General features: G+C 38.9%; 5 protein-coding genes and 1 long non-coding RNA gene across 9 annotated transcripts; 3 read left to right on the top strand and 3 right to left on the bottom strand.

Moving 5' to 3' along the window:
- Nucleotides 1-1077: 1077 nt before the first annotated feature.
- LOC106924106 (uncharacterized) lies at nucleotides 1078-5787 on the bottom strand. 2 transcript variants are annotated; one of them, XR_015762522.1, is made up of 3 exons: nucleotides 4929-5787; nucleotides 4634-4855; nucleotides 1078-1546 (listed from the first exon to the last, which is right to left on the bottom strand). It is a non-coding gene; the product is annotated as an uncharacterized LOC106924106 (long non-coding RNA). The 2 variants fall into 2 exon arrangements; XR_015762521.1 differs by having other exon boundaries at nucleotides 4634-5787.
- A 4679-nt stretch (nucleotides 5788-10466) lies between these two features.
- On the bottom strand, nucleotides 10467-22285 carry kif7 (kinesin family member 7). 2 transcript variants are annotated; one of them, XM_088004329.1, is made up of 21 exons: nucleotides 22137-22285; nucleotides 21403-21438; nucleotides 20446-20822; nucleotides 20076-20273; nucleotides 19588-19987; nucleotides 19157-19504; nucleotides 18141-18333; nucleotides 17902-18057; nucleotides 17602-17760; nucleotides 16962-17101; nucleotides 16253-16359; nucleotides 15776-15916; nucleotides 15499-15704; nucleotides 15193-15390; nucleotides 14707-14832; nucleotides 14434-14610; nucleotides 14138-14353; nucleotides 13786-13992; nucleotides 12728-12926; nucleotides 11538-11699; nucleotides 10467-11098 (listed from the first exon to the last, which is right to left on the bottom strand). In XM_088004329.1, exons 3-21 carry the CDS (start codon nucleotides 20774-20776, stop codon nucleotides 10719-10721), a joined length of 4044 nt encoding a protein of 1347 aa, XP_087860455.1. In that variant the 5' UTR covers nucleotides 20777-20822; nucleotides 21403-21438; nucleotides 22137-22285; the 3' UTR covers nucleotides 10467-10718. The 2 variants fall into 2 exon arrangements, with proteins under 2 accessions (XP_087860455.1, XP_014853125.2); XM_014997639.2 differs by lacking the exon at nucleotides 21403-21438 and having other exon boundaries at nucleotides 22137-22284.
- A 933-nt stretch (nucleotides 22286-23218) lies between these two features.
- LOC106924104 (fibulin-7) lies at nucleotides 23219-30792 on the bottom strand. The gene is made up of 8 exons (XM_014997638.2): nucleotides 30537-30792; nucleotides 27771-27930; nucleotides 27510-27680; nucleotides 26878-27003; nucleotides 26068-26244; nucleotides 25852-25989; nucleotides 25297-25432; nucleotides 23219-24855 (listed from the first exon to the last, which is right to left on the bottom strand). Exons 1-8 carry the CDS (start codon nucleotides 30603-30605, stop codon nucleotides 24492-24494), a joined length of 1341 nt encoding a protein of 446 aa, XP_014853124.1. The 5' UTR covers nucleotides 30606-30792; the 3' UTR covers nucleotides 23219-24491.
- Nucleotides 30793-36923: 6131 nt separating this feature from the next.
- LOC106924109 (C-type lectin domain family 18 member A-like) lies at nucleotides 36924-44165 on the top strand. Its single transcript, XM_088004626.1, has 9 exons — nucleotides 36924-36944; nucleotides 40469-40566; nucleotides 40886-40941; nucleotides 41041-41148; nucleotides 41243-41335; nucleotides 42981-43087; nucleotides 43190-43319; nucleotides 43469-43565; nucleotides 43953-44165. The coding sequence occupies exons 1-9, from the start codon at nucleotides 36924-36926 to the stop codon at nucleotides 44155-44157; spliced, it is 915 nt and encodes a 304-aa protein (XP_087860752.1). The 3' UTR covers nucleotides 44158-44165.
- An 18636-nt stretch (nucleotides 44166-62801) lies between these two features.
- Nucleotides 62802-109483, top strand: LOC106924102 (heterogeneous nuclear ribonucleoprotein C). 2 transcript variants are annotated; one of them, XM_014997634.2, is made up of 7 exons: nucleotides 62802-63383; nucleotides 70888-70963; nucleotides 100114-100164; nucleotides 104458-104633; nucleotides 105387-105500; nucleotides 107507-107640; nucleotides 107934-109483. In XM_014997634.2, the coding sequence occupies exons 2-7, from the start codon at nucleotides 70890-70892 to the stop codon at nucleotides 107970-107972; spliced, it is 588 nt and encodes a 195-aa protein (XP_014853120.1). In that variant the 5' UTR covers nucleotides 62802-63383; nucleotides 70888-70889; the 3' UTR covers nucleotides 107973-109483. The 2 variants fall into 2 exon arrangements, with proteins under 2 accessions (XP_014853120.1, XP_014853119.1); XM_014997633.2 differs by lacking the exon at nucleotides 62802-63383 and adding an exon at nucleotides 64661-64897.
- A 1870-nt stretch (nucleotides 109484-111353) lies between these two features.
- LOC106924103 (5-hydroxyisourate hydrolase-like) lies at nucleotides 111354-113389 on the top strand. The gene is made up of 3 exons (XM_014997635.2): nucleotides 111354-111484; nucleotides 111711-111846; nucleotides 112398-113389. Exons 1-3 carry the CDS (start codon nucleotides 111354-111356, stop codon nucleotides 112485-112487), a joined length of 357 nt encoding a protein of 118 aa, XP_014853121.1. The 3' UTR covers nucleotides 112488-113389.
- The last annotated feature ends 2231 nt before the right edge of the window (nucleotides 113390-115620 follow it).

Consider the following 115620-nt stretch of genomic DNA (forward strand, 5'->3'; position numbering starts at 1 on the left):
ACTCAGTTGGAAGATATAAATGACCGGACAACCCTGCGCGGCTGTCCGCAGACACAAGCCGGCTCTGCAGCGGCCTGCTCGTCATTCATGAGCGACTTCCCTGTAACGTCTCACTTCCTGCTTTTCAGAGTGACACATGAGACACGCACAGCGTTGTTAAATTTAGTGCAATTAGTTAACCGCTCTTCTGCCACATGGTAAATATCCCGACTCCTCACATACTTCATAAGCTAACAAGAACATTCATCTTTGTCTGCAGAGAGTGAGAATCTTGGCTGGACAGATGCAGACTATACTCTGTTGAACCAAATGCTGTGTGTGATCTCTAATTCTCTCTAAAACATAAAGATCTCTAATTCTAAACATAATGAGAAAAAAAATCTAAAATAAAGCCAATAGATTAAACCATACCAACCCGAATCAAATAAAAAACACATCGCGGATCCAGTTGTTACTCCTAAATTCTGGAGAAATTTACTTAAAACCCTCAAAGTGCTATCAAAAAGTCACCTCTTTTGCTTTAAAGCTTGGCTGTTGTATTTTATTTTTTAATATTTTCACTTTTAACAGTTGCTTGAATAAGATGAGTCTCTCTGCATGAAGCGCACGTGTCTTGGTTTGTCTCAGGTCAACTTGTGTCCCAGCAGACCAAAAGGTCAAGACCTTCTGACCAGCAGCAGGATAATAATGGTGTCTGAACTTTAAGCAGCGACACGTTAAAGACTAATACCAGAGCTGTCACAGATTTCCTTCCTGGTTACATTTACTGATGGAATAAGAATTTTTTTTTTATTATTATTATTTCTTACCAGTGTAGATATGATGAGGTCTGTAATAACTAAATGGACCCTTTTCGACTCTTGTTACGTTTGATTTTTATATGTGAATCATCCCAGTGATGTAACAAATGCCTTCACACACTTTGGCATGAAGGATCTGTCATTTCTTGCTCTGTTGTTCATCTTTGAGCTCTTTGGCTCAAAACCTGCAACACTTTTCTGTCTGCCTCTGTCCAAGGTGCTGATGCAAACCAGCTTCATGATGCCTGTAAAACCAGGAATAATCACACCTACACTGTTAGTTTTAGTCTGTTTTATTGAAGACATGAATAACTGGACAGCTTGCATTACATTATAAACAATCCACTTTTCAGCATTTTGTTTTGAAAAAAAAAAAAAAGGATATCACGTCTATTAACACCATTTAAATATAAAAGTTATCTAAGTTGAGCCTGAAGACACATATTTTCTTCTATCGAACATGATTTTAAGTCGTCCAGGCTAATCTAATAGTTTAAAAAAATATATTTTGCAGCAATAAACCTGCATTATCACATTTCACGTGAAAAATTATACATAACTAACTTTACAAGCTTCGCTACATCTTTGCGTCTTTATATTACTGGCTGTTTGAACAGTTCAGTCTGAGTTCGGCTCCATGTGTTCGTCACCTTCAGACGAGCCGTCAGATCCCAGCGTGTTGGTGGAAGATGTGCTGATCCTCTCATTCTGAACCATGGCTGGGTTGAGGCTCATCGCTGTTTTAGCTACAGAACAAAAGGAGGAAAAGCTTTTAGTGCAAATTATCTAACTTGGTAGGAATAATCGTCGTTTGCCAGCATGCAGAAATAAGTTAGTTGACGCAAACAAAACTAGCATATTTTACGCATGGCTCCTGTCTGTTCATATGAGCCCTGGGCCACCCCGGCCCCGTAGCCATGCTGCTGCCAGATTCACCAAATTATACGTAAAAAAAAAAGGGTCCAGGACATTTTAATCCCATTGGGGGGACATGGTAAGTCTCTTTCTCTACCAATTTTCACCCTCTCTGTTACTCAAACCTCCTCTTTCTTCTTCAGATTCACAAGGCAGGATTCTGCTGTCCCCCGTTTTTCTTCATGTTCTCTCATATCTTTTCTCAGAGACACTCCCCCCCTACACACACACACACACACACACACACACACACACACACACACACACACACACAGGCCCTCAGACAGCATGCAGTTTATGCAAATGTCCAGCCTTTCAAGCTCAAACTTGAATGAGATCTCAACTAAATCTCTTTTGCTCCCACAAACACACACACACACACACACACACACACACACACACACACACACACACACACACACACACACACACACACACACACACACACACAGAGTGAGTTAGTAAAAGGACTTAAATATCAGCCTTGTTCAAATTTTATGTGTTTCGAATTTGAAATATTTATTACGGAGCGCAGGTGGTAGAAAGAAAAGACAAAGAGGATTTCAGTGTGTGGGAGTGTTATGGCTGAAGGTGAAGTGTGACATTACATTAGGGGCTGGATTTTAGGGACAAATAGTTGATTTAGGAGCAGGTTGAGATGTGTGTGTGTGTATGTGTATGTGTGTGTGTGTGAGAGAGAGAGAATGATGAATGTGAAATGTTTAGTTGTTCCCAGGGCCTGGGTGCTGTTTGAAAAGCCTGAGGGTGGGTAGCTCTAAGAGGAGGTGGCAGGGAGGTGGGGGACTGTGCCCAGCTGTTGGGTTGTGATGGGGTGGGGGTCCCCGAGTCTCTCTTGGTCTCTCTGACAGGCTGTCCTTTTCACCAGCGCATAGCCGGGCCGTCCAGCCCGCTGCCATAACAACACCACAGCCTCTGTGTCATGGTAACGCCACGGAGTCATCGCAGAGCGCAGAAGGAGGGGAGTGTTAAGGTGGAGCGACGGCAGAGTCTGAAGAGTCGAGACGTTTCTGCTCCTCTGAACTTGAACTTGACTGTCATAATGAACGACCGGCGGGTTGAAATGGAAATTCTCTCCTGGGAAAAAGTTGCTCTAAATGACTCGGTTTTAATGTTATTAATTTGAATCGTTGTTCTTCATTTGTGAATGAGGAACTGTTTTATTTTGGTTAGTTTCATCTGACAAACTTTATATGACTGTGGATGTTATTATTTTTTGTGATTTATCAAACACAAAGAAAAAAACTTCTGGACAAAAGCTGCAGAAACAGTGAAGATAGAATTAAATACGTTAAAACCTTCTGTTTTATATTTTATTTTTGCACAACTTTGGCTTTGATACAAATAACATAAAAATATGGAAACTTTAGGAAACACATGATACAGAATTTAGACAAATTCTGTTTTTGTGGGTTTATTTGAAATTTTTTCTTAATTTTATTCAAGGCTCTTCTGGGCATCTCAAAAATAGAGAAATCTGTGTTTTAAGATGTTTTTTTTTTTTTTTTTTGCTTTACTGCATTACTATATAACACAATATTGCAAAAGTTATATTTTTTGGTTTCCAATTAAACAGAAGCAATATGCAAAATTAATATTTTACCTGCACTTTCATTATAACTTGACTTCAACTTTTGGATTTTTTTTTCTCCATTTTCTGGTGTTGAAATGCTCTAAATATCCAATTTCATTGTTTTCCATCAATTAAAAATATTTTTATGTACTGTAAATTAACAATTTGCATACTGGAGAAAAAGAAGACTTTTTGATGACTCCATCCTCTTAAATTTATAACTTCTATGGCCCGCTTGTGTTTCCTTTATGAAGAAAGAACCAGAAAAGAAAGGAATTTGGTAGTTACTAAAACTATTTCAAAGGTTGATTACTTTTTGGTAACTTGTGAAATATATCACACACTCAAAGATCAACATCAAATCAGCAGGATCTTTAGAGACAAATGCTTTAAGAAGCTGCAGCTCAATAGCTGCATGTCTCTACAGATGCAGCATTGTCTGCCTGTTTGCTCTGGTTTAAAGCTCATATTTTGCGACTGGTCCACATGAGGGGTTTAGCTGCTCAGACCCACTCAACCATGGGAAAACTGGCGCTCTCAAAGGTCCCCTGTCGCTGCTACAAAGCCAAGAACAAGCCATAGCAGGATAATCATGTTTATCCCCAGACTAAGATGGGATCACAGCTGCAGTGGGGTTTTTTTTTTTTTTTGGAAAAAAGGGAAACGGAGGTGGAGAGTCCTGCCTGAGAGAAGCTCGCTGTCATCGTTACTCTGAAGTTCCTGTACTGATATTTGGACCACAATCATCCTGCAGTGGAACCATTACATTATCTGTGGTTTGCATTTGAAAAAAAAAAAGAAAAAAAACAACAAAAAAGAAAAAAAACAATTTCTTGTTTAAAAGGCTACTAAACTCTGGAATTAAAGCTTTCTGCAAAAAAATAATTAGTAAAATCTAATATACCAACATAATACTGAACAAGTTTTCTTTATCAGTACTGAGAAATGTTTATGTAAGAATTAAACTAAGATATTAAGGAAGGTGCCGTTTTTCACACTGAACACATTCTGCTTTAGTATCTCTGCTATAAAACACCACATTTCTTCACATTCACACACACACGCACACACAGGCAGTTGCAGGAACACAAAGGAACAACTTTCCAGGAACTGCTCTGATTGCTGCTGTTCTACTGCAAGCATCTGCTGTCTGGTCTGGACTGAGGTTCCCACCTGTGCCCAGTGTTTACTGCACCAGCCTCTCTCTTTCTCACACACACACACACACGCACACACACACACACACACACACACACACACACACACACACACACACACACACACACACACACACACACACACACACAGGAAAGGAGAAGTGGCAGACCTTTGTCAAGTGCTCCTTTCACAAAAGCAGCCATTGTGGCGAGAAGCCAGGATCAGAATTATAATGTGGGCCCTGGACAGTGTGTTTACCAACAGGTCTCCTGCAGCTGCAGCACCAAACACCGACCCAGAGCACAGACTCAGTCAAAGCTGCAGGTGAATGTAAGGCGTTTATAGGCCGTTTTCTTCTCTTTAAAACCCAGTGGTTTAGGATTTGATAAATCTACAAACAATTACAAACATGGCGTTAGAATAAATCTTGATGACAGAAATCTACACGTTAAGAAATTACATACTTCATTTGGAGGCAGGTATGTGTGCATCGCTCATTAGCAGCTTCGCTGTAAGCCCTCCCCCAGGCTGCATGGCTAATTAGAGCCGGCTTCCTAATAAAGGAACAGTCCCCCCATTATGTTTCCAAGCAGCTAAAACGAGCTATATTTGAATCGTGATAGAAACAAAAAAGTAAAGTCATTGCTAGGAAGACTAAAAAAAAAAAAAAAAAAAAAAAAAAAAAGGTTTCGCAGTGAATTTGAGTGTAAAGCTTTAAAGCATGAAGCTGTGTGATTGGTGATGCAGCGAGCCGCCGCCGCTGCGCCTTTAAACAGGCCTGCTCCCAGTTTCTATGCAATTATGTTAATGAGCCCAGCTCCTTTTCATTATCGGCTGGAGTTTGTTTCCTTTATTTTACACCGTTGTCAGGCAGTCCTGGGTTTTTTTGGGTTTTCTTGGCAGCGTTTTGTCCCTCGTGGTGGGATCTGCAGGAGAAACCCACAAATCTGCGTCAGATAAACGGGCTGAAACAGTCCTGCGCGCCGCGGCCAGGATCTCCGCCTCCAGACTGCTCCAGTATCTCCAGTTTACAGTTTCCAAAGCAGAATGATGAAGAACACTGCTTTGTTTACAGCACTCACTTTGCAGGATCGTGCCGTACTTTATTGACCTGAGCTCAGGCTTTTAGGCCATGGGTTAGAAACGCTTTCCCGCGCCGCATGTTTTATATTTATCCTCACATTTATTCACGAGAAAAAAAGAAAGAAAGAAAGAAAGAAAGAAACAAATACGAATATGAAAAAAATCTGTCAAAACTAGACATTTGTAATTAAAGAAAAACAGAGTAAGAAGTTTTTAAGATCTGATCAGTGGAAATTTAAATACGGGACAATTAAAAAAATCCATTTTTTAAATTGTTAAATTTGTTATGTATTTTTAATAAAAGCAGTTTCTGCAGTAGACATCTTTCCTTTCTTTGCAACTTTCAAAAAGATTGTGTAAAATAAAAAATACATTTTTCTTTTCACCTCCATTCTTCTTCCAATAAAATTTCAAATAAATAACTAAAAAACAAGCAAAACAAAATAACTTGAAAATAGCAAAGACAGTTAATTTACCAGAACAAGAACTGTATAAGCAACAATATTGCTGTTTTTGTTCTCCCTTTATTTCAGTTATTCTTGTTTTGTGTTTCAAAAATACATTTACAATTGTTGTTAATGAGATGTAAAAAGTAAGCAGTGCAATTTAAAATAGATTTGAAAAGACTCAATCGTTTGAAAAGTATTCAGGAAGGGAACATTCGAGTGTCATTTCTGATTTATTTTTATATCCCTAGCAATTATCTGCATCTTAAAACTATTTTAAAAACAAATTTACACAAGTTTTGTTAAGAAGCCAACAGTCTTTGGATTAAAAAAAAACACAACAAAACAAACAAAGACATGAGCAAGAATATAATAATTTCTTTCTTTCATAGGACATCAGTGCCTTGCGTGTATTTTTTCTTTGAGCTCTTTCACATTATGTCACATTGGAGCCATACACTGCAGTCATGTATCTTTATTTTCTTTATAACCATTTAGCACAACATTAATTTGAACTGATGACAAGCAGATTTTAATAGAATAATCTAATTTATCAGCCATTAGCAGTGTAAAATCGCTGTGAACCTTCTGAGAGGGAAAACCACAGGGATGAATCACATGATCAAAATGTCACATCAAAATACCAGCTTTGTCAGTTTTTGTTCAGCTTTCAGTGGCAGCTCTGCAGTGACTCACAGACTGGCCTTTGAGAGGCCCCAGAAATGTGACTCGAATAATTAGTGGGAAGCTAAAGTCCCTAGTGAGGAAGATCTCACCGTGGGAGAAACCCAAGGCAGGAAGCATTTGAATTCGCTCATCAGGCTTTAATATTAAAAATAATCATCATGAACCAAAAAACATTCATTTTTGGTCTAATGCAGCACAATGATTTTAAAGATAGCAGTGAGGTCAGAATGAGTCAGAAACATACAACCTGGAGTATTCCTCACAGCGATGGAGGCTGACCTCTATATATATATATATATATAGATATATATATATATACACACACACACACACACACACACACACACACACACACACACGTTTTGACAGGAATAGGTTGCTTAAAACATTCAGGTTGAGACATTAAGGAATTTCAACTGTTGCAGTTTTCCGGCTAGTTTGTTGTGTAACCTTCCAATAATCAAGAAGGAGAAAAGGGTTTTAGTTTCCAATTGGTTTCAATCACAACCTTTTATTTTGACATAAAAAAGAGAGAAAATTATACATACAAATATACTATTCTTTTCAACACACACGTAGACAAATAATCACTCATTTATTTATCGATACTACAAATTAAGACCTACCTGGACCCATCATGTGATGCTTCTTCCCTTTTCCCAGGTTTCCTCTCACATGAGCTAAAGGGTCCGAAGCCTTGGAGGTCATTCCTACTTTCGGTTATCTAGCTTTATGATGGAGAGTTTACACTCATACAGCTAGATAACCAAAGACAGGAACAGGCTCCTTCATTCGTCAGAGCAGCAAACTGGAAAAACTGAGGCTTCCTGGGAAAATCACAGAATGAACGATGTTACTGCAGGTTTGAGCCTATTAGTTAATTCTGTCAGGAAAAATTAAATACAGAAGCACTACAATTATTGGTGAAAATCTCAGTTTCAGGAACAGAACAAAACTTGTAGTGACTGGATTTATTATTATTATTATTAGTAGTAGTAGTAGTAGTAGTATTGTACTGCTAAACTGTTGAAATAAAATCTGAAATCATCCACATTAAAGTTGAACTCCATCAATTAATCCTGTTTCAATACCTCTTCACAATGATTTTTTTAAGCATTTCTAATTATTGCTGCCATTAATTTAACCAATAATGACATTTCAACATAAGGCCGTATTGGTTTGTAGAATCATGAACTTTTCACCCTTAAAAATATTCATCTGCTTTAATGCACAGTCATTCCCCTGCACAGCTTTAGATTACAAATGTAAACTCATAAAGTTAACCTCATGATGATCTGACGCTTCTTTAGGTCAGAGCGTCTGACGTCAGATGTTTTAATTGGAGAATAGATGCACTAACAACGGCTGCGTCACTTTCTTTGCTGAGTGAAAACACTGACAAATATCAGCAAATAAAGAAATTTCCGCCAATCGTACAATGACAAAAAATTCCGCAACAGGCCACATTGTAAGTGTTGACTTTGCTTAAATAAAGTGGCGTTTATAATTGCCAGGCTCTTGGTGCAAAGTTAGCGTTATTGAAAGAGAGCAATAAAACACAAAAGGCCTGCTGGGTTTCTTTGAATTGTCCAACGTTGTCTTTGTTAAACAGGACAAACCGTAACTCAAATATCAGATCCAAAATAAAAAAATGAAAAATTTACACACCACCCAGTAGGCGAAACATGTTAAACATAATTCAAATTGATACATCTGGGAGTAAAAGACATGTCTACGTAAATTTAAACGCATGGGAACAATAATAAAAACCACATAATCCAAACAGCTCACTTTTCAGGGTTTGTCGAAGCGTCCTTTGCATCCAGGAGATAAAAACATCCACAGGGCGCTTCTCCAGCCTCCAGTTTCTCTGTCCACACCTGCTTTGACAGACAGGTGAGTCCCGGCGTGGATCAGATCGATAATCCCCCCCTCCCTCTCATCATCTGCGGCACGGCTGCATAATGGGGCTGTGAGTGAGACATCTTCCCGCTAACCACATCAGGAGGATCTGGTTTCCGTCAGAGAGCGGGATGCTCCGTGCGGATGGCGAACCTTTTCATCCGCCCCGTGTCCAACAAACGTGCGCTTCGGTCTCCGGTCCTGAGGCTGAGATGTTCCCCCCTGACAGACTCACAGTGGTCCCCTCTCACCTCCCTGCTGCCTTTTCTCCCCTTACACTTCCTCCTCCCTTTGCTGACGCCACGCGGTCTGTAGGTTGAAGATAACCAATGGGAATGGAGCTCTTCGGTGCGTCGGTGCGTGTTTTGGAGCTGCGTTGGCGGGGAATATGGGATATAATTTTAACGTGTATGGTCGCATGCAAGTGAACCAATTAAATGATGAGCGAAAAACAGATTCATGCAAAAGAGTCAGATCCTCTTTTTTCAGACATAACTACATGAATATTTGGTTGAAATCAAATGGCCAACATCCATGAATTTTACTAGTCGTGTATCAGTGCGTCTGCAGATAATAAACGGCGTTTCCATGAACACGTTGATTTCAATGCAACCACAAGAAGATGATGTTCGCCAAACTGGACCCAGAATATGTCGCCACCTAGCGGTACTTCAGAGAAGCGTGTTTTCATGTTTTATGCATTTGTGTGTACATTAGCCAATTATATTGACTCTACATAATCAGTCTGTCTGTCTGCCTTTAATTTATCTATACAAATTGCTTTCAGGGAAGATTATTTCAACAATAAGTATTGCTAAATTTATTCCTTAAATTAGTCCCCAAAATCTCTAAATTGTTTTCCACATCGTCATAGAGCGATGTCTGATTTTGGGACAAGATATTAATTTTATTTTGAATAAGGCTGTAACATAATAATAATGTGGAAAAAGTTTCACAGAGGAAATAGATTGGCTAAAATAATATCTCCAACTTCATTTTAAGCTGCAGATGTTGCCGCCTTAAAATACTACATGTTTTGTGTTGTTTTTCCCAGCATACTTTCTGTCAACACTGATTTGAAGTAAATATGGTTGCACGTAGTACATATTTTATATTATATATATATTTTTTTAATCAAATACCAAACATAAAAAAGGACTACGAATTTAATTGGTACAAAGGAGAAAACTAGGAATCCTGTCTGTGTGAAGAATAGTAAAACAAAGACGTATCAGAGCTCAGCACTGTTATACTGCCCTCTAGTGGTTAGTCTGGATACTAGTTTAGCACAAAACAGTATTCTGACTGTACGCTATTCTGTTAGGTCAAATTATTTTTTGTCTTACTTTAAATGAATAAAAAAAGGCAAAAAACAAACAGAAGACACTGAAACAACTGATTCACCTTTTGATTCACTTTCATTGTTCAGTGTTCTTCATTTCAAATCTACCTAATTAAAAATAATTTAATTTTCAGTGAATAAAATTCAGCTGTATTGGAAAGATTTTTCTGAAATTTGCATCCTTTCAGCTAGAGTCATAGTTTGAAGATGTTACAAATGTACAAATGAGAACAATATGACTGGAAAATGTTTTAGAAAAAAATGTACAGCATTAAAGAAAGTAATCAATAATTGTTTAAAAAAGGCATCCAGGTCTGACTGAAATCTCTAAATACCAAAGACAATTAAATTTATCTTAATAAAATTGCTTTGGTGCAGGATAAATGTCACAAAAAAGTTTTAAAATGATTCATTCTCCACTAATTTTTTCTGTTATAACAACCTAACAGAAATCTGGAGACTTTTCATATCCACTGTCTATGTACACAGGGCTATATTTCTTTTAAAAAAAAATCTGTAAGAAACATAAAGCGAGCCCAAGATGTGTTCAATGTTTTTTTTATAAAAAAATACTACAATGTTAAAAAAAGTCAAAAAACTATAAACATGGTAAGTACATAGACTTAATATCAGCATGAGAACAATTTTATTTTAAGAAAAAGTGCTTTGCAGAAAAATCAGTGGAATTTCCTTTGAAAACATAATACAAAACAGGATTAAAAAAAAAACAGAATAGCAAATTTAACATAATTCAGCCACCAAAAGGGAAAGTTTCACTGTGGATTCAGTTCGACTCATACAGGATTCTTCCGTACGTCAATCAACACGTTGCTTGATGGCTGTTGTGCGTAGTTGAGGCTGGAGCGACGAGACTCTCTGCGGGATTTAACAGCAGGCAGGGAGGTCTGCGGGCCCCAGGTCCCCATCCCCGTCTGAACTACACGGTTAACAGCAGAGTCTCCGGCTGCTTGAACCCACAGTTCCTCCATGACTGCAGGCTCCTCTGATGGGAGAGAAGAGCGCCTCCACGTGGACGGAAGAGGGGTGTTCACCAGTTCTCTCATTTCCTCCCTGGACCTGCTGGGTTTGTCAGGAGGTCCCGTACCTCTGCCTCCAGCACCGTCCTCAGGGCTTCGGCTGCCCAGGTTTGTAGGTTTGGCATCGGAGGCTAAGACTGAAAGACAGTGCAAAGGTAAAGCGTTAGGAGGAGCAGAAAATCATCACATGCAATAGAGACTGTGGGCTAAAAGTCTGCTTATCTGGAGCAGTTATCTTCATCTGGTTACAGAGATCGTTCAAAGATAGTTAAAAGATTACCTGTAAATCCAGACGGGTTATTTGCAGAGGCCAAAACAAACATCTAATCTAAGATCACAACCAAAGTGATCTGTCCTAAAAATACTTTCATTTCCATTATTTTATGAACCTCTAAACTGTCTTCAATGTTTGCATAATTTACCGAGAAGCTTATGATTGTTTACATTGGAAATGTTGCTTCACCAGTAAACTGCCTTTGTGAAATGTACCGAGAAACATGTGAAGTGTTTCTAGCCAAAGCAGCAATCCTTCATTTGGACTAGTGTCATACTGTATTCCTGATATTTAGACTTTACCTTTGGGAAGCTCTTTAGGCTGACTGACTGAACCAAAGAGATCTCGCAGTTTGTTGCTGAGCTCCAGATTTGCTGTCCTGTAGTGGTTGAGTTCCTTGGTGAGATTATGGATCTGTCCTTCGTACTGCCGCCGCCGTCCTGCCAGGCCCTCGTCCATTTGTTCTTTACGACCAAACATAAAGATTTACAGTTATTATCTATAACAGCATAGCGTACAAAGACTTCAGTAAGTACATTTCTAGTTTCACCTTTGAATTTCAAATGTACTTCCAAAATGGCAAAACTGGATTTGCTTCCTTATATTTTTTTTATAAGTTTTCAAATGATGATTTTATGTATTAAGTGAAAACTATTTAAGCCAACCTCGCCCAGTATGAACAAACAATTTTCCAAAATCTAATACATGGCTATGCTTTGCCTGGTGGCAAAAACGCCCATCAGGCATTTGTGATAAAAGGAATCTTTTACATCATCGAGGAGAAACTTTGGTCCACTCTGATTTCTAGAAATGCTTTAATTCAGTCAAACTTTGGAGGATAAATTGCTTGTTTGAAATTATGCTGCAGCACCTCAATTCCATTTAACAAGGAGAAACTAAAATCTCATTTTGTTTAGTGCTTCAGAGGTGAACTTGTTGGTGTGCTTTAGATTATCGTCCTGTTGAATAACTCAAATGTGCTCAATCTCCAAAGTCAGGATCTGATGGCAGGACATTTTGGTTCGAGTTCAGAGTTCATGGTTACAGACATCCAGGTTCAGTAGCAGCAGCAAAGTCCCAGACCATCACACTGCCACCACCATGTTAGACTGTCAGCATGATGTTCTGAAGTGCTATTTTATCAGTTCGATAAGTCATCATCAAAAACTTGTGTTTTTGGCACAAACACACTTTTTCCAGAGTGAAAGATGTCAGTGACTTTATTCCTAATCTGTTCTTGGATTGTCTTTAGATTGGGGAGTGTTATGACCTTTTTGTCTACTTCACGCTGTCAGACAGGTTCTATTTGAATTATTTCTTTATTTTACAGGCTTTGCATCTCAAAAGTGTGTTTTTTTTTGTTTTTTTTAATTAAAAATGTTTTTCAAAAAATGTTTTTTAGCAAGAGGAGTGATTATAATTTCCACTCTTAGCGAGTGGACGGTTCGGAAGGATTTATGATAGTTTTTGTAGCCCTGGGTGTGGCTCTTACCTCGACACTGCTGCAGCAGCAGCTGCATGCTCCTCTCGTGTTCCTTCTGCTGCTGCGTGAGTCGCCGGTCTGTGTCCAGCTGCGTGCGGTCGAGGGCGTTTTCCAGCCACTGCACCAGCCGCTGCTGCTCGTCCAGCTGCATCTCCAGCTCGGCCAGCGCCAGCTGCAGCTTTCGCTCCTCCTCACGCAGAGACACCACCTACCCAACGCAGACACACCGATACTGCTCAGAGTAGGGCTGAAGCAATTAATCCGATTAATCATGATAAATTGATTGTTAAAATAATCATCGCGTAATTTAGTAACTGATTAATCATTAAATAGAATATACAGATGATAAAACAGGCAGAGCTGCAATTAAGCCAAAACTGCAAAAACTATTAAAATGTACACATTTTGCAATTAAGATATAAAGACCTTCTTTGTCTGTAAATATGTTCTACCCAGAACTCTCAAGTGGCAAAGTTTTAACTTCACCTGGGTCAAATTGTGTATAAAAAAAAAAAAAACTCCTATTAAGAACCTTTTGCAAGCCAATAATAATACCAAATAAAAATAATCAACAAATCAGCCAAGCACTGTATTGATGTTGGGTTAAGCAGAAAAGGGCTGAGCTTTTCACATGTTGACGTTAGACGTATTTTTTAGCTGCAGATGCATCCTTTAATACAAATGATCAAGCGTTCGGTAAAGCGTGTTGTTGAATTTTAGGTAATAAAATGCTAATTTCTTATTTTAAAAAAATGAACCGAATTGTTTGAATCCATCTTTTAATGTATTTAAAATATTGTATAACAAAGGCTTACGTGGTTAAACAAAAACACCTGCAGAACGTGTCAATTTTTATCCCATTAACTCTCAGAAAGATCTACAGAAAAATTGATTAATAAAATAATCATTAGTTGCAGCCGTAGTTCAGAGCACTTATGTGGCAACTTCAGATATAGGTTCAGCATTCAGCTGCTCAATTAGAGCATGTTTGTACAATTAATTAATTAGTTTTAACAGCTCACATATACAGTGCATCATGTAAAGAACATGGCGAAGTTTTAACAAACCTTGTCAAAGTATTTGCACAGCAGAGCTCTGGTCTCGGAGGCGGACAGATAGCTGAGCTTGGCCATGAGGTTCATCTCCCACTGGGAGAGCATGCTGGCAGAAGCCCTGAGCTGCCTCTGCCTCTGAGTGATGGCCTCATTCTTGTATTCAATGGCAGCGTCCAATGCTTCAATCGCCTCGTCCAGCTGGAAAAGAGTCCGCTCCTCCTGAAAACCAAACCCAGTAAACAGCTGAGCATGATGATGTGAAATAACTTCCGGCGATGGTTAATGATGCCGTTGACGCAGTTGATGTGCGATTGCTCAATACGCCTCGTTCACAGCAAAGGTTGGGCTTAAAGGATGAACTGACCTCGGGTGAGAGCAGGTTTCCCTTCCGCAGTTTATCATCCAGCTCGACGCGCTGCTTGAGCAGCGAGTCTTTCTCGTGCCGCAGGTTCGAGATCTCTTGCCGTATATGTTGGGAGTCCTGAGCGCTGCTGCTGCGAAGGAGGCCGTTCCTCTCACTTAGCTCCTGCTGCAGGGTCTCGATGCGCCCAGTAAGTGTCACCAAATCCTTACTCAAGGCCTGGACAAAACATTGACACGGTAATCTTGATTATAAACCGGCAGAGCGAGTAAACGGGAGTCGTTTGTGTTTGTTGATACCTGACTGGAGCGGAGCCTCTTGGTCTCCAGGCCGCTGCGTTCCTGCAGCAAAGCTTCCTTCTTGGCCAGGATTTCCTCTCGTTTCGTCAGCTCTCCTTCCAGATCCTCCAGCGCCCTCCTCTGATCTAGAACGCGCTCCATTTCCTCATCTAGCCAGCGCTTTTGTTCCTCAATCTTCTGCCCTCGCAGGGTCAAGACACAAAATTAGACAATCATCACTCTTCATAGCTACTTGAAGCTATGATCATTGCTTCAGGCTGGTTTTTGTCTCACCTGTTGCTCTTCTAATGAAATCACAGATCCATTACTTCCACTGCGTCTCTGTCTCTGGAAGGCTGCAATCTCCTCCGTCTTTATTCTTAGGATCTTCTGCTGCTGCTCATTCTTTATCTCAAGTTCCTGTAACAACAAAAATATCGTAGCTTATTGGGATAAAAATAGAGGAAAACTGCAACATTCCACAGTAAATAGATGTTTCTTGCCTTATTTCATTGACATAGGCTCCTTTTAGATTCTTTTCATTGTTTTAAGGTGTTATGGAGTTGGTTTTGATTGGAAAAGCTCTTGAAAAAAGGGTCATTGTTCCAGCTGCCTGAAATCTTTGTATTCATAGCTTTCTGTTTTATATTTTAAGAATCAGTCTTAACTGAAACCATAATCTGTGAATCCCTGACAAATATTTAACAGTGACACATTTTTTAGAAAATTTAACCTTATAGGTGTTTGGTGTACTTTAAAACTCGTGTTGCTCAGCTCTACCTTGACTCTGTGAGTCCTTCGCTGCATTTCGGTCTCCAGGCGGCGTTTCTGCTGGCTCTCCTCGCGCAGGCGCCTCTGCAGCTGCTCCTGCTGCTGCTTCATGGACTGGACGCTCCTCTCCAGCTCCGACACGCGGCGCTCGCTCTGGACAGGAAGGTTGGCCAGGCGAGCCGTATCCCTCTGCCGCTGACTGAGCACCTAACATTCAAACAGAAATATTACAACGTTTAAAACCTGGCTTAAGGTTTCACTTTAGGCGTCACATTAACCCATGTCCGTTTAAATTGAGAAGATTATCAGTCCAACCTGAACTCTGCTCTGAGCAGCAGCTATCTTCCTGCGACATTCCTGCGCTCTGCTCTTGTCTGTTGTGCTTATTTCTCTCTCTTGTTTCTCCAGATCCTGCAGCTGACGCTGAGCCTCCTGCAGCTCCTGACGCGCCTGAACAGCTTCACTTTCCAGAGCCGAGATCTTGTGGCTGTACTGCTTATTCAGGGCCTGAGCGTCCTTCCCTAAAGGAACGACGGTCAGCTGATGTAAACGATAAAAGGAACGGACTCCACAGGAGGTGCAGGACATCTACCTGTTTTGACCAGTTCCTTGATGAGTTCTTCCTTCATGCGGATGGTGACAGACAGCTCCCTGATCTTCTGCTGTGCCTGAAGAAGTCCACACTCTGATATCCCCTCAAAGCTCCTGAGACTTTCCCCACTGCTGGAATTAGCTTCACGGATTTAACATATGTGAGGTTAAACGGGTCAAAACTTTGAGATAACTCATATTCAGTCCTGCAAACCTTGAAGAAAAATGTTAAAACAATAAAATGACACAGCAGCCTGTATCTGTTGGTAATCATCAGAAACTAATGCTACTCTACAATGATGTATCATCAAAACCAAAAAAACAGATTAATTTAAAGATAATATATTTCAGAAATAATCAAGAGTAAAATTAAATCTGCACTCATATCAGCACTCTCTGAAAACTCCTGCCCTCCAGGTGAAAATTAATTAAAACTCTTTGAAATGTCACCACTTTGATTTTCAGGGTTTAGACTTACATGCTTTTCGGGCTAAACATGGGTGCTGATCGGGCTCAGCCTGAGAAGACGGAGCCTTCAGTCCTCCTGAAAGCAAGTCCCGCTTGGTCCAGGTCAGGTTCACCGGCCTGATGCAACAAACGGTTTAAAGTGCACATTTTAATCCGCTTGTCGCAATGATTCGCATCATTGGATGCCTCAAAAATCATGAAATCGTACAATGCAGAAAATGACTTATGACTGCTAGAATACAGGGCTTCTTAGTTGTTGTTTTTTAGCAACAAAGTCAGATCAGCTCTAGTTCAAAATCTAGTCAAACAAGGAATGCAGCATCTTTTAAAGAACAGCTTGTGAACTTTGGCGCGTTTATTATCAATGCAAAAATCCCCCCAAAATTCAGTTTACCATTTTGGAGCAGATTTAAGAACCAAAGGATCCATTCCACGTTTAATTTAAGGTTTCATAGAGATCAAGCAGCTTGTAAAATCTCCCTGTTTTGATTGATATCTAAGTCACTCAGACAAATGTCAAAAGCAAAAATACAGACAGGTGAAATGTAAATATCAAAGTATGATGTGACAAATCAAAGACAAAAGCATGTCAATTTAACATGCATCAAATGATAGTTTACCCTGTAAGACACTGAAGTAAACATAAAATGTGTAAAGTAAAATATATTTGCTTGTACTTGTACATGATGACGCTGCACTGGAGGAGCGTCATGACTGACCTGCATTTCTCCTGGCTGATGTTTGGATGACTGGCCTCTTGTTCCCGGTAGCAGGTCTCTGCTCCTCCTGGGATCTCTTGGTCCTCATAAAGTTTCCCATCCTGATCAGGAACCTGTCCAAGATGACCCATCAAGCTCACCTGTTGATAATACACACAGAAAACTGTTAAAGACCAAACATGAACTAATTTGAAGCACTAAACAAGACTTTAGAAAACCCAAACTTGTGCCGTGACTTCATTTTGTTAATGCCGGGATCAACATTCCTACTAAAAAAGTTTTTTCTTAATTTTTTGGGGTCATCAACATTATCTCCAAAGCCATAAATCTGGTGATTATGGGAGATTGGTTTGTAATATTTGGGTTGGCAACAAGACAAATCAATCTTAAAGGAGCTTAAATGTCCTTTCATGTTGTTTGATGGAAATGCCTTCATTGGGATTATGCAGTGTGGAAATGCAGCTTCAACTAAGTTGTAGTTTTGCACATTAAAATAGTCAGAGTGATCCATAAGTAAACTTTTCTAAATATTGTGGAAGATCTGATTTGGTGTATGTCTGCAAAAATGATGATTTTGTCCAAGTTTGCAGCCAAATTAAAAACAATAAAAGATTTTCTCTAAGTGGGAAAAGTTTGTCACCTGTCTGCATGTGCTTCCATTCTGCCCATGCTGCATGGAGCCCATGGGGGCGGTGTGTGGTCTAAATCTCAAGTTGAGCCCCATGCCCATCAGCCCCAGAGTGGACAGCTGGTACTGCAGCTCCGTTATCAGGTCCTGCTGCTCCTGCAGCTTGTCACTCTGATAGACAAGAAAAGAAAATCCTGTAAATATGATCTTATGCGCCATCTTGGGGGAATAAGTTAGAGGAGAATTTAGTTATTTCTGCGAATGCTGCTCTATTAGAAAAAAAAGGAGCATCACATTTAAAGTGTATCTAACCTGCTGCTTGTATTGCTCCATAGCGTCCTCCAGTGCTGCTAAGAAATCGGTGTTTTCCTTCTCCAGCCGTTGGATTTCCGACTGAAGACGAACAACACTCTCTTCTTTCTCGTTGTCCTGATCATCGTCCCAGCTCTCCTCCACAGCTTCCGTGTCCTGTGAGAGGAGTTGTTAGACAAATCGGTGAACTGCCCACAAGTCAGCGATCTGTGACTAAAATGCATCTGAAAGAAACGGACCCGATTCCTGATGGAAGGCCTGGCTCTTCTCAACGCGACGCTGTCCTCGGTGGAGCTGTTCTCGATGCCGCTGTCTGGTCCGGAGGCGGTTGTGAGTCCGCTCCGCTCCTCCTCCACCGAGCACAGCCACTCCTTCACCCTCAGTCTCTGCTCTGCGGTTAAAGTCCCCTCGCTCTGAAGCTCCCCAAGCAACCTGTCGCACACCAACAGAACAGATCAATACAAGTCGTCCAAATTGGTAAATGGGCTGAAATCAATACGATTAAAGACAAATTTCACACCTGACAAAACAACAAATTGATTCAAGTAGAAATTGATCAGTGGACCAGAAGAAAAAACACATCGACACCAATTAACTCACTCTCTTTCACGTTTTTGTTCATCTGGATTCAATAGGGATTTAAAAATTGCATAGCATAAACTGTAACAGCAGAAGCTGTAATTTTATTGTCATGTATATATTTTTTTAATTAAACAATACCTTCAATGGTTTGGTTTTATAAACCACGACTGTCCTGTCAATGTGGGAAAAAGTACAAAGGAATTGGTCTCTGATCTCAATCTTTGCAAATTCTTACACTGCAAAAACAAAAACAAAAATCTTACCAAATATTTTTGGTCAAGTTTAAAGTGCAAATATCAAGTAAATTTTCAGCAAGGCACAGGAGTTTGTTTTAAGTAACAACATTGCTGAAAAAGTACTAATTCCACTATCCGATTTTTGATACTTATAACATGGGAAAATATCTTGTTTTAAGTGTAAAACTCTCAAAGTGGTACTATTACTTTTTTTAAATCAATATTAAGGAATTATGTATATAATACAAGCTCCTATATATTTCTGAGAAGTTACTTTTAAGGTGGTTTTTTAACTTACTTCAAGCGTACTAAGATATTTGCACAAGAACCAAGGCCAAAATACTTGCTAAGATTTTGTGTTTTTGCAGTGTGAGCCAACAACCAATGGTTTTATAATCACAATTTCAGGTTAACTCCTTCAGTAGATGTGCTTGGACCTGTAAGCGGTGTCTGTGCAAGTCCTGTAGTGAGCGCTTTGTGCTTGCAGCCTGCTGATCTCTGCTTCTCCGACTCTAGGCCTCCTGTTTGGATCGGCGTGAGCAATGATTCGTGTCTCGGAGCGCTGACGGTTCTCCAGAGCCCTTCGAAGGGCTTTGATCTGCTGCTCCAGTCCTTCCACACGATCCGGTTCGTGCTTGCAGTTGACCGTGGCTCGGTTTTGAATGTTTCTGGCCCTCGTTGCGTAGTTCAGCGTGTTCAGACTCTCGTCGAAGTCTGAGGATGACGGGCTGATGCAGGCAATCATCAGTGTTTTCGAATTTCCTCCAAGCGAGTCTTTTAGTATCCTAGTTGAAACAAAAATGCAGTTTATAAGACCTGTCATGTAAGAACATTTTTCTCAAGGAAAATATCACCTAAACAAACATACCTTGTGATTTTAGAGTCTCTGTATGGTATATGAGAGCCTTTCCTCTTTGGGTCACCGAGGGCACCAATGACGTTACCCAGAGCCAGAAGGCCACTGTTGATTTGGATGCTTTCTTTCAGTCTCTCTCCAGTGTTACCGGTCCTCAAGATCCGCTCTGACCCAGCCAAGTCAACAAAGTGGAACTTGGAAGACAACACTTGCGGTCCAGTGCTTCCAGCGGTCGCATAAAGCCGAGTGTTTCCACGACGCTGATCCATATGCAAGGTGAAAATGGTGTGAGACCTGCTGGAGTTTGGATTCATCTGGGTTGCTCCGGTGTGTCTGGCTGTGTTTCCTGACTCCAGCAAGCTCAACACCTCGTCAAGACCTTCTACTTCACTCTCCTTTACCCCACACAACACTGGAAAGCAACGTGACATAAAGTTTACAGTAGCAAATACTACATTGCATTTATTTTGCGCCATAAAAATCAGTAAGGTGAACCATACCAATGTTCCCTTTGTCCTCCCGGATATGGATGTCCTTGCTGGCCGTCTTCACCTCCAGTAAGTCCTTGAACTCTTCTTTGTAGACCTCCAAGTAGGAAACTCGTACAGAGAAGTCTGTGAGGTCGTTTTCGTCGAGCAGCTTGAAAACATCAGCAACAGCCCTGGGGATGATGCCCTGCTCCTCGTCTCTGAAGGAACCTAAACATGAGCGTAGGTTTTCAGGACTGCATGGTATCAAATTTGTAAGCTGAATGCAGAAAGGAAGGACATTTATTGGGCTCAAGCACTGCAATGAGAAAGAAGCTACAGCAATAGTACTATGATATTTTAAAGAAACGTACTACAACGAGAGAAAAAAAGAAAAACTTACTAATATTAGCTTCTCCGATGGTGTAAGTCTTGCCTGAGCCTGTCTGGCCATAGGCAAACACTGTGGCGTTGAAACCTTGAAAGAATGCATCTATGAGCGGCTGGACGGAGGCAGAATAAACCTCCTCCTGACAGCAAGTCTCTTCAAACAGGAAGTCACAAACAAAGTGGCGATCATGACCCAGGGTGACGCGGTTCAGCTCAGGGTCCACGGTGATGCAGCTCTCATGGCAGTACAGGAGCTCTTTGGGAAGCAGCGGACGAACTCGAACTGCAACTTGGACAGCAGAATAGTCCCCTCTGCCTTGGCCGGCAGGGACTTTGGGAGACATTTTGTCTCTCCTCCTCCTCCGCGCAGCAACGTTATGTACTTGTCATCTTTGGAAAAAGCAGAAAAATCAACTGAGAATGGTTTTCAACTTATCTAATGTCATCTGATTGTTGAATGTTAGACACTAATATTTACTCTTTTTGATAATCAGCTTGAAATATTTTAATTCAAGCTTCCACATGTTAAAAATCAATTTATAGCAAAAATATAACAAGTTTAATGGAAGAATTGATGACTTTTGCTAAAGTTAGAAAGTTACTTTTAGAAAGAGATTACTTTTTAAAAGAAAAGAAAAGCACAACTATGTTAAAGAAGAGAACTGCTTATCACAATAATTACAGTGAAACCCATAAAAGAGTGACAATAATTATTTTTACTAAATTAATTCATAATAATGGTTATATATGTATTAACTGACACAATCAAATGTCAGTTGATACATTTGATATTTCTAGAAACGTCAGTACATAGCTCACAATAATTGCATTTAAAATATTTGAAACAGCTACAAATCTAGGAATATCAGTTTTATGGGTTTGCTGAAGTTAATTAAAATCTGATGCAAATGCATATATGCTGCACAAAAATAGAGCAATGAAACAAATAACATTATAATGGTAGACTTACCGACTTGGTTTTATGGTATCAAGACGTATCTGGAAACTGTATCATTTTCCAAAATATTTTTGGTTTGGATGGAAACAACATCAAATTAAGTTGTGTATTTTAAGCACATGATTATTAGTAAATCGTAAAATGTAATTACTGAAATAAATCGTTTTCCAGCAACACTTTGATAAAGTGACAAGAAAAGTCATTTTTAAATCTCTACAGTGGGACATCTTCGTATTTATTTCCCGTCTGAAATTATTCAAGAAACTGCTATCATACTTTTTTTTTTATGAAAATAAGATGTTAAGTGTGTGCGCTACAATATATTCCTTCAAGTACGTTAATTATAAAGCAATAATCCGCATTAAACTTGTTATTTTCAACCCAGCGGAGTAGCAGCGCTGCTCTGTTAGCAGCGAAACAGTTAGCTCGCCATTGTTTGTAACAGACTAAACTCCGTAAGTAAATATAAAAGTAACAAAAACAAACTTAAAGGTCGCTAGCTTTTTATATTTAGTTAAATACAAAAGTACATAGAAAAAAATTACACGAGTGCTTGTTCTCAACAACATCTTCAGAGCTAAGCTAAAGTTAGCCGTTTAAAAACAATCCTTCCCTGCAGAAGAAGAAGCTGGATAAAGTCACTCTAACTCCGATGTTAACTCTGTTTAAGTTCATAGGGGTAAGTTTACACCGCATGCTCTGTTTTTTATAAGTTAGTGTTGGAAATAACATTTAACACAACTTACTTCGGGGTAGGAAAAGTTGGAACATGGATTCAGGATAACACTGGAGTTTCTTCTCCTTTTTTTAGGAGAATGGAAGTTGGGGGCCAGTCAATGGGAGGAGCCCAGCAGTAATGTTGGGTTAGTAGCTCATCGTCATAATGGAGCTGAAAGCAGGAATTACAACCTCCACTTTGCAGTGCTAGAGGCGGAGATACAGAAAACAGACTCACTATCCCTATAGTGGATGCAGGAATCACCAACCAGCAGGTAGGAAATCAGGTTTACTACTACAACCTAGACACTAGTGAAAATGATCCCAAAAAGAAAATCCTGGTGTTTTATACCAGTTCCTTGAACCATAATAACATGATTTATTTCTCATCATAGTAAGAAAAAATATATACATCTGTTTGGAATATTTGAAGAGAACTGAGTTAGATTTAGTCATTACAGGCACGTCGTCACGTCTGAGCTCTGAACATTAGGGGGCAGTGTTGCATAATAAGCCAACTAACAAACCAAATATCACTTCCAATGGTAAGCCAAGGTAAGTGTAATGTTTTCTGATGACAGTGTTCAGATCGGGATATTAATTTCTGTAATCACTCATTATTATACATTTATTGCTGTCCATTTCAGAGAACAGGTTTTGGAGCTGAAGGAATAAAAATAGATGGTTGTGGGAGGCAGTTTTAGTTTGTGTAGAAATTATTTAATCAGGAAAGAAACAATGCAGAAGTAAAATATAGAAAATGTGAGATGTAGATGAGTGGGATTTTTTTGGGGTATATGGATGGTAACTAACACTTTATTGGACAATAAACTCATATTACTAATGATACTTGTGATAATAACACAAATATAATTTCTGGCTTTTGGCAAAATAGCTTAGTTTGATTTATCCAAAGAGAGAACCTTAATTTTTTGCTGTCCTGTGCTTGAAAACTGCAACCAGGACATGGCGTTCTTCTATGCCACAGTGGAGTCCATTATTATTTGTATTCTCAATATTCTTCCACCTGAGCTGTGGATCTCTGCTGACCTCTGGCTGCTGCTTCTGTCATCCTTCTGTTTATAAAGTACTCAAATGCAGAGAGACACTGTGACAAAACAGGATGCTTTAATAAAATAATGAAAACTTACAGAAAATAACACTGGGAGAGCAGGTCAAGGCAATGCATAATGAACAGAACAATCCATAGATGAACAGTGAGAACCAGTGAGCTCATATACTAAGGAGAATAACACAGAACCAGAGAATCAGAGACGATGAGGACCAGCTGGGGCAGAATGCATGCAGGTAAACTGAGGGACAGACTAATAAACACAAGAGAGTTAAACTCAAAGAAACTGCAAATCGAGGAGGTAAAGAATAAAAGTCTTATTATAGGAGAACAAAATCCAACGTACAAAGAACAGAACACCTAGCTAAACTAAGAAAATACAAAAGAATGACCTTATACAGCAGCATCATTCTAGTGCCCACAAAGAAATTAGCTGTAATATGGCAAAACTGAATGAGCATAGCACTAAAGAAATCATCATCAACACATAAACACAAATGAAAACCAAAACACATGTAGATCATGACAGCTTCTTCGAAAAATGGTTTCAGGCCACATCAGATTCTGCACTGTGTTCATGCACCACTTTACCACTACATTATGCAGCTTCCCTGTCAGATTTAATAACTAACATCATAAATTAAAGTTTGTGGCTGTTATGTGACCATGTTAAAGCTTTATGAATACTTTTGGAAGGTACTTTATCTTCCATTAAAAAAGACAGGGAAACAATCACACAGATGGTGCATTTGGGGTCCGTGGAACATTTACTTGTTTTGCCTTTTCTAAAGTTAAATTTATACTTGCACTTTAATCACAGAAGCCCTTTTCAGCAGCTTAATTTCAGCTGCCCCTGCTCTAAACAGTGTTTGCTCTGTCCTGTCAGACTTCATGGTTTTTAACAACCACAGCTCACATTTATCAGGTCTTCCAATGCATTCCTTGGTTTTTGCAGCATGTTTCACTTTATTTTCAGTGTATTTACAGATTTCAACAAACATGTTTTTCTTTTTTTGAAGAAGTTTTACAAATGAAAGGCCAGACTTTAAATTGTTTTCGTGACATTTAATAATTGCACCGAGGCATAAATATGAAGTTCTACCACACAAGTCTCCAAACCAGAATAAAAAGCAGCAAAATAATAGTTATGCAATGTTCACTCATCATGTATTCATCAGCCATATCGTCACAGCATGCTTGGCAGTTTTATTCAGGACTGGCAGTTTAATTATGTCTTGTTTATGCTGGTTTTCTGTATAACTTACAATCTTCTCGATCTTCGTGAAATATTAATTTCACTGTTTTTTTTTTTTTAGAATTCATACTGGGAAACAAACATGGTGATTTTGGTGATGTACCTTCCCAGCTGGACCCGTCTCTCCAGCTCGCTCATCTCCACCTCCGCCTCCAGAGTGGTGGGGCCCTGGACGGGGCTCACCAGCATCAGCTGACCCGTCTGACGGTCTGAGCGCTGGACTGTGAAGTGGCGGCGTGCTTGCCGCCCCCCGAGTAAGGTGAAGCGAAGCGTGTCGCCCAATTGACGCAGGGCCGAGACCCTGAACATGACGCGCGGGGCGGACAGGTTGGACACAACAGCGAGGTAATGGTAGGAAAAGGAGGTTGGGGTCTGAGAGCAGGCTTTGTTGTCCAAAGGGCAGGGGGTACGTTCACAACGCCTGGAAGAGAACAAGGGAGAATTTAAAGTTTGTTTTCTACGTTAAATATCGTATTTTCCTTTCATTGCTGTCAGAGTTAACTTAGGCTCTCATCCATCCATCGTTGCATCACATTAGACTGAGCATCGTCTTCAGAGAAGAAATGCTTATGACAATAAAACTGTTATAGTAAAATATTTAAATCAATTTTTTAATAATTTAAGTGTTTGTGAATATATGCATTATTAACACAGTTTAACGTTAATTTAAAGTGTCTGAGCTATGCCTCCCCAAAGTGCATTAAAGACAACAGGAGCTTTGGTTTCTGGGATCAGACCCTTTATTTGTCTATCAGGACTATATGCGCTGAATTTTTTATTTTCCTTATTTTGTGTTGAAACTAAATAGAAATAGACCGACTTTTACTTGATTTTTAGAGACAGTGTTCAAGGTTTTTCTCACATGGGTGATGTTTTGACATATGTTGCATGAGGGATTTTGGGGCAGTCCACCCGAACACACTGGAAGCCACCGTATGTGTTAACACACATCTGGTCGTTTGTGCAGTTGTTCTGCCTGGTAGCGCACTCATCAATATCTGTGAGAAAGAAAAAGGGCCAGGAGTTTCAGTGATTAAAGAGAACACTTTAATGCTGTTCGAACTGAGAAGAAAAGATGCTAATAAAACCACATGTATCTTTTTTAGTTTATAATCATAAAAACACATATTCTTGACTCTAAAAGGGTTAGCTTAAATACAGGAGGTAGTCTTCAGGTACTGGCACAGTTTAAAAACATAAAATCTTTAATAGCGTGTTATTTTCCTTTTCCTTGTTTCCTTTTACATCCAGGCTGCACCCACTTCTTTCATAACACTGTCACTTTTTTGTGTTTTTTTTTTTTTGCCTCAGTTTGCTTGTCCTGTATCTTTAAAACACATTTTTAGATGTTTCAACTTCATTTTCTATGACACGGATGTAGTAAGCTGGTCTCCAAACTCCCTTAGCGTCTCTTCACCTTTACAGCTGCGTCCGTCACGAGTCACATTATACCCAGCAGGACAGGAGCAGCGATAACCTCCAGGGGTGTTAACACACTTATGCAAACACAGTTTTCCTGCTGGTCCATTATGGAAGAGCTCACATTCATCTATATCTGCAATGCACAATGGACACACATCAGACACCCCAAACAGGCATTTGTAGTTAGAGTTCGACTAACTATGGAGCGTACCTGTGCAGCTGTAGCTGTCTCTGCCAGAGATGGTGTATCCTGGCTCACAGGTGCAGTGGGTGGTCCCCTGCACTATAGTGCAGCGTGATGGACGAACGTACGCCCCAGTTGTGGCAGCTGGTAAGGTGGAAGCCGCCAGAGTGGAGCCAGCAGAAGTATTTGTTGTGGTGATGAAGACTGAAGGAGAGGAGGGATGAGAAGTGGTGGTCAGACGCAGAAAAGGCTTTCAGTTTGATGCAGTTTTTCTTTAACGGTGCTCTGTGTCAACTCCATTTTTTCAGTCTGACACAATGGGACAGACAGATCAGTCAGAGCTCCCAACGACAAAGAAGTGAAGTATTTCGATCAATTCCCGGAACGCTGTTTTGATTCCTCTTTTTTTCCTTTTATGCTCAGAAGTGTATAGACGTTGCACATTTGAAGTGGGAGTGCTGGAGATGCCTCTGCTTGGCTCACCTCTCAGATGTGTGCAGAAAAATAGCATTTTTGGTTCAGTGACCCAAGAGGTCTTTAAGTATGAGAGAAATAGTGTTTACCAAACATACTGTTGGAGATTTGTCGCAAATGAAAGACGTCTGTGTTGGTTGTAAAACTGAAACATTTGAAGAAACTTGTGTCTTTTGGACAGATTTTGATGTAGACAATTTAATTAGTCACATTTAAACTGCATTTACGTGTGCTGCACATTCATTTATTCATTTCAAGAGCAAAATCTTAATGTTTTACTACCTTGTTCTGAAGGTGAACTGGCAAACGAAAAGTACTAATCCCACACATGCGCAGCTCGGGCATGTTGTGCTTTAAACTCACATGTCGGCACAGGGCTTTGACAGGTCTCTCCAGCCCAGCCTTTGGCACAGACACAAGAAAACTGGTTCACCTCATCCACGCACGTCCCACCGTTCAGGCAGGGAGACGATGCGCACTCATTGAAGTCTGAGGGAGGAAGACAGAGACGAGGTTACGCACCGCTGGTACTTTTGAACGCTGCAGCTCACGTGACATGTGCAACTTGATAACCCTGATCCTCGAGCCACCAGGACATCGCAACATATGGATGATCAAATATGAGAAAATAATAGGGCAAAAGAAGACTAATGTTTGGAGTTGCCAATTTGTAAGAAAATACATGTTTGATCAAAAAGCCTGTGAGCTGTTATCTCAAAGTCAGGAAGCTGTCAGGAGGGACAAAGAGGCTGGAATGGAATATCCCATGTCAGACTTTCTCTGGACAACAACCAACATATGGAAAAAAGAAATGTGATCACAGAGCGCATTCAAAATGCACCTGTATGTGGAAAACCGTAGCATTTCTGCTGAAACAGTGTCAAAATGAAAGCCAGATAGGAAAAGTGATGAGAGAGTAAAGTGATTGTTTGAGAGAAAAGAGGAAGAAAGGAGAGAAATGTCTCGGCTTGGAGGGCACAGGACTCGACTCAAACCTCGACATGTCGGCTGCTGGCCAGTCCAGGTGAGGCTTTCTTGACAAACTCTGCTTTCTGATCCCACAATCTCATACCCGGGGTCACACAGAAAGTGGACCTCATGGCCGACACCATGGGATTTGCCAAGTTTCCTCCCATTAATGGGTGCATCGAGTTTCGGACAAGTACCTTGCAAAAATACAGACATTAAACAAAAACGGCAACGTAAAATTAAAATTCACTTTTGCTCAAATTCATCTATCTACATTTCAAGCTTACTGTTTGTAGATTTTGCTGTCTGCTTCCCTGTACCGCTCTGCAGTAAATTTATTTTCTTCCTCAGGTTGCGCAGACTTTGCAAACAGGAGGCTTCATGGGCCGACAAAAGCTTCTGCACCTGCTTCAGCATACCTTGGATTTCCTGCCTATTTGGACAGTCCTGGCACAAAGCGGAGCAGTAAGCAAAGTTCAGAACGGCAGTGTTGCAAATTTTCAGTAAGATTGCAATATACCCTAAAACCTCAGGATCTATTGGTTGCATGTTGTGATCTAAAGTCTTCAAAAGCTTGCACTACAAATGTTTAAAATTACAGAAAGTTCTTCTGAAATGTTCTTCAAAGGAAACGCTGGTTTCCTTAATTTATTTCTATTCCATTGCAGCAATTACTCCTTCTGGGGTCTGTTGAAAATAAATATTTAGCTACAGAGAAAGATCTTCTGAAGTGAGAGACCGCAAGCCACTGCTGTCACTGACCGATGAGCCAGCAAGATAACTTTTTCTAGATCTATTAAATAACAAATCTTACATATAAATCAACTTAAAGCCATAAACATTTTATCTTCCAGATGGCAAAGAGCTTCAGCGTATGGCCACAAACATATGCATAAAATGAAGATTTGTGCTATTTAGATGACCATGTGTGGATCATACAGTACTTTGGAAAAACATTCATAGCCACTATTTTTTTGCATTTTGACTGTTGCAAACTTCAAAGCATTTCAGTATGGTTTTATGTAACAGTTCAACACAAAGTAGTGCAAAAAGGCAAAGTGGATGGAAATGTTCCTTTCACCACAACAAGCTTCGAGAAATCGCCGAATTAGAAAATAGAGTTCAGAATTTTGTTGAATGAAACAAATTCTAGGTTTTATTTGCAACTTTTTCCACAAGCAAACACTGGAAGAAGGTGCTCTGATCAGAAGAGACCAAAACCTTTTGGTCAACACGCAAGGTGCTAAACATAGTAGTTGTAGCATCATGCTGTGGGGTTACTTTTAGTGCTGGTGAGAATATAAGTGGAACTAAACATAGGGTGACCCTGGAATAAAACTTATTTATTCCTTACAATGAAAGAGTTTACATCAAATCATAAATATTTTATTTTGGGATTTAAAAGAAACCCTCATGGACAGGCTGGGGAAGAAGGATTGGTGGTGTGAATACAAATGCATGTCAGATCTATCTTCACTTGTTGTGCACTACTTTTATGAACAAAATCCCAACAAAATGCTCCAAAGATTGTGGCTGTAATGGGACAAAGATGTTGGTAAAATTCAAAGATATAAATACTTTGAAAAGTATATACTTCAAGAGTCGTCGCTTAAGGTACAAGCAGAAGTTTCCTCATTAGAAAGCTGATGTTTAGTCACAAACCCTATGTGCAACATGAATTTTGGTTTTAGATTAAATGTTCTGTGTAAAAGTCATAACATTACATACATATACAACACTGGAAAAAATTAAGAGACCACTTAAAATGATCAGTTTCTCAGATTTTACTTTTTATAGGTATATGTTTGAGTAAAATGCACATTGTTCTTTTATTCTATGAACTACTGACAACATGCCTCTGAAATTACAAGCAAAAATTTAGTATTAGCAGAAAGTAGCGAAAACAATGCAGAGCTTTCAGACCTCAAATAATACAAAGAAAACAAGTTCACATTCATTTAGAAACCACGATGCTAATGTTTTAACTCAGGAATAGTTCAGAAATCAGTATTTGTTGGAAAAACTAGGAGGTTTTCAATGGGGTTTAGTGCAGTGGTCTCTTAATTTTTTTCCAGAGTTAAATGTATGTTACTTTCATTGAAAAGCAGATTTAAAACAAAACCAATTGGGTTCAGTCTGGACTCTTGCTGCCTTCCCTCTGTTAAATCACTACATGGTAGTGGATGTAGAGGGAAAGGAGGGCTAGATTCTTGTTTTTAGGTTACACGTTTCCCTTCATTACACTCATTCATTCATCTCTACCGTTCCCCCACCTGCCCAGCCTCTCCTGCATGTTTTTGCACAACCAATTAGTGTTTTCGTCCGGCAGAGGTTATGCAAGAAACGCAAATATTTGTCGAAAAACAGACTCAACGGAGGTTTGGAAAGACTTCAGTCATCTGGCGGAGATGGAGGCTGGTGTTCACAGCGTTGCTCTCAAAGGCCTCTTTCTGCTCGCGCCTGACAGGATTTTACATGGCTTCCTGTTAATTCACTAATGTTTCCACAGTCAGCACAGAATTACAGTAAAAATCTAAACAAATCAAATCAAAATAAGCAGCATATGGGTACATACAGTATACTGCTTCAAGGACCCAAATGATCATACTCATGTTCTTACATCTATTTATAAACCTGCTCGTGCTGACCACATCTCAGGAGAACGCAAACAAATACTGCACACGAAGGTACAGTTATAGATGTAATGAAGTGAAGAGAGTCATTCACAGACACACTGAGCTTCCTGGAAATGTTTTGCAGCCTTGCAGTGAAGCACAGCACAGATACGGTCGTGATTTCAGCCCTGGCGGACTGTGGCATGTTGTTCCTGAAGCTTGCGTGCAAAGCAGAGGGAAAAGAAGCTTTTCTCTCTTTAGTACAGCGAGGACTTTCATGATCATACTCATGAGTACCTCAGAGCATAAAGGAATTTGTGAGAAGTTAACCCTTAATAGCAAATGTTATTATGAGAGACTGAAACTATTTAAACTGAACTTCAACTTCGACACAATCTGCACATTAGTCAGAAACATTTTTTCTGTAGAGATTCTTACCTGTCCAAACGCAGGATGGAGAGAGCACACATATACCAAAGCAATGAGATTCACAGCTGATGCAAACATGTTTCCAGTACGCGGTCCTTTGGTGTGTTGGAAGCTATCAGTAGAGTGAACTTGAACTGAGCTCCCCTGAGAGGGAGCAGGAACGTCAGGTGAGGAAATAGTCCTGAGTGGAAAAGCTGCCGTAGCTAAATGGTGTGGAATGCTGGGTTTACTTTACAGCAACCAATCAGGGGAAAGAGTTTTGGAGGAAAAATGTGACCATGTTATTATCCCTTCGCTTAACTTGGAGAGCACTTCCTCTCTATGCAAGCAGCTTAAATGTATGTGAACCCGTAGAGAAGCTGTGCCCTCTGCAGGAGCATGTGTGCATACTGTACATGCATCCCTGCCCTCTGCATTCACCGGTTCAAACCATTTATGCATCATTTTTATGAACTCTTAAGGAAGATGATGCTTTTACCTACATGAGTCTGTTGAAGGTTGTAGCAGATCCCAGCTGAAAGGAAAGGAGAAACAGTGGGAAGAAGAAAGTGAAAAATATACGACAAACAAAAGAAAAATCAGACAAGTTTATTTTTGCATTCTTTATTTGTAATGATCAAATGTGTGTTTATCATCTTTGGATACATTTTTGCATTTCAAAGTCATTGTTACTGACTTTTGATCCAACCCTTAAAATGTAGAGAAGACCCCAGGCTGAAGACATCAACTTCAGGATTTCTTTTTAAAATATTTATGATAAGCTGCATGTTGTCCCAGGTTTTCTACAGCACCAGCTGTTCTTCCACTGTTAATAAGCAGGGCATATCTTTTTGCATATATATACATATAGAGAGAGATTTAGCTGCCCAGAAGACCTGGGGGTAGTCGTTCGATTTTTCCTGTCCATGATGTGTCATACATTTTCAGTAGGAACCAGTTCTGTCCAGTCAGGCGTTTATGTTTTATTTTTGAAGTCATGCAGAAGGAACTCCATCTTTGTCCTGCTGAAATAACAATGGAACTGTCAGCAAAATGTGACGATACTTTGATGACAGTACATGCCAAAGTAAAACTTTAATGTACACCTCTGTTTAACACCACAACTGTTCCAATAGCTTCCCCCCCACCCCCTATTTCACATCAAACCACCCAAATAATAATTATTTAATAGGATTTAAAATGAGACCTTCAGCAATTGTTGGCACATCCTTCCATCAACTGACTTCTTTATTTGGTTAAATTTTAAAATAGTAATATGTGTGGGGAAAACAGTAACAGTTCTCCTGTCTGTCGCAAGGTACAAACGATCAAATTAGTCAGCAGTAATTTAGAGTAAATGTAAAATCAAGACACTTTCTCTGACAAACACATCAAATCCAGGCCCAGTTATACACAAATATATGAGCAAATGAAGCTATTTGCCAGTCATATTTAAGCTAAATGAAATAAAGTATTTTTCAATCCTTGTGTAGCACAATGCAAATTCAGTTTATAATCCAGCTGGTAAACGTTATCTACTAAAGAACATTGCATTGAGTTGTTTTCTTTGCAGCAATCCTTCCTCCTGAGAAAGATGTGGCAAGAAAGAATTGTTGTTTTTTAAAAAATACTTATCCTGATGGTCTGTATGTTTTGAAGCTAATGTCAAATATGAAACAGTAAAAAGGAATGTGTTAGTGCACGCAGACATGAAATTAAATTGAAGCGACAAAATGTCTTTGAGAATTGAAATCAGTCAAATAACTACAAAAAAGTATGAAGACAGAACCTCTGTACTCTTTTAGCATGAGTTTAATGTTGTACTGCTGTGATTTTGAATACCAGTTATGGGATCAACCATTAATAACTCCTTTGGTTGCTGGATTGACCTGAGAAATCGTCTCAGCAGGTGGGCTCTTCTCACTGACCCCAGATGGGGATTTGAACCGACTGTTGTATGACAGATCCTTGCTGAAACCAAACTGAAAGAGATAAAGGAGAACATGACAACGATGGAAACCGGATCCTCAAAGCAAGCAGCCCACAGAGAGAGACACGAGCCTGTGGTGCCGCTCTGCAGCCGTCCTCAGACTGTGAATCAGAGCACAACGCTTAGATCGCGATTAGATCAGAGCACAAAGCTTAGATCGCGATTAATGTCTTTTACAATAGGAGATGTGGAGAAAAGGGTGTGTGGAGAGAACTTACCCCAATTCGACTTCATTTGATTTCATTTTAAGTTATCTCCTATATATAATACGCTCCGATGCTGAAGCACTGAATCTAAAAACAATCTCTGTTACCTGCACTTTCAAAATAAAAGTTCAGTTCCAGGGATTTGTGTTGCAGGCAAACATCAGTCTATCAAAGAAGATCTAAGATTAATCACAATAATATACTAAACCTTTGATGAGCAACTCGACCTCAAGCCATTTAAAATTGTTAACCTAAGTTATTTAAGTTAATTAATTTAGAAATACAATTATTTCATATATATTTTATATTTTTTGTTAAAAATTATTGAATGTGCTGTTCTAGTTTGCTTAAATTTAATTGCTGTCATCTTTTTGGAATTATAAAACATAGATAAGATTATTTTAAAGAAGGCTAGCATAACATTATTAGATTATTGATTTATTAGAGGACAAATTCAATTTTCTTTTTATCTGCATTTTATTTAACAAATCAGTCAGAATTGAAAATGTGCTTCACGTCATCAAAACCTAAAATATGGATAAGAAACAAATACATAAAACAATCAAGTCAGAGCAAAATATTATGTTTTCAAACACACTTAATTTATGGAGTTAAACAGCTTACACGTTTTATTGAAAAGTGTTTATTTATTCATTCTCTAAGATTTGCTGTTAGGTTTTTACAAAGAAGCAACATTTAAAAGGTTAGAAACTGTAAATTGAACAACTTTATCAACTGAATGAAGTCCCATGAAAACTTTGAAAAGTGCATTACTCCAGCCGGTGTGAGGACATGTGACTGGCTGCAGACGAGGAGGAGGAGAGGAGCAGGGAGGCAGGATAACTGAGAGCCAGACAAGTGCTGCCACAGCCAAGGATTTGGTGGGAGTTCATCATGGGCTCCGAAGTAACTCCCAGAAGCTTGGATCTGCTCCTCAATTTGTTTCTGCTGGCAACGTTGAGCTGGACCAGCCGAACTCTGGCGGAGACACCAGATGTGCGGCTTTCTGACACCGATGGTAAACACGCTTTCAATGTCAGAGCAGTGACACTCCAACTCAGAGTGCAAAACTTTCTATGTGTATATGTTTGGGCATATAGGAAGTGGGTAACATTTTGCATTTAACATGTTGGAATCAAGATTTAAAGCATATTTAAAGACGTGATAGTTACTAACATCTGACAGTGCTAAATGCTCTAAATCGAATCCTCTATACAGATAAATGGAGTTGCATGATTTGCTGAGTCTAGTGAACTTTGAGAGACAGACTTGTCAAAAGCTATCCTCCAGCCACACACTTAGACGAGCCATTTGCATTTTATTGCTGCAGCAACAGCAGTAGAAGAGTAAACAATAGTAAATCAGAATTAGTTTTTGTTTCTTTCAGGACTCGGGGTGAAGGAGTTTTCTCAGGTTGTTGCCCAGCACAATAGGCTGAGGAGCCGGGTCATGCCCACTGCGGCTAACATGCAAAAGATGGTTAGTAGCACCTAACGTCAGTCTTCTCTTGAGTGGTACGCTAGTTGTCAACTAAACGTGGGATTTAACATTATTCTTTTGTTAAAAATATTTATTTTGTAAAATTCCCATAATTTTCCATGACAATCTTCATATAATTTCTTGTGATTTTTGACAATATTTTGTTTATGGTTAGCCGGATAATTTGAGCAACTCATTTATCTTTGAAGTGTTATTGTTGATAAGTGTTGTATGAGAATGTCCTGGCTAAATATCAATTACTTTTTGAAAATAAATTAATTAATACCGCTCTAACTTCTTTAACCAGGTAAGGATTTGTTCTGTTCATTAAAGTAGCATTTTGTATTTTTAACTGAATAATAAAAATGAAAACCAAATTTCTATTTGATTCTCCTTGTTAATTATTATTGAGCCACAATCTTCTCCTAAACTATGGAAATCCAAAAATAAATAACTAAATTAATAAATAAGATCGATAGATCAGCTGTCAAACAATCAAAGCTTGAAATTTTGTGCTGGAGCTTTTCTAACATCCTGAAGCCCCAAGCTGTGCTGCAGAATTAAGATTTGATTCTGTTTGAACGCTGGATTAAGATTCACTATCCAAAGCAGTCCAAAACAAAACAGTTTCTTTTTTCTCTCAGCATAATAATAGTGCTACTAATAACAACACTTTTATTTGCACCGCTGCTCATCAAATCATGTCCTCTTCACTGGCTGTTTGATCCTCCAGCCACCACAAGGGGGTGCTGCAGCTCCAGCTGCTGGGCACATGAAACGCTCCCCCAGTGCTTGCGGCTCCTTTTTCTTCGCAGCAGAGTAACACGGTAATGATGATGAGGGTACTGTCAGCTGTGCTGATGAAACAGATGTCAGAATGGAAAACATTGCTGCTGATGTGTGTGGGCAGATCTGAGCGGCTTGCTATTCCCACAATGAGACCGGCAGTGTTGCAACTATCTTCATAAAGATACATTTTCACATTTTAGCTTCACTCCGCTGACTGCGTCAGAGCGTGTTGTTTCACTGAAGATCATTTCTTCTGAGAGGAATGTGTTGATAGTCTCAGGAATGTAAAACAGTACCGTTAGTGCCACATTTGCTCTGTCGCGCTGCGGGCTGATTGATAACAGTTGACAGTTTGAATGAAGCCAAAATCAATTAGCTGTGCAAAGACTCTTGTAAGGGTAATTCTGCAAAATTACACCCATGAATCTTTCCCCTGCCTCCGTTTGAAACATTTAGGTCAAAAAGAAAAAACATTGGGAATAAGTTTAGGTTGTTTTCGAATAATGACACTCACTTTCATTATTCTAATGTTCAGCGTGTTTTATATTAGCTGAAATTTGCGTGCCCTGAAATGCTAATCTGCGCCATTGTCCTGTGTGTATGATTATTAGCAGCTGATAATGATGGATTTTGAAGCTGATAAGAGACTTAATACCTCCTGGGCCTAATATAAGATTTGTGCGAGGGCGTACTGTCACTTCATCGTTGATTACATCCTCAGAGCCACCCGTACAGAGAGAGCCCCTTTCTTCGACTGCTCTCCAGTCTCAGAGAACTGCTCTCAACTGATAAGGCTGTAATGAGGAAGAGAGGATGTGGATAATCAGCCTACATTTTCAGCTCTGGTATTACAGGTAATTTCCCCCGTAAAAACCCTCAGAGGAAGCTTTGCTGAGCTGAAGAGGCAAATTAAAGAGCTTTACTGATAAACGTTAAAAGGTTCAGGGCTTTGGCTGTGTTTGTGAAAATCTGAAAACGATTTCGCCTCTTGCACATAAGAATGAACCAGAAGGCATTGTGTGGAGATTATACTGTAGTGATTATTATACAGGCTTTAAGGCTTTTTTTTTTTTGAATGAGATAAAACACCAACACTTCAAGAATGACTGAATTTACCTCTTTTTTTCATCATTGTGCCTTCTCTCCAGGTTCTAAGTTTTTTCAAGCCAGAAGTATTAGGGGGTCATATCAACACCTGTAGAGAAAGAAATGAAAGTTAACCCATTATGATTTCCATAAAGCCTTTGACCTCTGTTTGTATTTTTTTTTATTATCACACTTATCTTACCATTTCTGAAAGCCCTGCCTTTATTTTGACAGTGTGAGCTTCAAAGAGGCCTAAAACTTAGCGAGGCCACAGACTAAAGACTTAAAATATTCCATGTTTGTTAAGGAGGCCAAACTTCCTTTTAATCTCTGAATGTCTGGTTATATTTCTCCAGATTTTTTTGCAGGAGTCTCAAAATTTTTCTTTGGACTTACTTTGTTTACATACAATTTATTTTCCTATTGAAAGGAATATTTACTCTGATCTATTAATCTAAAAGGAATGAATCAGTATTTTTGATTAACTTCATTTCTTTCCCCCAAAGAATCAAGCTCAATTAACTTAAAATTAGCTGGATATTTTGCCCAACTTGGCTATCAAAAACTCACATAATTAAAACAAAACAAACAAAAAAAAAACTTTTAAAGATTTTAAAGCCTGAAGAATTACTGATAAAAACTACTTTAAAAGATTAGGATATAATGCAGTAAGCAAATAATGAAAAACAAAAAAAAAAACTAACAGGTGGCTTAAAACTATTGCATGATACTACTATACTACTTAGTGAGTGCCAGGATTAAACTCAGTCCACTTTGTTGCTTTCTACATATTTAAAATAAATCTTTATTGTCACAATAGAAAGGACAAAGAGTCAGGGAGGAGACATTAGACCAGAGGTCAGCACCATGACGACGATGTCTTCTCAGGTAAGGAGGGATTACAACATGATGAGGAAAAGACAAGGAAAGGGAAGATTATGTGCAATTTAACAAAAATATAGCTGTGCAGCTTTGATGCAACATTTTAAAAAAGGTGCCACAAAATGAGTACGGTAACTGCAACATCCTGGAGGGACTGTGATCCAACCTCGAACAAGACACCAGGACACTTGAGCTCCTGAGTTTGAGTTTGAGTCAGAGCAGGTCAGATTTCCTGGCTGAGAACTATTGCCTTAAATGTAGCAGGGCTGACTCTCATCTCTGATTCTGTTTGAGGTGTTCATAGACGGGATCTCAGAGTGTGGCTGTGGGAAGGAGAGTGTTTGGTCTGGAAGCCTCAGGGCCTCATCTTTGCTTTTTGTGGATGATGTGGTTCTGTTGGCATTTTCAGGCCATGACCTTCAGCGTTCACTGGAGCGTTTCGCTGCCGAGGGTGAATCGGCCCGGATGAGAGGCAGCTCAGCCCTCCCTTCTTCTTCTTCTTCTTTTTTTTTTTAAACCACAAGTTCTTCCTTTCAACAAAATTAGAGGCTTTAGATTAGTCTAGTGTTCCAGCAGTGACGGGAGATATGGACGGAAAGCGGGAAACTAGCTACAAAAATGCGGACATTCTAACCTTTCTTCTTAATCATAAATACAATAAAAGCTAAATTTAATCAGAAAGTTAACACATCCAATCTGACTGTAGAACTCAAATAGCTTAATCTCTTTTTATTGTGTCTCATAGTCTCATGGAGGATTATGAAATATCTTTGAAACAAAGGTCATCTTATCCTCCATGCACCTAGATGTGGTGTGCATGTCTTCACCCAGCACATCTGTCAAAATAATATATTTAAGTGGAAGGTTTCATGCATAGCTGCAGAACATTTTCTTTTAGTCTCACCAGAGGTCTAAAAAATTCACATTTCAAGTCCTTTGCTTCTGTAAAAGCATGTGATGGAGCTGCAGAGTCTATTATTTACAATCATTTAAGCAGTTATAATACCCAAACTTAAAAAAAAAGAAACAACTAAGTTACAAAGAGTAATAACCAAGTTGAAAACAAAATAAAAATGATCTCCTGAAAACAAAATGAATTTGTGAAGCACTGACATAGATGGGAGATGAACCTGGAGGGGTGTTACATTTCACACCTTTTACGCCTCTGGAAACTAAGCAGTCACTTGTTTTTATGTCTGGAACATGAAATAATTGAAAGGATTTTATAAATTGTTGTTTTAGATTAGATTTGACGTGCTCCTTGAGATTCATTTACTTTGCCAACGAGCCAAATTGTCTGTATGCAGAACTTGAAAAGGTTTGAGGTGAAATAAGTTGCTACATCTTAAATCATCTGTCTGTCCGGCTTATATGTGTGGAAAGCAGGTGCCAGCACATAATGGTAAAGGAGGGACAGACACTCAGAACCAACTCATTTCATTTCTGACATGAGCTGTAGTCACATCTCTCATAGTTGTTTTTTTCTTTTGTCAGTGCAAAAACATACTCTGCAAGAACAGAGAAACTTGTAATTTTATTTGAGGTGGCAAGAACAAGAACAGATCTTTCTGGCCAGGACATTTTATGCTTCTCATGAACTCAAGTGTAGAAGTCTTGGAAAGTCCTCACATGTCTTTCCCACAGCAGAATTTGTATATGGAAAGAACAGAACAAAGTTTAGTTCTTGCAGCCCTGGGAGAAGACACTGTTCTTGCAGGATGTGTAGAGGCCTTTGATCTCATGTTTCTGATCTCTATTTGTTATATTTGTTCCTCATAAAGCATTTCTGTATAACAACTTGTTTCCTCCTTTTTCCAAAGAGACGCTGAAATTATGCATACATTTTGTTGACAATCCTGTTGACAATGCTCTCCTAGCTTGGATGAGACATTAGCTTCCTTATTTGTTTTTCCAAGCAAATAAAGACCTTTTATTGCTTCATTATAAGCTTCAAAGATCATAAGGGCTGCACACGGGTTCGATAATAAGACAAGGATGGAAATAGAAACACGCCTGCAACTGACAGTTTGACTCTAAAACTGATGAATTAGGTTACATTAACATGGCGTCATGATTAGAGTACACGTTTCACCACCACAGCTGAATTAAAAACATTTTGGACACACTTTTATTTTTGTCATAATAACCAATGAGATTAGAGTAGAGCTAAATTGATTGAAACTAATCAAACGACAGATTGTGCCCAATATGAAGTGCCAGAGTAATCAAAAGAGAAAAAAATTGAAGTACTGAAGATTGATAAAAAATAAATAAAAATCTACCTTAGTTGAAGAACTTGTCCTTCCAGTTTTGAAAGGAGGACTTAAATCAAATCATATTTCTATTTATACCACAGGGGAACAGGAAGCCATGTGCCAATAATGAAAAGATCATACACACTTTATAGTAGTAGTAAAAAATAGTAAAATAACAAAAAGTACTTCAGTTACATTTATTTTGTAGGAGTTGTTATGGGTACCATATGTCTTTACAATAGGTAAGAAATGAAATGAAAAGATTATTTATTTTAAACATGGTGTTTTATCCAGATTTATAAACACATTAAAGGTTGGGCTATTCTACACTTTTTCAGTGTGAAATTTTGTTGAAGGTATTCTAATAAAATTATTTTAGTACTTTTGCACTAGAAAAAAGTACCAGTGCAACCTGAGTGTGCAGGCAACATATTTGGCATTCATTCCATTTCCAAACGGTTACAGGATTTTATATTTGAAAGATTAGTAATACATTGTTTTCTATGTATGCATCTAGTATTTCTACTTAGTAGTTGATAATGTATAAATTAGCAATTTCTTGGGTTTAGTCTTATGGTTTTGTCTCCACTGTGAGCCTCCACTGATCCCGTGGATCCTTTCTATGTCTCTGCTACAAGATACCAGAAATAATTAGTTAGATTGTGAAAATGAACAGGAGCTGGACCCATTGCATTAAACCTAAACCTGGAAATTTCCACTATGTTAATTTAGAATAGATTTAATAGCTTCTAACACATAAATACAAAATCACCCTCTGGAAATGACTTGTTGCCAGTTTTGCCTGTAAACCTTGCTCACCATTAACTTTATATTTACTGTTCTCTAGGTGTTAAAGATGAATATTTGTCTGCAGGATAAAAAGAAATCAATACAAACAACTACAGTCTGTGTTTACAGGAATGGGATGAGCAGCTTGCTAAGGAACAGGCTGCGTTGTGCAACCAAGACGCTTCCCTTCTCCACACGCCGAGCTTCGGTCACATTGGCTGGAACATGCATCTCTCTGCTGACGGTGCTGCCTCGTTTTCCATCATCGTTGATGCCTGGTTTGAGGAGGGAAAATATTTTTTGTACTATAGTGGGCGGTGTAGAGAAAATGCAACCTGTCGGCACTACACACAGGTAGCATGGAAATCTCCTTATATGTGTTTGGGCTTTGTGAAATAATGCAGTTATTCACAAGACTTGTAGTTTTATCTTTATAAAAAAACAAAAATAGAGACTTGAAGTGATTGATCCAATTGCTGTTTGCAGCTGGCTTGGGCTACCTCAAGTCATGTGGGCTGTGCCAGCCAGCAGTGTCTGAGAGATGGGCTCCTCTGGAAGATATTTGCCTGTGCGTATTACCCAGGGTTAGTCTTGTCCTTTTTCTCTACATCAATATTTATTCATTTATTTTGAAAAGGCAATAAAACGTAAAAAAAATAATTTGACAAATAATCATGCCAACTGACATGTAATTCTACATAATTTGTTAGAAAAGGAACAGGTGCAGGATCTTTTTATTTCCTGCCCCTCAATAGATTTATATAATGCTATGTTAAAGAATAAAGGTAGCTGTAGGAAATCGATCCAGCCACTGTGTCTCCCTGTGGGTTGCTGCATACTGTGTGCTACTGGTGATGCAGGGGTAACTGGGAAACGAATGGTCGCCCGGTGACGCCCTATAAGCACCTCTTCCATGTCCGGCTGTTTCCGACTGTGGGACCACGTAGGCGGACTGTGTAGTAAGACTACTTAATCTTAAAAAGGTATTTTATTCCTGAGATCATCTGAAGTGATTTGTGTGCATTAGCATCCTGCTTGTTTTTATTTCTTTGAATCAGAAATTCCAAAGAACCCCTGCAGAATGAGCTGCGGGCAACATGGCCGCCTCAATCTTACATCCTGCAAATGCAAGTGTGGCCTGGGATTCACTGGACGCTTCTGTCAGGGTAATGCTTGTTATTCTGCGTATATTTTGTCTAGTTATATAATTCATAAACAGACAGCTGAACAGTTTGAACATGTGCCTTGTGTGTTTGCCAGTAAGATGCAGCATGCAGTGTTTTCACAGTCGTTTCGAAGAAGAAGAATGCTCCTGTGTGTGTGATGTTGGCTACGGTGGTGCTGAGTGCGCAGGTGAGCCCAGCTTGTCTTATTTTATTTTTTCTTTTAATTCCTTTGAATGTTAACCTCAGCAGGCTGCAACAGAACTCTAACAGCCTGTACTGTACTCTATATTATATTTTACAACTAACTGCTGGGGGTAAAAAAAAACCCCAAAATAAAACATTTCTCACTTGTTAAACTGAGGTCAAAATAAGCCAGCTTAGAAACCAAAAACTGCCTTAACATTACAGGTTAAGACATTTATATACCTTCAATACAATAAATATGATGCAACAAAATGGGAGGATATACAAAGAATAAATACCCTGAAAAAGGAGAACGGATCTCTAACTTAAGAAAAAATTATTAATTTGTTACATGTAATCGAATTAAGTTTGTCATACTTACTTTATTTACATTTAATGACAGCTTAAAAAACATTTACTTGGATGAACTTAATTTGATTACACATTGTTTAAAAGTTGAATCTCCATTCTCTTTTTTTAAGTGTAGACACAGTAATGGCCATAAAGTAAAGAACATAATCTGAGGAACAGATCAGTTTTAATAGCTTGAGGCAGAAAGTTGTGCAGCAGGATCTGCTTTTGATTTTGCAGCAGTTTAAAGAATTTATGGAGCGACTGTCAGGTCTCTGAAAGGGGTTGATGCCTTGTTTCTGCAGCACCTCAAACAGATTTTGCACAAAAAGCAGGAACTATAAAATCCCCTTACTGTCCTCTGCAGGACTCAGGACTCCCTTATATCTGATTCTGAACACATTCAACCACATCCTGCTGTTCGTTTGGAGTCTCAACTTAGATTCAAATTTCCAGCTCCTCCCAAGAGCTGTCGTCTTCTGTACCTTGTGTACATCATTTTTTGTTTTTTCCAGCAATTTTATTTTTTATTTTATCTCACTTTTTTTTTCTGTTGTTAATTTGGAATTTTGAAACCATTTTGCATTGAGAGATATTACGTGTCTTAAGACGTCGGCTCACTAACAATAAGTGAATAATACCAAATGAAAGAATCAATTAGATTATTCCTGTCTCCAGAAATGATTTGATTGAGAGGCAGGTTAGATCCTGGACAGACTGCCGGTCCATCACAGGGCAACACAGACACGATCCAAACAAATAACCATGCAGTCAGACCAGTTAACATGGCATGAATGCTTCTGGGAAGCCGGAGGAGCCACAGAGAACCCGCTCATGCAGGGGGAGAACATGCAGAAAGACTCTATAAGCATAAAAAAATTAACATAAATCACTTCAAAACATGTTACTCTCCAGTGCAGGATGTTTACTATTCTTATGCAAAGTCACAATGTGAGCATTTATTCCATGGCGAGGACAAAAACAACTGGTAAAAAAATCTAATTGTTGCATAATGATACAACAGAGCTCTGTTTATTTTTTTCTTTCTTTTGGTACAATGTTGTTGAGTTAATTTTGTTTCTTAAATCTTGCAATCTCATTTTGCTTATTCTAGAGGCATCTTGTGTTTGACATTTTCTTGAATAAAATGGGCTTATTCGATAAATCCATTAATACAGATAAGAAATAAACCAAACATTATTTCAAGTATGGGAAAAATATTTAAGACTGTATTTTGATTAAAACCCATGTCTGACTGTTCATATAATTATTTTTTTCTTTGTGTACTTTGTCAACAGAAAAGGTGCAGTTCCCCTTTCACAGCTGTTATTTTACGATAGTTGGAACTTGCTTCATGGTGTCTTCGGAGGCTGACAGCTACTATGGGGCCAAAACTCGCTGCCAGGTCAGACAATAATAGCATCACAGAGCGCTGTGGGCAAATAAATGGAGATAGTTGCGCTACCTTTGAATCAATGCATTTCTTTTTTTTTTTTTTAACAAACAGGGACTTAGGGGAACTTTAGCTAAGATTCACAGCCAGAAAGTTCAGGACATCCTAGTGTTTTATCTAAGTGAGCTGGAGGCGAGCAATGAAGTCACCAACACCGACTTTGAAACGAAAAACTTCTGGATAGGTACAGCCATTCACACCGGCACATCAAATAAACGTTGACATAAGTCCACACAGCAGGTCAGACTAGTTTGCATCTGTTTACTTTCTGTTTTAGGCCGTTTAGATAGCACATGAATAAAGCGGTAATGTTTCAGTATTTTTTCTTCACAGGTTTGACATATAAGCCTCCAAGAGACTCATTTCGCTGGGACACAGGAGAGCTCCTTCGATTCAGCAGCTTTGCCTTTGGGCAACCTGACAACCAAGGGTATGAAGCATATTTCACAGCAGACTTAAGCTGCTGTGGCGGGCATCATAAACACAGACAGCTAAGGGCATTGGGACTTAGATAAACAAATGAAACACATCAGCAGGTGAAAAAATGTGTTTCTGTATAGATGCGGGTTTTTTTTTTCTTTTTCTGAACAGAGGACATATTTTCTGACATCTTTACTGATAAGAGGTTCACATTTATGTGCTTTGTTCTTGTAGCAGAGTTGAATGATAATAATGCTACCTGTTAATGAAGATAATTATTTTTAAACGAGCAGATGTTTGTAGCTCAACATTGAAACAGCTCTTTCTTTTCTTGGAAGTAGCGCTGCAGGTGAGGCCTGTGTTTACTGTTACTCACAGCTTCTCATTTTCTGTGCAGTTTCGGAAACTGTGTTGAACTGCAGGCACTGAGCACTTTCAACTGGAATGATCAGCGCTGCAAAACCAGGAACCGATACATTTGCCAGCATGGTAAGGCCCCTGCAGGCAGACACTCAATAGAAGTGTGGAAGGAGGTAAAGGTTCTCCAAATGCCCACCAGTGATACACAGTCAGGCCCTCTTGTCTTAAAATACACCTGCTGACCACAGGATCTGTATTTGTGTGCTACGCCATCAGTGTGAAGCTTTTTCTGCTGAAATTACAGCTCTTTTTGTGAATTGACAAAAGAAAATGTTGAGGAATATAAGTAAAGTAGTAGTGAGTTTTATCTCTGGATGCAAAAAGGGACAGTGAGTTTATAAACCAAGTCATTTCTACTTAAACCGCAGGCACATATTCATGGTGGTCTTCAACGGAACAATGAATTGTCCTCTCATATTTCTCCCCCAAACTCAGCATTGTTCTGCATTTGTGGCATCAGCTGCACTGAGGCCAAAACCCAGCAGGCTGTGAAACTGAGCCGTTTGCCTAAAGGGCAACATTTGGTGCTAGAAAATTACAACATCTTTTATGTAACTGATATTGACTGGACATTTTATACCCTTCTTAAAAATTATGAAAAGATTACTTTGATATTCAAGTTTATAGTCAGATCTACAGCCCCCAAGCTACAAATCATAAATGACTATTACTAGCCGGAAAACCTCAGCGGAAGCTTAAAAACATGTTTTACTTTAGCTGGTTGGCTCTTTTTCTTTCAGGCGTAACACAGACTGGCCTTTTAAATTTCAGCTGTCGTTCGCTTGGCCTGCTGTGCTCCTCCGTGTCCATGCAATTAGCAGTACCTTGTGTCTCTGGTAATCACTGAGGGTTAGGAGTAAAATGCTAATCTTCTGTGTCCAAAAAAAAAAAGAAAAAACAACAAAATCCTCAGTGTGATAGTGACTACACATTTAAACCTGCTTTTCAGTTCAAATCAATCGCACTCAGTGCTTACCATCAAGAACCCCCCCAAGCGATCAATACATGTCGTTTTCACAAAGACTCCCACTGTTTGGACACACATACCACTTACATTGATCGAGAAGAATGAGATGGTGGCAGATGTTTAGCGTTGTCCATTTACGGCTGTCTTTGCTAAGTTCTGGTGTGTCATCTGGTATCGATCCGTTGAAGCTGAATCTGCTCTGAATTCAGTCAGTGTTGCTAAGACACCAGCTTTTTACAAACGGCTTTTTGGGGACCCAACTATGTCTCACTTCTTTGTGGTACAAAATTAGCACATCGTGGTCAAACGTTGCTTGAGGGTTGCGTTTTGTCAAGAGGGCTTACTCTTTTAGTTGAACTTTTTTATTAATTATGCTAACCGCAAGAGTTTATTCTTCCCCAGTCAAAGATTTCAGCAGCTATTTTCTCTAACTAAAAAAAAAAAAACTGAAGCAATTTAGAAAAAAATGCTCTACTTTGTTAATTGCTTATAAAATGATAAGTGGATATCATGCCTGAGGCAAAGTCTGAACAGTGTTCCTCCAGAGGAAGTGTGTGCTTGGCATCCTTTTTTTGCCCCATTATGTGCATGACAAGAATTTAACGCTTCATGTCTCATTAGCAGCTTCTTCTCTCACATCTTTTTACTGGAGCTGAAGAACAACTGAGGAACTGGCACAGACTCAGACAGCTCCACACACTCATCTTCCATGTTTCTGTTCAGTCTCTTTCTCAGCATGGTGGATGTGTTGCATGTACGATGCGTTCATGGGTCGTGTGTGTATTTGTGCATTTTGCAGATCCAGAGCAGACTGCACGGTGGGAGGAAGCCAGGTGACCTGGATGCTTTCGGTTGGCTTCACTGCTGCTGCTGCATGAATTACTGTTTTATTGTGAGTGGATAAGTGTGGATTAGATCTATTGTGTAAATACTGTGCATAATTGAATGTTTTATGAAGCATTTGCTCTTGTTTTGTAAAGTCCACTTTTTTGCTGTGACAACTTGAATTTCTACTTCAATACTAAGTGATAAAAGATTATCTTATCGTACTAATTAGAAAAGTCGCTGTTTATTTGCTTTTTGCAGTTTCAAAATGGGCCTCTTCTCTTTTTTGCTAAAACTTCTCATTTACTCTGCCCCCCCTGATGGGTTAGTCTTCCTGCTTTTTGATTGTACTCTTGCTCCAACAAACTTGTAGCAAATGGTTGGATTACCTGCTCAGCGTGCCATTAAGTTCTGCAAAGGCCTGTTTATGACCCTTACATAATTAAAGGTAGAAACCTGAAAAACATAAAATCTGTAAAAGTGGTAACATTAAAGTGAACAATTATTGAGATTTTATTATCCTACTTCATGCTGTCAGACAGGCCCTACATAAAGGACTTCTTGATTCTGCAGGATGAATCGGTTTCTAACATTTTAAGCTGATGTGAGTGTTATAACATTGCCTAATGTGTAACTCCCCCTGCCACCCTTCCTCCATGAAATTGTAGTGAGGTTTAGGGGGTTAGGGGTGCCGGTGGGATTGTTTGCCCAGGGAGCCTAATAAGCTAGGACCACCTCTGTCTGCAGGTCAGGTCAGGTATTACTCAAGTGTGCCTGAAAATTGAACCAAAAATGTGATTAGCTGGTAGTTAATTTATGAGTCAACATAAAGGCAATTTAATTTTTCGGTTCATGCAAATATATTATTTCTACTAATAAATAAATGTAATTCTTTGTCTGTCTAGTTGTCGTCTGATATTAAAACTTAGATTTAAGATTTAAGCATTTCTACAAAAAAAACAAAAAAACAGCAAGAACCAGAGGAAACCTGGCTGGCTTTTGCATGGCAGTGAATGAGTCACAAACATGCTTAACATATACTTCATAGAAATAGCTTGGAGTGCCATTAATACAGATTGTCTTGATTTGTAAATAAAACCATTTCTTTTCATGAGATTTCTTTTCTTCCCACTCCAGCAAAAACCACTGCTACTGGGTTTTGATTTTTCTAGGAGACATTATTTATGTGCAATGAAAGAGAACTTTAATTTAAGTGTGTAAGCAAAAAGTCCTGCCTCTGTAAGCATCTTTCCAATTATCACGCAGCACTCACAGTAACAATCCAAGCCTGTTTGCATGTACAAGCAAACCGACACAGATGTTCTCTCTGTCTAATCGAACTACAGCCTCCCACTGAGCTTCTGGTCATGGAGTTCTCAGTAAACCAAGGTTTCAACATCTTATTTCCAAACTCATGGAAAACAGGGTCCAAGTTAAAGGTTTCACCTCCACAGGAATGTGAGGTAGAAAATCACGCTGGACAGAGAAAGAGACGTCAGAATGACAGATAGTGCCTCATACGAAGAAACGTGTAAAAGGCTGAAAAAAGGCCATCAGACACAGTGGTGAAATGATGCAAATGAAAAACAGCAACAAGCTCACAGGTTTAAACTCTCCTAATTACGCTTGTGCTCCACTGAGTTTCAATTTCCTCAAATTTCTGTCTGTGAAAGTGTGCGTTACCTCTAATTGATGCGTCACACAAAAACATACAACCAATGTGAAATAACTCACGGTGCATTCTTGTCCCTCATTCTTCCAACAACGTAAACGGCGATTCGACAAGGACATCTCCAGAGCTGCGGGTATTTGAGTGAGGCAGAATAAGCTTGACCTCACACTGTGTCATTAAATGAGATGTGCTGTGTAATAAACTTTTTCTTTCTTTTTTTTTTCTGCTGATGTGTTAGTTCTTGGCTGTCTACAAAGATTGCGAGTGCAGAATGTTTAAGAGTCTGCCTGAGAGTGTACAGTGAATGAGCGAGTATTTGCCTCGTATGATTTGCTCGCTCGGTTTCCTGCTGCTCTCATGGTGCCCCCCGATAAGCCGGCGCTGCAGCAGAGGGTTTCAGAATGGCGCTGGTGGCAGTGGAATTAGCTTCCATTGTCATGATAATGACAGTGATACTCTTGGCCCTTCCAACTCAGTCCAGCTATTGTATGGAAACAGGAATGCAATTTCTCCTTCAGCGGCAGCCGACAATCCTCTGCGAGAGTGAAAGGTCTCTAAATGACTCTCCATTCATGCAAGGCTGAGGGGCCAGCAGCCAATTAAAGTGGGAGCAGGCGAACAGTGCCATCCTGAAGACCTGAAACTCTCTCTAAGCACACAGACAGAGCAACACACATGCACACACACACACAATTTGTTGTATTTTTGCTTCTTCAAACAACATCTAATCCTGTAAACTAGTTTTTCTTCCTCTTGCAGACCTGATTTTTACAGGGCCACCGGCAGTGTGCACTAAATAACTTAACCAGCAGTCATACAGCTTTAGGAGCACAAGTTGCCAATTTAAAAATGCTTTAATATGCGAGTAGGGGGAACTAGGTCCGGGGAAAGCCAAAAATATTTTTTCAATTCAATACATCATGGTTGCATTTTTTGGAGGCATTTAGGGAATTAGACAGTCTCCTCTGGGTATTTATCTGCCGGCTGAAGCAGAGTCCCGACAGCGGGTGAAAGGTCCACAGAGTGTTTGCTCGGTTGAGCTGTGAACATGTGCTGCCCAGCTAAGTGACCCACAAGTTTAAAAAAAGACATTCGACCAAATTAATTTGCTTTAAAAAGTGTTACTGCCAAAAAAAATCTCTACAAAGGGCAACAGTGCTCTTTAATGACACGTTTACCTCGAGCAGGGTTTATGTGAGGTCTTGGACGGTCATACTAAGCCTTAAATGTAATAATCCTATTGGCCTGAAAAAGTCTTAAATATGCCCCGGTTTTAATATCAGTCCTCAAAATACATGTAGCTACAAGATGGTGTGTGTCTCTATGTGAATATTTGACATAAATCTGTTAATTACTGAGAAATTTGAATATCTTTAAACAATAAAGATAAAAAAGGTCGGTGAAACGTAAAATCAAAAAGGGAATGATAGGGAAATATGCATCACATGTGCATATGTCCCTGAGTTTTTACAGTCAAGTATCTTTTGCCTTCTTCAAAATGTTGCTTGATTTTAAACGTAAAAATTAATTGTGAACTACAGGGTCTGAACATAACCAAACAAACATTTTTTTTTTTTTCTTTGTGGGTTTTTCTTAATATTTGCTGTGGAACTGTTCAGCTTTTATCTAATATTGCACGATTCCCATGATTTTTGTAACATTACAATACATATTTTCCACAAAAGCAGCTAATTTGACCATGAAAATCTAAATTCGGTTCTATGAACAGGAGTTTCCACCTGAGATTAAATCAGGGTTTTGATCAAAACAACACAATCTCAACGTATGTTATTATTAAGATGTTAACTTTAACACGGTGTTATTTGAGATAAAATAAGCAGGTTTCTTTTTCACATTTTTAGTGTCCTTTCCACAAATGGGAAAATAAAGCAGTAGATCTCAAGTCCCGTCCCTCAGAAATCTCCAATTCACATGTGATATTATAAAACCGGGGTTTAGATGAAAGTCCTCATCTATCTGCAATCAGCCTCCAATTATCGCTCTTTACATCTGAATGAGGAGCTCCAGCTGTACTGTGGGGATCTGATGATACAAGCGGAGGAGTAACCGTTTATTTTTATAAGGAGGGGTAAATAACAGACAGAATTACCGTGTGGGTTTCTAATCATCTTTACAAATCAAGGAGGGACCGCACTCAGCACTCATCTCATGTCTTTATTCAGCGACTGTTTACCAGAAGTGGAACAGAGCGTTCACATTTCCTATTTATTCGCTTTCTGCCCCAGCTTTTGCATTTCTTTTTCACTGCAGTACTGAAAGTAAATAACACAAGGACTTTCTATTATGAGAGCAAGATTTAATAAAGATTCTGAATTCTATCAAAAATGTTTTTTGTTTTGCTTTTAATTAAGTCTTCTCTAAATGCTTTTTAGATTTAGAAAACAAAAATCATAAGGACAAAAGCATCTACTTGTTTACAGAAAACATGAAAAATATGCATCAAAGCAGTTTAATCTCAATGCAGTCAAAGGACTGCAATGACTACGCTCATCCTCAATCACTGTTAAACAATTATTCGCCCTTCTTTTATCTACACCATTTCCTCCCCCCCCTCTCTCTCTCTTTTCCTCCCTCTTATTTTCTATTTTCAGAGCAGTCAGTGTTGAGCTTCCCACAGCATTTGGATGCAAGATGAACTTTGATAAGAGTTAATGAGAATACAGCATTGTGCAGGCAAATAATGGCTCGGGCTGCACTTGAGAGCCTCCTCACTAGGAAATGGACTGCAAAGAGCCACAGCCAGCCACTCCTCAAGGTTCAGCAGAGGAAAAGGAGAGAGGAAGGAGGCAGAGAGGTGCAGACAAAGTCATGCATGTTTGAGGCATGGAGGCGCAGGGTGCAGATATAATGACTGATAATTACTGTATTTACACAACCAAGCTTTTACACCGCAGGGAAAAAAAACAAAAAACTCTGCACCCCGCACTTACTGTATGTCCTTGTAAATCCTGCGGTTTTAATGGAATGTGAATTGTACACACGTCAAAAAATAAGCGTGTATATAAGGAATAGTACATTTCTTGTGTAAAAGAAAAATCTATGTGAGATGTTAATATTATGTGGTTTTCTTACTGCTTTCGATTTAGATCAGTGTTGACTGACATGACTGTCAGTCAGCACTGATGGAAGAAAAATTCTCTGTGTTTTTGACCTTATTGTTTTTGTAAACCAGCACACTCTCATAGCACAGAAGGGACATTTTTCCTAGTTCCCCTTAGTGGTGCAGCGCACACAGATTTGACCTTTCAAAAGCTCTTTTAGATTCAGTCAGAAAACAAACTAAGTTCCACTCATTGTTTTTTCTTAGTAATGTTTTAATGCTCTTTCTGAATGCCTTCAACAAGTGAGCATCTCCTAAGACGAGACAAACATATACTAATTTCCTCGGGGTTAAATCAATTTTGAGATCCAGAAAGTCATAATAAGCAGTACGTTTCAATGTTGCTTGGTAAAACTCTAAATGCAAATTGCTCTTTTCTTCAAAGAAATGGTTAAATGCTTGAAAAGTGAAAGCAGCTCCAGTGATGAGACAGGCTGGGGGTGGAGTTGTTTGCATTTCACACTTTGCTACACCTCACCGAGTGATGTGTGGAACCAGCCGACATCCAGAACCCCAGACCCATTAGAGGCCATTACTGACTGCCAATCTCAGAACGACCTCCTGAACTCCGAGTTTCTATAAACTTTTGTCCAAACTAACACTGACAGCAAGCTGAGTTGGACTTTTCAGTCTATGACTGATAAACATTTAGCAGTTCAAACTATTGTTCATTGAGAAAAAAAATAGGCATGTCAATCATTTTAATAGCAATGATATTTCTGAAACATCACTCCTCCCAAATATTTGTGATATATAAATCCAGAAAAAACTTCATTTGTCAGATTTAATTTAGAATACAATAAAATAGAAATGAAACAGCAATATCAGAAATCCAGGTGTACCAGCAGCATAACAAAGATAAGTTAAAATACAGAAAGTTAAAGTATATATAAACTTAGTGGACTCATCGCTGAGGCTCCTGCACTGCGGCTGCTGGATGGTAATACAGTGAAAGCGTAATGCTCCACTCGTGAAAGTAAATCTGTTCAGCTTCTCTTTGGCATTCAGACAACAATTCTGACTGCTACACTGCTGGACAGGACACGATAAAGAAAAATAAAACCAGAACAAGAAAAATTCTGCAAATAGCAGCAGGGATTTGTTTGCTGCTGGGAGGAACACTGCAAAAACTAAATCTTACCACGTATTTTTGGTCTAAACTGAAAATTTATCAGTACATTTGAAAAAAGTCAAAACTGACTTACAAGTAACTTTTTAGCAAAAATGATGAGCTTGTTTTAGGTAAATAACATCTTGATATTGGTAAAAAATTAAATTATTTCCACAAGCAGATTATTTCACTTTTAACAGCACATTTTTCCACATTATAAGTGAAATAATCTGTCTTCTCTTTATATTACCAATAGCCATTGTTTTGCAGCTTTAACTGGTTGTAAATAAATGAATTAGGAATAGCCCCTTTTAGAAGAGTTTTATTTTAACCAGTTTTAAAATGTTATTTTGTTGACAAAAAAGCTAAAACTATTCAGCATCAGATCAATTTTGTATAGTTTTCTTCTTAAATCTATTTTATAGGACAGCTCTTTTCTTTGATTGCGTTAATCAAGAAACAAATATGCCTCCATAGAAATTAGTCAGTCAGCCAGTGATTGGGATTCACAAATTCTGCAGTGATTGGCTCTAATCAGTGACTGGCAGTTCAAATACTAAAAAATCAGAAACTTTTTTTCCAGTTTATTACATTGTTACAGGGTAGTGGAAGAAGAAGAATGCCAACAGATTTATAGTTAACTCCTTCTGTGTGAAAATTAGTGACATGAAAAGAATGGGAAAAGAATGGCTATAGGAACTACAGGCAGGCGAAACACCATTGTAGCTCACATGGACGGCCATTGATTCCCTCTAGTTGACCCAACAGCTCAATCCAGTACCTGACTAGACAGTCAGCCCAGTCAAAAGATTTTAGTGCAGGTTTATTCAGAAGGCTGGTTTTCTTCATGTTTAAGCCTTTGGTTTTGCTAAAAGTAGTTTTCTCCAAAACACCAACAATCTTGTGTCAGACAATCCAACATGTAGCAAAATCCATTTAAATTGAAGTTCATGGTTATTTTTGGTCTGTGAAATTGAACGAGTGGTCTTTGGGACCCATCTTGTTTTGAATTTAGTAAAATTAAATTTGGGGGGCAAGGGTGATGTTTTCATGTATGAGAGACAAAGACTAGGATAACCCATATTCAAATTACTGGTGTAGCTTCTTAATAATATCAGACATAGCAACCCTTAGTGCATAAACAGAAGGCAAATTGTCTCCTTGTCTTGCTTCGCATTCAGAAGGCTTGTTTAATTATGAATTTGAGTTGGTAGAGTCAAGTTTTTAAATTGTAGGAAAGCAATCACACTAACAAGCTGTTAATGTCAGTAACAGAGCAATTAATGTCAAATAACCGAGTGAGTCAAAGACTCACGTGACTTTAAGAACCCTATCAGGGATCTTCAACGTCCTAAAAGTGTAATTGTATCGACAGTAACATTCAAGCTAAAGACACATTTTGGATAAGAGATTAAATGTCGACGCTAAATGTTTGTTACATTTAACAATCAATAAATAAATTTAGACATTTGAGTAGGGATTATCTAAAATTGTCAGACTGTAAGACCTAAAAGAAATTTGGGGTTTGGCTGTAAAAGCCACTGGGTTGCAAGAGTGAGTATAGTTTTCTGCACTGTTTAACCTATTGGATCCAGTCCGTTCTCAGTCCTAGCACACACATTCACATTATGAGTGCATCTTTTTTTGCAGTCGGGGAAAATGTTTTCTGCTTTGCATAAAAACAAAGAAAACATTTGCTGTTTTCCATTCCTAAAGCTGTAAATATGTTTTTACGAGGTCATAAATCACAACTGGCTGAGCAGGGTGAAGAGATCATGGTTGAGTGAATTAAATGTATGTGGCATTTCTGAAGCAAGCAAGAAAAAAGTGATTTACTTTAACCTTTGTGTTTTCTTAATGGCTAGTCAGTTTTAGAAGAGAAAGCAATGCCTACTGACCAGAAGGACATGTCTCCAATTATTCTATTTCTGTGTTGGCTTTGTGAAACATCCAGTCTGCAGACTGCTCTCTGCAGAAAACAACACATAAGAACATTTGTAAGAATTGCATCACAAACTAAACATTTCTCCTAATTACTTTTCTAGACTGTCTGCAAATCTCTGTTTCTCTTGTTTAAGCGATTGCTTTGTAGACAATTACATTAATGTTGCTTCAACAGGCAGTCAAACAAACCAAATCTGCTATGAATGAAGCCCTGGGCTACAATGGGATAGTAATGGGAAAAAGAGCGGGAACAGCCGCGCTGGGAAACTAGAGAATAAACTGATCAGAATAAGATAAGACTGAAAATATATCCCACAATGAAAGCAAAAGATGTTCCTTACAACAGAAATATTGTTTCCAGCAGTGAGTTGGATCCCAGACAGCAAGAGAGTGGGAGAAAAAGAGTAGGAAGACCAGGAGGCAGAAAGGGTGGAACATTATAACAAGACTCTTGATAAACAAATGTATGGAGGGTTGAGAATGGAGAGCGGCTTCTCAAGGATGTCATATCTTAATTAAAAATGACAGCTTCAATTAAAAATGTAATCATTCTGACTGTTTTCTAATTAAAAGCGAAAAGACTGATTGTATTGACTCATTAACTTCAAAGAGTGGTGCACCCTAACTGAGTGAGGGGTGTATCATTTGTTGAATGGCTCAGTGGATGAGAGGTGCTGAAGAGGATGAAAAGGAGCCGTGCTTTGAGAAAGGATAATCTGCCGGAGCTGCAGCTCAGCATCAGTGGAAAATCGGTTAGATGATGATAATTTGAAGGCAAAGAGGAAATATTCAGAAATGGAGGTTGTTAGGTTTAATACAAGCAGCTCATATCAATGAGGGACAATAATTTATTAATGAATAGTAGCGCTTGTGTCATTACAGTTGCTCTAAACCAAACATGATGCAAACTTTTTTTTTGATTCTTGACAAGTTGCATCATCTGATACATGATATTTGAGTAACATTTCTATGTTTATAGGTCTAAATGCATCAGATTATAAATCTAAATGAGTTCAGCCTAGCTAATATAACAGGCTTACAACAAAGTCACAGAAAGACACTTTAAGAGAACCCAGATTATATTAAGTACAATTTATTATATCATTAGAACAGTGTGATGCAGACATTAAATTGTACAGACATTATTAACATACTTCTAGAAAACAAAAGGCTCTTCTCCAAAACAGAAAAAAAATGCATTTTACAAAGTACAAAGTTATGAGTTTATAACCAGCATGTAGTATAATACAGGCAATATAAAAAACAAAAGTTTTCTCAGAAATATTGACTAACGAGGATCTGCCATTGAACTACATTATGATGTTTTCTTCATAGATAAACAGAGAGCTAATAATAGTTTTGAAAGGTAAGTAGCTGTACATCTCTTAAAGGTTTACTCGTCATCGTAACTGATTACCAAGCAGCACGTGACATGTTACAAGGCAACATAGATAAAACCAAATTAACAAGATATGTCATAGCGCAGAAAAGAGCTGTTTGTGTGGTAATACAAAATGTGAAACATTCACATAATTATGATTCTCTCTGCATTCTTTTTTGTGATATTAGTGGACTGGATGTCAGCAAAATGGCCTGATTTGCACCTTGTGGAAAAACACAGAACAAGTGAGACTTTGATTCTTATGAAAAAAAAAACGCAATCACACAAGGAAACGGTGCATATGCTGCATTTCTCTTTGTTTCTCTATTTTTGATTCTGCAAACCACAGCACTCTGAACTGCCAACTCTTTATCAGAAATAAAAGGACCACATTGATTCTGCTTTGTTCCTTAACATTCCACCTGGAACAGCAAATATGGCACAAGCCATTTCAAATAATTGTTTTTGTGTACGTTATGTTCCCCTTGCCATTTTCATGGTGTTTACTTTTAGATTGTTGTTCACCTCAGTGTCTCCCAAGGTTGATCCCAGTGTTTGCTTGCGAGCTTTAACTTGCATGATTCAGAATCAGCTTGCAAGAAGAAATCTCATCTTTTCTTCTTCAAACACCAGGCCTTTCTCTTGTGCCCTCCATTTGAGGCCTTTAGTTTGAACTCTGGCAGCTTCGTTGTTTGCTGCTTTTAATATGTAATTATGTTGCAAATGCAAAGTCGAAAACGAAAACTATTTTTCAAACCGGCAGATAAGTGAATGCTATTTCTGCCCTTAGTATCTGCATAATATATTCATAATGTAAACAAAACACCAACGCATGCTTGCACAGACACTCTTATCTTTTAAAGACATTCATGCAGGTTAGCCTCAAAAATCCTAACCTGCAACTTATCTGTAATGACTGTTATACCTACCAGAGACTTCAACTAACCTACTTGGTTCTACTAAATCTAATGAGGAGCTCAGATATGGTATTTTAATGCCTCCAAAGCTTAGGATTGTGATTGCCAATTGTTATAATAACCACTACAAGCACTAAAACAATAGCATCAGAGTTACACACTCCATTTGTAGTGTGTCTAAGCACAAATAAAACCGTGACATAATTACTGTTTTCCCTGACCTGAATTTAATCAACAGAAGGATCATAGCTTGCAAAATGTTGTTAGGTAACCTAATTACAAAGAAATGTAGTGTCAAACATTACCAGGGACCCATTCAAACCTGGCACCAAGATGATCAGACTGGTTTCCTGCAGACAGCAGGAAGCATGTGATTGCACATAAATCAATTGAAGATGCCTGAGGCACTTGTATCTGTATTAGCTTGGCTGTCTAAATGCAGTGCATCCCCAAACAAATTGAAGGATCGCTCACTGACCTGGCGTGACTCGCCGCCAGCAGCAAAAGTACTTGTACGCAATTACATAAATACATTCTGTAAACAGCTTCACCTTTCTTGATAGAAATAAGTCCACAAAAGCGCAACTCAGATGTTGATGTCTGAATAACATGTCAAGTCATTGCGAATGCATCTGAAATTTAAGAAAAATGTGGTAAAGTTCTGTTTGTTGTCCTGCCTATGACATCATATGTTTTAATGGGCAAAAACCAGGTGTTGTGAGACGGGTCTTTATCAGGCTTGTCTACTTACATCTCAATCGGTCTGGAAAACACCAGATGTACCGTAAATGGAACGTGGTATTTATTTTATTCACAGCAGGACAGCAGAGCATTAAGCATCCAGCCAACACACAGGATAGTCTGAAACCTTTGTAGAGGATTTCAAAAGGTGAAGCCAAACATCTAGTAGCACTGGATACCAGGTTTCTAACTTACATGTATTAAGCAGTTTACACCTAATAGGCAAGCTGCCTTGTCTAAGTTCATAGCAGGCAAATGTGACCAAGATCAGATTTTTTGCCCTTAAGTGACTGACATCCAAGTTTTTCATGGAAATCTGAATGGCCCAATTCTAGCCTTCCCCACCCCAAAAACTAAGATTTATACATCATAGTTCTGCACCAGAAAAAGCCAGATATACATTGGACACAAACAATGGTGGAAGCATGAAAATAAAGCGATTTAGTATTGGATGAAGCTAATCAATGGAATTTAATCAATGGAAAGAGGTTTTGTTTTAGCTTCCTTTATCTTGTTAAGATCTTGTGACAACTATTTTAAAATTGATCCATAAATGGAGGCATCCTTTGTTACTTCCGTAAACAGGGCACTGCTGTGACATCTACATTCTTCTTCTGCGAATGCGGGTCGCTTTGGAGTCGTAAACCATTTATAGAGAAGTCTGATTGCGGTTTAATTAGTACCATGAATGACCATGCAAAAAAATTGTACTTTAGCTAAATATTGGAATTGAGTATCAAGAGCTGGAATTGAGTATCAAGACCTGTTAGCACATAGCACAAACATACACATTTGTGCTATGTTTATGTTCCCCAAGTGTTTCACAAGTTTCATGGGTATGCTATGGTTTCTCACTTGCAGAGGCTGGATATCAGAATGCAACATTTGTCAGCAGTGAGTTGTGACAAGATCTCTGGGGAATAAACTCTTGCTTTCCAGTGCATTGCATTCTGTGCATAAAGGGAAACATAAGATTCAGATTATGCATCTCTTTACAACTTGTGCTAAAAGAATAATTACTGATAAGGAGCAAAAACCAAAGGACCTAATTATATCAAGTTACAAGTCTGTGGTGCCGGAGAAGGAATTAAATAACTTAGACAATCATATGTTTAAACAATCTTTGGGAAACAGAGGCAAGTAACTAAAATCCAGCGATAATTCAAGGAAAAGACAAGGTTAAAAGGGTGGAAGAGCTGGTGAGCCAATTGAAGCAAGATGAAGAGCCAAGCTAACAAAGGCAGAAGGGAAGACAGGACCATAAATACTCAGAGACACAGACGAGACACTGATGGAAACAGTGAAGACAATCATAGGACGAGACCAGCAAGTAAAATCAGATGCAGAGACACAAATCAGTCTAAACTCCAAAATACAACATCATAGCACTCCAGTCCCTCAAGGGCGATTCAGTTTAGTGATCTGACGCAGTCTCATCGTCTTTTACAGTCAGTTTATGTTGTGGTTTTATTCACCTTTCTGACCAATAATAAGACATTGGTTGATGCTGTGTAACTTGATTAAATTAAAACAAGATCAGGGGATTGAAATTATATTCATAATACTGAATACTCCCCCTTGACTTGATTATCTACAAGTGTGCCATTCAAGTGAAATACTGTATAGTATGGATCTTATACATGTATTCAAATTTATGTTAAGTTATAAAAAATAACTTTTATCCACACAAATAATGGTTACAAACAATAAGCAATAAAGAGCCAGCAGGGGATGCTGCATTAGTTTCTCCCTGAAGAACTGCCAACTTAATGTGTTGGACGAGTTTGAGCTTCCCTGTTATTCTGGGGACTCTGGCACATTGTCAGGTCCATTACGGCAAATTGGCTTCAGGGGACGGGTCAGTTGACAATTTCAGTGAATGACAGACAGTTATTATTGACCTGTTGCAGCATGATGTCATTTTAAGTACTAAAGAGGAGCTGGACTTTGTCCCAGTCCAGAGTTGCTTGAGGAGAGAGTAATCAACTGGGTGTGAGGACGCTCACTACCCCACAGCTGAGCACCTCGATGGCGGATGTTTCTTTGTGGCTTGTTGTGAGAAGAGAGGCGATGCGTGGACCTAAAGAGATGTAACAGATGCTAATCTCAGGTTTTATCTTCTAAAATCAAAGAGCACATCTAAAGGAAGAGATGGATCCATCCAAATCAGAGAAAAGCTACTTTCTTTACTTATCTTAACCCAGAACGCTCATAAATTTATGTTTGTGACATTTCTTTTTATTGCAGCACCAATACTTCACCTAAAGGTAACATAGTTACTTGATTGTGCTACAACATGGCACAATGTGCCTGAAAAATAAAATACATAATACCCCACTTTAAATAAATAAATTGTAGCCTCTTTGTTTTTAAGCATTAAGAGACTTTTCAACACAGAGACAGGTACACTATTAAGCATCCACCTTTATGCTTATGAAATGATATATGAAATTAAATTGATATTTTGATCAATCAATTTCTTATGAAAATGGTACAAAAAGCCCTCTTCATTTTGGTGCATAGCAGGATCAGTTTGGAGGAACAGTATCCTTCCTGGTACTTAATATTAAAACTTGATATCCGTGGTGTTATTTTCACTGGCTTTTATACTCTCCCTGTGGCATTTTTGTCTTCGGTGTTTTCACGTGTCTCTGTCTGTTCTTATTTCTATCACCCTTTCAGGCTCAAGTATACATGTTTGCATATTTAAGATGGATTTTTTTTCTTGTCACTGATGGGCAGCCAAAAGGCTAGCCCTGACGCGAGAAGATAGGGCTGTGGAGGATGATGAATGGGGCTGTTTGAGAATGCAACGCAGTTCACCCTCACTCGCTGCTTTGTCTGTTTCCATGCAAGATGTAATGAAAGAGCAGGCAATAAAAAAAGTTAACAGAGATTCAGATTCTCAGTTTCTCAGACAATAATTGAATGCTCTGCCTAATTACTCTTTAGAGAATATCCAACAAAAATTGGATTGCCCACTAAAAAAACCTGCTGTGCTTTTCATTTTTGTTTGTTTAACACATCACACACATGTGTGTGGACTGCGTCTAAAAGACTCTGCATAGAAAAGCAGACACATCCAAAGCTGGGCTCAAACCAGAAGATACTGGCACGTTTAAGTACCACAGAACCAAGATGGACTCTGAGTTCATGATTAGAAATAATCTAGAGACGCACTGATTGGAATTTACTGGCTGCCAATTTCTGCTTTTCTTTGAGATCTAATTTGCATTTTGGATCACTTCAAATCTTAAACATACAAAGTAATTTGTGTGATGTTAATATTACAGGTTCCCTGTTACCTGAAAATGGAGATATCATGAGATGACCCCCACTTGTGCATAAAAGCATTAAGTCTTTCTGTGAGCATCAACAGTGACCTCAGTCACAGTAATGTTGATATTAATTTAAACAACAAAGGTTCAACAACATTTTATAAAATAAGATGAAACATTAATCATTTTAAGAAACCACTATAAATAGTTTTATAGAGCCAATACACTAAAAGGTCATTTGAACTAAATCATAAAATCCAGTTGGCCAGCCGAAACGAGAAAGAGAGCAAAAAGCTTTTTTCAATCAAACGTTGTATCCAAAAACAAGTCCGGTGCGACTGTCGGTTAATTGAATAAGCAAATAAATGAGCTCATTGTGGATACCGTCACATTCACAGTGCTCTCTTTGGTTCCTTTGCAACTTTTCATACACGTATACAAACACAAACCCTATTACTGTGACGAGAGCAGGGGCTCTCTAACCTTCTGTCCGATTGAGTTTGCAGGTCCGGCAGAAGAATATAATGAGGTTTTCACTCTGAGAAACTCAAGCTTAAAAAAGCGCAGGAGGGATGGCAGAGGGGCACGTCGGTGGGTGTGACACAGAGAAAGAAGGTGAGCGAAAGAGAAAAGGCACTCGATGATAATGTATGAGCTGTCTGCTGTCCTCCATGGTGGGGGATGGGGGCGGAGAGTGCAGCGGTGCATTTAAAAAGAAGATTATCATGTCAGAACACAGTGATACTTCACCAAACACTGATTTTTATTCGTTATAGGTCTTCCCTGCCTGCCTTGATGTTAGCACCCAAAAAGAGAGAACGTCTATTGTAGCTTGTAGCTTCATATGAATTAACAGGAGAACAAGAACTGGTCTTTTTATAGCTCTATAAACATCTTTCAGAGAGATCCACGCCGACTCTTAAAGAGCCTGCAATTGATATATTTTTCTATAGTTGCTACTATTACTCAAGAACTGTAATTAACATTTCATCATGCAGTTTATTATACTATTACACATCCTGGCAATTTCATATTTAGTGCATTGAGTTATGGCCTATTCCCTCAACAAACCTATCGTGATGGAGCCTCTCAGGGTTCTGTGTCTTGCTCAGAGACACTTAAGTATTTTAGTGGTTGAGAAGCTTGAACTTGCAATTAGGCATGAACCTGCCCTAACACCTAATCTCATTTGCACACAGTGGAAAGACAAAAAGATGGGAGCTTTCAGCAGAGACCCAGTGAAGAAACTAAACCCAGAGCTGCAGTTCCTCCTTAACTTTATGGACCGCTGTAGAGAGTCTCAGCTCATTATTCAGTTATACGTGTTCAAAACTTTACTGTTTTGGCTCTCTCTCACTGCTGTAATAGCATCATTTTACACCTCAGCGGGCAGCTCTGTAACTTACAAAGAGGAAGAGGCTAAAATAACCCACCTTCTCAGCAGAAACATTCAGGAAGAGATGCAAATACACACCAACTTGGTAAGTATAGTTGTGCACTTTGAAGCTAGAGTCACTTATTTCCCTCAGAAATGGAAAAGACCACAAACATCGATGCTTTACTGTGATACTGATCTTATACAAAAGAAACAAAGGTACAAACAGTTGCTATAGATTTCATTTTGCATATAGGTTGGTTAAACGAGCAACCACATCTTATATAAAGTAAATTGCATAATAATCTTGGATAACGTATAGACCTAAGTTTAATTTAATTTCTCCTTGGGATCAATAAAGTATTTTTGAATTTGAATTGAATTTGAAAATACCTGATGTACCTGTAAATACATGTAAACCTGATGTGAGATTTATTTACTTCCTCATAGAGATGCTGAATGTTATCAATCAGAATCAATAAGTGAAACTATGAATTAAATCTGTCATTAAATGCTGCTCAGAAAGCTTTGGGGTTGACATTGATGGATTAGAAAACTATGACTGAGAAAGAAACTCAACGTTCATACTTCTGTTTCATCATCCACTGCTCCACTAAGGTATTATTTAAGTAAAAAAAAAAAAAAAAAGCAAGCACTTTTTTTTGTTTTCTTCTGAAAACAAAATAATGAAAGCAACATGAGCGTTCATTATGCCTAGCAAATTAGGTGTTGATAAAGATGAAAGAAACAGAGAATCTTCCCCCTCTAAGATGACTGCAGTTTGATCATTCTAAACAGTCTAGGAAAGGTAAATAATATATTGGGGTATGTCGACAAACACAAAGAAGCAAATTATTATGAAGTGGATCAAATTTTATACTTTCAATACTAATAAAAATCTGAAAAGCGTGCTATGAATTTTTAAAGTCAGGTCAGGAAGAATTACACTGTCAGCCAAAGACTGTCCATTTTATTATATTCAGATTTCTAATGCCCCGTCAGAAACAAACCATTTTTTCCAAATCTTTCATTGTGTCTGTAATTATACTGGTTTTAAATAGCTCTGTATCAGATACTCTGTTTTATTTACTCCCTTTAGTCTGATATGCCTAAATAAAACCCAGTCTAACAAACTATCTGCGGAAGTCACGTGGTTGATAAATAAAGCCCACTGACCTGTCATAAAATCTCCTTTTAAATTCAGCTGTTCTATAAATGCATCTAAAGTTTGTAAGAGAGCATTAGAGAACAAACAGGAACCAAAACAGGCCGGTCAGAAAAAAGTTGTGAAGAAAGTTAAAGCAAGGATAGCCATGTTATAAAATTATCCCAAAGCTTATCCCCAAGCATTTGGGATAATTTTATCCCAAAGCTTGGGATAAAATTCACCAATAAACAGGTGAAGTTGTTTATTCTTCACCTGAAAGTGGAAAGAATAACATGGCTAAAAACTTACCAAGACCCGGATGTCCGCTTAAACTGGCATGTGACCATTTGAAACTGAAATCCAAGTCTCAAGTAGAGAATCTGTGGATGAAACAACTATAAATATGACTCTGACCTTACTGAAGACTTAAAAGAAGAAGCTATAGCGAAATGAAAACCACAAGCTGTAGTTTCACGACCAAAAGTGGACACGGCACAGGGACTGTCCGTGGCTTAGACAGTATAGGCAAATGCTAAGATCGCCAGGAGTTTGGGGAGCGCCATAAAAACAGAGAAGAAAAGAAAAAAACCTTTTATTATTTTTTTAAGCTAACACGTAATAATACAATTTAATAATTTAAAAAAATCTTAACTAATTTATCTGCATAGCAAAAAATATTAAATATTATATCTACAAATAATAATACTCTGCTTAAGTCCCCCCTCCTTCTCTACTAGTTGGTTTGTTCCTGCACTGCACCTCTCCACGCGCTGTTCAGGCAGTTGTGCTCTGGGTGGGTGAGTTTTGTAACGCAAGTAACGTCAAAAGTCATCATGTTGAAACGTCCCAAACTCCCTGGTCTGTTGCCAAATGAAGAAAAAATAAAAAAAAGAGAAAAGAAGGCGAAGGAAAACGTGGCTGGAGCAGAGGTACTGATCCTAATGTGAGAAAATTACTTGTTGCCTTAGTTGTTTAGAAGAGTGTAGCGTAGCAGCACGGCTAACTAGCCAAACATGGAGCTACTCAATATATAGCCTAGCCAGTGTTTCCTGATGGTTTTCATTCAGCCATCAACTCAAATTCCACATTTTCACAGGCCTAAACAAAGACACATGGTTAAAGTGATGCATTTCGTTTGCATTAAGTTATAACTCTGCCAAAATATTTAAAATGCAAACATCGTCTTTAAAACATACAACTATCTTTCTAGGTTTTTTCAAGTTTTCCTTCTTGCAAAAAAAATTGGATCCAGAATCAGAAATGCTTTGATGTATGTTATTTATCCTATTACATTTATTTTTAAAATGTAACTGAAAAACTAAATACTGCCAAAAGTACTGTAAATGTAAACTAAAAATCTATTAGAGAATAAGAAATGAAGAATAAAAACAAACTTATTTCTAATTTTGGTGGAAGAAAATGCTCTGATGACACCAAAGCTGAACATTTTGGGCTGCATGCAGCTCTTTATTTAATCATATAACCAGATCACCCTATTTTCTTACATTTTCCACGCTATCTGACGACTCCCATGAAATTCAGCTGCGTCTCACTTCTCTGAGAAGTCGGTTACTGAGGGGTTAACAGTTTAATAATGTAATTGTTTCTGGGTTAAGTGTGGTGTGAAAAGAGGTAATAATCTTTTTTTAGAGTTGACTAAGATTAAGGTTTGGCTTGCAGCCAGCCATTGCCCTGGGTTGGCTGTTTAAAAAAAGCTAATTAAACCTACATGAAAGCCCTTCCTCAGGAGAAAGAAAGATTAAACATCCTAAAGAGTAAGACTAGATCAGCACACCTAAAATGAGCATAGACAATGTGATGCATGTTAAAAAAAAGGGAATCTTGTATAATTATTTTGAAAAAATAACTGATTAGTGTCTGTTTTGATGAATAGTTCATTGGCTTTTATCTGACATTATGATACTAGAAATAAACCACTTTTTCTGCTAACTTTATAAAGATGTGCTTAGTTAATCCCTAATTTACAAACAAATAAGAATGTTAGATGCTTTTTTTAGAGTTTTAACCAGACGCTCCATTAAGATACACACATAGTCACCCATGCGGCTGCAGCGTCCTCTTCGCCAGACTGGAATTACTAAAAACTGAGGTCTTGTTGCAGAGAGGGAACCAGCTGCACCCTCATCCAAACCTCTTCCCTGTTTCTTTTATGGAGCAGCCCAGTGCGCCACTGTCCACCCCTGCCACATGATGACATTTGGTACAACCCACTGGAGCTTCTCTGTCTGGTTTGTCACTGACTCAGTAGTACCACAGCAGCCAGCCAAACAGTATCTTGATCACAAACACACGCACAGACACACACACACCAACAGCTAAAACATAAGAAGAGTTTCGAGACGGAAGCAAAGAAATTGGCTTGTTCCTCCACTCTCCTTTTCCTTGCTTTGCTTCCCTGATATGACCCTGTTCAGTCCAAGATGTGAGTATGCAGTCAGACCTCTTTATCTCTGTGCATGCGTTAGTGAATGTTTGCATGGTGCGGTGTGCTTTTTGAAATTTTCTCTACGTCTCCCTCAGCACTGTAGTCCATTTAGCTTGTAGTTTTTGTTACCCCTGTTATTTCTTCATAAAATATTTCTGCCTTATGATTATTCTTTTTATTTTTATTATTCTTGTTGCATGTTCAGAACACGCACAGACAGATTAATTTTGGAGAAATCTGCTAGTAAAATATAAAGCCTTGCTTAACTTATTTTGCACTGAGACAGTTGTTTTATGTTCCTTTACTTTACATCATGGGTGAGAAATAGTTGAAGTGTAACTATTTCTAACACTACCAAGGTCAGATCCTGGTCTCAGACTGTGAAGACTTGTGGGATCAAAACCTCTGTCAGCCTAATTTTGTCATGCCCCCACTCTTTAGTGAAGGAACAAACCTGCATTTTTGTCTGTTGTTCTGCTGTAAAGTGAATGTCACCCTTAAAATCAACCCTTAGTAAGATTACTTTCCCCCGGCATGCAGGAGCAGCAGCTCTACTTACTTTGAAGCGAATGCAGACACCACAGTCTTCTCACAAAAGCTGTTTTTTTTTTTTTTTTGGGGGGGGGGGTTTAGAAGGTTGAGGCAAGTTCAGTGCAGTCTGACAGACTTAACAGTGAAACAGAGATTCATATTTGGCTGTATCTGATATTTTTCGAGATGAGCGTTGGTGGCTTAGCTCAACATTGAACACCTCTGGATATCCTGCACAATATTAATGTTTTTGTTTCTATTTCTCTAAATCTGACAGCTTTTTCCTCCACATGACACATAAACCTTCTTTATCCTTTCTCTATCTTTCTTTTGTCTCAGATGAATACCACATATTGACATTACTGCCTGTAGATGCACTGCAAAGCCATGAGTATGGAAACTTAATTTTTTATAGCTGGCTCTTGACGCAAAGCCTGATCAGGTCCGTAGCATTGCAAGAGGATATGGAGTAGCTCAAGTCAGCAAGAAGCGTGAATGCTGTGAAACCATGTTTAAATGTAGACAACCAGACTACAGAATAATAGATCGACTTTGCAGCAGTTGCAAACAATAAACAAACTATCGTCTTGCTTCTACAATCTCCAAAACAGCACACTGTATTGTTACAACAACAACAAAATAACACAATATGTTGATGAACCGATTAAATTAACATATTGGTGGAGTAAAATACATGCAAAAAAGAAAATAAGGGTTTTGCACAATCATTTAAACATATCGTCATCTACATTTAAACATATCAGAAAACACTTTGGACTTCTCTATTTGTAATTACATGTTGTTCAGATCAAGAAAATGAGCAATACTTGGAATCAGATCTAAAAAGTCCATGAAAAAATGCAGAAGAACATGAAAAAACACCAAAATGACAAAAAGTGATTGATTCAAAGAGTGGTTCTGATGGTGAGTCATATGGGTTGGCGTTTCACATGCCAGTAGGACCTTTCTGTAAAGAGTCTGAATGTCCTTCATGTGAATGCTGGGGTTCTCTCCTGGTATCAGGCCTACATCTGTTGTCCAGAACCAACGATGTTAGGCTAATTGGCAGCTCCAAGCCATCCTGAGGTGTTAGTGTGTAGGTGTGTGTGCCTGCTTGTTTGTCTTGTGTTTGTTGGCCCAGTAATAGACTGGTGACCTGTCCATAGGGGTGCACCGCTTCTTGTTGAGATTCTGCTAGGGGTGTCTTCATCCTCGCCTCAATCCTAAGCACGATTCAGCAGCTCTAGAGAACAGGCAGACAAAAAGTTAAAAAGATCTCAATGGGCATTAACTAAAACCACTTGATAATAAATGTACCATGTCAACTAATTGACTTGGATGTGGGTTTTTGAAGAGATGTGGATTAAACATAAGTACTGCTTTTTTAAAGATATTTTATTTTCAATTATCTGAGTAGCTGTCATATTCTCAAACATGTGAAATATCTGCTGAAATGACATCAAAGTTGAACTAAATTAAATTGATAGAGAATTTAAGATGGGATTTTAGTTGCTGCTTAAAAATGTCAGAAATAGGAATGAGCGAGTGAAGCTACCCTAGCACTTTTTTATCTGACTGGAACATTATCCCTCCTCCAAAAAATGTCCAACTTCAAGTTCCAGATTTCTACATACATTTAGCAGCTTGCTTTAATAATAATTTATGAGAGTGGTGGAGAATTTAGCTGCTTGGTGACTGTCTTTTGGAGAAACTGCTGAGATTTTGAATAAGAAAAATCTCAGCAAAAATGTTTAGATTTTGTTTCCAGTAAGATTAGGTCAGTTTTGACTTTGTGCCTGCATGAGGGATCAGTCTGGCTCCAGGCCTGCCATAAAGCAAAGTGACAGGCTGTAAACTGTAGCAGAGGATTTATAATTCATTATGGATGATTGAATGTGACCTCTGTGTGTCATTTAATCCAGTTTTATCAACTAACCTTAAACATCAGATTATAGTTATGTCAGTTTTATCTCTGTTTCTAAAATATTATCACCAAAGCATTGCCCTGAAGTTGTTAGTGACCTATTTTACAAAGTTCTTATGACCTGCCATAGTGATCACTACTTCCTGGAGTTTTTACATTTTGACACGTTAAAACCACAAACTAGTATACTGACAATAGGATATTGAAAGTAGCAATTTTAATGCAGAAGGAATGTGTTTTTAATAAAAACACATTTATGTTGAGCAATAAGCAATTGAGGCTGGAATATTGCTCACCACCAGTGTGTACATGAATGACTGATTAAAGTGTGAAGTGCTTTGGAGTCTACTGACTTGATAAAACACTATGTAAGCACAAGCCATTTACCATTTGGACTTTTGAAGGCAAATGGTTGAACTCAACTTTATTTCAGGGTATTAGAGGTAAGAGGCTGAAAACATATGCACGGTGTACTTTTTCAGATTTTTATTTGACTGTTTTTCTTTTCCCCTCCACTTCATAGTAATCCACTACTGTATAAAAATATGCTGAAGTCTGTGGTTGTACTGAAGCAAAGGTGAAAAAGTACAAACACTTTTGATCAGGGCCATGAATAACTATCATCGTCATCAAAAGGAAGATTTTCTTTTGGAACGTTAAATCCAACCATAAAATCCATGTGTAGGATTATAAGGTTTTGATGGAGCTCTAAGGTTGTGCCATTTTTATTATAGAAAGCAATTTTATTGATCTTCCAGACATAAACTATGCGATCAATACATTTCATGATTTATACGTTTTCTGTTTCTTTGTTTACTCTGCTACCCTCAGAATTAAAGGGCCAAAAAAAGTGCATTTTTTTTTCTCTTTTCCTCTCCACTTTGTCAACATGTACTTGGTATGTTTTCTGTAAAAACATGAATCGATCCCTGCTATCGTCCTTTTAATTCTTCTTTAAATCAACACACACTAGAAATAGTGAGAATTTAGTGTAGACTGTAAGTTCATTAATAAAAACCAGGCAACGAACAAAACATCCACTGACAGAATTACATCTTTTGTGCTGTCTCTTTATTTGAGTTGCAATAAAAGAGGCAAAGACCATTTAGCTTATTTATCCCTGTGTCACCAACATAACTTTGGGGAAAAACAACTTATATGTGTGCCTGTCTGTGTGTCTTATATGTGAAGTCTGCTCTGGTGATGCTAATTATGGCGTGCAGGATTGTGTTTACGAATAGGCACGCTGATTACCACCTGAGGTTTTGCTCCCGTTGAGAGAGACAACTGTTCTCTGCAGCATCCTGGTATCTTGTCCTGTTTAATGGCTTCATCATGCAGTCAATCACACCGTCTTCACGTTTCTAAGTAAATGCATCATAAAACATCAGAAAGTTTTGTTTTCCAAGCCTGATTTTTGGAGGAAGGTGATTTTCCTGTGCAGGATGAAATACACAGAGTTAAAATATGCATGTCTATGTTTGTTTTGATTGCTCATATATTTTGGATTTTTGTACTCGTGTATTTGGCCATATTTCAAATATTTGTTCTTTGAACAGTGTTTTTAACTAACCAGTAGGATGTGCTTGAGTGCCTGGTCCTAGAAGAGACATAGTTTAGCTGTCTGCAGTGGGGGCAAGCTGCCCACCAGCAGAGAAACTGCCGGCTGCAGAGAAGCTCTCCAACAGGTCGCTGTTGGGCCACAAACTGTCGGAGGCAAAGGCGCGTACACATGTCTAATTTTCCTTTCACACATTCAGACCCATACTTAATTAATTGTAGCTCCCAGCCATTTGACAGTCATACTGTGTGAGTGTATGTGCAGCTGGCCCAGTCACACTCCATTCAACACCCATCTGTCCGTGTCAAGCCGGACTCCTTCTTCATTTTTCCCCCCCTTTGCCTTTCTGCCTTTTTATGCCTCTCTTTGGGCAAATCAACACCCAAAACCACAGTGCAAACACTGAACTGTTGGCAGACACTGTAATCAAGGTGATCCATGATTAATTGTCTAGTGAGAACACATGTAAAGATATGTATGCAGGAAGGATGGCGGAAACAAAGCCATACGGTGGCTGATGTTTGAAGTCACCTTGCAAACTATAGACAAAAATAGAGCAGCAGGAGAATTTGAGACTCAGTACAACGACCCGCAGTAAAACTATAACACTATCAATTACACAACTTTAAACTTAAATTTACAACACTTTAGTTGTTGCTTCTTCTATTTTATAACATTGATTATGAATTTTATGTTAACATTTTTTTTTAATGTAAAACTAATATTATTAGACATGATTAGAGGGAGCTACTTTAGTTGTAGATCTTTTACAGAATATCATTTTGCTTTGTATTTTTTAAGCTTGTTAACGGTAACCTTTACTGCATTATGGCACAATGACTGTATTTTTATGACCATAATCCACCCCAGAAAAAAGTTCCACCAAGGAACCTTGTGACAAAAATGGGCCTTTGCAAAAAATAAAAATAAAAAAATGGCGCTCAAAAGACTTCATGGAATTTATTTTCCTTTTACATTTGCAGAGCTTTATTAACTAAATATTTGTTCATTTTATTTTTTTTTTTATTTAAGCTTTTATGCATAATAACCTCCCTGATTTTATCAAGAAGAAATACCAAAAAGTAATTTAGAAAGTGTATAGTGGAACGTTAGTGTGTGGTTCATCCAGACAATTTTGTGTTGCAATAATACATTTCATCACTTTGCAATGATGTATGAAAACTCAGTTGATTTTCAATTTAGAGCCATTTCAGATGTTGTGCCTACTAGTGATAAAACGTGTAATTTTGGGAAAAAAGGTCATCTTAATGCAATTTGAATAAGGTAATCACAGCAGCACCTTCAATTTTATATCGAAAAATTATTGCCTGGTCGTTAGTGGAAACCTATTTGTGCCTAGAGTCCTAAGTGTGCAATGAGCCTTGATGAACATCAGAATTAGGTGTAAGATAATCCAGCACTGTTGGCTCCATATAGCCTGAGAATACTCTGATCACACAGCACTACAATGGCCTCTATAAATAACTTTAAATCATAGAAATCAAATATTAGCTGTTTCGAAACTAACTCGTTTTAAAATTTCTCTCTCATTTGTTTTGATCTGTGGCATCTATTGTATTTGTATTTGTTTATTTTTGTAGTTAATTTTTTATTTGTTATGTGACCTATGTATATTATGTATCTTCAATTGTTTATGTTGAATGTTTGGACCCCAGGAAGAGTAGATGCAGGGAACTGCAACTAATGGGGAGCCAAAGAAAAAAAGGAAAGAAAGAAATAAATAAAAAGGGAAAGAAAGACAGATACCAGAAACCAGTCAATGCTGAATTGAGACCACAAGTACAATGGAACAAGTCCTTTCCTGTGCAGATAAAACCAACTTGGTGCAGAATGAATTCTTTCTCGTTAATCTGAACATTCCTCCTGTTGTTTGTTTTGTCCACTTTGTTTATTAGCTTTGTTGCTCTTGACTCCATCAGCACAAAGTTAATTGGTTGCTCTTTCATGCAGACATGAGCATGAGTGGAGAGTTGAAGTCGAGTCGCTCCAGGGCAGCTAGTAAGAGGGCCAGCAACACCACTTATGGGTGAGTATGAGCCACCTATTCACACACACACACGAGCACACACACACACACACGCAGACTTGTGCAGACACTCTAATTCCCTCACACTCTCAAAGATAATGATGTGTTGTGTTATTTGCTGCAGCCCTTTATCTGCAACTCTGCTGCATCTCAGCTTTCCAATAAATGCAGCATTATTCGTTATTAGCTTCATACCTGCTGTGTGTTTCATCGTCTATTGATTTGTGCCAGAGGTGCGGTTTCCATCATTCAGTGTTTTAAATTATTTGTTGATGCAACGCACACGTGTGATTGGAGCTGATTGCTGCCTATTGCCGGCAGGTCAATGCAGCACTGTGGAGCTAGACGGGCTCTGTGCTTCGAATCAGAGGGTAGGGCGCAGGAGAGAGATGACTTTGCATTGGCTTATTGAGTTTGTTTATACTTTCTAACAAGAACAAAACATAAAGATACTACTGGTTTTAGTGTCTGCAGCATCAGTCTCAAGCTGGAGTAGATTCTCATTTATTGACTCGTGTTCTGCTACTGGCCTCATTTGTGTTTTTTGTCTGGTGTGTTTTCTGGAAGTCCACATGCTGTTTCTTATTTCTCATATTCGTTGAGTTCCTAAAAGCCCCTAAAGAAGCCACATTGAATGTTTTTCTTTTCTTTTTTGCAAAGTAAACCATTCTTCACTCAACTCTCATCCACATGCAAACACTGCCTTCCAAATTTTTGGAAGTGCTTCCTAATGTGAGATTATTAAAGACCCAGTTTGTGGTACATACCTGTAGCTTTTTGCTCAAGAAGCCGAAACAACAACTGAGTTTTTTTATTTTGTTCTATTTTGTTTGTTTGTTTGGCAAGATGTGCCCTGATCCTGAAGTCATTGCACTTTGACTGTGTGCTAAAAAGGTTAATTACTTCCAGAAAATAGTAAAGGAAGTCAATGAAAGAACAAGCTACAGCTGTCTGGGGAGAAACAGCAGCACTGTTTTTTTTTTTTTCTTTAGCTGCTGTTGCTCTGTTTCCTATCTTGACATGTATGTTTTTGTTTTGGAAATTTTGTGATAGATGTTGCACACTGGCATGAACGTGAGAAAATTAACACCTAAAGTGCATGGGGGATGGGCAATTGTCATATCATTTATCATTTATTGTGATAAATTTCTTATGAAATTTATCATAATGATGATATTATTTATCATAATATGTTTGATTTATCGTTATGATAACTTCCAATTAATGTTTAAAAAAAATACAAATTGTCCGCAGTGTTAGGATTGTTAGCTTTACCGTTTTCTGTTGTAATTGAGATCAATAAATATCAATAAATTTGAAAATATTATTAACTGCAGTGACTATGTTCAAGTGATACAAATCACACTTCGTTATGTGATTGGTGTCCTAAAGAAGCATATTAATACTTTTTTGAGAGCAATAATTGTTTGTGGAGATGGGACTGCTGTGTGTGCGGCAGTCACAGTCGTACCTAAAGTTATGGCCACTTTTATCAGTATCAGAATAGTACCACAAAATATCGTGGTAAAACGTAAAGTCCATATCGCCCAACCCTAGTGTCCATTCATCCTTGCAAAATAGTTACAGTACAGTTACATTAATCACAGACAGTTTGTGAAGAGGAATTTTCAAGTCTTCTGCAGCCTCTAACAACGTTTTTACCAGGACTGACCCACATTTATTTATCATCCATCTTCACATCAACTCTGTTCAGGTTTTGTGTTCCCACTGAAGAGAAGGATCCCCACACAATGATGATGCCACCATCACGTTTTGCAGTGGTAGTGGCTTGTTCAGGGTGATGTGTAACGTTAGCTCTATGCCACACATGACATTATGAATGAAGGTGAAAAAGTCCATATGAAAAAAGCTCTCATGAAAAGAACAGCTGGCACAAGAAGCAAAACTCAAGTAGCTCATAATTGAGTGAACTGAATTATGATTTAATTAATAGCTGCTTAGCTCCTTTTAATTAGCCACTTGGCTGCTTTTAAGGTAAACTGATGAGGCAAATGCCTGATCAACATTCTATTCTGCTTCTAGCTGGATGTAGCAGCATTGAAGCCAAAGTAGTGGCCTAATCAGAATGCTGTGACCTGTGTGTGGATGGTGACAAGATATGACAAATTTAGCACAGGCCAGATTCTTTAGGTACTTGTTTTAAAATCAATAAAATCATAAAATTGTTATGAAATTGGAAGGGAAGCCAGTAAAAAAATGACACATATCTTAAATCCACTGAGATGTGTGTAAGCATTTACTACGTGAAATGTTAACACCACACTCATGATGTGAAGGTGTGAATGTGAAAAGCCTCACAGACCTGCTGGTGCTGTTTAAGACTGTTTGTTTTCCATTTGTTATCGGACTTGACAGGCTCCTTTTATCATCCCCATAAAATATCACATGGGCGATATCAAGCTGTATCAGTGGTGAGACCTCAGGTGTTTTTCTTTGTGAGCATGCATGTGTGTGGTTCTGTATGACTAACCTCATTAATGCAATGATGCATGCTGCTAAAAAAACATGGGGGACAGTGCGAATAATGTTTGAGGTTAAGGTCAGAGAGAGACGAGGAGAAAGAGAGAGAGAGAACTGGATTAAAGATATTCTGCACACGGACAGGGGCAACCTGGGGACACAATATATTATATATGAATCCTAACACAGCAAAGTAATATGTCCAGTGTCAGTGTGTTATGTCAGGGAGATAAACCTGGTGGATAACCTAGATTGTAAGTGGCTTGAATAGAAAGAGATAGATCATTTATATAATATTTATATATCATATTTATAGTATTACTATCAATAGTGCTCTGTGAAATTATCCAAAGGAAAACTTGAATGAAAAAGAAATAGCTTTCACCTCAGATTTGTGAACTCCTCGACTGGAATCGAACAGTTCACAAACTGTGCCTTGTTCCTTTAAAATGTTTTTCTTCTTTTGTCGACTTTGTGAAGGAATCCTTGAGTCCACTCTTCAGTAACTCACTTCCTCTTAACATTGCTTTCTTTGCTTTCAGCACCACATTTTAACATTATTTGTGAACACTGTGGAATGCAGTGCTGGATAGATTGCTCTTATTTAATGTTTTTTGGGGTTTGATTTAGAGCTATAAAGAAGCTTTTTTTCTGCTTGTTTTTGAAACAGTCTGAAGACACTTTCATATTTGCTCAGCCGTTTCTGAATTGCAATGCACATTTTTTATTGAAATATGTGAAGATGATGCAAATCATTGAGTCCAGCTCCTCTTTATCCCGTTATAGTCTTTGCAAAGGTTTATGGCTGTCTCTTCTGTATTTGGCAAACACACACAAATATTGCAAATCCAATATCCTGTCATACTGCCTCTAGTCACATGTGGATAGAAAACAACATAAATATGACTTTATTGTACAAAAGAAGTCAGTCTCCACCACCAAACCAAAATGCGATTTCAATTCCAAATGAATAGATAAGTCAAATGTGTCTTATTCCAGTTTAGTGTACATGATCAATTTTCCAGAGCCAGAAACTACAACACAGCCACAGACACAAATGTAAATCATGTGGAGACAGCTACCAAAAATTTCTCTGTCCAGACTAAAACCCCCCGCGCCGTGAGGCTGGCAGCGTAGAGCCCCGTCTGCTCCCGCCTCTCTCCATCCTCACAGAGTCGGCCAACAAACACTTCTGCCTGCGGCCCAGATAATTCAGGAAACAAAAAAAACCTCAACCTCCTCCGTAAGACACTAAAGTCCCGTTATCTGCTCGCCGACTCCATGCAGGTTTACAGCATTTCTGAACGGATTTAATTACTAGAGAGTTTGATTTGTCTTTACATGATTACATTTTCAAACTCAGATGGCCAGCCCAGTAAAGTCTTTTCATATTGTGTATGAACAAATTATGTCACGTTTAATGGTGGCAGCCTTTCGTGGAGGAAAGGTACATGCCTTCTTTCCATTGCCTTCATCTTTTTTACCCTCACATGTCTCCCCTCAGGCTGTTTCCTGTAGAGCGGCCATGGCAACACATGGGTGTTATCATTTATTATTACTTTCCGACAGACACAGTCCTTTAACTCAGTAAACCCCAGCTGTGTGGAGAGAGTGGCAAGCATTTCCCCACCCAGACACAGATGCTACTGCGTTGCTGCTTCTTTATGCTCTAGTGAACAACTATAGAAGCCCACTGCTCTTTGTGGCCTTCATTAAGAGGCTCAGGTGCCACACACAGGGTCTTAAAGGGTGTTTACGCTAATGGCTAAGGCATAAACTGGGATTGTTTCTCTTTTACTCTTTATTTCTTTACATAATGTAGATGGTAAAAGAAAATCCTGGTCTGGGTTCATTTGGCCCTACAGGGCTGGGTTACAGATTTGACGTGGCATTCAGGGTAAGATTTTCAACCCAAGAAATGCGTTAAAGCGATAAGTGTTTGACATTTAAAGCTAACAATCATCCAGGCATTTTTTTTACACTCTTATCCCGTTGGGGTTGGGAGGGGTGCTGGTGCCTATCTCCAGCTGTCAACGGGCGAGAGGCGGGGTCTCCCTGGACGGGTCGCAGAGACAGACAGGACAAACAACCACACGCACACACTCACTAAGGAGAATTTAGAGAGACCAGTTAACCTAACAGTCATGCATTTGGACTGTGGGAGGAAGCCGGAGTACCCGGAGAGAACCCACCATGCACAGGGAGAACATGCAAACTCCATACAGAAAGACCCGGGGCTGGGAATCGAACTCAGGACCTTTTTGCTGCAAGACAACAGTGCTACCAACTGCGTCACTGTGCAACCCAAGCTATCAAAAATACCTTGATTACCAAGCAACTATTATTTGATAGGGGTGTAACAATACCTAAGACTCACAAGGCGAGATGAGACGCGATACCGGGACAAGATGAGGTTTTGATATTATTTATAAGAAAACTCAATTTTTTTAAAGGCATTTATTTTGTATTTTAATAGATTTTGCCACAAACTCAACAAATTGATGTGTCTTTTTCTGATTTATTTTGATCTTTTCAGACCTTCGGACAGTTCTTCAACTAGGTTCCAGTACAACAAGTGCATTTCCCAGTGGCTTTTGATAAAGTTTATTGTTATTGTTTAGTAGTTCAATGTACTCCAAGACGTCCATGCACTTTTTCAAACCCATAACCTTCTGAGTTGTCCAAGCAAGACAATACTGCTAATACCTTACCTAATAGTTCATGAGAAAATAATATTGATAAATGAAGACAATAGCTTTACAATGTCTAATTAGAATTTAACAATAAATGTTTGCTAATTTTTTGACATTATGTCCAATTTTTGAACCAACTTAGCACTTGCTTATGCCAAATAATTAGAGGGTAAAATGCTAATGTTTCTTAATACAGTAAACTTGTGCTCTAGTGAGAACTAAAGTATTGATACCACCCACTCATATTTAAAATATTATATAGAAGCATTTTACAATGCTTTTACTAGTTCATATGTCATCCTGAGGAAGAAGTTCTTCAGTGTCTGATAAGGCCGTTGTGTAGGTAAAGATGTTGCTTTTCCTTAAGATTTCCTTTCTAACCAAACAAACAGGATCATCATTTTTAGCCTGGTATTCTTACCTTAAATGTATCTTCTCAGAATAAAGCAAGCATTTTGGTTGAAGAAATAACACAAGCGAACTTCATTTTTGTTTGGTCATAGCTTTAATCAGTGTCTGACAAATTTACCTCATCGCTAATTGCATTATCTGCTTAATTGTACCTCTCTGTGCAAAGGGAAAGGAAGGATTCACACAGGGATGATGGTGTGTGACCATCAAGCAGAGTGTGTGTGCATTTCCACCTCTTAATTTGCCATAATCAGTCATTATCATTAATTATGAGAAGGGACAGTCATCAAAGTGCTGGAAATAGGATGTAATAAATGCAGCAGCCTGATGGTTTTTCTTATACATCTAAGAAGGATGATCAGAGAACAGTGGTTCAATTGAATTTTGTGTTTATTACAAGTTTTTTTATTCACAGGAATACATCTGAAAACGTTAATCTACCCACAATTCTCACAACCAAGCCTTTACAGTTTTTTTCATCCTGAAAATTATGAGTCAGGGTCAAATAACCGATAATATAAGATGAATAAAACCTCTGTCACTGTTAACATTGCTCCCATTAAAGCTTCAACCTTGTCCTACTTGTCTGTAAGAGGTTTTGTCCTGTTCAGGTTAAAATATCTTCCTGTTCTTACTTTATTCTTCTGATATTGCCATGTTTCTCAATTTCATCCATGTTCTTCACTATGAAAAACAAACATTGTATACCAGAAAGATGTAATGAGAAACTTATCACACAAGGTGGTTGTTTATCTCTTTTTCTGTGCAATATTTGACACTTGGTCTGACAGATTGTATATGTGTATCCAGCCTGCAGCGCCGTTGGCTGTCATCTGTAAATGCGCCACATGCTGTGGGAAACCAAGGGGCAAAGCTGAAGTTCATTGGCTTTTATGATCAAATTCCTTCCTTTAGTTTGACTCTTGCTTGTCAAACTAAATCCCATCTACTTTAATTTCAGTTCAGAGGTTTATCATGCAACATTTTATTAGCACAACATGTTTAATCATGTGTTATTTTTTTGTTTTGTTTTGAAAGATTTAGATATTATTTTAAAATTGTAAATTTTGTTAACATTTCAGTAGCAGCTGACTGACATTGTAACTGGACAGGAATATATAAGTTCATAATTCCATCTACTGCTTATCAAATATGAAGAAAGGAAATGTAACATACAAAGACGTGACTTGATATTGTGAATCTGTTTCATCAGGTTTGAAATAAATCTGAACCTATCAATAATGATCATTAATAACATGATCAGTTTTGTGATTACAACTAAGTAGGAGTCAGATTAAAATTAATTCAATTCTTGAAATTACAAAAAACAGACTACTGGTAGAAGTTGAAAGAAAAAATGTGCTACCAATAGTGTGAATTCTTTCAGTGGTAACATTGAGGAAGTTGTTCATTACTTGTGAGCAGGAATGTCAAGGAAATGGATTTATTTGGGATTCTGTTGCCTCCCTGAATGGAGACATAATAAACTTCCTGACCTTCTTTTCCTTGCAGAACGCAAGAGTTGGTATCCTGTTATGATTGACAAAATGTCTTTCACGAATAGCTTAGGTGTGTTTTGTACAGATGAAAAACAAAAGGCAGAACATCACACAGCTTTATGACTTTACGGGAATTGACGTCTTCCCATTAATTTCACTTTGAGAATAGTTTTCATGTCGTCTTATGCTTGCACAGTGGCTAAAAGAAATAAAAAATATTATACAGAGAGTTCTTTATCTAAGAGACAGATATATTAGTGCTTTCAGTATGAATATAAATATTGTGGCTGACAATAACTCCACTCAGATTTGACACAAACAGGCCAGCATTGCAGCTCAAATGTAACGTAGGAGTGGAAAACCATATTACAGCACTATACACTAACGGTAAGTGCAGTTTCACTTAAAAGCCAAATGATTCTGAATTGTATCATGTTGCCATTATAACATTGTGACTGGTAATAAACCCAAAATATTTTCTCAAAGACGAGAGTGTTTTACTTCATTCAGAGAATGCACAAAAAATAACTCCTGCAGAAAGCTGGTGTCAATTTGTGCAGAGGAAAACAAAAAGCAAAACAGCTGTTAAAAAAACATTTTGCAATCTCATGTAAAACTAGATGCAGATTGCTCCCATCACCTGGACTGGCAGTCAAAACAGCTGCAAAACAACATATGAGATTGTACCTTAATCTCTTCTCCAACTATTGTAAGCATTTACTTTAAATATTAATATCTTGATTTTAACATTTCATCCCTGCAGCAACATTTAGACATAAAGCCTCTTATTTTGGGTTTCAAAACGAGAGACTAATTCAGTGAGACTTTCTATCAGCTACTAAAATCTCTAAACGACATGGGTATCATCAACAAATACTCAAGTTTTGACTTAAGTGCCAATTTCGTATTCCACCATCAGCGGCAAACCCATTTCCTGTCATAGTGGGACACAGGATTGTTCAAGAAAATTCTCAACTATTGTTTCAAGAGTTGTGTTCTCCTGATGTCCTTTTTGAAATATCTTCAAGGTGTCAGCAGACAGCCTGTTGTTTTTATTACCATTTCTTTACCTTGTTCATCCTAGTAATACCTGAAGGACTGTTGCAATGTGCTTTCTCTCATTAGGACACATTTCATTTTTTGTGAGCAATGATGTAGTTTAAAATTATATTTGTCAAACATGCTTTACTGTTTGGACAGTAGATCCACTGTAACTATGGCATTGTATGTATTCCAGCTTTATGACGCTTCCTTTGAAAATTCGTTCTTCGCTTGTCCTTGTTCTCGAGCACAATCCTTAGACAGATGCTGTCTGTGTCTTTCACATTTAACAGCTACAGTTACACTGATTAGCTCTTGGACAAAGTGAATGATTTACTCTTCAGTTTCCATGCTAGACTTTACACAAAGCATACTGTTTGGCAGATTGGTGGAGGAAGATGACACTACAACTCTGATTGGTGGTATTCTGGACTGTTTTATTACTCTTGCAGCTGAGTGTTAACTGATCTTTTAGTTGGCTACTCTGATATTTTCTCTGTCTGATAATCTATAATCAGATAATGCTGGGTTGTACCCATCTGCACTTTCAGTTACAAACTGGTGTAATCCAGGAAAGCAAAAGGCAGCACTCAGATGCAGTAATCAAACAATTAATCTGACAAAATGACGGCAGAAACATATGAAAGCATTATTCATATGGGTGGTTTGTGGTGGAACATTTTTTTGCAAAAGTGGCACAAGACCTCTTGCCTCTTACAGTAAGAAGGATTTGATTGATTTGATTTAGATAGCCTCTCCGGACCATCTATCCATCCTGGATAATGCCAAATCAATCAAGAGTCCAGCATTCTCATCTCTTAAGCTTCTGCTCTCATGTCACTCTTATTATGTGTGCATAGCTGCATGACTAACTGGCAGTCTGGGTGACAGACCGTCACTGGCAAAGCATGCCACCGTGGTGGCAGTTCTCACTTGCGCTGTGGCCAAAAACAGCCCACTAACTATGCACCAAAGCCTGCTGTTCCCTCCCCTTTCCACTTTAACATCAATTTTACAGCCTAACTGCCATTTTCACTTTGCTGTCCAGCCTCCCTCTCTGTCCCCTGACAGCTTTCTCTCTGCATGGATACACAGACAATGTGCTGTTTGCAGTCCATTCCTAAGAGGTGACTGGAGCTGTACTGTAGGTAAAGGTCAGTGCAGACTGAGGTGGATGTACTGCTGGGGAAAAGGTCAATCCCCGCAGAGGAGGAAGGAAAGTGCATCAGATAGTTTCAGGGCCACCGACAAAGCCTCTGAGACGGTGGGAAACAAGAGAGAGCAGAAGACGGTGGGCAGAACATCCTGGCTGCAGACAGGATGTTACGGGGAGATAAATTGCAGAGAAAAAAATAAAAATGATGAGATATTTTATCACGCTACGACAACAAACTCCCATGTTTTTCATACAAGACATACTAACATAATGTAGCACATTATTGTGAAATGAAAGTAAAAGGCCACATGTTTTTTAAAAAAAGATTTTAAACATAAGAATTTGGCTGACTGTATTTTCCACACTATAAGGCGCACCTAAAAACCTTCAATTTCCTCAAAAGCCGACAGTGCGCCTTATAATCCGGTGCGCCTTGTATATGGACCAATATTGAGCCACAACAGGTCTAGCAACTACGGTAAGCAGCTGCCGACTTCATTTTTGCCCACAGAAGAAGCACGCGGTGCATGCTGGGATAGTTGTCAGAACGCTGGTTTGTTAATAAAGTTTGACTGACCTATCTACCTACCGACCTGATAATCAGGTCGTCTGCAGGTCATTTAGCACCACGTTCTCCACGAACATGCTGTGCGCGAACGGAGAAGGGTGACCATCGTCCAGCTACTCCCCGGCCCAGTGCGGAAGGATCTCCTCGCCGACCGGAGTCGGACTGTTTTGTTGACATTCTTTATGTCAACAAAGTGGCTTTAGACATTCATCCGGGGTGCTTCGACTATGGTTACCAAGGGACCAGCCCCTATACATTTAAAGGCGGGGGGGAAGAGAGACAGAGACTGCGGAGTGACCTCTTTATTACACATCCACATTTGTAGAGTACGGAACAAATCGCATCCCGGGTGGCAACCCTAACTGTACCATCTATTCTATACGCCTTATAATGCTGTGCATCAGTGTTGTGGTACTCGAGATCGGTCTTGGTCTCGAGTCCGGTCTTAAGACCGTTTTCTGATAGTCTCGGTCTCGTCTCGGACTCGACCGCATTTGGTCTCGGTCTTGTCTCGGTCTCGGGCTCTGAGGACTCGGCATTTTATTTCAAGACCAGTCGAGACCGCAACTGTGAAAATATCACTAAACGTACAGCGTACTGTCCACTTTATTTGTTAACATCTTTGTTTTCAGTGGATGCAAAACGCACCAATTAAAATCCAAGCAACTACGTGTTTCTCTCCCTCCCCCTTCCCTCCCCACCTTTCACTCGCACGCGGCGCTCCAGGACATGCGCAGTGGTTTTCTCTCAGCGGCAGAAAATGCTTGTCTAATCGTCAGTAATATAATAGCGCTGCATAAATAGTAAGAAATCCGATGGCCAGAGCTAACTCAGCAGCGCTTCCTTTCAGAGACAATGGGGACAACGTCTAACTATTTTCGTCACTTAGAAAAGTAGCTCAAAGAAGGTAAGCTCCGTTAACGTGATGTTAGCAAAGCTAGCTGTACAGAGACACATAAGAATTTGTGATGAAAAAAAGTCACTCACTGCCTGAGTTATTGTGCGGAGATGTTGACTGACTTGTCGCATATATAGGACAACGCTGTGTCCAAAAGTCTGCAATATAGTGATGTGACATTCAGAAACAGTCGATTCTTCTCCACGGCTCTTTATTTATTAGATAGGACTGGAGTGTCACTCACTGAGAGCCGTTGTTCTATCAGATTACCATACACTGTCAGAATAGCATACATGCAGTGAGTACCATGCCTGCGCATGCGCATTAAGAAGTCCGACCGTCAGAGGAGTTGTCAGTTCACCATATGCAGCAAGTTATGACGAAAATAAGTCATTAAATTGTTTTCAATGATAACTATATAGATATACATGTGTTGTCATGGTTGCAAAGTGTATTTAAAGCAGGTCTGGCTGCAGCTGGAGTAAGCTACAACACACGCCCGTGTAAAACTCACTTAACCGCTAAGTCAGGATGCCATACAACTGTTAATAACAGATCTACGTCATGATTCTATGTTCCTAGCATACATGCAGTGAGTACCGTGCTAGCGCATGCGCCTTAAGAAGTCCGACCGTCAGTGGAGTTGTCAGTTCAGCATATGCAACAAGTTATGACGAAAATAAGTCATTAAATTGTTTATAATATGACATAATATGATAACTAGATAGATATACATGCCTTGTCGTGGTTTCAAAGTGTATTTAAAGTAGGTCTGGCTGCAGCTGGATGCCATACAACTGTTAATAACCAAGTGTATGATGATCTACGTCATGATTCTATGTTGCTGATTAAATAAAATCATATGGTAATGACAGCTTATGCATGTCTGAGCTATCTGACAACGTATGCTGATCTGACAGAACACCGTGAGTTCGTGTTAAGCGTATGACGATCTGACCTGACAGAACACCCGTTCTTTGTTCTAGTAATGCTCTGTGTACACTGCATCATTATTTAATTATGTACGTTGATATTTAAATGAACAAATAACTAAAACACAAGAACGAAAGAGCACGCAGAGCATGCACATTGCTCTTTGTTTTTGTTCAAAGTGGCAGCTGTAATGTCTGCCATGGTGTCAGACTACCTGGCTTCATGTACTGGGAGAGAGAGTGAAAACAGTCCCGATGAGCGCCTTCTGTTTGGTTACTTCTTGCTTGTTGCTCCTTGGTCAGTGTTCATAGTTGAGTGTTATTTACCGTCAGGGCATTGCCTCAATTGCTATGTTTAATGGTGCAACAGTGGTGGATTCTTATATGAGCAATATGGGCAAATTCCCAGGGTGTTATGTTTTTAGGGATGGCACGAGACCATCACACATTGTAACACAGAAATGGAATATTTAATATTGGTAAAATGTATTAAGTATTTAATATCTAGGTGTTTTTATGGGAATATGGATCTTTCAGATTATTCTGAGAAGCAATTTCGATCATATTTTACATTTTATTGTGTCATGTAGCACGGCCGCTGGTCTTGGTCTTGACTCGGTCTCGACTTTCCTCGGTCTTGGTCTTGACTTGGTCTCGGACCCTAAAAGTCTTGGTCTTGTCTCGGTCTCGATACACTCTGGTCTTGGTCTTGTCTTGGTCTCGGGTTAGGTGGTCTTGAACACAACACTGCTGTGCATTATAAGGCGTATATAATGTGGAAAATACGGTACATTTGTATTTAGCCCACTGAGTGAATCCTTTGTAGAACCACACTATAATGCAATTAGACTGCAAGTCCAGTCAGGTTGGATAAACCTGGAACCACAGATCTGGACTTTAAATGCTATTTCACTGCATGAATATTTTTTGATTTGAATTCTGTTGTTCTGATTTCTTGTTGGTATGGAAAGTGAACCACCAGAGTCACATATTTTTTTGGAAACTCTTAAGATTTTCTCCCAGGACTGCAGTGTGTTTAGCTCTGTCTGTTCCCGACCAACTCTGACCGTCTTCCTTATCTTTGTGGAAGAATGCATCCCCACAGCATGATGCTGCCATCACCATGGTGCACTGTGGGGGTGATTTGCTCAAGATGACACACAGTGTTTAATTTTATCTCATTCCTCCAGAGCACATGTTTAGCTGACCTTATGTATGGGAACATGACTTCTTATGGCTTTCTTTTTATAATGGCTTTCTCCTTTTTACCCTCCAAAACGCCCCGGCTTGTGTAGAACAAAATGCCCGTTAACTCTCCCTTCCAGTGGGGCTTTGCAGCTCCTCCAGAGATACCATGGGCCTCTTGGCTGCTTCCCTGAATAAAGGTCTTCTTTTCAGGCCCATCAGTTTATGTGGACAGCAGTTTTTGGCAGGTTTTCAGTTGTGGGATAATCCTTTAGTTTCCAGAGGATGGATTGGACAATGCCCCATGTGATGTTTAAAGCTTTTTAATCCAAGCCTTCTTTGAACTGTTCCACAACTTTTCCTGGAACCTGCCTGGATGTGTTCTTTGGTCCTTTTGGTGCTGCTGTTTGTTCTCTAACAAACAAATGAAGTCTTCACAGATTTATACTTATTCTGAGATTAAATTATACACAGGTCGACTTTTTTTTTAATTTTTTTTTTTTACTAGGTTAGTTTTAAATCTTGTAGGTTGCACTGAAGTTTATGTGACATAGTGGAAAAAACTCTCTGGGTATTAAAAGTTTTCCAACATCCTCCATCCCAACCACTGCTGAAGCTCAAAGCATCACCCAGCCATGTGCAGACTTATCTGTGCAGGTCTGTCCGTCTGCTAATGAAGTCATCACCATCCTCACTCCTTACCCTCAGCTGCCAGGACAAAAGTGAGGGAAGCAGGTGGAAAACAGAGTGCAGAAGGCATAAATGAGGATTAATGTGGAAAGGTGAGTGATAAGCAGGGTGCAACCCAAAGGAACAGTGAAGGACAAGTGTGAAACAATTGAACAAAAGAGCAGCAAAGAGGAGAGAAAAATGCAGATGGAATAGAAATAACAGCAGCCACGGAGAGTGAGGGGTGAAGAAAGCGAGGGAGAGAAAGCTAGTGAGCACTGCACTGCGTGTCATTGCCCCCCTGGCGTGAACAATCCATCTCAAATTGATCTTCCAGCTCGGCCCAGCAGGGCATTCGGAATCAATCTCAAATTGATCTCTGTGCCAGAGGTCGGGAAAACTAGCAGTGGAGCTTATCAGAAATATAGTGGTGCTGTGAGGATCTGACAGGGAAACTTATCACACCGCACAACAGGAAATGGGCTCTGAGCCCCCCGGGGCAGAAAGAGGACGATCCTGTTCCCTATACACACACACACAGACTCAATGTCTCTGCGTGTTCCCAGCCCAGCCGTGCGCTGACACATGCTCCCCAGTGTTCAGCACAGTAAGGAGAGGGCGAGGTGCGCAGAGATGCCGGTGCTCTTACACACCTACAGGGCGCCTGGAAAAATACAAACTTTGTCCGAGCATAATACGTCGATATATTTTTAAGCCAGACGGGTGAAATTCAAGGCCCGGAGCTCTTAATGACTTATAACGCATTTAATGTGTCCTCAGCGAGGCTGTGTGAAAGGCGGTCGATCAATACCAGCCTGCATTTAGACACTCAGTCAGCTTAGGGGAGCAACTTGCCACTTCAGGCTCAGTAAAAATAACAACACTTATAAACAGCTGTCCCAAAGTGACTTTCAGTGGAGTCTCAAACTTAGAAAAATTGAGTCAAGGTACTGTAGTTTACAACAGGGTGCATAAAAAAAATTTCAAACCCTTTCTTCCTTTTTAAAGCGTTTTGCTCCCAGGCAACAAATCTGGTTGGTAATATCTTACAGCGGTTTTCTTGGGTCTTTCAAAAAACAAACAAATCCGATTAATATACAGAAACATTCAAACTGATCTTGCAGTCAGATTTAAATTTTATTGAATACATTCTAATTCAGTCCCAGCTATAAAACAGTGCAGTCAAGTTTGACACAACTGGTGGAAGAAAAAAAGAAAAGTCTAAGGAAACCCACCTGATTGCATCTATTCTTTGATTTTGAAGCAATCCTTCATACTGAGCAGGCACTATAAAATAAAATGGCCTTTAAGAAAGATGTTTTTATCCTAAAGGATTTTATAAGCTCTACTCGTCTTTATTTGACAGTAAATCGGCAGGAAAGTGGAGGGGGAAGACATGCAGCAAAAGTTAACAGGCCAGGATTCGAACCTGTGACGGCCGCGTAGAGAACGGAGGAATATGATACATGGGTCGCCTGCTTTAACCCTGTGCCACTCCACTTTACTATCTTACGACACAAAATAAAAATAAAAAAGCCACATTTCTGCACATTTATTGCAGCTATAGGAAAATGCATTTCACATATTTCTAAGTGCGTAATTGCTAAAATTGAAAAAAAAAAAAAAAGAACTGCTTTCATTACTGTCCAATGCTAAGTGCATTCATTTTGCTCCTGAGGGAATGTGAACCCTGCAGTGCTGTCTCTCTCTTTCGATGACTGCCCAGGTCACCAGAATGATGCTGAAAGTGACTTTACAGAGCGCAACCAGGGACCGAAACACATGACAAACTAACAGAGGTCATTTTAACGGCACAGCAAGCTGCTGAGCGGCACAAAGATAGAACGGGGGCCAGGGAGAGGCAATAAAAAGCAGTGAGCGACTCGGGGAGGGCAGAGGAAGGGGACGGGAGCGGTGTGTTTGAGTATGTCAGCATTTGGGAGGCAGCAGTAGAGACTTTTCTGTGGCTTGGACTGCAAAAGTTGTCTGTCAGCACAGAGAGGTAATGGGGGTTAGCAGGGGGACGGAGGGGGGGTTAAAATGAGCATCTGAGTATATAAAAATGTAGTCACTTGGTGCAAGGGGGCTCCATCATTCCTTCTAGTTAACAATGTTATTACAGCAGAATAACTGCTGATGCATTTGTCAAAACAAAAGTGGAAACAGTGATAGCTGAGTTTAATAATAGTGATTACCTCACTTTAAAAAAACATGCCTGTCAAGGTGTTGGGGTATGTAAAACAAGTGATCAGTACTTCCAGTTCATATGTTGGAAGCAGAAAAAAAGGCATCAGCATTTTGGATTAACAATTATGTCTGTGGTTCTGGGGTTGTTGTATTTCTGACAGGGTTAATATTGTACTGAGACCAGGCTCTAAGCAACATAGTTAATGCACCCAAATCAGAAAGAAAAATGGATCCAAAACGCAAATTCTTTACCTATTAATATAGTCTACACCAGTGCAGCAGTCCTATTAAACACAAGTGGACTGTTAATCTACAGTTCTGGAGGCGTATTACAAAGATAAAAGAAAAGAAGTGGTTTTATTAGATGAAACTCTGGCTTTTTTTAGATGATGGTCACATGTCCCAAGGTGTAAAAGGCAAAAAAATCTCCTGTAGAGACGAGTCAGAGCTGCAGATTAGATGTTAGAAAGATGAAATCTGAGGCCTCTTCTTCCATTTAGTGAAGGTTTTTGTCTTTAACTTAGGTGATTACTATTCAAAATGGTTCAATATATTATCGACTTTTATGACAGGTGATTCCCTCACTTAATCACCTGTCTTCCCTGTCCAAAACGTGCATGCTGCAGTCCTCAAATGAACGTTGGATATGTAAATGAACGGCTGATTCGCTCTCCTGCATTGGACCATTCATTTGTGTAGCTGCTGTTTGGTTTCTCCAATCCTCTAAACAATCCTCGCTACACTGGACTGCATAAACACTGCTGAGCTCAAGTTTGGGTGTTTTATCCTCGGTATCAACCAGTTTCTGTGTCAGAGTGCTTTTAGGTTTAAGATTCACTGCAATATTATGTTTGGTAAGTATCTTTCTTAGTTTCTCGGGTACTCTATCAAAATAGTTCTTCTTTTATCTTTCAGTGGAATGTGTTTAGCATTTTCTTGAAATCTTGGATGGCTTAATTTAGGATATTCACGGGTTTGAAGGGCTTTTTTGATGTGATTATGTTCCTTGTGCGGACCTGTTCGCCTCATTTCTGTAGAGCTGTAATGATGGGCAGTTTATGTTCCAGTGGGTGGTAAGATTTAAGAAAAAAGTACTGAGTCAAATGTTTGGGTTTTCTGCAGACTTCACTGATGAGACGTATCGTCATTGTGAATCAGGCAGTTCAAAACGGGGAGCTTGCTGTCTTGCCGTCTTCCTCCCTTATGAACTTACTGCATGAATTATTTTTAGCATCAGCACTTATCTTCTTTAGCAAGGATTAGAAAAACATGTTCTGTATTCTGATTTTAAATCAGTAATTTTTTTGTGTGCAGTTAATGTTTGTCTTTTAACATTAACATATCATTTTGGTTCAGACTCCAGCCAGGAAACCACTAAAAATAGTTCAATATTTCTACCAGAAAATGTTCTGAAGACGCATAAAATTGTCTCTCACTGTTCAAAACGACTCAATATATTATCTACTTTCTACCACTTAGCCTATAGGTTCCCCTTCACTCTGAGGACAACATGGCAGTCATTTTCTAACAGAAAAAGCCAAGCGGAGTGTACAGCATGCATAAAAATCCCAGTTTAAACTATGATTGAACTGAGATTGTACTGCAATACCAATATGCTGTTAAGGCGTGAACTAATGAAGCCTCTAAGAAAAAAATCTATAAAATATTGTTGATGTATAAAAGAACAAAAGTGTTGGGCTATGGATCATCTGAAAAAATAAAAAGCTTGGGAAATACAAGCAGTTAATCAATTTTAAAAGGTGTGTGCAATCAATTGTGTCATCATTTGGAACCACCCATTGATTTATAACCCTGAAAATTTGCAGCAGTTCATACTAAAGTAATGAATGAAAAACTGCAGCGTCGAATGTTCTCAATTTCCTAAAAGAAGGAAAAAAGATCTCTAACTTTTTACATCTCTGTGTTTTTATTACTTCAGACCAAAACGCAAACCACCCACAGCAATTTTATTAAAATGGAGTCCCAATAATTATCTTTAAAAAGTAAAGTGTATACCCTGAACAATTTTATGGTGCTTCTTTATTTTATCATGCTTCATTAGTCTTGCATCACTCCATTATCCTTATAACTTATTTTAACTGGATGGTTCCTTTTTCTGAAGTCTTAGACTTGACAGATATTTGACTGCTGATCTCTCCGTCTTAACAGGAATGACTAAGATACACAGACCATATTGACAGAGCAGGGCTTGATGTTAGCTGAGGTTAAAGTTTTGTCCAGTGAGGACTGCAGACTCCAGTCGGAAGTTTACTCAACAAATGTCAGTCCTGTCAATCAACGCTGAAAACCAAAAATACTTCTCCTGAGAACATCTCTGAATGGCAGCATGTTGTTTGCACTGGATGTCCCTAAGCACTCACCTTCTCTTCTAATTTCCTAATTTTATTCAAGACAAAAATCACATTTTGTTCTTGGCTATTCCTCCTTTTCTATTTTACTTTACATGAAGGTGAAAGGAAATGACTGAATTAGTATAACTGTGCTGCTTTGCCCTTCATGCAGCTGAGCCAAAATTACTTTTAGCTTTTACTACTTCACTAATTTCAGGACAATAGAGTAGTTCAGGACATGACAGTGACACAGGGACTTGCAAGAACTTTGAAGACTGGGAGTATTATTTATTCCCGGCTGCCTCCAGTAACCTTTTAACTTAGCAGCTTAGCTGCGTTGTGACGGGGACCCTGTTAGAGAACGTCTGGGCACCGCGCACTCTCCTAGGGTGCAGACTGAGCCACGATGACTGTAACTTATCATCTCATGTTATGCTGTTAAATGGCACCAGAAATTGTGATCTGTGAAATTTCAATTACTTCTCCTCTTCATATCGACTGCTTTTGATGAGCCAGTAAATTCACAGTTTCTTGGTTGGTGCACGATGGCCGTCTCAAACAGAAATACAACATGCACAGTGACTGGTTTTAATTAAAGAGCTGTTTTCAAAGTAGAGAAATAATAAAAAGATGCACCGCTTGCTCATTTTGTTGCACATTTTGTTTTGTGCAGATGGTCCTAAGTCATGCAGAAGAATCTATTATTCTACTCATTTACGACTGACTGCAGGAAAATGAGGCTGTTCTAAGAGGAGACGGTTTTAACACCATAAACATAGAGCCACTCCCTGCTATCGTCTGATTTGAATCTGAGGAAGAGATTATGTAGATGGAAAGTGTAACTGTAACTCCTACATGTTTTATATGGGACTTGATTACCGCCTAAAAGAAGTAACAATCTGATTGATTATAGTAAGTGGGTGACCAGAAGCTGTAGGGTCTGTGCCTTGTTGAAACTTAAAACCAGAAAATTGCTGGAGAGCGAGTCACTGATCCGAGATAAACATTGGACGAGGGTGGAAAGCCTATCCAGCTGGTGCGGTTTAAAAGATGCATATAGCTGGATGTCATCTGCATAGATGTGATAGGAGATGTCGGGGAAAAAAAAACCTGCATCCTCTCTGTTGTCGGCAATGTTCTGTCTTTTATGCGCCGCCTTTGCCATCCTTCTGGGGTCTGCTCGGTGCCTTCCTGCTGCTGCAGCACTCCGCAGCTCCTCTCTATCAATGAACTAATCTAATGTGCCTCTTTCCGATTGTGACTCTGCAATCAGACCCGAAGGACTGTCAGCTGTTTAGTAAAGAGAGGACGACTGAGTGCAGTCTGACACACCGCCTTTACCAACCTGCTGCCATTCCTCAGAGTGAATAAATTTTTCCAAGGTTGTAATTTAACCTTGATGCCTGTTGGGAATTAAATTATGAGCTCCTTGGCTTGCCATTACTCTGCAGGCCAGTGGACCAAGCAGTAATAGATATGTAGAACCAGATTATTGATTGGCTACTGCAATATGTATCATTGATTGAAGCAGCAAAGTGTGTAATCACCGCACGTTTAAGTTGTTTCCCTGGAAATATCAAAGTTGTTCGGCTGAAACCATGTCTATTTCTGTAGGTACTTCTGTGTTAGTGCATATATTTATTGTAGTAATATAAGTAAGATAGTTTTGGTAGTATAAATGGTACATATGGTTATATAATACAATGTCATAGGTTTAGCAAATTGTATCTGTATAGCAATTTAACTTACCTAGTCATTTATGTAGAAAAGTAAAAAAAAATCCATTCCTATGGCAAACAAACCTTTTGCAACTGTAGATTCTGTTCAACTGCAGTCCAAAGCTTTTTCAGTTTATTCCAAATGTTTTGGTTGAAATCATATTGCCAAAATATTTGCTTCACATACACTTAAACTTGAGAGATATTCCATTGCTAACCCATACGGTCAAATATTATGATGAACCACCTCTTGCATCTGTTTGGACCTGTGTCTGTGAGTTTTTGACTATTCTCCCAGAAGAGCATTTGTGAGGTCAGACGCTGTTGTTGGATGAGAAGAATTCGACTTGTAGTTTCTACTTAAATTCATCCCAAAGTTGTTCTCTCTGGTTGAAATCCAGACTGTATAAGCCAGTGAACTACTTCCTCAGCAGGTACTCTTCCATATTTTGATGAACTATGCTTATGAACTGTTGCACAGTCGTGTTGAAACTGGAAGGGACGTTCAACAAACTGTTCGTACAAAGTTGGGAGGATTGCTTGTGCTGATTCATTAGGACTTCCTTTCAGTGGAAAAAAAAACCCAGGGCTGAACCCAAAACCTTAAGAACAGTGCCACACCATAATCCTCCTTCCACCAAATGTTACACTTAGCACAATGAACTCAGCTAGGAGCTGTTGCTATGGCAACAGCTCCTAGCTGACATGTCCATTGGAGTGTCAGACACAGAGGATTGATTTATGACTCCAGAGGACACGTCTCCACTGATCAGCTAACAGTCTAGCAACTTTCAACACTTATTCTAAGTTGGATTTAATTTTTGTCTTTGACTGGAGAATTCAAATACTCAACAACACTTTGATCTCTGTGGAGGACCAAAACTGACAGAAGTACAAATGTGTAAAAAGCCAAACATATATATCATGCACTTAAAATCCACCAGTTGCTAAGACATTGGTTACATCTATCTTTGCTGATGTAACTATAATAAATTATCCCTTGAATAGCAGTGGAAATTATATTATGCCTCAAATGTACAGCAAACAAGGTCACAACAAGCACCAAACACTGCAAAATGGATCCATGTGGAAGTTATTTTCGCTTGTCATTATAACTTCTAACAGAACAAGCAGTACAGATTTTCATTAAAAGGTACAAAAAAAATCAGTAAAAAGTATTTCATATACTGCATGCATTTTCAGAGATCAGTATTCCTGAACAATCAAGACAAATTAAATATTAAAGCTGCACAAATGGCTGTAATCCATGTTTCATTGGATATAAGTGTGTTTAAAGGGCAGTTTGCTGTGCAAGGAGACTCTGATATATTTTTACAAGAAACAAGAGCAGTTAAGAGAAATATACCGAGTGTGAGTGTAGCAGAGAGACAAATAGTGACAGTGATTAAATGAAAGCAGAAGCGGACAGAGATTAGCTCAGAGTCTGTCCTTAGAGAGTGTCTGAGAGGGCAAACAAGCTACCAGCTCTCTCTTCATCTTCCTCTCCTCCCTCATCAAAGCCTCTCTGCTCTCATTTTGATCATGGTCAAAATCCAACAGTCTCTCTTCTTTCTCTTTACGTCTCTCCACTAATTGTCAGTCCACCAACACTCCCAGTTTTCTTCTAATTTCTTTTAAAGCCAAGGGGGAAAATGACTTTGCATAGTTTTTCAGACATAATATAATTTTCCTCTCCACTCATGCTGTTTTCAGTTTCTCTGTGCAGGTGTGGGTTGTGCTCTTTCTTGATTGTTGTACTGCATTATGCTTTCCATACATTTTTATGTAACTGAAATTTTGCTCATCCACATTATGTAAACCACTGTGCTTTAGGAGCCGCGGTAACTAGATTCAGTATCCACCACGGCCTCGGAAAGCAGGAAACAAGTAGCGATGCATTATGGGAGACACATTTTTAACTCATGTCCAATGGACCTTACCAGATACTGGGGATTGATGTCAGGGTGATGATAAGAACAAAGCATACAAACCTTTTGTTGTCACAAAGGTAGAATGTGAAGTGATACGCACTTCTTAATTTTGACCATCTATCTGCAGAAACTGTTTGCCTGCCTGCCTGATTCCACGATTTATCCCAAATGAATCCCTAACTCAGCTATTAGAGCAGCCTTCTTAAATGAATAGGCTCATTTTCAAAGGAATTAGTGTTTTCTTGATCTCCTACATAATTGTTCATATAAAGAACATCATTATTGTGATAAAACTCGTTGATACTTTGCAGCTGCAACCTATTAGCTTCTTACACCAAAACCTCCTCAAAGGCTCATCAGTTGTCTGGTCTGAGAGGAGGCTTCCAGAGAGGCGAGGATCATTTGAATGAAGGACAAAATTCTCAAAACCCCCACCAAAAACTCTCCAAATCAGCAGATCAGCACCAATCAGCTTTGTTAAACATGAAGGTGAGGAGGTGACATGGCCACCAAAATCTGTATAAGATCATAAATAACGTTAGGCTCAGAAAGTCACAGCTTAGGTTTCAACAGGAATTGATTAAGAGAAAACCTGGAGAATAATAATCTGAATAATTTTGCGTTCTTTCAGTTATTCACTCTGTTCCTCACTTGAAACCAAAATCACTCTATTGGTTTACTTTTCTACACATTTTCATCACTCACACTGTAACTTGATCCTGTTGGGTTATTATGTTTGCCAAATGTTAAACATTCCCAAAGCTATCGTGTGTCTTATTACATAAAGGAAGAATGCAAATTGGCCTTTCAGTTCAGCGTTTGAGACAGAAGAGGCAGTGATTATGATTTTAGACTAAACTTTGCATTACAGTCCTGTTCTCTGTGAGTGTAGCATTAATCTCAATTAAAGTTGATGATTTGAGTAAGAAAATGTTTCTGGTGTGTTATTTCTAGTCCAAGGTCAGTGTTGGTTTACTGTGTCCTCTGTATTTCTTCAAGCACAAAAGAACAGATGGCACCACATAGTTTGAGCAAAAACACAGTGGTTTGAAGTGTAAGCTGGAGGAGCATGAGGATAAAGATGTTTTGTTGCTTCTTATCTGAAGTTGAGAGTTGGGCATTATTCTCTTGAAAACATGAACCTCTGATGGAGTGAGATCTTTTCAAACTTGGCTAAACAAAAAAAGAATCAACTTTTTCTCAATTTTTTTTCTATAATTAAGTGACTTTGGGCACTTAATTATATGCTAACAAAGAGAAAAGTGAACAGTTTATTTAAATAATACAAACAAATTGTCCTTCTCCTGCTGTTACTCTCATACTAAATCAGTGTAGGAACGTTTTTTGTAACTTTGTCTACCGATTCCAGCAGGTTAGGAGGGATTTCAGTCAATATATTTTCCAATACTGTGTAGTGCATATTTAGATTGCAAAAGATAGGTAAGATATGTAAATATGTGTAATGTTAGACATTGTCATCAGGTAGAAGTGCTGAAACCTTATAAACAGTGCAAGAGAAATGTCTTTCTCAAGGAGTTATGCAGTTAGACCTACCAAGTACAAACCATAGTGAAAACAGCTAAATATAACAATATAACACATTTCTTATTTAATGTTGACCTTTATTAAAACACATTAGTCAGTGTAAGATTTATTTCTAACATGCAGTAATGAATATGCAGTATTTCTGACTGACCATCTCAAAAGATGATCTGCGCATAGCAAGTCCATTTTGGGTTTAATTTTTGAGATTGCCTCTCTGTGCGACATCTCCTGTATCTCCTGATGCTCTCGTTATTCTGTTGTAATCATGTGAATGTCCTAATGGGAAGAACGTAGGGATGGCAGATTTATTTATTTGTATTTCAGCATAAGCGTCTTCTTTTTAAATTTTATATATATAAAAAAAAGACAGAAATAAAAATCATTTACCTTAGCCTGACCTTTCCTCTGAAGCCACTGGGCTTTCTGCCTTATCTTGGTCCAGTCGCTACCATCATTATGAACTATAGAAAAATGATTCAATATCCATACATTTTTAAAAATACCAATAGGTTTTTCATTAGGCACATATTTTAATTTTGCATTTATTTGGATGTCAAACTAATTATGATGCAGGGCCACATCAATGTCATGCATGTCCTCAAAGTGCTGATTGTGAGAAAATGAATTAATAAAACTATCTACCGTATTTTTTGGACTATAAGTGCTACTTTTTCCCCACGCTTTGAACCATGCAGCTTATATCCCACTGCGGCTTTTCTGTGGATTTTTCTTCAACCACCAGGGGGCTCTTTAGCAGGAAGTGAATAATTTTAAAGTCAAAATTGGAAATCAAAGAAGAAAGCACTAATTTTCATTTAGAACAAGCACATGCCAGCAGCAGGCACGACAGAGAAATGTTTTCAAACTCATACCCTCTCATCATGGAAACCACACGAAGACGTTCATATGATGCAGCTTTATCGATCCGCACGTAAGCTCGGCGTGAACGAATCCATGGTTCGGCGTTGGAGACTGCGTCCTTGTGAAAAACCGAGAGTGGCGGAGATATCAGCGGCTTATAGCCCGGTGTGGCTTATTTATATGTACATTTCCAGAATTTAAAAAAAACTTCGTAGATGCGGCTTATACTAAGGTGCGCTTTATAGTCTGGAAAATACGGTATTAACAAACTGTTAAAATATAGCTTTTACTGAATGATGAGTCCTTCTAGTGAAATTATATTGAGCATCTTTTCACGTTAATATAACGTGGCATAATAAAAATAATGTATTTATTTTGTGGTCCTCTAAAGCCTTGAGATTTGGCCTGTGGGTCTTGAGTTTGACTTTGCAGTTTGAGACTTTAAAACAAACACACAGTTTGAAGAGCTAATCTCCTATTATTGAAATGATTTTCTTTGTCTGTTGGAATATTATGACTTTTAAATTATCCCATTGATTCTAAATATCACTTAAGCCATCAAAAATAGTACAAACAATCTTCTAATCGGACAAAACCTTAATATAAAAGAATGAATGATTATTTGTCAGCAAAGATGTCGCCGTGTCCAAAAAATCAATGAGAGGAAAAAAACAGAAAAATGCGAGTCATTGATTTTCTGTCACCTACATTTTTATTGCATCTGTCAAGTTTTAAACCATTTGAACATGTCAATACTTCATCTCAAACACCTTCTGGGTATCCCCACCCTCCCCATTCCCCTTGAATCTGTAAAATACTGATGTTTTCTTGCCTTAGTTGAATTCTGCATGCTGGAAGGAATCTCTGAGATGTCCTGTTCACAAAAACAACTTGCTGTTTTACTGGTGAGCACAAAACACACACAGAGGCATGCTGTGGCCGAGATGATTTATTGCCAAGCACGTCTAATGGATTGCTTTGGCACTTGAGAAATTATGAAAAGAAATTAATTAGCCTTTAGTGACCCCGCTGTCCATCTGCTGCTGTTCTCTCTCTCTGCTGGCCGAGGCGCTTGGCTGCTTTCTCTGCATGTAATTGTTGTTTAAGGTGGCTGTACTTACCTGTGGAAGATTTATCTCCACTAAATCAAGTGAAAACTCTGACAACGTGCCATTACTCCAACTCAGCGACAATACCCGGCCATCATTACAAACAATGAAGAATTAAATATTTGTTTATGATATTATGCACTGTTAAATCTATCACACTAAATATTGGTCTGTCCGCTGAGCAAACAATTAGCTGTTATGTAAGCGTGGTGCTTTCTATTGCAAAAGCTTTACGATATTTAAGCTCAACTGTTCCTGAAGTTCTTAAAGTTTTATGAAATGAAAACAGAGGTGATGGTATTTGGACCAAGCGGTCCCAGTGACTCCACGTTTGGACTATGAAACCAAATATTGACAATTTGTATGTTTTTAAACTTAGACCAGTTTTAAAGTCCTGCTTTTACAATTTGGTCAAATGGTTCTGTTCTGACTACTAATGTGGAATCTCTGGACGGTGGTGAAAATAAAATCACGAAAATTGTGGACAACCCTGAGCATCCTCTTTATGAGACTGTCATAAAAAAGGAAAGTGTCTTCAGTCAGAGGCTTCTTCAAATTCGCTCTAATGCAGACTGCTACATAACATCCTTCCTTCCCACAGCCACAACCATCTAATATGAGTTGCTTTTAGATTGTAACATTTAACTTCCCCTTCGGATAAATAATGTATTTTTGAATTGAATTAGAAAAAAAACAAACTTTTCTGGCAACTCTTTGAAACAGTGATTTTATTTCATTTCTGCGATAGACTTTATGTCTGGGTGAATCAGTCGTCCTCGTCTGCAGCTGCTTCAAAACGCTTTTAATTAGTACTCATAAAACCTTAATTACATTGCCTGTTAATTTTAGAGTTTATTTTACTTTTTTTTTGAAAGTCTGAATGCTCTTGCAACACATTCACCTCCTGCAGGTACAAGGTTTAGGAGGAAGTTTAGACGGACAGGGCCTTCACTAGTGCAACTCCTCAGCAGTGGAATAAATTACCCCTCCACAGCACTGAGCTTTATTCACTACCTGCTTTTGAAACTGGTCTTGAAACCCATTTTTATTCCTTTAACATCAGCGAAAATTTGTTTGTTTTGTTTGTGTTTAATGTTTTATCATCTTACGTCATATTTATATGTTTTAGTTTCGTATGTTTATGGTGCACAGTTACATGCAGCCCTTTGTTTCTTCTGTGGTTCTTTTAAAGTTATTCATAAATAAAATTGGTTATTTTAAACATCTCATTTATTCTCAAAATTGTTGACTTTCAATCTTCTTTTTCACACGGCTTGCACTGAAGATGATTGTGTTTTCACTGTTTTCACACCGTTAGTAGACATGTAACACTGGCATCCTGGTTAGATGCATTTTCAAGAGTGCCTGCTACAAAGGGACAAGCAATAAATTGATTTATTACAATAGTGACCTAATCTATGCTGCTGTGAGAGGATCAGGTCACAGGACCTGCTTAATCCCACATGAAACAATCACTGAATTAAACTATAGACGTATTTTGTGCACTTTTGAGTTCTGTTAGTAATAATTTGTAGTTCTGCCAGCAAATCGCTGATTAGAGTATAACAGTCGAACTCAGACCGTTACAAGTAGAACATCACAAAAGAGTTATTACTATTTGACGTTATTTATTTTTTTTCCAAAGAGATTATTCACCGAATGACAGTTTGTCCAGCAAACACTCGATCCCAAGATAGAAATCCACAAAGCAAAAGCCCTGAACAGAAACCGAGCAGCGGTTCGGTTCCCCTTCAGTGAGGATTTCGTTGAATGACTGTTATTTTCTGTTTCTCTTCGAGATGAATCCACTCAGAAAGACAAAGGTCAGCCTAGTTGAGAAGCTGAGGATTTGCAGCTTGTCTCAGTGCTCTGTTCCTCTCCCACATGGATTTTTTTTTTTTTTTTACAGGAACAAGATGTAAAAGGCCAGAAATGCCTTCATAATATTGAATCCTCAAATGGAAGACAAAGATGTTTCATGTAGCTTGACAGGGAGAGCTATAACAACGCAGGGACCATTTCTGTACGAAATGGGACAACAAAAAGGCCGCCTTGAAATTGGACTGAAATTGCACATTACATTCGTAGTAAATGAGCTCTTGTTATAAATTATTTGCAGGTTTTCTGTCCCCTGGGCTCAGCAAACTAGTTGGCATGAGACAGTGGAGAGACAGTGAGAGCAGAGTTTGAGAAAATGTGATAACGATCTGATCCAAAAATGAGTCTGGAGTTCAGATTCACACAATTACACAAATAGGTTGCGAGAGTTTCCCCTTTGCTGTTTTCTCATTTCTTTTGAACACTTTTGTGGCTTTAATAATGTAAAGTGCTCTCTTTAGCGCCCTCCATTTATATGACAGAGGTTGAAAACGAGTGGAGCCACCAGTAGGATCACCCTAAAATTGATAAACGATTGTTTATTCAGTAGGAAAGATATGAGAGAAGTTTTCAAAGATCTATTTCTGTTAATATAAAAATGAGCAACATAAAATAGATCTTTATCATTTATATTTAAATGTACAAAAATAACAACATACAGCGCATTCCTCAGCATTAAATTTAGCTTATTGCTCTTCAACAAACAAAAATGTGAGCTGAATGTAAGTTTAACAGTTTAAGTACTCTAATATTTTCATTTTCATCAATATTTTCTTATATTTGTCAACAAAGGATAATCCAGTGCAGAAAATGGATAGACAAACTATATAACAATAAAACTACTTGAATAGGTTGATATTGCTGAGTAGCCATAAAACTGTGCTGCTTTTCAAGCCACTGGGTTCCATAACACTGTCCGTAATAATCTCCACAAAATCAAACAATGTATAAAATGTCAGACTTTTGTCTGCTCCTTTGTGTTTATCCCGTTTAGAAAGTACCCATGGATGGATGAAACATTTTCCACTTTTGCTGTTTCATTGGACATTTTATTAGTCATATATTCTCACTATATACCATCTTATGAGTCAGTTTGATTTTTCTTCCGATGCAGCACAGCCATGGTCGGACATGTCTCCTAGATCTTATGGGTGTTCGGATGCCTTTGGATTCATGACAAACCAGTAGAGAAATCTCTGTCCATTACGGCGGCTTCACTGCATCAGCTTCTGTCTTTGCTGTCGGTCACTTTGCATGCAAAAGACAGATGAATATTCCACATGTTAAAACCTTACGGTGATTTTATTAAACACGTATTTAATGGCAGTTTTATAGTTTTAATGCAGAGACTGACGTCAGCTTTAAAAAAAGAGGGACATAATGATGAGGACAGAGTCAGTGAGACAGAGAAGCAGACTGAGGGATGGTGAGCCACATGCAGGGATTAATAGAGACTCATTGCAGGGATTTGGGAGGAACGATGAGGTCTGACACACCAGAATGTGCTCTCGCTGGAGCTTAGTGTCACTGTTCTCTCTTCCTCGAGTCCCTTTTTTTTTCTTTTTTCTTTTTTTTTTACAGGTATGCATCAACCATACCAGTGTTTCTAAGTTAACTGTCAGATCATTCATTTGCCTTTCGTTCTTCCCGTCTCTCTCTTGCTCATGGTTTGTGCGGCTCACCACACCGAGCTTAAACATCGATGTGTTCAGTGGGTGATACGGTTGCAGCGCGATCCAATTTTTATGGATTTTCCACCTGGATGCCGCAGCAGAAAAAGAAAACCCAATGTTTTCTTCCAGCTGGCTGGAGACCATGAGGGCAGTGTTTTTTTTTTGTTTTTTTTTTTTCCAGATGAAGAGCCTGCAGCAAAAAAACAAAACAACTGTGTTCACACTCACATTTACCCACTAAATCCTCAACAAATTACAGCCTTTAACTGAAATCAATGACAGCAGCAACAAACGTGCCTCATCAAAGTTTTGCAAGCATTTTATCCAACCATCTGATCTGACTTTATCTCTCCCTGTTCTGCAGGTCAGAGTTTGATCTGGACTACGACAGCTACCACGAGGATTACTACGACAGGTACTGTCAGAAAGTCGGGTCTCTCACACACCTCACTGCATGTCTGTGTGTCACAGAAAGCAACAAGATTTTACGCTCTTGATTTCTGTCTGCGTTCAGGCTGTCCATCATTCTGTCTCGGTTCAGGGTTGCCTCTTAGCAGTCACAATCAAACATTAAACATTTGCAAACCTGCAAAAGATACACTTCCCTTTATAGAGACAGCTGCAAATCCGCTGTCAGCACAACTCCTGGTTGTGGATTGGATGAAAACACTGTGTGCTTTAATAAAAAAGACATTTGACTGAAAGGGAAAAGACCCAGCTTCACTTGCCTAACAAAACAACAAGGTGGCTCCATGACAGTCAAATGTTTCGAAGGTTTTTAAGAACCGCTTTGTTCAGATGTTTTCATGCTCTACTGCAGGGATGTGTGTTGTTCTTTACAGCACACCCTACTCAGCATTTGGTTTTATATTTTGGTATTTGTAAGGTGTAAACCAATGGGTGGATGCAGAAACATTTATTCCACTTAAACATGCCCATTTACAAGTAGTAGCCATGAGTACTACTTGTATTATATTGAGGAGAGACACCAAAAATGTGGAAGGAGGTTCAATTTCTGGGCTAAAAACAACATGAAATTAGACTTAAGGGTTTAATAACTGTTAAGATAAACATATTCCTATCAGAAGAGCCCTTTCAAAGTCCAGATTTAAATCAGATACCCAATCTTTGTCATGTCTTACATATCAAGGTTTAATTAGGAACAAGTTGTCCTGCCAAAGGGATCCCACAAGGCTCTCCTCTTAGATCAATTTGATTTAAACATAAAATGATGCCTTACAGTGTCAAACAGAAAATTTTGTAAAAAAAATACTGGAATTTTCACAAATCAGTATTATCAAATATTATTAAATCTGATCTTTAATTAGTGTTCTTGTTCAATTATGGTTCATTTGTAGTTTAACATTCACATTTTCTATAGTCATTCAAGAATTTTCAAGGGCATTATTACATCCAACACATTTAAATGGTGTAATAATAATTTTTCACATCTTGTTAATGAATAAACAAGGAAGAAAAATAAGTATCAATCTACAAGTGATGATATTCCTCCCAGTTCACAGTTCAGATCTGAACATCAGAGAAAACGGAAGTGGAAAAAATTGAAGTTGTTTTCCTTTTGATTTTCCTTCCGTCTCGCTGCCTGGACAAGTTGACAACCATAAAGACATGTCTCTGTAAAACTGTGTGAGCATTATTGTTGAGTAAGTATCATAACTTCTTGGCTGAGCGGTTAAAATGTTTGCACTGTAAGCTCGGCAGTCAGGTGGACGAGGTGGTGAGTGGCTCCATGTAATCAGTCATCTACTAAAATTGCTCTGGGAGAGCCCTCCATCCCTCAGGCCCAAACTCTAACTGCTGCACTCAGCACATCTGAATAACAGGAAACGGTCACAATGCATAAGGACACTTACACACACAGTTAATGTGCATCTCTTTCTATCAGTTCTCTTTTTTTTTTCTAAGTTTGTTCATCAGTTGCTTAAATTAATGTCAATTTTGCTCCACTGTCATCTTTTTTTCCTCTTTTGTTTTCTTCTTCTTTTGCATTTTCTTTCTGTTTAGGGGGAACACTCGCCACTGATTTTCAATTTGTGTCTAACACAGTGCCTGATTATTTTCTGTGCTACTGGCTAACACTACAGACAGCGCCGTGTGAGTGTGTGTGTGTGCGTGTGCATGCATGTGTGTGGGAATGTGTATAGCAAAAAATGAAATATTTATTTTTATATGCATATCCCTCTAGGTTTAAATCTGTGAAGTCTATGCGTGCGTGTGAGCGTGCATGACGCATGCATTTGTGTTTCAGTGTTGTTGACAGCGTCACTTTGTGAGGATGAGAGAAATTAGTCTTTTGGTGGACTGTCCTGTTGTTCAAACACAAAAGTAAAGTGTCTTTCAGCACACTGATAACAGCTCTAGCTGACAAAGCTGCTTTACATGCACGGTCTAATCCACAGAGACAAACACTCTCTCACACACATACGCCCACACACTTTTCTGTAATCCTCACCCGTCTGCTTTCTCTCATTGTCTGAGCTTCCTTTCTCTGGGATGACACTTCAAAGCCGGTGTAACATCACGTTGTGTATCTGCCCCCTGCAAACCGCTCCGAAAGCCTTTAAACTCCAAAAAGTCTTTGGTTGCCGACTCTCCCGGTGCTCCCTGAGAACAAGACGGCTCTCAAATCATGTAAACTCACTCAGTTATGGTGTCCTGATGCACTTCATCCATGTGACGCTCCGTTATGGAGGTGCACTACGACGCAGTGTGTGCATTGGTCTCATTTACAGCTTCTCAGAAAACAACAAAACACAGAAATGAGTTCACAGCTCTACGACTCAATGTCAACTCAATCAGCGAATCTACTTCACCATCATGATTTAAGTTCTCTTTTTGGATGCTCACTGCTTCTGATTAATACCCAGATTGACTTTACAAAGTGCTGTGGAAAAAAGTATTTGCACCCTTACCGAATTTTCATTTTTAAATACGTCTGATTTTTAGACATTTCAAGATAAACTGATTTTGCATCTTTACTGCCCAATACATTTAAAGTCTGAAATGCAGCTGGGCTCCAACTTTGTCACATCATAGAGAGATGAGTAAATGTCCAGGCTTATCCAGGCTAGTGGCTCATAGAGAATTATCACTATATCATATTGTATTTATACCCAGGAAATGTGGATTAATAATTAAAAGTCCCTAGACATTCTGATCAACTTTAAGAAGTATAAATTATAAACAAAATGCTGCTGTTGTGTATTTTTCTGCTGGTTTTTACAACATTTTTCCGTGTGAGACTATGTTACTGCAATAAAATATTAATAAGTACTTTACGCTGCTTTTTACCAAGGGTGCACTACTGAGTGCAGACGAAGCTCTAAACGGTAAACTTTGATCTTGTGGCTTGTGTTTCACCTACTCAGTGGGTCAGTGAGTACTGAGTATTTTCTTTTTATTTGTTTATTACTTTAAATCGCCACCATATTTCTCTCTCCACAGAAACAGCTATGCACAAAGTGTCATTTCTGTAACCACTATAGAGGTTGACTGTGATACACCCACTGTCTGCAGCACTACCAGCCTGGCGGGGCGCTATTGATTGGCCCTGACAGAACCAATTACATTCAGTGACAGATAGAGACATGGAGCGGTCCACAGAGAGGAGACCGGCGCCAGAGGAAACACTTTCACGCTTCTCCTCTGGAGACAAAATAATAAAAAAAAAAAAAACAAAGGAACGGTGCAAAGATGCGTATTTGTTTTAATAGCTGCCGTCTCATTTTACCTAGTTTATTTCATCTCTTTCAATGTCTACAGTCTGCTGCTTTTGGCTGAGTACAATAGAATAAATGTTAGCGCATTTGACTTTGTGTTGAATATTGATTAAATAATTGAAGTGTTTAGGCCATTAATGATTTTCTACCTGCTGAACAAATCAGAAGTATTGACCTTTATTACATATAGAGTTGGGCTAAAGGCTGTGATACCTGTGGTAGATTTAAATGTAATGTAAAATTATTTTTCTGCAATAGGTTTTTCTTTTGATAAGCAATAAGACAGGAATCTCTAAAAAGAACAGTAAAATAATTCAAAAAGAGCTGCGGGTTTTGAAAAAATAACAAAAACTATTCATTTGTTTGTTTTTTTCCTACATTTTGTTATAGAGTGACATCTAAAACCACATCATTCTCAGTAATCAATAGAAAATCTTTTATGGCAAAACAGGATTAAACCCTATTAATACTTACTGATTAGCTTATTGTATATGTAGTGATGAAATTCAGGTCTTCGAGGTTGGAAGGCCTCCGTGCCATCACCCATATCTTTAGCTCTCGCCACATTTTCTCTGTCAGAACAAAGTCGGGACTTTAGGTGAGTTGTGCCAAAACATTAGGCTCTCTTACAGTCAGAAGAAACTTGTTTGTATTGATAAAAGAACAATTTTGGTCTTAATTGTGTGTATGTGTGCACAAAACACATACACACAAAAATTTTCTAAAAATAAATAATTTTAAAATTTGAGAACAGTGAAATGAGACACATGGTCTTTTCTCCTGATCTAATGAATGTTTTAGTTCAGAATCTGTTAGATTTTCTCTTGTTTGTGGCTAAATGTGTCGCTTCCACCTCACTTGGATTAGACCGTATCAAAGCTTTACGTGCTACACAGACAAAACTGGTTGCATACAGTCGCAATTAAATATAAGTTACTTTGAAAACTGTCTGTCTGCTTAATTTGCAGGGCGTGTGACTATCAGCGTGTGCCAGCCTCCCTCTCTCCTGTCCCTTCAGGACCAAGTGTGGCCAAGAGATCCCGCTCCTCCTCCTACTCCTACTCCAGTGGGCACAGACGCAGTCGAGACAGAACCCACTCTAAGAGCTCAAGAGCCCACTCCACAAGTTCAAACACAGCCAAGTGTGAGTAATATGAATGGGCCGAGGCAGATTCACTTAAGCTTTTCAAAAAACGGTGTGGAAGAAAAATACTACCTGGTAGCTGTAACAGAGGCATTTGATAGAGAAGCCAGCTTTAGGTTCCAACTCTTATAAATTAAGGACCAAAGATGAAGAAAACATGACAAAACTTTGTGCAAACATCATATAAAAATAAACAAAAACAATAAAATGCAAATATGAAATAAAATACGAAAACAACTAATTGTAAAAAAAAAAAAAAAAAGTATTTAAATCTTTGGAGAGGCTTCAGTAAATTTTAGTTCTGACTTAAAGGAGCCAACCGTTTCTGCAGACTTCAAGGAAGTTGGTTGCAGAGATGACTAATACAAATTGTAATAAAGCTGTAATGTAACAAAATGTGGAATGAGTGAAGCGCTGGGAAGGATGAAGGGATTAGTGATGAAGGAGGAAGGGATGAGGGAATATGGTAAAAAAAAAATCATACAACTCAAGTTTGTGATTGATGCCTGAAAATACCTGAGCAAACTAAAATATTATATAGGCCATATGAGAAAACATACCCTGAAACATAAACATACTGATGTAAAGTGTTAATCAAATACCTGCACTGTTCCTCCTAAAACACATTATCATTGCTGAACCAAGCTGCAGCAATTTTAAAAAAATACTAGCTAGACCTGAACCTTTGCTGAAAGGTACTTCAGGTTTTGTAATTCCCATTGTCGCTTACCTCCCTCTCCCTCTTTCCTTCAGTGGGGATGGAAGAGCTGCAGGTGATTAAAAAAGAGCTGACTCTGATAAAGACACAGATCGATGGGCTTCTTGACAGCCTTGACAGGATGGACACACAGAAGAACGACCACAAAGGTGAGATGCTCACTCAGAACGACGGCGGAGGCACACGGGTTTGAGATCAAACGATAGATAATCTATCGGTGCATCAAAATCGCTTTAAAACAGACTCAGTGTGATGCGCCTGCTTTCAGATTCATTCTGGGTTAGTCCTGCCAGGCACCAGTCCAGATCGTAATGACTCAGAATTGGTGCTGCAGTGGCAGAGGAGGATGGAAATGTTATGCATGAATGGAGCCACAACTCTTTCAACTAATCAGCCTGTTATTTCCATCATCCAGTAATGATATGCTTCAAATTGAATACTAGCCACAGTGGATTAGCACAGCTATAGTTTTAAGCAAAATATGGAGTAAAATAAGGAAACTATGTGAGCGCTACCGAAAATGCTGCGTGGATTTTGCTGCCATCATGTGGATGTTTGTCATTAATTACACCAGCTTGCAAGCGTAACACTGACTGCCTCGCAATAATATTCAGAAACATTTTCAAATTTGCTATGTGACGAATGCAGTTCAAGAATTAGTTTTCGAAATCACCAGGTATGTTAGCTCCACACCTGTGTGGAATTAAATGTTAATTTTTTGGCACATTAAGGAACAAAGCACCATGAAGGCCAAGGAACCAAGTTTAAAGCTAAGTTATAAAACAACATCCAGGCTTTGAACATTTTACAGTTACCCTTTAATCCATCCTTCTCAAATGGAGAGAAAACTGCATATATACCAAAGACAAGACTTTTCCCCGTAAACTGAGGAAAGGTTAGCACTAACGTGAGAAGTAGCCAAGAGCCGACCTGGAGGAGCTGCAGAGGTCCACATCAGAGGTGGAGATTTTATTTTTTAGAGCGCATCTACTACCTGTGCACACAACAAATGTTGGATTGCTGGAGGAGTGGAGAGAAAAAAAAATGCCTATATTAAGAGAAAGCTAAAACAGAAAACATAGAAAAAGATGCTCTAGTCATACAAATATACTTTATATGATGTTTATGATGTATTCCACTCTTACAATGTGCTACAGCAGCATCATGCTGTGGGCGTGGTTTTGTTGAGTGATGACAGCAAAACTGATCAGACTTTAAAGGAGGACCGATGGTGTTCAATACTGAGCAGGACAGCAGTACTGAGCAACCAGAACCGGGTTGAATGGTGAGGATTACAGCTAATTCTTGTGGTAGAATGGTCTAGTCAAAGTTTGTACCGACATCTAATTGCCAATATATGTCACAAGTGATGTGCACGGACACTCGCCATCCGATATGAATGAGATTGATTTATGCAAAGAAGAATGGGTAAACATTTCAGGTTCTTGACATGAAAACGTGGAAGAGACAAATCCCAAAAGTCATGGTGTCATTGCAGTGAAGACGGCAGGATAAAGTGTAGTTGAATACATTAGCATGCCTCACTTTTCCAGATTTTTAGTTGTTAAACTAAAAATTGTTTATAATTTTCCTTTTGCCTCACAGTTGTACACTTTGTTGTGTTGGTGTGTCACATTTGATCTCAATAAAATAAAGTGACATTCTTGGTTTAACATGAAAAGAAATGAATTGGTTCAAGTCAAGATAAATATTTTTGCAAGGCGCTTAATATGCAAATGAAAGGGCCAAAATCCTGTGATCCTGTTTGAAAACGGACTTTAAACTGTAGCTTTAAACAAACTGATAATCTACAGAAACACAAATGACACACAGTGGAGCAATCTAAGTCTTGTGTGTGTCTTGTGTCTTGTGTGATGCTGCTGAATGACCTTGATGGATTGATAGCTTTCATCATTATATTAATTTACCCCGTCATCATTTGACTCGTCTGTCCGTCACCATGCATCCTCACCTCCCTCCCACTCACTTCCACATCTGTCCTTCATCCTGTCACTTCCACTCTGATGGTCTGCCTGTCATCCGCTACGAAAGCCAGCGGGTCACAGCTCGTTTTCTACACTCTGTTTCACCAAAAAATACTTCATTTCAGTTCCTCATCTCCGAGAGGTATAATCTCCTTCATCCTGTTTTCCAGAGTCTCCGCTGAGAGAGGACAGTCCGCTCAGCTTGTCCTATGTGGTGACGCCCAGCAGTCCGGAGCATTCCCTGTCCTCGCTCTCCCCACCTAGCTCCCGCCATCGGATCCACAGGGAAAGTCCCGACATGAAGGTGTGTGACAATGACCATCATGTGTTGCTTGTATTCTTTGAAAACCCCCCAAACATTGCACCACTAAGGAGCAAGGTGCTCTTTTTTTTTATTTTTTCTAAAGTAGTCGTTTGGAGTGAGACATTCCAGTTTCTGTCTCACATGAACCAAGTCTGTGAAATCAAGTTACTTCCGCAGAAGAAGAAAAAATGTCCTGAGTCATTCTGAGCTGGCAGCTAATGAAGCTCCTCTTTGTCTTTCCCTCTCACCTCCCCGCCTCCACGTCTGTCTTTTTGCCTGCTTGTCTGTCACAGATGAGCAGCCACAGCTCCGACCCCGAGGAGGAAATATGAGGGACAAACATGAAGAAAACGGAGAAGACGTGGATTAGGTGCCAAACATGGACGAAGAGAAACCTGAACCTTCAAGTTAACGCCCACCAACAGAGGCTCAACACGGCCTGGACATATCAGATCAGATAGCATATTTATTATTACCGCAGCTGCTTGGTTTTACTTGAAACAAGGACGCAACAACAAAACATGAATAGAATTAACAAGATTATTTCAGATTACCTTGAAAGAAACAGGTAATTCTATATATAACGTAAATGTAAATTAAAGCTGGAAGCTGAGTAAAGATTAAAGCCTCACTACTGAAAATGAATCGGTTCCGCTGAGGGCACGGATCAATAAGAACAGCAATGCTCCCCATGAATCACACTGATGGAAAATGAATTAGTTCTGGTCACAAGCCTCCCTCTGTATTTTACTTAGGTTTGTCTTTTCTTTACGCAACGGAACAATTAACAGCATTAATCACTGCATAGATACATTGCAGATTTCTTTTCAAAATTCAAACAACAGTTCAGATTTAAAGGAAAGAATTAAATCAGGCTGGATGGAGAACAACTTCATACAACACATTAATGACATCAGCCATCCTACTGTAACTGGCTGGATGTTTAGGATCACTTATCTGCTGGAAGGCCTGTCTACCCCTATAAACGTTTCTCTTTTTTATAGCTCTATCAATTTCTCCATCAAATCTGACTGAAGCAAAGGAAACCCAAAGCATGATGCTGCCCCTACCATGTTTTACCGTGGGGAAGGTGTGTCCACGTTGATGGACACACCTTCATGTAGTGCATGTAGTGTCGGACACTACATGCACTACACTACATGCAGTGTTAGTGTCGTGCATGTAGGCCAGTAGCTCACTTTTGGTTTCAACTTCTGAAGACAACAGGGATTTATTTAAGAGTAGCAGAGTGAAAGGGGCTCTATTTCCACTCTTTTCTGATTTTTACTGTTGAAAATCTTTTGAAAACGTCTCATTTTCTTTCCATTTCATAATAACTTTCTACATCGTGTTTTTCACATGAACTCTCAATAAAATTCAGTGAAGTTGGTTGTTGAAACTTGACAAAATGTGGAAAAAGGTCAAAGGTTATGAATACTTTTGTAAGGAACTGTACTTCCTCCGCAACAGGTGTGCTGGTGAAATATTACAGGTCTCCTCTGCTACATATTTGGCACTTTGAAATGTGTAAAGGCCCCAATCATTGTGTAATATTGTGCATTATTGTATACTTTACTGTAATTGCTTAGCTCTTGGAACTAAATATTAAGTTAGGACTTCTTGTGTGGTACTTTTTTAAGGAAATTAATGATGTTATAAATAATTATCTAATTCCTATGTTGTTACATGTTTTGGTTTGCACTATCAAGATAAGATACTTGTTGTCACTGTAGTGAAAGTATTTTCATATCGAGTACGTATGCAGCACATTGTGGTATGTTTTTATCTTGACAGACCATTACAGAAATGGAAGAAGAATAAAAGACAATGGTTGAAGAAGTGACGTCAAGGTTCAAGTTTGTTTTTCCTTAGATTTGGACACTTTAAACATGAAGGAGAAAAGCAGAGTCCAGATCAAATTGTTACCAAATGACCTCAAATCTTTCTTTTCACTTCAGTCCTCAGATGTGTTTATTAAAGAGCACATCTGTAAAGAGACAGTTCTCGGTAACATTCGCACGTTGCCAGTCCTGATTTATCTGCAATCTCACACGTACTCCACAAACTGTTTGCAAACTGCAGCTTTTTTCTTCCTCGCGGAGCCATTTCTCTGAACGATGACTCTAAATATCTGCGTGATAATACATCATCCCTGGCACCGCAGAAGCAGATAAAGAACTCAGATACATTTTTTTTAAAAATCTGTATGCATTACAGCTCCATCCTTTTTATCAGCGGTTCACAGCATCCGACTGATTTGCTGCACAGACATAAAATCAGATTTACTTAATAAAAATCCTGAAAAAAAAAGCCATCAAGCACAACTGCAGCAGTTCCCCCAGCAGCTGCCTCCGTATAAGCCGAGTACGCCTGAGAGAAATCAATGAGAGGGAGAAGGACAGATCCATATAGCTGACATAATAAGTCTGCATGAAGCAATGTAATGGCCTCCACCAGCTGTGGGTTTATTATAGTCTGTCGTTTCCAACAGTTAACATACACACATCGAGAAAATGAACTTGGAGCTTTAAGATGCATGTTGAGTTTGCCCAAAGACCACGTTCTTCAGCAACACACGCCTTTTTCAGCAAGGTTTTCTTCTCTTGCACAGATCCTCAGCCGTCTAACCACAAAGGTCAACTCACAGTCACATGTTTGCATGTTTGTGGACCGTGGGAGGAAAATTACATAGGAGAAAATTAACCTTTCACACCGAGGTAATTGCCTGTATGCAATATAGATAAGATTAAAAATAAAGAATTGCTCCGTTGTATTATTTTCCACGAATTCTTAACTCTCCCACCAATAAACTCCTCATATAAGCTCAGAGAGCTGAACTAAAATGTGTATCCAAAGGAAACGTTTGCACAACAGGCCTTCTGTTGACAGTTCCTGTGTGCTGAGTAGGACAGTGTGCAAGACCTCTCAGGCTTAGTGTGAGAAAAATCTGATTTTGTTCATTTAACCATAAAATTAAATTACATTTCTCAGCAGAGCTGCTGACCCACATCCGATGTTATTTATAAGTGAACATTCAGGCTGCAGCAACTGAGGAGGCACATTCTGTCTGAAAGCAAGGTGAGCAGAAAGCTTTCAATGAGTTTATATCTTATTTTTTTTATAAACATGACTAATTATTCTTGATTCACTTGATGTTGTATATAAATTGTATTTTTAAACATCTTTTCAAAAGTTCATTTAGAGACTATTTCGATTTTGGAGCCATAAAGCTTTGTGACAGTTGTTTTTAGTGGAACCATGGTGAAAATGCCTCTTTTTGTAATATTTTTGATATAAAATTGAATGAATAAATGAGCTTCCCCTTTAGCAATAGATGAAATAACTGGATTTTCTGATTTATTCACAGCTTAAATCGAACCACAAAATTCAGCAAATTAATATTTTCTTTCCATTTTTTCCAATTTGAATTGCGTACAAACCGAATTGAAATCAGAACAGAGCCAGCAGCACTATCGGTAATATGAAAGTATTGAATGGAATTCCTTCAGTTCAGCACTTTCCTGTGCCTCTAATTGAAGTATGGGAGTCAAAGTGGGTTTTTGTGAAAACTGAAAATGCGTACACCTAAAAATACATACTTGTCTCAAATTTAAGGTTCTTATATTTAACGTTGTTTAACAAATTCATAATGTGGTCGTTCCAGATTGAAGTAGCTAAACACGTCTTATTTTATGTCGCTGTAGATCACAACCATGTCCGGCTCACCCAGTCCTCTGACCACCCATGTGCTGAACACAGCACTGGGGGTCCCAGGATCAAATGTGACCCTCAGACTTTACCAGCAAGACCCCTCAACCGATGTCTGGCACTTAATAACCACTGGGTAATGTTCTTTGAAAATGTTAAGCTGTGAAAAAAGCATTTGCCTCCTTTGACATATTTATCAGTTTTTACTTTTTAAAGGCTTCAGATTGTCTAAAATCTCAGGAAATCTGTAAAGGGGCAAATGCTTTTCTCACAATATCTCTAAGTTTGATCCCTTTCAAATTCCAAATTATACTAAAACTTTTTTTCTTTCTCAGCTCTTAAAATGTGTACTTCCTCAACAGGACAACGAACGATGATGGGCGATGTCCAGGACTGATCACACAGCAGCAGTTTAAATCTGGTGTGTACAAACTGCATTTTGAGACTGGTCAGTACTGGGCCAGGACGGGACAGACCTCCTTCTATCCCTACGTTGAGGTAAGAAAAGGCCAACGGTGATTTTTTTCATTCTAAGCTGCATTGCTGAATTATTTACATTGTTGTTGGTGACTTAGATTTTTAATTATTAAGCAAAAGGCAATCTATGCTCTTGAATAAAAAGCAACTGCACTTCTTGTCTTGTTTTCACCAGTCATCTAAAAGTCTCCTCCCTAAATATTCTAGAGTAGCATTTCACACTTTACATCTGGATTTTATAAGTAGAACACATCTGAAAAATGGAAAATTATCCACATTAAGTGTAAGACGAATGTCTTGGAGTCATTGATTCAAAACACCCCAGCAACCACAGTGCAATATGTTTAACTATGACAAGAACATTATTGTAATGGTATGCTCCTAATCTAAATTTACAACTAAAGAAGCAATTTGGATTAGAATTGAAATCTTGCGCAATCAAGAAAAGAAGCTGAAGTACTTTCTATTCAATTCAAGTCCTTGTTACATAATTATTACAAGAATGTGAGATTGTTTGTCTTTTCTATTGCTTTCTTTTATTTATTTATTTATTTTCTGCGTTTGTTCTTCAGATTGTTTTCACTATAACTGACCCGGAGCAAAAATATCATGTCCCTCTGCTTGTGAGTCGTTTCTCGTACAGCACCTACAGGGGGAGCTAGAGAGCAACAACAAGGAACCGCCCGAACCTTCCTTCACTTTTATCACTGGCTGACTCAGAACTACAGGGACTGCTGCATTTTGTAACTGAAATAACTAATACTGTTTTCAAAATGGGGCCTAAATAACTCAAGCGTCTCCATGAAAATGTGCTGTGAATAAATAACGAGTGAAGTATTTTTTTAAGGAACAATTTTTGTTCTGTCTGTATTGTGCTTTACATTGTACCCTATTGGCATAATATTGACATTAATTTAAAAGCTAAGCCCCATTAAAATGAAGTGGGGCAAGTGATCTTATGAAATGGTCATGTAACCTCAAATGATGAATTCTCATTTATTTTCACTTCTGTTAAAAATAAATTAGTTAAATGACAATATTGGGTAAATTGGTAAATAAAAAGTTAAGTAAAATACAGCTTTACAAATATATTAGAAATATAAAGCTGTAAAGCTGAAGAGAGTAACAATAAAAAAAAAGAAAAGAAGCATAATTGTTTTACAGTAAAATTATCTAAGTTGTTGAAACTGCACTGTATGGAGGGTCCCGCCTTTTAGCAACGTTAAACATGTCAAAAAAGGGCCAATACCTCCACATTATTTAGAAAGATTGTGTACAAGATGTTGACTGCACCTTTGGATGCGCACTATCAATAATATGAATAAGCTTATGTCCAGCAGGTATTTTTTTAGAAACAGGAAAAGCACGACCCTTCAAGCCAAAGTTTCAAACACCAATCTGTTTTGATCCAAAACCTTCAGGTGTCTGCTAGAAAGTTGAAGATGAAAGGTATATATTTTTTCAGCATCACAGTGAGTGCATGCATACATCCACATTAATAACTGCTGAGTTGAAATATATATTTTGGCCAAATCAGTGTCCAGAAATAAAACTTTGAAGTCAGTATTTGTATGTGTTTTCCTTGATTTTTTTTTTTTTAAGGTAAATTACATAGAATATTTGCAGGATGTAGAGGATGTCTTTTGTAGTTTGGTTCCAGTGGACTGGTTGCCTTTTTGGATGTGATGATATCCTAGCTTAGATACTTTACCTGTCGAGATCCAAATAATTTTTAGTACAGGCCATATTTTTAATTGTGTACTTACCTTTTAAGATCAGGTAAAGAGCAAAATTTGTTTTTGCTTTGCTGTTTGAGACCATAATCATGTTTATATATATATATATATATATATATATATAAAAAAAAAAAAAATTCCCCTCTCACCCTCCGTGGGTGGTCTCTTTCATCCTCTGAGCTCGGGTCCTCTACCAGAGGCCTGGGAGCTTGAGGGTTCTGCGCAGTATCTTGGCTGTGCCTAGAACTGCACATTTCTGGACTGAGATGTCTGATGTTGTTCCTGGGATCTGTTTGAGCCACTGCTCCAGTTTGGGGGTGACTGCCCCGAGGGCCCCGATGACCACAGGCACCACTGTGGTCTTCACCTTCCAGGCCTTCTCCAGTTCCTCTCTGAGGCCCTGGTATTTCTCCAGTTTCTCATGCTCCTTTTTCCTGATGTTGTGGTCACTTGGTATTGCTACATCCACCACAACGGCTTTCCTCTGTTCTTTATCCACCACCACAATGTCCGGTTGGTTCGACATTACCATCTTGTCTGTCTGGATCTGGAAGTCCCACAGGATCTTAGCTCGGTCATTCTCCACCACCTTTGGGGGTGTCCCCCATTTTGACCTCGGGGCTTCCAGTCCATATTCTGCACAGATGTTCCTGTACACTATGCCCGCCACTTGGTTATGTCGTTCCATGTACGCTTTCCCTGCCAGCATCTTGCACCCTGCTGTTATGTGCTGGACTGTCTCAGAGGCCTCCTTGCACAACCTACACCTTGGGTCTTGTCTGGTGTGGTAGATCTGAGCTTCTATTGCTCTGGTGTTTAGGGCCTGTTCCTGGGCGGCCAGGATGAGGGCCTCCGTGCTGTCCTTGAGTCCAGCTTTCTCCAGCCATTGGTAGGATTTCCTGATATCAGCCACTTCAGTTATTTGTCGGTGGTACATCCCATGTAGGGGCTTGTCTTCCCATGATGGTTCCTCCAGCACCTCGTCCTCTGTTCCCCATTGCCTGAGACATTCGCTGAGCACATCGTCCGTTGAGGCTTTGTCCTTGATGTATTTATGGATCTTAGATGTTTCATCCTGGACAGTGGCTCTCACACTCACTAGTCCTCTGCCTCCTTCCTTACGGCTCGTGTACAGTCTCAGGGTGCTGGATTTGGGGTGGAACCCTCCATGCATGGTTAGTAGCTTCCGAGTCTTAACATCCGTGGCCTTCATCTCTTCCATTGGCCAGCTAATTATTCCGGCAGGGTATCTGATTACTGGTAAGGCATAGCTGTTTATTGCACGGATCTTGTTCTTGCCATTGAGCTGGCTTCTCAGGACTTGCCTTATTCGTTGGAGGTATTTGGCTGTGGCTCCTTTCCTTGTGACCTCATCGAGGTTGCCATTTGCTTGTGGTATTCCCAGGTACTTGTAGCTGTGCTCTATGTCTGCTATCGTTCCCTCTGGAAGTGAGACCCCTTCTGTGCGGACGACCTTCCCTCTCTTTGTAACCATCCGGCCACACTTCTCTAGTCCGAATGACATCCCAATGTCAGTGCTGTAGATCCTGGTGGTGTGGATCAGTGAGTCGATGTCTCGCTCGTACAGCTTGATGTCATCCATGTAGAGGAGGTGACTGATTGTGGCCCCATTCTTAAGTCGGTATCCGTAGCCAGTCTTGTTGATGATTTGGCTGAGGGGGTTCAGGCCTATGCAGAACAGCAGTGGGGACAGAGCATCTCCTTTGTATATGCCACATTTGATGGACACTTGTGCAAGCGGGTTGCAGTTGGCTTCAAGGGTGGTTTTCCACAGCCCCATCGAGTTTGCAATGAAGGCTCTTAGAGTCCTATTGATGTTGTACATCTCTAAGCATTCAATGATCCAGGTGTGTGGCATTGAGTCATAGGCTTTCTTGTAATCAATCCAAGCGGTGCACAGGTTGGTGTGTCGGGTTTTGCAGTCTCGGGCGACTGTGTGGTCTACAAGGAGTTGGTGTTTGGCTCTTGTGTATCTCTTTAGGCGGCTGGCCAAGGCTTGGAGCCTTTGTTTGGCAGTTTCGAGTGCTTCAGGTATGGG

This window comes from Poecilia mexicana, unplaced genomic scaffold, assembly GCF_051168715.1.
Source record: "Poecilia mexicana isolate PSO_F unplaced genomic scaffold, ASM5116871v1 scaffold_3, whole genome shotgun sequence".
Lineage (NCBI taxonomy): Eukaryota > Metazoa > Chordata > Actinopteri > Cyprinodontiformes > Poeciliidae > Poecilia > Poecilia mexicana.

Excerpts from the sequence above, each read along its gene's own strand:
- kif7 (XM_088004329.1), bottom strand. The coding sequence starts at position 20,776 with ATGTCTCCCAAAGTCCCTGCCGGCCAAGGCAGAGGGGACTATTCTGCT. Across the intron at positions 17,102-17,601 it reads ATGGAAGCACATGCAGACAG|GTGAGCTTGATGGGTCATCT; the intron begins GTGACAAACTTT and ends TATTATCAACAG. Across the intron at positions 11,099-11,537 it reads GCCTAAAGAGCTTCCCAAAG|TCTTAGCCTCCGATGCCAAA; the intron begins GTAAAGTCTAAA and ends ACTGTCTTTCAG.
- LOC106924104 (XM_014997638.2), bottom strand. The coding sequence starts at position 30,605 with ATGTTTGCATCAGCTGTGAATCTCATTGCTTTGGTATATGTGTGCTCT. Across the intron at positions 27,931-30,536 it reads TCCATCCTGCGTTTGGACAG|GACTGTCCAAATAGGCAGGA; the intron begins GTAAGAATCTCT and ends GCTTTGTGCCAG. Across the intron at positions 25,990-26,067 it reads AGACAGCTACAGCTGCACAG|ATATAGATGAATGTGAGCTC; the intron begins GTACGCTCCATA and ends TGTGCATTGCAG.
- LOC106924102 (XM_014997633.2), top strand. The coding sequence starts at position 64,876 with ATGACCCTGTTCAGTCCAAGAT. Across the intron at positions 64,898-70,887 it reads GACCCTGTTCAGTCCAAGAT|ACATGAGCATGAGTGGAGAG; the intron begins GTGAGTATGCAG and ends TCTTTCATGCAG. Across the intron at positions 107,641-107,933 it reads GGGAAAGTCCCGACATGAAG|ATGAGCAGCCACAGCTCCGA; the intron begins GTGTGTGACAAT and ends TGTCTGTCACAG.
- LOC106924103 (XM_014997635.2), top strand. The coding sequence starts at position 111,354 with ATGTCCGGCTCACCCAGTCCTCTGACCACCCATGTGCTGAACACAGCA. Across the intron at positions 111,485-111,710 it reads TGGCACTTAATAACCACTGG|GACAACGAACGATGATGGGC; the intron begins GTAATGTTCTTT and ends CTTCCTCAACAG. Across the intron at positions 111,847-112,397 it reads CCTTCTATCCCTACGTTGAG|ATTGTTTTCACTATAACTGA; the intron begins GTAAGAAAAGGC and ends TTTGTTCTTCAG.
- LOC106924109 (XM_088004626.1), top strand. The coding sequence starts at position 36,924 with ATGACGACGATGTCTTCTCAG. Across the intron at positions 41,149-41,242 it reads CACTGGACGCTTCTGTCAGG|TAAGATGCAGCATGCAGTGT; the intron begins GTAATGCTTGTT and ends TGTGTTTGCCAG. Across the intron at positions 43,320-43,468 it reads AACGAAAAACTTCTGGATAG|GTTTGACATATAAGCCTCCA; the intron begins GTACAGCCATTC and ends TTTTCTTCACAG.